This window comes from Sturnira hondurensis, unplaced genomic scaffold (assembly GCF_014824575.4).
Source record: "Sturnira hondurensis isolate 20B ecotype Veracruz unplaced genomic scaffold, ASM1482457v3 Scaffold0010812, whole genome shotgun sequence".
In the NCBI taxonomy this organism is placed as follows: Eukaryota; Metazoa; Chordata; class Mammalia; order Chiroptera; family Phyllostomidae; genus Sturnira; species Sturnira hondurensis.
Window position 1 is genome coordinate 2,216,309 of NW_028083443.1, and position 133,446 is coordinate 2,349,754.

The window sequence follows — 133,446 nt, forward strand, 5'->3', positions numbered from 1 at the left end:
AAGGAAATGTTCTATGAAATACACTTTGTTTTTGGTAACTCTCATATTTTAAATAGCAGTGACTTTGGAATTATAGGTCACTAATGCCTTTTATGTATAAAAATGAATTTAATAGAGTCTTTAAATTACTTTTTAGCCTGCCTTGGGAATTTGGTTTGTTAGTTGAAAATTTCCTCACTTCGTTTACTTCTCTGCTTTAGGTATTAGTGGTAGGACTGGTAAAATTCAAGGTTTGTTTTTATGGCAGATGTCTGAAAGTATAAACATACATAATTTTTTAAAGGAGAGGGCTGAGATGTTGGCAGGGGGAATTATTATGAGATCAAAGCAATAATAAGGTGTACCAATTTGAGAGTATTTAAAAAATCACTGTTTTCTAGGGATATCGCTCATTTTAGGAATTTTGTTTCAGTAAAGCTAAACTATTAGTTTAAATAATGCTTGGAAATTAAAATGTTTCTAGAATCTCTGCTCTCTTCTGCAGGATTTATACTGAGATCATACAATGTAAGGAATAGGAGACTGCAGGTGAATTGTGTGGAGAGCTAGGGAGAAGGATGTGAGGGGAGGGGTGGGTGCAGACGTGAGTGCGAGAGGCTGTAGGTGTGGTCAGCAGGGGCTTTTCAGAGGCTACCTGTGAAGAGGGAGTGGGACACAATTTGGGGGAGACTCAGTCAATCAGAATGTGTAAGAGGAGAAGCAAACCAGCAACAGAGACACGGACGTGACTGAGGAGAGCTGTTTGAACTGCAGTTCTCCGGTTTAGTCTACCAAATCCTGAGACGCTGGGGAGGGGGGTGCAGGGAAAGAAGGGGCCTGATGATGTCATTTCCTTGTCAGGTGTCTTCTATTCCGTGTTCACCTGTGTCACACGGTAATGTGAAGGTGTTGATGAAGACACAGCCACTGCGAACTGGCTGGGTCAGGCCCAGCTTGGGCTCCTGCCCTGCAGGCCTTCACATTCTAATGGGGAAGATAAATACAGGGAGAGCTACTGACATGTATGTGTGTGTTGACATGTAAATGTAATGCATATGTGCTCTACATGTGTAAACCTAATATGAGATACATGCATGAATATGGGTGTATGGAATGTGTAAATATGACTCTGTGGAGCTATGTATATGTCTTTACGCAGGTAATATATAGACCTTAGGTATGTTTTCCCCAAGAGTTAGCTTGAAACCAACACTCATGTATGCAGTGATTATTTGAAAACATATCTGTTAATATTGTTTTTAGTACTTAAGAGTTTAATGAGTGTTGCATGTGTTTCTAGCATTTTATGAGATTTTTAATATATAACATTTTAGATGTGATCCTAAAGATGTCACCTGTTTTTATGAGCATAGAGTTTTTGTATTTATTTACTAAATCCAAAAATTGCATGCATTTTGAACTTTTGTTTACTTCACAAGATGTTTAGCTTTTTAAGTTGCGAAAACTGACAAAGTTACGGAGAACACTGAGAAAGAGTGAAAATGTAATAGGTGCCGCAGACTGAACAGTGATCTCCCAAAGATGTCCAGAGATTCTGGAACCTGTGGCCACATTACCTTGCTTGGCAAGAGGGACTTTGCACATGAGTAAATTTGGGTCTTGAGATTATCTGTGGGCCCAACGTAATCACACATGTCCTTACGAGACAGAGACAGAAGGATCGGAGTCAGAAGTAGGAGAGGTAATTACAGAGCAAGAGGTTGGAATGATGCAAGGAAGGGTCGTGAATCAAGGGACACAGGGGGCCTCTCGAATGTGAAAAAGGCGGAATAACTTCAGCCCAGTGCAACTGACCTCCAGAACCATCAGATAACAGTGAGGTGTTAAGGCACTGACTCTGCAGTAATTCATTACAGCAGCAATGGGAAACTAATATAATAGTGTATTATAGAAGGAGAAATAAAATTGGTTTCAAGAAAGAAACAGAACACTGTCGTGATAGATATGAAAACACTGAGGAAAGGAAAGAAGGATTGGCACTGAGAAGAGACAAATGCCAAGCCAATCAAATAGAAGAGAATGTAAATAACAAGTTGCCATATTAAAAAAGGAGTTATTGAACACTACAATAAACACTGAATACACATAAGCCCCTCTCATTCTATTGGCCATAAATAATCCTGTCTCCGTCAAAAGATGAGTTTCTTGCACGGTAAGTCTTTTAACAAATTCATCAATAATTCATCACTAAGTTCCAGGGAACTGAGTCTTGAGAGGCTTGTAAAAGAGGAAAAATAATTTTTCTCCTACCCTTCTAAATTCTCCCACTGGCTGGTCTAACAATCAATTTGACACGAGACAGATTAACTGGAGAAAAGAACCAAATTTACTACGTCCTCAGGGGCTCCATAAGGACACAGGACAGCACAGGCGGCTGAGGCTTTATGCCATTCTGAGCTCAGGAGAAAAGCGGGTACTGGCTTGGACTTCAAAGGGGAAGCAGGCAATTCTTAGGTGGAGGAGAAGGAGCAAACATTTGGTAAATACATCTTGCTACGCCTCGCAGAAACAAAGGGACTAGGAGGAGGGTTAACAGACAAACTGTGCTCGATTCTTCCCTGCCCGCTCAGCTGTATCCAATGGTTAAACTCTTGAACAAGCATTGTAAAATTACTTGTCTAGGACTAAACACGGGTTTTAGATAGATCCTCAGGGGGAGCAAAGTTGGTAATCCCCAAACATGCCTTTTTTTGGGAAACTGGTTATTTCTAAGAAACACAAGACTCGGAGCCTTTTACCTCCCCCTTACGTGCCTGAAGGAATTCAAATAGAAAAACCTGCTGAAAGAAAGGGAGCCCCGTCTTTATAGTACCACATGCACGAGTGAGCAGCATGTCTTACGAGTAGGTAATTTTTAGGTAGCACCTTACTAAGTTGCAGGACCTATTCTAAGTGCTTTTTCTGTATTAATGCAATTGTCACCAGGACCCTAGGTAGGGAATATTATTTTATTATCCCAATTTGCAGATGAGGAAACTGAGACAAGAGGAGCTAGATGACTAGAACAAGGTTGCACAAGTAGTCAGATGCTTTGTGGCACCTGATTTACACTCATATGCACTAGCCACACTGTCTTCACTCTGCAGGTCATCTAGAAGTGTATGTAGTACGCGGGGTACAACTAGTGTATCACATACTGTAGTTAGATGCTGTAATAAGGGCATGTAGAGTTTCCTAGGAGCAGAAAGGAAGGGGGTACCTGCCTGTAACTGGGGTGTGAGATGGTAGGTTATGTGCTTGCTGGGCTTTAGAGGTACATAAGACATTACTAGATGCACAAGAGGCGAGGATATTCCGGGTCACAAAAATGGCCTAAGGACAAACATTAAAGGCCTGAGCTATATAGTGTGTTTGGGCAACAGCAAAGATCTTTATGTGGTGAGAGCATTTCTGTGAGGGTGCACAGGGGAAGGGGTGGGAGATGAGCCTGGAACCGTTGCAAGTGGCTTTAAGAGGCGTCTAGATCAGCCTTCTGCTTATCCTGTCTGTTCCGTCAGGCTTGGCATTTGCAATGTGGCTTGTGCAACGATAGAACATAATTTTAATTTTTATTTATTTAAGTATCATTTGATTAATTGAAGTTTAAATAGCCACATATGGTTAGTATCTGCTGCATTGGACAATACAGTCGGTCCTATATGGATGTAAGGTGTTTCAGTTTTAGGAGGCCTGGGGAAGTTATAATGAGCTTGAAGCTAGGGAGTCACACGATGGCATTTGTTTCAGAAAACTCACGTTCAGCAGTGTCTTTACTAGGGAAGCAGTTATAACTCGATGTGTGCTATGCCTGGAACCCACTGCTGAGTGTGTGCAAGGCTTAGGGGAACTGTGCTTTGAACCATGTGGTGCTGGTGCTCTGGTCACCGCCGAGTGATGTAAGGTGGGTGTCCAAGTGAAACTGTCCTCTCCTGGCTCTCCAGAAGCCCCGGAGATGGGCTGGTGCAGACCCCTGCCTATGGGAACCGAGGGTGGGGTGGTGGCTGACCAACTCCGACAGATCTCTCCTGGGGGATTTAAACTGATACTTGTGGAGACCGTGTTAAATTGGTACCATGTTGGGGAGAAGAAGCAGGAAGACAGTCAGAGGTAGGGGAACTGAGTCATGGTAAGGAGACTCCTGGAGTTCCTATTAGCCACCCAGAGTTGCGCCAAACAGCTTGTGTTGCTTTTGCAAAGTAACCAGCAGGAAATATTTAATTTCTCAGAAAGGTCGCTGACACTGCATCCTGTCTTCCTTTCAGTCCCCCGAATCTTCACACTAAACCTCCTGTGCTGTGAGGGTTAAGTTCAGCAGTCTTAAGTATTCTACAGAAAGAAGTAAATACGCACAGCTCTGATCTGAAGCACACCGACTCACAGCGTTGCCTTGTAACCATGAGCCTAGAGTTTCAAGATGGTCTGTCAGCAGTGTTCATGGGTAGCAGGGGGACCGATGGCTTGTGTCTGGGGAGACTTCAGGAGGCCTGGTCACGTTGCAGGGATGTGCGTATGTGACCAGCAGGGTGTTAGGAATTCCAGCTGAGCTTCCATTTGGGTGTTCTGTTCACAGGTCAGTGGTTCTTTTTTTTCCTTTTTTTTCATGAGGTGAAAACTTTAATTGGCTTGATTTGGGGTCAGATGTACCATTCAGACATTTTTCTACCAATTGAAAGATACAAAATATCCTAGCCTTTTTTCTCACAATTTTCTTTTTGACCATTTTATTTTATTCCCTCACTCCTTCCGTCCCTCCCCTTCCCTCCCTCCCTCCCTCCCTCCCTCCCTCCTTCCTTCCTTCCTTCCTTCCTTCCATCTCCTTCCTTCTCCCTTTCTTTCTTTCTTACTGTTCATCTTTTCGTATAAATTTAGTGGTTCTTGATCTGAGAAAGTGTGTCCTGCAAAAACACTTTTGAGAGAAGGCAACTGGAGCTTTCAAGTGGCTTTGCTGACCCTCTACTGTGAGACGACCTTTAGGTGTGCTGCTTCTCTTTAAAGTGATTGCTACACTGCATCTCGTTCCTGCAATAAACTACAGAGTTCTAGGTGTTATCATTTTGGGGACTGTGGGTCTTCCCTGTTGAACTGCCACTGTTACTGTGCTTCTATCGACCCCTGATCTTTATGACCTGAAAGGGAATGACACAGTCGGGGAAAGGTTTAAACAGGGAAGAGCCCAGTTTGAAGGTGTTTGGAGCAGTGTTCCCTTAAGATGATGAGGTTGGAACCAAAGAAAAAGTGGTCGGAGTCAGTGGAAAAGGGAGGCTTAAACTGAATTAGAAGGAATTTGGAATCGACATGGATGGACAAGTGACAGTTTAATTGGGTGTGGATGTGAAGAGGGTGAGGGAGGAGGTTTCAACCTTGGGCAATAAATTCAGCTATGGTAATTATCATTTGAGCAATTTCCATATATAATCTAGAGAAACTTTCTCTTGTTTTAAGAGAACACTGAGTGTTATGGTGAGTTGAAGAGCTAATTTTACAGTCTTTAGTTTGGCCTATTATAGTCTATACATTAGCCAGGGATAGAAAAATCTGATAAGAAAAACAGATTTCTAAAACAGATAAACCGGAGTTTTGGCAAATCGCGAATACCCTTTGTGTACGCACACTTATTGTTAATGACCGTTATTCCTTCACTGAAGAGCTAGTACTAAGTGCTGTTCTGAGTCTAGAAACGTGCTATGTATTTAGATAGAATAAGGACAAATTGAACGGCCTGGTCTATGAAATATTTGGTGATGAAGAGACTAGTGTAAAGTGGAAAAATTGCCTGCAAACTGAAAAAAAGTCAGAAATGATAATCATGAAATTATGAAATAACTCTCTACATTTAAAAGTCGAACAAATGATGAAAGAAACAAATGCAAACAGGAGAAATAAACTGGTAAATCCATTACAGAGGATAATTTGGTAATATTTATCTACCAAAGTTAAAACGCACAAATCCTTGGATCCAGCAAGTGTATCTCTCAGAATTGACCCTACAGATATATACACACATGTGCCAAATGTTTGTACACAGTGTTACTCATTGCAGCATTGTCTGTTAGCAAACCTTAGACATGATGGACTGTCCATTAATATTGATGAAATAGGTTGTGGAATGCCCAGCAGCTGTAAAAAACACAATGTAGAAAGAGCTTCAGGATATAATGTGACAGGAAAGAAAGCAAGATTCAAAACAGTGTAACATGCAAACAATAATGTAAAAATGGAGGAGATAACTGTATCTTGCCTTTGCTTATATATGTATAAATGTCTCTGGAAGGACCCGGATGAAACTAATAATTGCTTTTTATTTGGAGTCTGAAGTTTGAGGGAAAGACTTTTACTGTATTCCTTTTTATACTTTTAATTTCTGAAAAATATAAATAAATGACTGATTCAAAATATCACATAAATAATTTTTTTAAAAACTGCATATAGATGGTTATATAAAACTTTATTCATAAAAATTGCCAAGACTTGATAGCAACCAAGATGGCCTTTGTTAGGTGAATAAATAAATAAGCTGTGACATACCAAGACAATCGAGTATTATTATTCAGCACTAAAAAGAAAGAAACTATTAAGCCATGAAAGACATGGAGGAAACTTAAATGCAATATACAAAGTAAAAGAAGCCAATCCCCAAAAGGCTACATACTATCTGATTCCAGCTCTATGACATTTTGGAAGAGACAGAACTGTGAGACGGTGAAAGGTCCGTGGTTGCCCGGGGCTTGGGGTAGGGAGGGGTAACTAGGCAGAGCATAGAGGAGTTTTAGGGCGTGAAACTACTCCGCATGATACTCTCATGGCAGATACATGTCATGCATTCATAAAAACCCGTAAAATGTACACCACCAAAAGTGATAGCCGGGTAGAAATTATGGATGTTGGGGGATTATAATGCGTCCGTGCAAGTCCATCAGAGGTAACAAATGTACCACCCGGGTGGGAGATGTTCGTAACAAAGGAGCTGCACATGTGAAGACACGTGTGTAAGGGAAATCCCTGTGCCTTACTTTCCACTTTGCTGTAATCCTAAAACTGTTTTAAAAATAGTCTGTTTTAAACCCCGACCCATGTGGCTCAGTTGGTTGTCCATTGCCCTGCAAACCAAAAGGTCACCAGTTCAAGTCCATGGAAGGCAATGGGAGGAGGCAACCGATTGATGTCTCTCTCTTGCATCAGTGTTTTTCTCTGTCTTGTTCTCCTTCCCTTCCCTCACTTAAAAGTCAAAAGTAAAGTACAATAATTATAAACAGTTATTTTGTGAAATCATCAATAATTGGAGTTTTAAAAAATTTTTATTTAAAAGGAAAAAAATAAAAAAAAATTAGTGAGTGAGAGTTATGCTATGCGGAAAGGCCCCTAGATTCTGAACTGATTCCTGGTCATTCTGTGGTCTGACGTTGTGATTTAATGTATGTAGGCTGTGATATAATATTTTTTTGTGCTATGAGTGATGCAGGTACATACATGCATGCATATTACATACGTTTTCTGCTAAAAGCCACTGTTCTTTTCTGTAACCTAATAGTCGGGCTCTGGCCTGCTGTAAATTTAGCTCACCCTGTAGTCTGGCCACAGTCTCCTGATTCAAGTGCCTGTTCTTTCTGGTGCTTTGGAGAGATGGTATAGCTTCCTGTCCAAGAATGTGGTCTCTGCAGCCAGCCTATCTAGACTGGAATTTTGGACACATCTACTTCCTCGCTCTGTGACCTTGCACTTTTGTTTTCTTATCTCTGTCATAGATAGAATCACAGGTCCTCAGAGAGTAGGGTTTTTGTGAGGATCAAATGAAATAACACATGTAGTGCACACAGCAGTGATTGGTCCGTACTTACACTATTGTTGTGTTTTTATCCATATTTTTGTTATCTTCGTTAGATCCTCACCAGCCATGCCTAATCTCGACTGGTTTCATTGGGCAAGAGTAGTTAGTTGCCTGTTTGAAGCATGAAGAAGACTCTGAAAGCTAGGAACTCCAGCCTGAGTCTTCTTGGTTCCTCCTGATGTTGCTGGTTGGAGCACGGGTTTGACGTCCTGATTTAAGACACCTGATGTCGTCATTGTGATCTGTCCAGTTGGTGAAGAGATCGATCTCGTGAGTCTTACTGCACCAGGGGAGCCCTGGGCAAAGGGGTAAGAGATTTGCCATAGTGAACAGTGGGCCTGCATAGAAGATGGGTTCTCGTCTCCTGTGGTGAGATGGGTTCTCGTCTCTCTGCTGTGCTCTGCACCTGCTTCACGGCGGTGCCATTTATGCGAATGAAGCAAGGCACCAGCTCTAGCAATGCTGACAGCAATTCATTAATTCTGGCATCCATCCACTCCCAGCCAAAGAGAAATGGTTCCCTGATTATCCCCATAATGATATACTCTTGTTTTAACAGGCACATTGCATACACTTCCTCCACCTGGGAGGACAATTGGGAACCCTCTATCTTTCCAACCCTCAAAAAGGCTCAGCCCAATATCGGTAGTTAGAGATGCTGACTTGCTCTTTCAGTATTTTTTGCATTTTCAGCCTCACTTTGGGAATCTTTCTGGGGTGAGGAGGTATCTCAGTCCATTCCAGTTGCTTTAACAACATACCATAGACAAGGCAGCTTAAAAACAACAGAAGTTTGATTCTCATATTCCGGATGCTGGAAGTCTGATACCATGGTACCAGCATGCTTGGGTGAGGGCCCTTGTCCTCACTCGTAGCAGCAACCTTCTTGCTGTGTCCTCACATGGTGGAAGGGACTCTGTAGGGTCTTTTACAAGGATACTAATTTCGTTCATGAGGGCTCTACCCGCTTGACCTAAGCACCTCCCAAGGGCCTCCTCTCTGCATACGCTCATCTTTGGGGGGTCAGAATTTCAACATAAGGATTTGTCAGGGCATGAGTGACCACAAACATTCGAACCACAGCAGGAGGGAACAACCATTTAATAACAATTACTAACTTAATGTATGACAAGCAGTTAGAAAAATGCCTGGCACATTCAAAGTGTTGTATACATTTTTCTATATTCATTATTATGTAGGAGTAGTGCCCTTTTCTGGCTGGTTGTTTCATTGGATCCAACACACAGAAAAAGCACTGTCGTGTGCCAGGAGATAGGGTCAGCCAGCACTTCCCCAACTGGGAGTGGGGGCAGACACCACTAATTAACCATGGTGCTCTCCTGGGGAAGTCCAAATCTGTCCTGCAAACCTCATGGTGTCTCCCAGGGCAGCCGGCACTCAGCAGTGCCAACCAAGAATGACATGTGCCATCCCAGGCCTAGGAGCACATGCTCCAAACAGACCTCAGGAACTCCAACACTCTCAGTGAAGTAGGCGTGGTGGAGTCAAGCTATTCTAAGTATGCTCAAGGCTTCCTAGTTCAAGGCCCGAGTGAGACCAAGGCCAAACCTATTTGGCCACCTCCACACCCATGAACGTTCTTGACTGACTTCTTCACATGCTGAAATTCTTAATTTGGGGCAGATTTTTAGCTGATTGCCCTTTTAGTGATAAGGTCTGAATTTTCCCTCAGCATTTAGAACTAGCTCTTTTTTTGGAATCAAAGATTTGGTTCCAAATGAGAGGACACTGGTGTGGTTTAGTGGTGTGGGTTCCTGGTACAAAAAAATAAGAGAAACCCTCAATTATGTGCAGAAATAATTGCTTAAAAGCTCAGAAGCCTTAAATGTACTCTGAGCACTGCATTTTACTTCATTACATGGTAAAAGCTTATTTTTCTGGTTCTATATTTTATGAAGAACAGAAACATACATTTAAACATTCCATATAATGGAAGTCACTACCTGTCCCTACAAGTCAGCTCTGAAACTGTGTTAGCCCTTCATTTGGCCAAATGAATGCTGAATATAACTTTTAATTTACTTTTTTAGTTCAGCCACATCATACCTTGGTTTTTTAACTTTCTCATCTGTAATATTAACATCCAACCTCAATCCAGCCAACATTTATGGGCATTGCAGAAATTTAAAACGTATTTCTATCATATTTTTCATATATAACATTCCATAAAAGGGCGGAATAAGCATACACACGTGTACATATGTTACTTTGAAGAACATTTTCCATTTTGGATTTTCAAATCCTTCCGCCTAGAATAAGGGCTCATTAGAGAGCTGATGTCCCAATTCCCAGTGGCTGCATACTGCAATTGCTGCGACTTCCAATCTGAATCTTTCTACTTCTCGTTATAGTCACTTCTGTGACTGTAGTTCAGCTGAACTGTCATTTTCAGGAGCTGTCTGAAAGCTGGAGGATGGGTTAATTGCTGGTGTGACAGATTAACAAAGATGACCCATGAAATTCTCATTACCCGGCTCCTCTCAGCGATGTTCCAGATGTGCTCTGCGACCATGACAAAACGTGTGTTTCAGAACCTGTGTGTTAGGAGCCCCCTCCTGCATTGTCCCTTCCTCACCAGAAGCAGGGGTTGAGTTTCTGTTGGGGCATAGGTGGGGTCTGCTGCTGCCCCTCAGACGGGGAAGAAGTTTAAAGTGTTCTTTCCACATTATTGTGTATGGTGGAAGTAATAAAAGGATCAGAATTCTTATATTTCAGAATATATTTTTCCTCTGAGAGTTTTACAAAATACTCCATGTGTAGAATTTGTGTGGCAGATTCCTTTCCTATTTTCTGGTCCTCAGGGTTCCAAAGGACTTTTCTATCTTTAAGAGCCTTGGTTCCTCTGAGTGCTCTACTTCTTGTGGGTGTATCTGTATCCTAACCTTCAGCCACTATGGGCAGACAGAGATTTCCCCTGTCCTGAGTTTTTCCTTTCTTTTTTTAAAAAAGAATCCAAAATAGGTTCGGTACTGTGCCACCTTGTCAGTGATATAGTTGTGTGTGTTGTTGATAGCAGTTAAAAGAGCCATAACACCAGCACATTTCTGGAGGGGTTTTTCTTTTTTTTGGCCAAACAAGGCCATAAATTATATGAAGAATTCACCGAACCAAGATGGTAGGTCTGTGAGGGAGCCTGTTTTCATTGAATTGGTATTTATACAAGGTGACACCCTCTTTCACACCACCCACATCCTCCCCGAATGACTCAGCCACTGAGGAAGAAGCCTGTGAACTGTTCATTACCACAGTCAGGTGGAGGTGGAGACCAGACTCAGTGAACTCCAGGTACACACATCAGTTTCAGCTGGATCCACCTGGGGAATCACCGTAGGCTGTTCAGACCAAAAGTCCTGGTTTTCTGCTCGAGAAAGGTACGTTGAGTTATCTTTGAAAACATAAGTATGTCTGCTTTAACCTGCATAACTTTCTCTGTTTTCTAAGCAACTGATGAAAATGAGAACTTACTGTATTAACTTTGTCTTTTTTGCAGTTAACATTTTGACAGCTTCCAACGGCTGTTCTGCTTGTTGAGAGCTTGTTACTCCTTGTTGTGATTTAAATCACATTGCTTCCAACTCCCTGGCAGTTTTACACATCTGCAGGTATCACAGAAATACACGGGAGCCTTTCCGAGTCTCCGTTTGGGAGCTGTCAGTCAGAGAGCCCCATCCTGTATGGGAGAGTAAATTCCTTCAGTCACCGGACCAGCACCCACTGTTCTATTTTCTCAAGTGACTATAAAATCACTTTTTTAAAAAGGAGCTCCCCATTTTTACAGATGATGCTTGTAACGAAGTGATGATACCTATTGTTTTATAGATAAGAAGTTATATTTGGGGGGTTTTGACGGCTAAAAGCACGACAAGTCACCGAGCTGTGGGAGAGGTACCAGACCCATTCCCCGTCCGCTCTGTCTTCCCCATTAAGAAAGTCACACAGTTTGCATCAATGTACCAAGGAATGAAGCAAGTGAGGGTTAAATGGGGCGTGTGGTTTCACAGGACTTTGTGTGCATCCGGTCAGCTTCTCTGTGTCATGCCCTAGGTTTCTACCCTAAGGACTGGTGAATGTATATGGGGGCAGTTTTCAATTTCTATTTATATCCTCATCCTGAAAAACCAGTTTTAGAAGCCCTTTGATAAGAATAGAGAAGTTATTTTAGTCAGGCATTCCTTTACAAATAATAGCTAAATTGACCTGTCTAACATGTTTTTTTCTCCACCGTCTCCATTCGTGATGCAGAGCTGCAGGAATGAAATGCAGGGGCCGCTCAAAATTTGCAACTAGCTGCTCTATGTCCTTCAGAGAGGCACTTCCCACAGTGTCACCAGGTGCTACCTTATGTTCTAGAGTTGTCATTGCTTCCCTTGCTGACCAGGTCACATCTGTCTCAGGGGGGTCTGGGGCTCAGTTCCTGAAGGTTATTGAAGAATTTTGTAATTTGGCTTTCGAACATTTATAGTGATCAGAGAGCTAAAATTTAACATTTGTGAATTATAATTTTATTTTGCATGAAATGCAATCAAGTTTAAAACTGACTTTCACTTCTACAGTTTACAACACAGATAAAATCTTTCTGGTATTTGCTGTACCAGTGTTTCAAGCATTGAGAAATCAATTTGAGAAAACTGAGATATGACATCAGTACAAATTTTAGTAAAACATTTGGTTGATTCTAAATGTCAGGATAGAAAGAGAATGTAGATAAGCAGGCCAGGGATTTTATTAAAATTTCAGCTTTGCGTAAATCTTAGATCCAACTGATGTAATTTTCAGTTAGAAAAGGCATGAAGTTTTCTAGTCTAACTCATGAATTTTCTAGATGAGGACAACAAAACATAAATATTAAGCAACTGGCCAAGATCAGAGTAAAAGAACTGGAATGAGAAGCCAGGTCACCTACCTGACTTTTGTCTTACTAAATTTCCTCAGTGATTTTTCAAATTTCTTTTGCATTGAATATGTAGTAGCAATAACTGAACTTTTTTCTGGTTTTATAAATGGACTACAAATGGCATAGAAATGAGAATTCTTACCCAGTGACACTTGAAAATTTATTATAGGGTGCATGATATGACTATGACATAATGGGGTATATTTTTAATTTGTGGTTTATGGAATCCATCTTGTTATTTAACATGTTGATGGGATTTTAATCTCAGGAACTGTTAGCCCCTCTATAGGAAGGTAATGCCTTTTATTTCTTTTTCTTGCCTAATTGCTGTGGCTAGGACTTCTAATACTATGTGGAATAAAAGTAATGAGAGTGGAAAATGGAGACAACTGTACTTGAACAACAATTTTTAAAAATAGAGGATAAAAAAAGCAGTGAGAGAAGGCAACTTTGACTTGTTCCTGTTTATATAGGAAATTCTTTCAGCTATTCACCTTAGGGTATGATGTTAGCGATCATCTTGTCATATATGTTTTTATCATGTTAAGGTATGTTCTGTCTGTACCCACTTGATGAGAGGTATTTATCACATAGGGGGCTCAAATTTTACATCTATCAAGATAACCAGATGATTTTTATCCTTCACTTTGTTAATATGGTGTATCACATTAGCTAATTCATGAATAGTGAAGCATCTTTGCATCCCTGGAATAAATCCCATTTTATTATGGTATTGATCCTTTTACTGTATTGTTGATTTTGGTTTGCTGATATTTTGTTGAACTTTTTGCATTAATACCTCCAGGGACAGTGTTATTTATTTGTAATTTTATTTTCTTGGAGTGTTTTTGTCTTGTTTTTGTATCATGGTAATGCTGGCCTCATAATATGAGTTTGAAAGAGTTCCTTCCTCTACTGTTTTTTGAAACAGTTTGAAATGGATTGGTATTAATTCTTCTTTGCATGTTTGGTAGAATTTACCAGTGAAGCTGTATGGTCCTGGATTTCTGTTTGGTGGGAGGTTTTTCATTAACTACAGGAATTTTGACTGTGATACCTGAGAGGTTTATTTTTCTGGTGACTTTGTAAACAAAACAGAGGATGTGTTTTGAATGACTGAACTCATACTGTGGAATAAACTGCATGTAATCATATACTTCACTAAGCAGTTAACTAAAGTAAACATGATTTAGCTGATAATGTCGCATACTTAAAGTGTTCTTTAAGAAGGAAGTGATAAAATCCTTGGCTAGCAGTCTGAAGGAAATCTTTGTTGGTTTTATATAGCTTGTCTGCTGATATCCTGCTTCTAGGCCATTTCTTGATTGCTTTTCCCTTGCTGAGAACTTTGAAGTAAGTGTTTTGTGTATTAATTGCTGCATATCTGTCTGCAATTGTTAAGTTCACTTTTTAATCAAAAGTCTCTATTCCATACATTTAAGTATTTCTAGTTTATTATAAAAATTCATGTGATTTTAGAATTTAGAAAAGATCTCTTCACAAGTGGCCGCTTTGTCAAATTACGACTACATTTGCTAGGTTTGCATTTTATATTAGTTGCTATACTTTTTAAAGATATAAATCATCCTTTTATTATGATCATTAGTTGGAAGAATGCACTTTATAGCTATCCATTAAAGACAACTGGCTTACTTCTAGACATGAGAACACATCTGAGTCCTGAATAGTCATTATAATTGTATGCTTGAAAGTTCTAAGCATCTAAATAATTTATTCTGTGTTTCTACACCCAATTTCTCTGGCCTAAAATGTGATTATGTTTGCTTTATATGGAATCTTTGGGGGAAAGCAGTGAACTATAAGCCACACTTTCAAACTGGGATACACACATCTCGAGAGACTACGGCAATATTCCAGAAAAGCACAGAAACCACATGCTAAGCATTGCACATCTACATTGAGAGTTAATTTTATTTTATTTTAATTTGTTTGTTGTTGTTCAATTACAGTTGTCCTCATTTTCTCCCCAGTGCTCTCCCCTGCCTACCCACCCCTCACCTTTAACATTCAATCTTCCCCCCATCACATTGTCTTTGTCCATGGTCGCTTTACACATGTTCCTTGACTTGATCTTTTTTCCTTCTTTCCACCATTATCCCCTTCTCTCCTCCTCTCTGGTCACTGTCAGTTTGTTCTTTATATTCTTGTCTCTGGTTATATTTTTGCTTGTTTTGTTGATTATGTTTCACTTATAAGTGAGATCATATGGTATTTGTCTTTCACCACCTGACTTATTTCACTTAGCATAATGCTCTCTAGTTCCATCCATGCTGTAGTGAAGGGTAGGAGTTCTTTCTTCCTTTCTGCTCCATAGTATTCTATTGTGTAAATGTACCATAGTTTTTTGATCCACTCATTTACTGATGGACACCTAGGCTGTTTCTGGCATGTGGCTATTATTAGTGCTACTATGAACATTGGGGTGCATAGGTTCTTTTGAATTGGTGTTTCAAGAATCTTAGGGTATAATCCCAGCAGTGGAATTGCCAGGTCAAATGGCAGTTCCACTTTTATTTTTTTGAGGAAATTCCATACTGTTTCCATAGTGGCTGCATTAGTCTGCATTCCCACCAACAGTGCACTAGGGTTCCCTTTGCTTTGCAACCTCACTGGTACTTGTTATTTGTTGATTTCTTTATGATGGCCATTCTGATCACTGTGAAACAGTATCTTACTGTGGTTTTAATTTGCATCTCTGTGATGGCTAGTGATGCTGAGCAGCTTTTCATGTGTCTCTGGATCCTCTGTATGTCTTCCTTGGGGAAGTCTGTTCCAGTCCCTTTGCCCATTCTTAACTGGGTTGTATGTCTTCCTGGAGTGGAGTTGTGTAAGTTCTTTATATATTTTGGAGATCAAACCCTTGTTTGAAGTATCACTGGCAGATACATTTTCCCATATGGTTGGTTTCCTTATTGTTTTGCTAATGTTTTCTTTAGCCATGCAGAAGCTTTTTAATCTGATGTAGTACCATTTGTTTATTCTTTCTTTTATATCCCTTGCTCTAGGGGACGTATCAATGAAAATATTGCTGCATGGAATATCTGAGATTTTCTGCCTATGTTCCCCTCTAGGACTTTTATGATATCATGACTTATATTAGTTAATTTTAGTTAAAACATTTTTCAAAAAACCACTCACCTAAAACACTGCCCTCTTCTCTACTACTCCTTCCCAGCATACTCTCTTTTATCATTAGTTAAAAGTTTGAAAGAATTAAATCCATGCCTAGCTGACATGGATTTAATCACAACCCCACTTTAGCCAAGGGTAGCTTGCATGATTCTGCTTGTCTTACAACACCAACAAATAAAAAGAAAATTTCAGGTTCCTAGGAAATGATATATAAACACATATATATCATATAATATAACCATTCATATTATTATTTCTTTCATAGTAGCACAAAGAAATGTAAAACATCGAGGGAAAAAATCTCTGTAAGAAATATGTGGTGCTCAGATGAAGAAAATAAAAATATTCAGTGTAAAGTCTTCTTTGAGCACTGTTCCTGGGTGGGCAAATTGAATAGCACAAGTGTCAGCTCTCCCTAAACCGTTACATAGGATTCATGCAATTCTAATAAAAAGTTCCAATAGAATATGTATCCCAGCATTTGGGAACCAGACAAAGTGATTTTCAAGTTTATCTGAAAAAAATGAATGAATGAAAATAGCTGATAGAATTTCAGCAAATAAAATTAGTTAGGGATGTTTGTACTAGATATTAAAGTATATTATTAAAAAAGAATAATTAACAAATTTCTTGAATAGAAAAGACAGCTACAGAGCATATTCTAGACACTATTAGAGTTTAATGTATGGCAAATGAATTTTATATCAATGAGCACCAACCATTACCAAAGTAAACCCATATAGGTTAGAGAAAAAAGTATAAACTTATAATTAATCTCATTTGTTCAATAAAATATTCCTCTGAAACTGATTATGTGCCAGATGCTGTGATAAACTTTTGAAATACAACTGTGGAGAAGACGGTCTTGGTTATGCTCTGAAGATTTACACATATGTGTGTGTGTTGGGGATGATGGAAGGATACTTAGCACACAAAGGGGCAGTCAGTGTGGAAATGTTATAAAGAAGTACCCTTTGCCATTTGAATACTTACTTGGTAGGGCCCTTAACTCAGCCTGAGTGTGAAGACATGGGGCAGGTTGGGATGATATCACTGAATACTTCCAGGAGAATATCTAATGCATGACTTCAAACAGAAGTCTTTCCTGAAAAAAATTACATAGTGATCAGAGTATCTTAGACATATGCCATAGAGTGAGCTCAATAGCTTAAAGGTGATGAAAAGCATGGAGCCCTCAAGGAATTGTAAGGACTCACTGTAGCTGAATGAAGTTAGAATTTGAGTGAGGAACAGGAAGTGGGAAGAAATAAGGCTGTAGACTATGAACTGGTAAGCCTTATTAACAATTTGGATTTTATCCTGACTGAAAAAGAGCACCACTGAAAAGTTTTAAGGTGAGAATGGATTAGAAGAGAGGAAATTGAGAGATTGGAAATGTAGCTGGGAAGCTTCTATAACAGTAAGATTATGGTAACTTGAATTGGTGTCTTGAAAATAAAAAGAAATTCAATCCAGAGATATGTAGAAGTCAAGTTGTAGGACTTGGTGACTGTGTGGATTTCGAGCTCAGAAAGTTTCATGAATGGGCTACAGGGATCTTTGAAGACTAGAAGAGTCCATAAGACAGGGAATGCAAAATAGAAAGCTGCTGATCAAAGGAAAAATCACAATTAGAAACTCAATGAAAATCTGGGAAAATACATATGAGTATTTATGATAAACAAAATTTTAAGAAATCCATAATTATAACCAATGGGTAATTTACAAAATAAGAAATAACCAATAAAATGAGAAAATACACAATTGAAGCAAAAAATTATCATCTATTAAATTATTAAACAGATTAATAAATGACTCAAACTCCTGACAAATGTATGGATACTTATATGTTGCTGGTGGATTACAAATTTATATAAGGTTTATGGAAAGAATTTGACAATAGGGACCAAGAACATTTTAAAAGTTATACCACTTGGCAAGTAATTTCACCTTTAAGGATCTGTTCAAAGAAAACAATCAGAGAGATATTCAATGATTTTTGTATGGTTTTGTTGCAGAAAAATTACATGATATTGATAGGTAGACCTGTAAGATGAAATATTCTGTAGTTGCAAAAGAAACAATTTTCTGTAATGGCATAATCAATAAAATATATTTTTAAAAAACAAATAATTTTTAAGTGGCACTGGAAAAATGTGTACCTGTAGGATCTAATAGGCAAGAAATAACAATGATTGATGAAAAGTGTCTGATTTTTTTGTACTTTCTTATATTTTCCACATTCTCTTTAGTAAGTATGGATGACTAATATAATGAGAAAGACATAAAATTGCTTATATATAGAATTGGGATAATAAATGACCACATGACACAGGTGTTATGAATATGAAATATGATAAAGTATTAAGATAACTGACAGGGTTTTGACCCATGGTACGTGGTCAAATTTGGGTCTTCACTCACTTAACAAATATTCTCAGTTAGAACTGGCAAATAACCTGTGCATGGCTCTGGTGATTGGTCATTCTTATTAGACAGTATTCTTATTAATGAATATTAGGCCAGTGTTTTCTCAAATGAAACAGATAACTGTCTCAGAGAGTGGAATACTTTATGTTTATACTTAATGTTATCATTTTGCAGGAAAGATAACTGGAAAGATAACAAGGGTGGGTGAGAATTTTTTATAAAAAATAAGAACCAGCAGTAAGAAAATTTTATGGTTGGTAGGTACCAGACTCTATACCTCTGGCTAGCTAAAAGATTTTATCTATGCTACATTTTGAACTTTTTTGTCACCAGTAAGCAGGTTTTGCAATGTTAAACTCAGACTGTGAGGCCATGTGACTAAAGAAATAGTTTTCAACCATTATGACACACAAGATGGTGGAGGAGTAAGTGGAAGCTACACTAACCTCCTCCCAGGACCAATCTGGAATTGCAACTTCCAACCATCACCAGCCTGATGTGTCTGCCAGCCTGATTATTTTCGATTTCCTTCTCCGCTGCGCATTTAGAATAAACACAGTCCATTAATTTAAATGGACTTGTTGACATTTACACTTCATGAAATTCTGTTTGTTTCCTCCTTAGATAATACATTCCATTTCATGTTCTTTCAGGTAATAAGTAGTTGTTTGATGTTTTGTTTTATTTATCAACTAGAAGACAATGCTTCTTTATAGGTATGTGCACTTTATTTTATTTTTTAAATTATATTTTGATTATGCTATTACAGTTGTCTTGATTTTCATCCCAACACTGAGTACCCCCACTCTCTCAGGCAATCCCCCCACCATTGTTCATGTCATGGGTCATGCGTATAAGTTTTTTGGTTATTCCATTTCCTACAATGTACTTTACACACCCATGGCTATTCTGCAACTACCTATTTGTACTTCTTAATCTTCTCACTTCTTCACCTGTTGCCCGACACCTTCCTCCCCATCTAGCAAGCATCTGAACACTCTCTGTATCCACGATTCTGTCTCTGTTCTTGCTTGCTTAGTTTGTTTTTTAGATTCAATTATTGATAGATTTGAATTTTTTGCCATTTTATTGTTCATAGTTTGGATCTTATACTTTTTCTTTAAAAAGTCCTTTTAACATTTTATATAATATTGGTTTGGTGATGACAAACTCTAGATTTTTTCTTGTCTGGGAAGCTCTTTATTTGCCCTTTAATTTTAACTGATATTTTTTGCTGGGTAGAACAATCTTGGCAGTAAGCCTCTGTTTTTCATGACTTTGAATATTTCTTGCCAGTGCCTTCTATCCTGCAAAATTTCTTCTGAGAAATCAGCCGATAGTCTTATGGGAACTCCTTTGCAGGTAATTAGGTGTTTTTCTCTTGCTGCTTTTAAGATTCTGTCTTTATCTTTAACCTTTGGCATTTTAATTATGATGTGTCTTGGAGTGGGCCTCTTTGCATCCATCTTGTTTGGGACTCTGTGCTTCCTGGACTTGAACATCTATTTCCTTCACCAAATTAGGGAAGTTTTTCTTTTTTTCAAAAAAAATATCCAATTTTTTTCACTTTCTCTTCTCCTTCTGGTACCCCCATTATAAAAATGCTGGATTTCTTAAAGTTGTCCCAGAGGCTGCTTATACTATTCTCATTTTTTAAAATTCTTTTTCCTTCTTCTTGTTCTGATTGATTTTTTTTTTTGTTTCTTTACATTCCACATTATTGATTTGATTCTTGGCATCATCCACTCTACTGCTGTTTACCTATAGATTGTTCTTTATTTCAATTAGCGTCTCCTTTGTTTCTGACTGTGTCTTTTTATGTTATTGAGGTCCTCACTAAGTTCCTTGAGCATCTTTATAAACAGTGTTTTAAATTCTGTATCTGATAGATTGTTTATCTCCACTTTGTTTAGTCCTTTTTCAGGAGTTTTGATCTGTTCTTTCATTTGGGCCATGTTTCTTCATCTTCTTGTTTTGACAGGTTCTCTGTGTTTGTTTTTATGTATTAGGTAGAGCTGCTTTGAGTCCATATCTTGTTAGTGTGGCCTAATGTGGTAGATGTTCTGTAGGTTCCAGCGGCACATTCTCCCTATCACCCAAGCTGGGTACTTGAGGTGTGCCCTTCCTATGGGCTGAGTGTATCCTCCTCTTGTAGTTTGTAGTTGAGCCTTGATTGCAGTTGGCAGATCAATGGGGAGGATTTGCCCGGGCCCATCAGCTGCCAGAATTGGCTGTGACTGTTTACCACCAATCTCCACCCTCTATGGAGGGTCAGCTGTGCAGAGGCAGGGCGGTGGTGCTCTGACTTCATCTATAGCTGCCTACTGGGTGCACTGGCTCTGGGGTTTCCCAGGTTGTATAGACTAAGGTCAGCCCCCACTTGTGTTTTGCCTGGGGCCACTCTACCTAAGCTATAATTGAATTTGAGATGGCTGCTGCTTTACTGAGATTGGAGATCCCCAGGCAAAGCCAAGCTGTGAATCTAGGCTGGCTGTTGCTAGTGCCAGGTCTGGGGCTCACTGAGGCCAGCTATTGCTTGTTTGAGAGGATTTAGGAAGTTGTAAGGCATGAGCCAAGACAAGCCATTCATATGGAAGGGCAGCTTGGGTGGTGTGGAGTCTCTGGGGATCTCCAAGGCAGGTTAAACAGTGTTAGCCAAGTTGATGGAGTCTCAGATATGGCACCAGCTTGCTGGCTTGGTGGGGGCATAGTTTAGAAAAGAGACAATGGTGTCTGCTTGCCTTGTGCTAGACACCTCAGTCTCTCCCTATATATCTCTCCCTATATATATATATATATATATATATATATATCCCTATATATCTCTCCCTATATATCACCAGTAACACTGGTGCCTTTCAAGCTGCTAGCCCAGTGCTAGAGCTCAGAGGGAGTAAGTCTGAGTAGGTGGTGAGTCAGTGTGTGGGTTCAATAAGAGGAACTGCCTGGGGCTCCAGCAGTTTCTCCACTGACTCATACCCTGCTGGTTTTGTAACCAGGAATTGTGGGGACATATCATTCTGTCACTGGAACCCTGGGCTGGGGGCCTGGTGTGGGGCTCGGACTCCTTGCTCCTGAGATATCTCTCCTGAATTTTTATCCACCACATGTGGGTGTGGGACCAGCCAGTTTTATGTCTGTGCCCTTCCTACCAGTTTTGATGGTGTGGTTTCTTTAGTTCTGTAGTGGTCAGACTTCCATTTGACTCAACTTATGATGGTTCTGAGTGATGGTTATTCTATATTTTAGTTGTAATTTTGATGTGGTTGTGCAAAGAGGTGAGTCATGTCTGCCTATGCTGCCATTTTGACTGGAAGTCTTGATAATGCTTCTGTTTATTGGTTTGTAATTATCACATCCCACATACTCTTCTACTGAAAGCGGTTTAGTAGAATTTGTCCTATTGAAGTTTCTTAGGTGTTTTCCCTATTACAAGTGATTTTTAAGATCCAAGCGCTAGCTGTTATGGGCTGTGAAACTCTCAAGACATTTCATACACAAAGGTGAATTCTACCAGGGTGTGTATGTACATATGCCATTTCCTGGACATTTTTTGCTGTATTTCTTTCCTTATTCTCTGTTAGCTTTTTAATATTTTCTATCACTATGAAGATTTTTTTAGGTAACTACTTTTATTTGTTTTTTTTCTATAGAGACATTAATTTACATAAGTTTACTAGAAGCTTGATAAATTGATTAGAAAATTTTGGAGCAGTTAAAATACTCAATTATCACTCCATGCTGATCTCATGAGACTTTGGTCAGATGATCAAAGAAAGTCTACTCCAGGTCTCACTCTTGGTTGATGTCCATCACAAATCTGTACTGTAAAGAAAATGCCATTCTTCTTACCCTTTCTTCAGTCTGGTAACTTTTGCCTATTCACCCTTTTTTGTTTCCTGGGCTTCTGGGACAGGAACTTTGGTGTCAGGCTGATTTGGGTTAGAATCCCAGAGGTGCACTAGCTATGTAACCTCAGGTAAACTACTCATCCTTAAACTTCTTTCCAGAAAGAACCAGTTTTACCCTCTCCCAACTCCTGCCCTACTCTTCTACAAAAAAAGCCTGACTTCATTGAAACCATTGGTCATGAAGTGTCACTTAGGTGTGCAATGAGAATAATGACAGTGTTACTTTTAAAGCACTGTGCGAGGCTCACATGCACTAGTACGTGCAAATTTTAGCTCAGGTAGCTGTGGCTATCACGTGGTCCAAAATATCAAGAGTCAGAATAGAATTCTCTTTCTTGTTTTTTTCTGTCTCTCATCCTCTACTTTGCTCATTTTTTTTTGTTTCACTTTTTTTCTCTTCTGTCTATTCTCTCTTTTTTTGTCCCACTCAATTCCAGTTTCTTTGCTTATATAATCTTTCTTAAGAGAAAGTTAGCAGGGAATGGGAAAAATGAAATTATAAGCCAAGTCAAGGGACATTTTGTCCTTAGGTGGGAAGGGAACAGTGAGACTACAAAGTTTTTATGTCACAAGGACCCAAAAGATGAAGAATAAGATTGTAGTTTAGCTGGGAGGTGGCCCAGGGAATTCTGGAGCTGGGATAGGAGGAAAGTGGACTAGGACTGGGCTATGGGAATAACAGATCACCTAATGGGTCTGTATGGTCCCAGGGAAATGCTATTACTAAAAAGAGAAATGTAGTGAAGGGAATTGAGAACAATCATAAGGTGATAAAGAAAAGCCCAATAGAAGACAATTTTAAAAATAGGAGATGTTTTATAGTTTCAAATACATCCAAAGAGAACTAAGAAAGTTGATTATTCATGATTCAGAACTTTTAGACAAGTGGTTTTGTCTAAAACTTAAAGACAAATGTCTTTGGGCAGGTGCTGTAGGCCAGAAGTGGGCCTGGAGTTGAAAACATTTTTTCCCCCTTTACTCTAATTGACTTTGACGTCATGACTTCACATCAGAGTTTCCAACTTCTGTATGAATGCTTTTTTAACGGGAAAGAAGGTTTTTGTAGTTTCCAGCAAAATGGCGACACACAGGTTCCACACATAATATTCCACAATGAAGTACAATTGCTGGCGTCTGCCCCTGTTAGTCATATGTAATGGTAACAGCTTTTGGAGGAGCCAGGGTCAGAGTTTCATTTTTCTTCTGAGAAGTTAAAAACTTCATTAGAATGAAACTGAACGATCACGCTTAGAAATCAGCCCAGTTGGCTGAACTAAGAGTGGTAAGGTGTCATTATTGGGGTGTTGAGTAGATTTGAAACTCAGGATAACCTCCGTCCCTAAATAACTAATTCCTTTAAAGAATATAAAATTAATATTTAGCTGCACATATTTTTGATACTAGCAATTTGAGAGGTTTGTAGTCTCTAATCCACTCTATGGAAGGTGGCTGTTTAACAAAGGCATTATTCACAGAAACGTATGTGGTTTGTTCATTTATAATAGCAAGAAATACTCAGGTGTAAAAATACTGCTTTATATTCTGGGCAAGATGAAAAGAGTTCCATTGCAGTAACATTTCTGTGAAATTAGAGGTTGATGAATTAGGGGCTTGCGCTTCCGCAGTTCTAGATTGGAGTCTCTAAGTCTTGTTCTGGGGCCCCAGATGGGCTGACATGAGGAGAAGGTTAGGGCGAAATGGCCAATGGATTCTAAGGGGGAAAAAAAAGAAAAAGCCCAGAGCAGGTGGGGCTGATGGAGGTGGTACAGGAGATGGAGGAGAAGCACATACAGATTTGATGAGAAACATTTTACTTTCTATAATATTAGTCACTTGCATTAAAAACTCCTGCATACGTATTCAACTAGTATCACCTAAAATAAAATATGTGATAGTTTCCTTTCTCATTTATCTTCTGTCAATGAACAGGAAAAGGTATAAAGTATTATCAAGCTATCTAGCAGAGTGATAGACCCAGGGAAGGATATAGTATGAGGCTACTTGTGGCTTCAGTGTGGCCATGAGGAGGGTGAGGCTCGAGGCTGAGCTGCCCAGGGATGATGGAGAGGTCACTCATTGCCGCTGTTCCTCCCCACTACTCTCCCATTATCTTCCATTCTCTGGGACTCCAAGGTATTGACCATCTCACACGGTTCTTTAGCCGACTTATAGTATGGTGTATAGAAAAGAGACGATGGCGCTGTAGTCATGACACCTAATCACCATTCCTGGTTCTGCCATTTACTGTGAGACCTTGGGCAGGTTATTCAACCTCTCTGGGATTTGGGGTTCCCATAATGAAATATAATAATATTCACCTGGGAGAATTAAGTAAGATAACGTGCATCCCACATGTGGCAGAACCTGAAGCAGACAGTAGAGACTCAACACACAATCCTTCCTGGGAACATTGAACAAATAAACATATTACTAGAAATAGTATTTTTCTAATAAATTCCTCACTAATATCTTATAATTTTTAGACTTTCTATTTGCTTCACAATAACTTCATAACAGGTAGGAAGAACATAGACTTGAGTAGCTGAAATATGGAAATTCAATCTCCTGAACAAATTGGGAGGTTTGTTCTTTTCTTGCAAGGAGAAGTTCAGAGATCAGTAATCCAGGGCTATTGTGGCAGTTCTGTGACACTGTCAGGGTACCAGGCTCCTCCTAACCTCCTGCTCTGCCACTGTTAACATGTGACTTTAGTCCTCGGGGTTAGTCCATGGCCCCAAGTTGGCGGCACCTACCTTTGCAGGGCATGCTAGTTTCAGAGGAGGGGAAGGGTGAGGCCAAAAGGCCAAGGGACTTTCACCCCCAACAAGATAATACAATTGGGAAAACAGTGGGTTTTTTTGGAAACTATTCCTAGAAAATGTATCAGAGACTGGGCTGGAGCTAGAGAGGTGTTCTAAGATACCCAAGGCTCTTGATTGGCAGGGAGAGAGAGGTAAAGAGCCGTGTGCTTGTCTGGAAGTCTCATCTCATTTGATCCGATTTTGTTAGGCCTCTGGAGAATGCCTAGCTGCCAAAGGCATGAAACTATCAGACCATCTCACAGGATGTGGGATCTGACTAGAGCCAGCCCTAAATATAAAGAGGACATTCCTGCTTTTCTCTATACAATGTTCTGCGGGAATTGCTGACAGTCTGGAGTGTCTGGCACAGAGAAAATAATGACGAGTCTTGAAAGCCTCAGGCCGAATCCCAGCGTTGCCACGCATCGTCAGGTACTCGAGCTGATTCTCCACTTCTGTATCTGCACAGGAGGGGTCATGTCACTCTTAAAATGCTGTTGTAGAAACTAAATGAGATCCAATATAAATTACTATAAAGTTATCTAAAGTATTAGTATTGTCTGAACTCTCCTCCTTACTCAGCAGAGCTAAAGAAAAGAGGACTGAGGTGGGACACCATGGAAAACCGAAAGAACAACATCCATGTAGAATCCATGTGTCATCTTTCATGTCTGTCTTTCATCATTCAGCATGTTTCAAGCTTCATCCATGTTGTAACACATTTCAGTACTTCCTCTTTATTGCCACGTTGTACCATTGTATGGATATACCACATGTTAGGTATCCACTCTTTCCTTGGTGGGCATCTGGGCTCTTTTCATTTTTTGGCTATTTTAAATAATGCCACTGCAACCATTTGTGCACAAGTTTTTGTGTTGACCTATGCCAAGGGAATATCAGGGAGGACACGTGAGGGTTTGTGCGCTGCCATGATGCCGCGGGAGGCTGCCCTGGCTCTCCCGCGTTCAGGCACTGGAGGCAGAAATCATGGGACTTCCAAAGAGGGAGATGTCAAGAGTCATCCAAGGAGCCTTGTATGGCACCTGCTGTCTACCTTCCCCCTCTTACTCTAATGCCAGGGCACCAGTCTGGACTTGCAAAGATCCGTGATGAGTGGTACTTCTGGTTGCTGAAGAAGGAGTTGGCTTTGGTTTAGAAGCTAGATTCTTAGAACCTTCGCCATGTTAGATACTCCCTCTGAGCTTCAGTTGTCTTATCTGGGAGGAGAAGGCAAGGATAGATGTCTTGCAGAGTTTACGCGAGGCTGAGAGGCAAGGTCTATGAGGTAAACTGTTCCGAGCAGGTGCTCAACTCATGGGGATGTACATTATTAGCAATGGCCCTGTGCAGTAGGACAGTTGAAGACACAAGGGCAGAGGTGAGAGACGGTGTGGCACAAAGATCTTGCAATGGCCTAGCTCCTCTAGAAATTATTGAATTCCATTTCCCCTAATTACTCATTTGAGAGGGCTGCCTTAACAAAGCCTCCGACTGGGTGACCTAAAGAACAGAAATCTGTGGTCTCACAATTTTGGAGACTGGAAGTCCAAGGTCAAGGTATTGTCAGGTTTTGTTTCTTGTCAGGCCTTTCTTTTTGGCTTGCAGAGGGGCACCTCCTCTCTGTGTCCTTGTGTGGTCCTTTCTTTGTGCACACACATCTTTGGTGTCTATGTGTGTCCAAATGACTGCCTCTTATTAGGATACGAATCAGAGTGGATTAGGGTCCATCCTAAAGGTCTCGTTTAACTTAATCACTTCTTTAAAGACATTATCTCCAAACAGTCACATCCAAAGGTACTGAGAGTTAGGGCTTCAATATGTGGATTTTGGGGGTGATGCAATTCAGCCCACAACAAGCATCTATAGAGCTCCTACTCTGGGGATACAGGGGAGAAGGACTTTGGCCTTGCCAACAGGAAACTCAGCCTTTTGGGAGAGACAGACAAATCAGCAGATAATAATCAAGTGTCTTTTCTCCCTTTGTTCTGCCCTGCGTCTCACTACTGAATTTACCATCTTTGCAAATGTATCATTAAATGTACATTCAGCATTTTTTTGAATGTACAGTTTCAAAGCCCAGTTGCATCAGCTATAAACTCTCTAGGTCTTTCACCTGCTCAGAGGAAAAGAATATATCAGAGCCCACTTTAGAAACAGGGAATATATTAGCCAAGAACTCAGAAAAGCAAGGCTGGACTGAAGCAAAACGGAGAGGTAGTTGAGACTGAAATTTGCCATTAGATGCTTCTTTACCTCTCTTTCTGCCAAAGTTTTAGCAACTTCCAAACACAGCCAGCCAGAGGCTCCCTGCTTGCCCAGGGCCCAAATTCAAGGTTGCTTCACACCCCTGCCCCCACGCCCAACCACACTTCCCCTCTGTCTTGGCTCTCTGCTTTCTGAGGCAAGGGAGGAATGGAGTTAAGAATTACTGAGCGCCTACTGTGTACCGGGCAATAATTAGACACTTACATGTCATCTAATTTGATCGTCGAAACAGCTCTTTTTTCATCAGGGGGCTGAACTATATAACATACCCAAGGTGACACCATCAGTAAATAGCATCTTTACACGCAGATCTCACTTCAGAAAAATCTTCAGACCCTCAGCTCTTAGTGAGCAGCTGCTGTCTCTGTAAAGATAAAGCCTGGATTGACTACACTGGTTTTTGGTTGTTGGTTGGGTCCCCTTAGAAGCAGTGCCTGAGGGTATCTGTGACTTGCTGAGAGTATATTCTTGGGACAAAGGGCAAGAATGTGCTCTTGGGGAAAGGGAAGCAAGAAAGGGAGGCAGGGAAAGGGGCTAAGCTGGCTGCGCTCTCTGCTAGCCAGACTCTGCTAGACCCCTTGGTGAACTCTGGGGCACAAACCACCTGCAAAATCGGCTCTGCCTTGAGGCAAGAGAGTGACCTTTTTTATCCGGAGTCAGTCAGTCGCCTGCTACAGGTTGTGGTGTCTAAGGACTGTTCCCCAGAGTAGGTGCAGCCTGGGCTTAGAGCCACTAAGCACCAGACTGGTCAAGGGGACCTGTCCTGGGCACCAGTAGCTTCTGTTTCTCATGGACGGCAGGGGAATTTACATTCTGTGAAAGATTCCAGGGAAAACAATGCCTTGATGCAAAGGAATAGATCTTTACCACTTCAGGTCATGTGACAATTTACTGTAGGAGATACTTTTGCATCAGAGGGCAGGAGATGGGGACTTTCAGGAACCCCAAGTTTTACTTATAAATGCCTGTCTGATAACAGTACCTTAAGTCCAGGTAGCATTTACTGTTGAACAAAATGACTTTGTGTACTTTATTCATTGGCTAGTGACAAAGCCCTCATGGCGTCCATGGCATGCTTCGTAGCCCCATCTGACAGGGAGACTGATGCTCAGCACAGAACCTGGGCGTGATAAGGCTGCACCTCGAACTTGCTTCTGACACGAGATCTAATGCCCCTCCAACATTTCGTAGCCTGCCTGCTTGGGTGAACTCTGCAAAAACATAATGCCCGACCTAGTGTGAAAAGACATCTCTGGTTGCCCCAGTATTTCCCAGTTTTATAACTGAAAGTCTCACATTATGGGAAACCCAGAGGCCCGATTATCCACCAGACAGAAAAGGCAATGCCTAAGGCCCATGCTACCATGAGGGGCCCACCGAGGGTTCTACTATTAATTTATTTTACCAGCAGAAGAAAAAGTAAATATAGTAATAATGAATACATAATAGTGAAGCCAGCCTGGGTTATTATTTGTCTTTATACTAACACAGTCATAAATAAAACTTTTAAGTGTGTGTGTGTATAAAGGGAGTTTCTAAAAATGTGGTATGTCCTGGTATGTTATCAGTCGAAATTCAAAAGTGCATGTTACAGAAAAAAAAAAAGAAAAAAAAGGAAGAGGACCACAGAAGTGCCTTGGATTCACAGTCATAACACAGCCCTGGACACCCAGTCAGTTCCAGACAAACTGGGCCTGTGTGTTGTCTTCACTCCTTCACAGCTTGGAAGTGGTGGAGAGCTAAGACACCCTGGGCTTTCCCAAGCAGGGGTTGCCTATAATCTTCCGTGTTTCCCAGGTCTGTGACTTCTGTGCCTCTGGCTGCTTCCTTTCTGATCATGCAGCAGCTGCCCCTTCCCTGTGGGCTTCCCCAGAGGATCCCCGAGCCCCCCTTAGGGCGCTCTGCAGAGCGTGCTCTCAGTTCCACAGCTGTTTTTATCGACCTGACCAGACGCTTATCTTACTCAGCTTTTGTCCCCAGCTCCTGGCTCAGTGCCTGGCATATCAGAGGCATTCAGTGCACATTTATGGATCGAATCGGTGGGTTAGCTGGTGGCCTGATTCAGCCAATTATTTGTTCTCTAACATCAGGGACACTAAACAGTCTAGGCCTCCGTTCCTTCATCTGTAGAACAAACACAGTGGAAGAGATGAACTCTCTGGTGCTTAGGGGGCACTTGACGCCATGTGTTCATGGTATCAGATCCTGTGACTTCTCCAATGCCATTGAAAAATGTGTCTTGTCCGCAGTGGAAGAGTCACTTGTAGATCCCTAGAGCCATTGTCATGTTCCCCCTAGCCCCCATTTTTTTTAGATCGGTGCTGAAAGGCAGTATGTCCAATTCTGCCTAAGAAAAATGTCTCCCACAGGAAATGGTAATGGAGATGATATTTCCCTTACTCAGAAAACTTAAAAATCTGTTGCTTAGAAGCAACAGTCTAATTTAATTGCTAAAGTGAGGCTGAAAAAAAAAAGTGAGAATTCAACAGCTTTTACTCATATAATTGCAGTTCAAAGATTTTTCAATTAAATCAGCAAAAATTGTTTTGTGTGTGACCTTTTATGTTTCTGGCTCCTGTGAGATCAAAGAATTAAGTTATTTATAATCAAAAGCACCAGGCCCTGCTGACTATTGTTTTACTAGGTGCTTTTAGAATCGTCCTGTGTGTATTTCTGAGGCACATTTCTTTTGGGGGTAAAACAGCCTCCCACTAAGCCCTGCCCTGGCTCAGCCCAGGCCCACGGTTCCACATCCTCAGGTGCCAGATGGGGCCGCGTGAGCTGCATGGGCAGTTTCAGTTGGCACCTGAGCAGCTGCGTGTTATCTTTGATGATGGGGTGTGGGATTTGTTTCTTCTTGCTGGTGCATCCTGCTTTGAAACAGTACTGGATTTGCCAGCCTACAAGATTGATGCTGGCCAATCAGATGTGCTCTCTGAGATTTCCAAGTTAACAAACCCGCACTCAACTCCATGCCTTTACATCTCCCTGTTTGTTTTCATTTTTCCCTTGATAGCTATGACGAGTCCTACCCGGGGGACCACACAGAGACAGCAGGGTTTTCTGGAGGTGAACAAGAGAAGGACTTTCTTACAGGATAGCAGCTGGATAAAGAGCCGCCCTGAAGAAGAAAGGTAAGACGGTGTGGAGTGGGTGGATGAGGAGAGAGAGAGCCAGTCTCAGTTTGGGAGGTTCATGGCCATCTAAAAACAGAATACTTTTATTTTGAAACACTTTGTTGCATGGCCTAACTTTTGACAAGGGTTCTTAAGCATAAATTGGTAACATCAGATTTTCAAGAACACCGCTGCCATTTCTGATATCCACATACCAGGGAACGGGAGTCATCAGCGAGAGAAAGCAGAGCTTCGTGCCCATAACTGAACAGACACCTGTGGCAGAGAGCTTCATGATGGCCATGTCAGTCGAAACAAACACAGTCTGTATAATCGTGCGTGTAAAAATGTAATAATGACTTAAAATAATTTAAAATAAAATGACTTTATGCCCAAGTGAAATCAATAAATTCCGAACTTATTTTAGTCCCAACTAGCCATATACCTGTAGGCAGTAGTAGATATGGTCTTACTTTGCAAGGGAAAAGGCTCAACACTGAGAAAGTTTTGTCTGCTTTGAGCATTGTTTCAACTGTGATTTTGAAGCTATGGCCATGTCGCCTTTTTGCACACATCCATTCGCAGCAGACATCTGCCCAGCCCAGATGCACATTTGTTGTCAATCATACAGGTACATACGCACACATGTTTTGACTCTCTCCTTTGGGTTAGGTTGGTACTAGGTCCTTTACACATCGAGCATCACTAGATCTCACAACAATCACACAAGTAGGTGTTACACCCTCGTTACACAGATGGGGAATCTGAGGCTTGGAGACTTTGAGCGGCTTGTCCAGTGACACACAGCTAAGTGGTGGAGTAGAGGTTTCAGTGTGGTCCTTGTCCTTCCGTGCTACCAATGGTTTTCAATCTAGTCAGGGCCATCTTACCCCTAGAGGATGTTTGACAAGGACACAGGAGACATTTTCAGTTGACATCTAGAGGGTAGATGCCAGTGTTGCTGCTAAATGTCCTACAATTCACAGGACACTTCCCAGAATAAAAAACTGTCAAATCCATAATGTTCAGAAGTAATACTGAAGTTCAGAAACTTCACCTTGTAAGAGAGCCTAAACGTACTGCCAAACTGGCGATGGGTGGGTATTTGAGAAGTATACTTGTAACTGTTAAGTAAAAATGGCTGTTGATTTCTGTTATTAAATATTATTTTAAGGGACTATTGGGGGTATTTGGAGACTCACACTGACTTTCAGAGTTAACAGTCTCAGACAACAATTGTTTCCTTCTGTGAAGCAACACTTATTACTTCTGTAAGAACCTAGCATGGCATTTCTGTGTTTTCATAGTGGCAGAGTGATGTCAAATATAGAACATCAATTTTGGGTTGCAAATATTTGCACAGATGGGTAAAGATAGAGATGTCTAAGACAAATTACAGTTGGCAGGAATGGTGGTTTTATGCCTGGCATGCCTCCTTAAAAAGACCCAGGGAAGCCAGCTTGGGTGGTATAACAGCTGCTGATGAGGGGAATTTGGCTCCGCTACCTCCCCTACCCCCACTAGCCCAGTTCTGGGCTATGTGTTATAATTTTTCTTCAGGTGAAGACATGTCCAATGTCTGCTACTCTCTCATAAGTTTAGGGAAGGGTACCAAGGGAGGTAGAAAATTGCTCTTGAGATTTTTGAGGGTGTATATTTGCTGGAGCTGTTTCGCTAACCCTTCTTTTTAATTGTCTGCTTATAGCTTTTTATAACTTTATGCTACATGGCTTCAGAGTGTTGAGTAACATGAGTGGAGCAGAACCAGGAGAAATGTGGTATTTCAGGTTTGATTAGGCTGACATGAAAAAGGTTCAGGCACTCTCTCTCCGCCTTGGCTGAAGGCCAGAGGCTCCACTGCATGTTTTGACATTTCCTACCACTGCCCTTACTTTCGGTCCTGCTGTAGAAAGTGAGAAGGACATGGCTTTGGGAGTTTCTGCCTGGAGGTCTTTTGCAGGGTTGGCCGATAGGAAAAGCAAAGGCTTGGAAGAAATTGATGTGGATCCTAGACATGCCTCTGTCACTTGCTCACCTTTTTGCCTTGGGAAAGCCACAGAATCACTTTCCATACGTGTGACCTGGGTGTGACAGTGTCTTCCCGGCCTAATTCATAGGGTTATTTTCAAGGCCACACAGAGCTAAGTGTGTATTCTCATAGTTCAAAAGCAAGCTAAATCTCCTGTGAATAACCAACTCTTTAACCACTGATATTGGTAATTGTTTTCTTCCTCTCATCAAGGAAAACTAGCAAGTCCTTAAAATGAGGATGTCCAGGCATAATGGGCCTAATTAAATTTAGAATATTCTTATAGAAAACTTTTACCTTCCTACAGAGAAAATGACTCTCCTAATAGATACACAGTGGATGGCCTTGTGCTCCCACACCTGGATGGAAAATCAGAACAGAACAACAAACACTTACTCCATTGTTGAATCACTTGGAAATCTCATGTGGTAAATTAGAATAATGATCATTTGTACTGACAAACTTGTTTCTTTTCACCATGCTCTTTCAAGTGGTGACTGGTTAAAATAAATACATAGATATGTTTTGATGCCTGAAGTAAAATGAATTAACCTTGCCAAAAACCGTGAGCTGTTTCATGCCTCCCTTATTTGGTGCTTACTGAACACTGTGGTTACTTTCCATGTGACTTAATTCTGTTCTTTCTCTGCAGAGATGAAAATTACGGCAGGGCGGTGCTCAACCGACATAACTCCCAGGATGCCTTGGACAGGTGAGTGTTTCAGATGAGCTACATCATTAGCAGAAACACAAAGGCCATCATTTTTTAGAAGACTTGTTCAAGACAGGCTGCATAGTTGTGGCTGCCCTTGGGCTTGCCCTGGCACCTTGGGCACATGAAAGCTCCTCGGTGACGTCACTAGGGGTTCCCACAGGGCACGCTCTGGCCGCTCCAGCTCCACGCTGCCCTAACTACAGAGTAGAATAACCAATTGCCTACTCCTGGTGGGAAATGGAAAGGGGAAGGGCTCCCACTGAGACACGATCAGGCAAGAAAGACATCTCTGAACCTTAGGGAAAGGAACCCTAAAATATGGACAGAACAGCTCCTGATTTCATTTGCTTCCTGGGATAGTACACTTCTTTTTAGAAACTTGAAGGCTTGTAGAAAATCAGCAAGTGATACTCAGTGGGAAATAGGCTGACAAGAACAAATTAGTAGGAAAGTTCAGACAAAACTAGTAATCATAATGATTTAAATAATCTAAGATTACTCAAATAAATATATAATGTTCTTATTAAAACACCTTTATGCTCACACACACACGGCCACACCCATCAGAAGGAGCCCAATTACTTATCAGACACAAGTTTTATCTGGCCCGGTAGCCTGGACACCACCCAAAACTACCTAGTAAAGGAGCGTGATTGTCTTCCATGCTGTGGTCTTTAAAAAGCGAAGTAGACACCTTGCATATGTCTGTTTTGGAAACTCATATGTGTGAAGGTTTCTGAACTCCTTTAAACCTGGTTATAGTTCTGACCTGTTGTGTGAGCCCTGAGCTTGCAGCCCTTGACACAAAGTACCTGGTCTTCTGGTCCCCAGCCTTAGTTCACCTGTTGGAATGGCTGCTCTGGGACTCAACAGACTCTCCATGGGACTCTCCATGGGACTCTCCATGGGACTCTCCATGCCTTCTCCAGGGTCTTCATGACGTTGAAGGTCACAGCCTCGTTCACAGTTGACGTCCCCATCACCAAGCAAAGAGAGTCTGATCCCTTGAGTGGAGCCACCAATAGAACCTTCTCCTTCCATTGTACTGGCCTTTGTATGGGACGAAGAGCGAACATACTTGTTTTCAACTGTGACTGGGAAAACTAAACTTCATATTCTCAGTGCGTTTTAGGTTAACAGGAGCTTAATGGCTTCTGTGCTTCTCTTATATGTTAAACTATATTGGTTTCCTGAAACTTTCCTGTTGGTGGACAGCATTTTGGCTAAAGCAGCTCATGGAGCTTTTACCTTCAACAACAACAATTTTGAAGCCTGAGACATTTCCCCCTTGACCTACATCTACTGTTTCTCAGACTACATTTTCTGAAAATGGTGGTGTAGGTTATTTTTTCTGCCTTGCACTTGCCCAGATAGAAGCCCACTTGACCGTTTTTGGCCCTCCTGCAGAGGCGGTATCCACTTTGCTGTTTCCCTAATACCACTTTGAAGCACCTACTATGTGCCGACGTTGCGCCAGGTGCTGGGAATACAAAGATGCATGACACCACCCAGCAGCTTCAGGAGCTGTCACGTTCACGGAAAGTGTGGAGTCATAAACTAAAAATAAAACTTACCGTGGAGCGTGCTCTTGCCACAGCGGGCACAGAGGGAGGGAGGGACTACCTCCACCGAATAGAGGAAGTGGTCGTTCCTTTGGGCCCTGCTGCTTGCAGGGGGAGGAGAGATTTCCAGGTAGGAAAGGGTGGCTGGTGGGCATCGGGCAGGGAAAGAAGCACTCCCTGCAGAATGACAATGTGTGCAGAGAGCTCCTTGTGTGCAGAGAGCTCGTTGTGAGCAGAGACCGAAAGTAAAGGAAGAAGAAAATGAGACATCCTCCTTGCCCTAGATAACAAGCTTCATCTTATCACAAACTAGGCAATTTCACCATGAGCTCCACTGCCAGATCATTAAAACATGTCAAATAAGCACAAATGATATCCTGCACAGGTGCCTCCTGTGGGCCAGGTGCTATGGTAAGGTCTGAGAGCCGAACAAAGTCTCTGCAGTCCTGGAACTTGCATCCCAGTTAAAGGTGGAAGAAGGAGAGACTGAAAAAAAAAAAAAGAAAAGAAACACAGTATGATAAGCTCTGCTGTGCTCTGTAAGTGCCAGGAAGGTGAAAGCCAGCTGATGAGACCAGACGTGACTGTCTCAGAAGGGGCTGCTTTGTGGAAGGGCGTCGGAGGGGCCCTGCAGTGCCTGTTTGCATTCAGGCATCACAGCTGGGGATGAGCTGCAGCAGGACTTTCTCTGTTAGGCATTTTCCGTTCCTTCTCTCTTGTCTTAATGGACACTACTGTCTCCACTCTGTTGCACTGTGTCCATATTTAGGAACCCTCCGAGGTCCAGCTCCAAGCGCACTGCAGTCGTACAGCCTTCTCTGATTCCCACCTCTGGACGTGAGCTTTCTCAGCTTAGAACTTCCCTGTACAACTCTTTACTCCAGCCCCTTTTACGACACTGACCCCGTTGTGCCTGTGGGTGCAGGGGGCTACTTAGTTTGTCCCTCCAGCTCTGTGTGTGTGCTGGGTCCCCGGTTCTTTTTTAATTTTCTCATAGTTGTCAGCACAGTGCATTGTATACTGTTAACCTCCTAATATTGGCTCCATCAAATATTGTATGGCATCAAGTTAAAGTGAAGTCTTAAATATATTGTTTTAGGACTTTTTACTGATTGGATGCCTTTGATCTGTGTTTGCTCTAGTACAAATACAAATACAGTAAATCATGCTTTAATTCCCCAATGAGCTTGCTTTCCCCATATCACAGGGTTATATAAGGTATTAAACAGGTCATATATATATATATACATTGCTGATTGATCATTCTGGTGGACATATTTCCACTGCTTTCATGATCATCATTCCTACTATTGAGCCTTCTATCCTCTCTTGCCTTCTTTTCTTTTCTTCCCTCTCCCCCTTTTTTATGTCTTCCTCATCTCTCTCTGCCTCCTGTCTCTCCTCTCCCTGCTTCTCCCTATCTCTCCTCCCTTCTCCTCTCCTTCCAGCCTCCATCTGCTCTCTCTTCTCCCACTGTCTTCTTTTCATTTCTTTCCACATTTCCTGTTTCTCTCTTTTCCTTTCTTTCCTGTCCCTCCCTCTCTTCTGCCAGCATGTTATCTTTCAACCCTGTCCACAGTGCTGAACTTTAAGTACAGCCATTTGTATCTAGGCTGTTGGACTGCCCAAACCCTGCAAATAAAATATGGCTGCTTGTAAGGGACTGGAGCTCCTAGTGCGTAAAAATCAACCCCAGTATTTACCTGGCAGGGGAAATGCCATGATTACAAAAGTGGTTTTACCCAGGGTGAGGTTTAAACTGCTGTTTATCCAGCAGTCTGGATGTGCTGACCCTGATATTTCCCCAAATGTGGGAAACTCAACTGCATAATTTGAGATAGTGGGGGGCTGTGTTTGCACTTTCCCCTAAAAACTAATAAAATAAAATAAAATAAAAATCAACACCATTGACAAGATGCATGTTAGTTACTACTCATTTTCATGTTATGTTGTTTCCTCAATTGCAGTATGTTACTTACACTCTAGTTAGAAATAGTGGACTTAGAGAAGAATTTCTTTATTAACATGATGAATTAGGTTTGCCATAATATATTCTTTCCAACTAAAAACCTTGGAATATTTGAATATTTCAAATCTGTTTTTTCTTGGTAACATGTACTTCTCTTACTGAATAGGCCAAAATTTATACCAAGTACATGACAGGTTTTATGAACTATTATTTTGTTAATTTATTTGATCTGTCTCTAATTATCTCTGCTACAGGAAAACAAATGAGAGAAATGAGCTAAAAGCCACACTTAGTCGGTACCGATCTGATGACACTTTGGACAGGTAAGGTGTTTTGAACTATGTCAGTAGAATGCATATTAAATCCCATTTCTTACAGAGCATGAGGTATTTAAATGCTTACCAAGGTAAACTTTGAACCATGATATTTTATTTGCAGATGTAGAAGGGCTATCATAATTGAACTATCTTCATCAAAACTTCAAATCTTAAGACTCAACAACACAGTTTTCCTAAAATCCTGCTAGAGGTAGATTGATAGAAAAAACTGAACCTGGTGTGAAGAAGCTGGTTGGCGCACAGGTAGAGTGGACATTGTGTGGAATCTGTTCCATTTAAAGTGCAGAATATGGTTGTTTTTGTGCATCTGAGTTGTTGGTCTTCTCCACCCCAGTGGTGGAGAAACAACAGTTTCTGTATGTCTACTTTATGGAGAGACTGTACATGTCCATAACACAATGATTTTGATCCACTCGAGGGTGAAAATGGTAGCTCTTTTTAAAAAAAGATTCTATTTATTTATTTTTAGAGAGAGGGGAAGGGAAGGAGAAAGAGAGGGAGAGAAACATCAGTGTGTGGTTGCCTCTCGCATGCTCCTCCTGGGGACCTGGCCTGCAACCCAGACATGGGTCCTAGACTGGGAATCGAGCCAGTGACCCTTTAGTTTGCATGCTGGCGCTCAATCCACTGAGCCACACCAGCCAGGGCAACATGTTCACTCTTTACTTTAGAAAGTGAACCTACTCTTTCCACCCTGACATTACCATATGGCTTATAGAATGAGCCTATCATGTTGTACCTGTTGTCAGTTTATTCTTATACAGAAGGAAAGGACTCATCTCTGTAGGGAAAATTAAATGTCTATTCGGGGTGAAGTGTAAATGCTATGAATCACATTTAAATTTTATTTTGGGTGGAGATGCATAGAAGCATAAGTGAAGAGCAAAGTTAACATCTTTAACTGGAGTCTAGGCACAATGGACACGTGAGGCCATTGATAGCTGAGGTCACTTCCTGTGGCTAAACGTGTGCCATTATTGTAGACAAAAACTCTGCCTGCTGCTTTCTAAGCAGATGTGCTGAAACTGGATATCCAATTTGTTCTATATTCAGACCATGCCAGTGTTAATTCACATAGCAAATGTACATACTTTCCTCATAGGTTTTCAAAGTCAGTCTGCCCAAAGGAGGTCAGTCAGCACCGGCATCCCTCAGGTGACATCTCCCCTGGAATTAACAGCCTTGACGAGGCTGAGCTTGTAGGAGTTCAGCGTATGAACCAGGTCTCATCTCCACAGCACTGAGTGGAGAGGGCAGTCAAACACCTCTGCCCCTGGTCTGGCTGTGCAGGCTTCCCCCATTGCATCGTGAATGAGAAGAAAACATGATTTCTAGGGATGAATTTGAAAGTGCGACAATTATGCCCCCAAAACAGTAAAGATGTGGGAGACCTAGGTCTTCTCAGGACACACGTGTCCGAAAGTCGGAGCCGGGTCCGTGGAGACTGGGAATACTGGCAGTGGCCCAGACGGGCGCACGCAGGAGAACTAGCTGTGGCACTGTCAGCCTCGATTGCACATGAGAGTGACTGCGAGAGCGCTTACATTTGATGGGTAACTTGTTCCCACCACCTCTCACCCCCCCAATTCTGATTTGATTAGTCTGAAGTGGCACATAGGCATTTTTTAGAGCTTATAAAGTGATTCTAATGTGCAGCCAAAATTCAGAACCACCAGTATAACGCAAAACCTTCATTTTATACACTAGAAAAAAAAGAAGCCAGAGATGACCTACTTTATTGACGTAGGAGTTTAGTGGCACGTTTGGAAAAAATGTCCTGGTTACCTCCCAACAGTAACCTGTGTCTGTCAGCGTGTGGAGGTAGATGGGAGGGACAGGACCCAGGTCAGTGGAGAAAAGCAAGTCCCATTAGTAGGATTTCGGCCCCATAATGCAGGCCACTCCAAAGGCAAGCTGTGCAATAATTCTATGAAGATGATTGAGTATCTGGTGTGTATGTATGTGCATTTGCATAATAATGTATCTATTTTAAATGAATATGAAAATGACAAAAGTATGAGTTTACACTTGAAGAGTTTCCTTTAAAAATCTACATATGGGGTGTTTAAAGACACCTAAGTAAATGACAGTGTATGTAGCATGTTATAGGGCCCAAATCCTGACTGGTTTAATGACTAATTTGGAAAACCTAGGTTTTGGCGACCTCTAGTGTTTTGTTATAGAAATGTAACTCCTCCCCTGCACCCTGATTCCACCTTTTAAAAACTAACATTGCTGATAACAATGTTTGGGTGTTTCTTGTTCCCGAGACTGACTCCTATTAAACAACCTATTTCATACCACAAGTTGGAAGAAAGGTAATTTCCAAGGGAAGCACAAAATTAATTTCTGTAATAAGAGAGTGACATATATATCAGAATGAATGATTTAGAGTTCTCTCCAATATTCGTAAACTAGAAGAGAGAGTGGAGGCGAAGGCTAATGACTGAAGGAAGGTGTGAGTGATGGAACAATCACACAACAGAATTAGGTGCATACTGGCACGGGGCCCTTCTGGAGAGAATTTGGAGACAGACTACTACCTAGCTGTGTAGCCAAGACTCCATTTCTTTTTCTGCAAAATGAAAATAATTGCACCCCCATTGTAGGGATGTACTGAAGAGTAAATGAAAATGTATAAAATAAGCAGTAAAGAGTAATTGGCAGCTGCTTTTATTATTACATGCAGTGTTGCCTACATAGACTTACACTGTAGAATTTTGATGAAATTCATTTAACTTTAACATCAGAACGCACCGCTTATTAAAACCTTGAGAACGTTTGGTGTGACCGGTCTGTTTGCTGTAGACTGATTGTTGCTTTCAATGTTCCAGAGCAGCAATTTCCCCAGATGACTGGTATGTGTCATGGAGGTCTCACAGACAGCTACAAAGTCTGATAGATTTAAGGTTTAGGATTACTAACATCTTGCTTACAGGATTCACAGTGGTTCACTGCAGAGCCCTGTGAATAGAAACATCTTGGAGACTCAGTAGCAGTCCATGCAGGGGATGAATTCCTAGTCTTTGGCCTGATGATCGCCTTAGGTATAAGATTTCCATACAAGGATTCCAGGATTCTGTGTAAGTTAGTGCTGTATTGTAAACAGTCTGTTGAGACTGTGGAGTTCGGAAGGAGTCCAACCTTCCTACCCTTTTGCATTCAAGAGTTACCAGTTTGGCCCTGGCTGGTGTAGCTCAGTGGATTGAGCACAGGCCTGTGAACCACACGATTGCGGTTCAATTCCCAGTCAGGGCACATGCCTGGGTTGCCGGCCAGTTCCCAGCAGGGGACACACGAGAAGCAACCATACATTGATATTTCTCTCCTCCTCTCCTTCCCTTTCCCTCTGTAGATAAATAAATAAAATCTTAAAAAAAAAAGAGTTACCAGTTCGTGGCATCGCTCACGACAAACCTAACCTGTTTGGGGTTGACTCATAACATTTCGAATGTATTAGCGTCATTCCTCGGCATTTTAGGTACACACGTGAAAATGACATCTAGGAATCTATTTTAAACATATGACAAATCAGATTTTTTTCATATATAATTTTTTGAGAGTGTGGCGTAGTGTCTATCTTCCCAGAAACAGTTTATGGAACAAAAAGCCTCGTACTAAAGCTGATGGTAAAAGTGGAAGTTCAGAGAAAGTTATAGGAGACCCACAGCGTGGGATCAACAGGCCAGTCCTGCTGCCCTTTTGCTCTCCGGAGCCCAGTTTTGCTACATCCTAGTTGTGTGCAGGCCTACAGCATGAGCCAGAAGACAGCCCCCGTCTCAGGAAGAACGCAGTGGGCAGGAAGGACGGGGTGCAACAGGGTAGCAATCATGAGATCCTGCAATGGGCATGGAGACTACAGGATTTCTCATTTCTCTTTCCTGACCCAAGGGGCAGGCAATCACATCCCTTCTGGACCTACCCTCCCTGTGGAGCCCTGAGATTAGAGGGATGAAACCGTCTGACAGCTGGGGGGGCCCTATTAACAAAATGTGTTAGTCAAAGTGAATCAATTCGCCAGGGTAATGTAACTCTTTTAACAAGTTCCCCCTCTTGCCCCCAGACTCTCGGGTCTAGCAAAATAGATTTCTGCTTCCTCTCATCAGAGTCCAGCATGATTTGCTGGAAGGATGGGGGGCATCTCTGCTCCACAAAGTGACTCAGGACCTACGTTCTGTGTTTCTTTGTATGTACTACCTTATATAACCTGCTTAAGGAAGGTGGGCACTGTGCTATACACTCTTCCACTGGGTTTAATGCTGCCCTCTTCCATCCTTGGGCACCAAAGCCAAGACAGAAGGAGCATAAAGAACATGCAGTATCATGCAAGAGGCGTTAGGATGTGTCTGGAAGTAGCAAACGACATTTCTGCCTATAGTTTTTAGCTCAGAACTCAATGCCCTGGTCCCAATGTCACTGCAATGCAGATTGAGAAGTGTGGCCTTCTGTGAGCTCAGAGGAAAATAAAACGAGTTTAGCAAACATATAGCATTGTCTATGCCACAAAACATTTAAAAATACTTAAGTTTTCCCAGGATGTAGCATAACAACATAGGAGGTACTGTCACTGGCTATGTGTATTATTGGACAGTAACGAATGTAGAACAGTCACTGAGTTAAATGCTCCACGAGTCAGAGAAGCTAATTGAAAAGCATGAACTTTAAAAATTCCAAACTCTGTCAAAATTGCCTCGCAAACAAATTTTGGCACAAGTAGCTTTTTACTGTCAAATTTCCTAAAATGTAACACCTGGAAAACATTTCATTTTACTAGAAAAAGGTTATGTTAGGAACTTATCCAGCATGAAAGAAGTCCGAAAGGTGTTTAACACCATGATGTTCACCCAGTCTTTTGTCTCGTTTCTCCATGAAGGATCTCAGACAGACGTGATGCTGCTAAAACGTATAAGGCCGGTGCCTTGGATAACCAACCAACCAATAGGTACCAGTACTCACTAACTTTGGGAAAGGCTCAAGTTCAATATTTTTCTAAGTATTACTTATTTACTTATTCTTCTTTAGTCCTACTTAGTATCTTTCAGTTAATTCTTTTCCTCTATTTTTTTTTCACACAGACTCTTTGGAGTAAAAATCTTTTACCCCTGCTCATGATTAGAGAAAAGTAAAATCTTGTTGCCTGGCTTAAAAATCAAGAGAACTCATTGCTTCAGGCCATCAGGGTTTTTTGATTGTTTGTTTTAAAACCACACTATGTTTCTACTTAAGATATCCCGATAGAAAGATTACAAAATACACATAAATGTCAATTTCTTATTCTTATTGCTAAACAAAATTACTGAAAAAATACTGAATTTTCTGAAAGAAAACAATTTTCTTCACCATCCAGTATAAGACATAAAAAGATTATGAAATTATGCCACAAAATTTATTCAAATACTGATGCTTTCCTTTTTTTCAAATAATATCTAACCCTTCATAATCAGAATCCTAAATTCATAGACAATTTCAAATAGATACAAGTATTAATTTTTCACTGATGCTCAATTTTTTGCCTTTTTTTTTCTTACCAGGCACATGTCCACATTTAGATCACCAGAAGCAACAAAAATGTATGTACTTTTCTAAATGAAGTTACATTTTAAGAATAAAGTGTATTTCTTTGTATGTGTTCAAGAAAAGCCAGAGAACACTGCCCTCAGGCCAAAGTTTCATTATAATGTAGCTTCACCCCTATCATTTAGACAGAGTGAAATAGTAGAAAGATTATTGTGTATGTATATGTATATATGTATGTGTGTGTGTGTGTGTGTGTGTGTGTGTGTGTGTGTGTGTATCTCCATAGCACAGCTAAATTGATCAGTTTGGATTTCAGACACCCTGAAATCCAGACCGGTAAAATAAATAATTTCTTCATCCAATTCCTTTGGTTTTAGTTATGTAGATGACAGCCTGTTGTTTATAAAATGGGTTACCCGAGGAAGAACTTTTTGTGGTTTGTTCTTCTGCCTCCACGTGAAACATTTTGTGGTGGATGGAGAGTGGACAGGAGCATGAAGAGATCAGGAGACCTCTGTGGGTGGGGTGGCGTGGGAACGTCTCAGGCATGGTCAGTAATTGTTGTTCTGGTGATCAGCAGGCAGCCGGGAGGTTTTCTGGGTGCGAGCGCCAGCACCCCGGCTTCCAACTCTGCTACAACGCCGGTGAAGAAAAAGAGGTATGACGGGTCCGTGGCACCAGCTTCTTGCTGATACTCTGTCGGGGATTCTTCTTTATTAATTACTGAACCGTCTACCAAGGCTCCAGGCAGCACCGAGAAGTTGCTTTGCGCTTCCTCCCTGTTCCCTCCTTCCCTTCCCATGGACCCAAGGCCTTGTGAAATCTGTTGGCCTCAAAGTTCGGTCTCCCCCACCAACCCACCCCCCATCTCCTTTACCAATACTCTCTCTTTCTTCCAGTTCTCTCAGAGTCTTGAATATCTAGGCAATGATTTGATGATAGAGCCCTGATATTCATGTAACACATTTTATCAGAGTCCTACCACAGAGAATGTCTTACCCTGAAATAGTGATCAGCGTGGCCATATGTTGCCCCTGAAACCAGCCTGCATGGTGGCCGCCTCCTCTGCTCTGTGGCCTGGGCAGACCCTTCTTCCAAGGAGAGAGGCAGGGACCATATCTGGGGACGCTGATCTGTACTTGTGTGATTATTGCTGCCTCCTCCGAATTTTCTTGCGCAGCCTCGTTTATTCTGTCCATGCTGAGTCTGTTTATCCAGCCAGCTCGGAGAATCTGTAGCTAGACCTGTGGTGGCAGAATGTTCTTCAAGACTGAATGTGATGGTGAAAGGGATTTTTGCTTGTTGAAGAGAACGCGTTGCTAGGGAATCATGATGCTAATGGAAGACAAGCGTTTGTGAACCTCAGTGCTTTCAGCAGTTGCCTGTTCCCTCTGCCTGCAGCTGGGATCGTGCCAGGTCTAGGGTAGGTGGTGCTCGGTGTTTGTTGATGGAGTAGCTGACGGCCATGGTGCTGCCATTGTCCTCCCGGAGAGAAAAGGCTGATTTCATTTGCCCTGTGGTTGGAATTCTGTGTATATCTGCAGAGTCTCAGAAGATGGGATCACCTTCCTCTTGGACCCCAAATTCACATTGCCCTGACCCTTTCCTTGTTAGAAACAGATTCCTAAGGTAGGAGGGGAAATTTAAGGTCAGTGAGTTCAGTCTCACACCCGGTGTAACAACCTTCCCTCTGACAGCCCAGGCCTAATTCAGGACCACAGAAGGTAGCAATAGACTCTCACCTCTGTGATACACCTCTGATTGGCTCTGATGGGGAGCATCTGCTACTTAAATCGAGGTGAAATCTGCTTTGATTTTCTCCCATCTCATCTTCATCTAGTCCTGCGGTGCCTCAGAGAATACAGCTACCTCAAGAATTACGTTTTATTGTGTTTTTAGGACTTCCTTTTTAATGACACAAGAAATACTTACAGAACAGGTCTTTTCTTAGGAGTGGGACTTCTCTGCTTCCAGAACAAGGTACTTTTAAAAAAAAATCTGCATTGTATTTTTTTCCCCATTACCATTTAGTCCCCTTATACCCTCCCCTCCACCTCCAGCATTCACCACACTGTTGTTGTCATCCATCCATTTTTCCTGACCAAGACACTTTGTAACAGGACTGGACATCCACAGATGACAAAGAAGGAGGGGGAAATCCCCAACCCCGAAACTTCTGAGGTTCAGCTTTCAATGCTGGCTGCAGACCCGGGCGTCATTCACAGCTCCCTTTTCATGACATGCTACCAACTTTTCAAGTTCCCACTTGGCTCCCAGTTGCTAAGGACAAGCTGAGCCGATTTAACCGTGCATTCCTTTTCTAAACGATAGGCCGGCAGGTGTTTATTCCACTGTAAATACCAGAAAGCCGGGATCCTCCCCACTCCAAACAAGGGCTTGTGCTACAACATTGAAACCAGCTTTCATCTCGGCGGAGAGTCAATTATTTTATTCAGTTGCTTTTGCTGCCTCAGCCAGAAGTCTTGACAATATGCACTATTATTTTGCACAGCACATCTTCTTATCAGACACTTGGCTTCGTTTTTCTCTCGATAATGATGGGTATTTAAAATGCTCCTGACTATTGGACAATAAAAGGAAACTCTCATTGTTCCAAGTCTTTCTTCTTTTCTCCCTCTCTCAAGTTTTTTGTTTGTTTTTTGTTTGTTTTTTAACTTTGACCTCATGAGATGTGCACCCACTTAAGGGTGTTTTGAAGGAAACAGGTAGGACTTTGAGAGGAAAAACAGACATCTAATTGGATGTTTCCTGCAGACCCTTCGGTCACCCAGCACTGGAAACCTCTGATGTACCTGTACGACACTGGAGCCTCCACTGTGATTTCTCACGCCTTTAACTTGTTCTTTGCAGCAGAATTTATTTATTTATTTATTACAGTTGACATGCAACGTTGTATTAGTTTTGGGTGTACAGCATAGTGGTTTGACACTTACATACCTCACAAAGTGATTACCACAGTTGGTCTACTCCCCCCCTGGCACTGTTATTACAGTGTTATTGACTATCTTACCTATGCTGTACTTTACAACCCTGTGATGAATTTTATCACTGGCAGTTTATTTTTCCTTATTATGGAATTCACTGTGGTGACTCTGGTTAATGAAATTATACAGGTTCCACAACAGTTGCTCTATCCCCTCCCTGTGTGTTCTCCACCCCAGGTCAGGTCTCCATCCATCACCATTCACCGCCCCCACATGCCCTCCTCTGCCTCCCCCACCCCCCTGCCCCAGCAACCCCCGCACTCTTGCCCTTGTTCATGAAGTCTTTCCTCTTTTTTCTTGTATTCAATTCCTTCCCCTGACCCTCTAAATCACCCCGCTCCCTGACAGCTGTCAGCCTGTCGGCCTATGAGCCTGAGTCTATTTTCTTTGTTACAACTGGCGGTTTGAACTTCCTAATCTCCCTCACCTTTTTTGCTCATACTCCCCACCACCCACCTGTCTGACAAGCATCAGTTTGCTTTCTGTGTCTGTGAGTTTGTTTGTTTGTTTTGGTCTTTTAGATTCCACACATAAGTGAAATTACGTGGTACTTGACTTTCTCTGTCTGACTTAATCTCCCTTAGCATCATACCCTGTAGGTCCTCCCATGGTGTTGCAAGTGACAAAATATCATTCTTTCTCTGGCTGAGTAGTATTCCATTGTATATACGCACCACATCTTTATCCACTTATCTATCAGTGGACACCTAGCTTGCTTCCATATGTTGGCTATGGTACCTAATGGTGCAATGGATAGAGGGGTGCATATATCTTTTTGAATCAATGTTTTCAATTTCTTCAGATAAATGCCCAGAGGTGGGGTTGTTGGGTCACATGGTAGTTATGTTTTAAATTTTTTGAGGAACCTCCATACTGTCTCGTATAGTGGCAACGCCATTTTACATTTCCACCAACCGTGCGCAAGGCAGCACCTTGGAAGGGGCTCTGGGGCAGGCAGAGGCCAGCCACCATTTGTGTGGGTCTTGAGGCGGCTTGGTAGGAGCTATTGCGCAAGCTGAAGACAGCTAGCCGTCGCTTGTGTAGAGCTTGAGGGCATTTGGAAGAATCTTATGTGTAAGCAGAGGCCGGCTGCTGCTTGTGTAAGGGGTCTGAGCCTCTGGAAGAGGCTCCAGCTGGGTGACTGGGTTGGGCAGGGCCAGATGTCAGGGAAGTTATTGGGGACTGGGACAGTGATGTTAGCTGGATGCCTGGAGAGTGACAGATGTTGCATCCAACCGTGTAGGGACAGCTAGGTAGGCGGAGAGCTCAGCAAAGGAAGAACTTGCCAGCACTTCCTTCCCTTGAGACTGTTCCCCACAATCTTTGCCCTGGTCCTAGAATTAGTCAATGTCATTCCTCCCTGTGGCCAAGGCCATTCTCTAACTGCTGTCTCTGGGCTGGGACTTGGAGCTGGTGAGGGTGCATGTGTGCCCTTTAAGACCAGCATCTCAGTCTCCCACAGATCTTTTCCTCTCTCAGATGTAACCCCTGCCGGAGGTTGTGGGGACTTTGTTCCCAGCACAGGTGCCCCAAGCTGAAGAGCCTGATGTGAGGCTCAGACCCATTGCTCCTCCCGGGGGCAATTTCAAAGCCAAGGTATTCCCTCTGTTTATTAATCTTAGGTGCGGCGCCTGCCTTGCCTGGGCCATGTCTCTGCCCCTCTTACCTGTCTCGATGTGGCTACATCCTTGGTTACAGAGATTCTGTTCAGCGAGTCTTCAGGTGGTTCTCACTGAGACTTGTTCTACAATTCCGTTGAAGTTTTCCTGTGTTCGTGGGAGGAGGCGAACTTGGGGTTCTCCTACTCTGCCATCCTGACTCTGCCTGGTGCTTCAAGGGTTTAAAGCTAATTCTCTGTCCTCCTATCCAAGCCTTGTCTTCTCTAGGCTAGGTCGCTATTCTCGGAACATCTTCATGCTTGGTTCATGTCTCTGTCTTCTTGACGGAGCCCTTAGCTATTTCCACCAACTAAAATTATCCTCTGGTAATGTGAAAATGTCTTTGCAATTAGATATATGCATATATGTATTTGTATATAAACACACACACATATATAAAATTGAGGTTAGCAATGCCGTGGTATTCATGTATGTTTTCAATATTCTTACTTGTCAGAGTTTTCCACCACGCAGGTTGTTTTAAACCATACTTAGAGTAGAGCCTAAGATTGTTATTTTTGTTACAAAGTATTTCAGATATGCAGAAAATAGGAAGTGAGGTATTTTTATGATAAATACCCATGGACTAACCATCTAGATTTTTAAAATGTTATTATTTTCTAGGTTTCCTTCAGCCTTCTTTTAAAAGAAATGTCCACACTCTTTAGTGTTGAAGGATATGGGGAAAGGAATTTCCACAGGGGAGCAGAGAGCCTGGCATGTAGGACAATTTCTTGCTATTGCATTTATGAAATAGCTCTTATTTTTACTTTCAAGGTCTTGTAGAAAGGTTACCTTGTTGCCTACCTAGTCTCTTTATTTCCACCTTTCCTGTAGACACCTGGGTGGGATCAGGTCTTTCGAGCCTCGTACTCACACCCGATGTGCTTCCTTCACAGGCAGTCCTGGTTCCCTCCCCCGCCTCCAGGGTACAGCACGGCTCCCAGCACAGGAGCAAGCAGAAGGTAAGGGAAAGGGGCCGGGGGTAATTGCTATATAACTTGATGGGACAATGTCAAGTTATTGACAATGCCTAATTATGGCTGCTTCGGAATACATTGGAGACAATTTGTGAACTCCAAGCGCTGAACCAGACAGCCGTTAGGAGCAAGGCCAGGGCACAAGGGCCCCTGGCAGGAAACCTGGCGAGCTGCACGGAGTCCATCAGCAGCCGTATTAGTTCACGAAGGGCTGCGGGAACAAAGGACCCCCATCTGGGTGGCTTGATAGAAACTTACTGTCTCAGACAGAGTTCCAGAGGCTGGACATCCAAGTTCAAGGTGTCCGCAGGGTTGCTTCCTTCTCAGGCCTCCCGGAGAGGATCTGTTTTGTGCTCTCCTGTCACATCAGGTGGTTTCCTGGCCATCTTCATCATCCCCTGGTTTGCATCACCATCTTCCTGATCCCTGCCTTCTGTTCACATGGTGTTCTCCCTGTGTGCGTGTGAGGACACAGTCTCATCAGACAAGGGGCCCCTTCTAGTCTGGTAGCACCTAATCCTAACTTAGCTAATTACATCTGCGATGAGACTATTTCCAAGTAGGGTCACAATCTGAGGCACTGAGCACCTGGGCTTCAACATATGAATTTTGGGGGACACAACTTACTCCTAAGAGTGGCAGAGGAGAGAACAGTCAAGCGCCAGGTGGGCCTCCGAGGTGGGCTCCTAGCTCACAGCAGCTTCCAGCACACAGTGAACCCCGGGGACTATATGGGGGGCATGTGGGCCAAGTTCTCTATAAACTCTAAGTGACACATCGGTGCTTTCTATTCTTATTTTTTGTTTGTTGAGAGCAATCATTGAACTAAAATTACAGACCATGTTGGGGCTGCCTTATTCCACAACTTCCATATAGGAATGCCAGCCGCAATTTAATAAGTATTCAGTAAGTGATTCCTGTGTGCCAGACGTGGTTCTAGGGTCCTGGGATGTGTTAGTGAACAAAGCGTGGCGTCCACACTCCCACCTTCAGAAATGCAGATGCCAGTGTGGAGTGCCCCCTAATCTATGCCCCCCTCACACAGAGGAAAATAGGTCTCCTATTTGGTTTTGCCTTAGAGTGTCCAAAAATTGTTTTCATGTGTACCCTCAACTGGGGATATGATCACTGGTATACGTGAAAATGTATACCAACTCCCTCTTCCTTACTCCCCTTACTCAAACATCTTTACCGAGTATTTTTATGTTTCAGTGGAACTTATTTTCCCAATTAAACAACTAGAAAAGAGAGTTATTAAATGATGTACATGTTTAATATTAGAATGTTTTATTTCTTAGAAGTTTTATCTGCTATGCAGGCTTTTAATGCTTCTTTTATTCCCAAATAATAGAGATATTTGGAAATAAAAGTCCTTTATTATAATTTAGGTTGGATTTATAAGGACATAAACTTTAGTTCCTCAATAGACACAAAGAGCTCAAGTTGCTTTTTTCACACATGTTGTTGCATCTGTGTGTGTGTGTGTTATTTATATATATGACTATATAAAATTATTGAACATGTTGAATAATCACAGCTTGGAATTATATCACCTTCTGTTGAGATGTTTTCTTTTTAAACCTGCTCATCAGTAGGTGACTTCCAATTATATGAACTGCCAAGTATGGATTGTATTTCTAGTATAAAACCCTTTTTCCCCTCCAGCTGTGTTTAGATATTTCTCTATGAATGACACCCTTCATAGAGCTACATAAGTGGGGAAAATTTTTAGTAGGAGTTTTGCTAGTTGCTACTGTTTCCTGAACATTGGAAGACCCACCTAATTTTGTCTTGATAGACAACAAGTGGTATTTAGAATGTATATTAAAATAATTATTTTGAAAATAACTTTTTATTTCTGTCTTCTATTCAGTATTCCAATATTATCATAAGTGATCGTTATAATAAGCAACTGATTGTATAACTGTGTAAAAATATGGCAGGATTATTGAGGAGGTAACATAGTGTGTTTTCAGTTCCCATTTAGCTTGTGGATCTCTGCAGAGAACTGACAGTTCTTGGCTCTCTGCCCTCACCATTAATGCATTGCTGGCTGTAATTTACATGGAAGATAAAATGAGTTGTTACAACGCTCCCATTTCTGATTCCTGGCTCAGATCCATCGCACCAGAACTAAGGAAAAGAGAAGATTATTGGACTAAGTTGGTCAATTTAGATATCCATTCCTTCCACAAAGCACATATTATTAATATAATGGTGAAATGGAAAGATTTCTTGGTGAGGATCAGAGCTCGTGTCATGCCAAGCTTTGGAGAGAAGAAGAGAATGATAACGATGTAGCAATGTCTTTGATTTCTAAAGTGCTTTCCTCCAGAAGAGCTCAAACGACAGCTTCTGTTTCTCACCTTTAATGCCACTGCATTCCCAGGGCTGAGAAAGCACTTTTTAGTAAAAGCTGAAAAATAGAGCAATTATTAAATGATCAAAGGAAGCAAAAGCTTCCAAAAGAGATTTTGGTCCCCATAAGAGCCCAAAGAAAATGGAAATAGGTCAAAAATGGATAAAGATATGATTTTGAATGCCAGCTAACAGCTCGATGCTAACCTTATTTCCCTCCATCATTTACTCTTATGCTGGTCTCCTTCCCCCCTTTCTCCCCCACCTCTCTTCTGCAAAGGAGTTTTCCCTTAATACTGGCCTCTCACTCTCTTTTCCATTTTCCACATGTGAGCCTTTATTTTCTCCCATCCCATCATCTTTCTCAGAGACTTCATTTCTCCCACACATCTCTGTCTGAGCAGAGTGTTTCGGAAGACCACCAGACTTCCCACTCATTGCAGGAATGAGTATTTTTACTGCGTTTTTAACCCTTGACCTCTCTGTGGCCTTTGAAGCCATGGACCGTCCCATCCCTCCACTGTTCCTGTCCTGACTTCTATAGTGTGGAACAATCAGATTTAGTTGTTTGGACTGAAAACTTTGTTGGTGTTTGGTTTAGATTAAAATCTATTACAGGGATGATGTAAGCTGCACCCCAAAATCTCAAGCTTTTTTTATCAACAGAAGAACCCATGATAGCATACCTTTATTTCTATATATAGAAAGAATATATATACAGAGAATATATACACACATATATTTCATCCAGCCACACACACATGAAACGTCAAAACTGCTATGGACCTCTCTGTCTCCCTTACTCCCCTTACCCAATGGTTGTAGAGTCCAGAGATGTGCTGATCAAGGAAAAGACATGGCCCCCTGGTGGCAGTGGCCCTACAGGCTTCATTTGGATGGCTTTAATGGGGAGAAAGTCACTTACAGCATGAGACTTTCCAAAGGGGCCACTGCCCAGAAGGTGAGGAGGGCAGGGGACTCCTACGGGACAGGGGGATCAGAAATGAGCCTTACATGGCACTTGGCAACACAGGGGGGTTGTTCCTGAGTCAGAGAACTCCAAAGGGTCTTTTATTGCCCCAAAAGTTGGATAAGGTAGTTGCGCAAGTAACTGTAACCAAGGTCAACTGTGGCATCATGAGAAAATCACCAACATTTTCTGGGAGCTCTGCTGTGGTGAGAAGAGCTTCTAATGAGGAATTTGAGAGGAAATGTTTGTGGAAGAGGTGGGGCCAGGGAGGGAGGGAGAGGAGAAATCACATGTGCCAAGTTTGCAGTCCCACGGCAATGTTAAGTATGGTGATGTCACTAATCAGTGGGGTAGAAATAGGAGCATGATGAGAAGCACACAGTTGGTCTCACAAAGCTGAATGTGCCTTGATTTGAGCAGGGAGGGCCTTGCATACCAAATGGATCTATTTGCAGAGGTAATTTCCAAGCAGTGAGAAATGAGGGGGATGCTCAGATAAGAGGTTGGATGGAGAGCCAGATTTGTGAATATGCCCCCAAATTTAAATGCAGTATCCTCAGAGTGAGGTTACCTATGGGGGAAAGACTAAACCAGAAGAGAATGAAAGTTGGACACTAATGTGTCTCTACACAGGAGGCGGTAGAGGAGGAACCGGAAAATGAGACCTCACCTAGTGCAATTACATGGTAAAGGTGAAGTGCAATGACAGGGAGGGAGGGCGGAGGCTGTGTGAATGGATTAACTCTACCATCCCAAACCAATCCATTCTTCAAAGTCTGTTATGGGTCTTACTTCCTCTACTGAGATTTCTCAGCCCAGGGGGTTGTCTTAGTCATCAACTCAGAAAGCTTATTATCTGCAGTCCTCACTTGGCAATTCATTGTTCATGACCTTAAAACATCACTTACTGTTGGGATACACTCATAGACACCATCATCTTACAATCCTTTGAATTATCCGTAAATTTGTCCACAGTAATTTATTGATAAGTACATTTGATTAATTTTAATATTTCTTATTAATATTTCAAGATAAGGATTTTTCTCCCAACCCTTCTAGTTAGGGTTGTGTCTCTTTGTATCTTTGTAGTTAGGCTTTACTCTCCAGGCTTAAGTTATGATGACTGTTTAAACATGGCTCTCTCATTCTCTCTCTCCCCTAAAACACTTGTTGAGCTCTGACTACGTGCTAGGGAAGCACTTTGCAGAATCCAAGAATACAGGGATGTGTGAGACCCAGGTCCTATTTCAAGAAACTCAGAGTCTATCGGGAGGTCAATTTGAGGTACTCGTGAAGGCTGTACTTGACTGAGTGATTTCTTGGGGGCATGATAAACACAAAGGTCGAGCCAGCCACAGAATATGTGGCAACGTGGAGAGGGAGGCAATGGAGCATTTGTCTGAGGGACAGTAGGGTCAAAGCGGGAGATGCGTGAGGAGGCAGCCACTCCAGACAGACAGGAGAGAAGGGACAAAAGTTCCAATGTCAGAGAGCACGCAGCATGGGTGTGCACACACAGCATGTGTCTGTTCACATGTGTAGAGCTATGGGATTTCTATCCAAGATGCCTTCTTTACCTTCTTTACCTTCAGTTATGTTTAGTGATAGGGAGAAATCAAGTAATCCCAAATTTCATGTCACGTGAAAAAATGTTATTTGGTGTAAGAAATCATGGGTTACATCCTCATCTGTGATAAGCTTTGGTACCTTTTCAGAACGTTGTCTCTGTTTTAAGAGTTAATGCTTCGCTGTTATGTAATTTGAACTCTGACTGTGTGCTGGAGATTGTGAAGTATATATAAAAGAAAGGACAAATGTAATCATTATAGAAAATTATTAGAAGGCCAGAGCCAGTGAAAGTTTTTCCCTTTCCACTTCTTTTTCTGCAGACCTTAAAAAGTCAGACACAAAACCATTTGCCACTAATTATTAGCGTTATGTCTTAATTTTCAAGTTCTTAAACCTTTTCTCACCTTTGAGTCCTTCAAGGAGGATACTGTTTGCCAGGCTTGACCCAGCATTACAGATAATAGGTGCCATGCATGAGAAGTGTCCCCATGCATCACAAGGGCGCACAGAAACAAGAGTTCTGGGAGGCTGAGGCTGAGACTGCTTCTGACTTGAGAACGTACCACTCTGAACAGCATATTGATGTTCTGTTTATAGTGAAGTCAGTGCTTCTGACTATGCATTTAGGTGGCATAGAGATTTGCATGGATTAAATAGCATGTGAGGCCGATTTAAGAAACTCACAGAGGCCAAATTAAGGTATTGCTTAATAGGCAATATGAATGTGTATGATTATTACCCATTTTAATGGTTCAGGATTAGTAATGAAGACACTGCCACTAGTAACAACAAAAAAAGATGTGGTTTTTTTTTCTGGAATCATTTTCAAAGACAGAGAACAGAATATGTAATATCTGTAGAGTTAAAATTGTGGAAACACATCTAGAAAAATTACCGTATAGTTGAGTGCTTGCTTGCTATGTTCTTTCATAATTTCTCATCCATATTTGTTTCAGCTTCTTCTCCTTCAGTGGATTTTCACTTTCGGTTAGCTGATTGGTAGATTTTGAAAAAAAAATCCTGATTGAGAAGTGAGTTGCCATGGCAACCTTGCACCACACTCCTATTTTGCTGTCTGTAACTATAAATGGTAAAATGTAACCTTTCTAATTATGCTGCGATTTTTAACTCTATTGATACCAAACCCTCTACAAAGTTTGCTATCATTCTAAATAAAACAGTATATTTTATTCCCCCCCAACAAAACTGTTCTTTATATTAGCTAGATTCTGCTTTGTAAAAATTAAGATTCTAATAGACTCAGTAAAAAGTCTAAATGCAGTGATTTTACAATCTTATCTGAATGCCTAGAATACCCATTCTAAACATTCAAAGTAAATAAAACTTTGTCTTGAGTAAAGGTTTATTATTTTAGAAAAGTATTCAAATAAAACAAGGAGGAAACTAATTCCACGCTAATGTGGAAATGAAGGGCTGAACCTTCAGCAATCAGCTGTTTTTCCCCCAGTCCCGTGGGGTCAACACTGCCAGTCTCTGACCCCCTCGCACTAGCTGTAAGTAACTCGTAAGTTCAAACAGCAACGACAATTCAAAGAAAACAACCCCGTCTCCCCTCCATCCAGATTCCCACTGCCCCTCCCTCCCATGGAGCCCCTGCTGCCTCTTCCGTTGCCAGGGGAGCTCCGTGAAGTATGACAAAGGAGCGAACCTTCACGTAGGAGCAAACAAGCAGCTGTGAGTGTTGGGATAGCTTGGGGTGAGCTCTCTGCCCAAAACATCAGCCTTCACACTGCAGCTCGTCTGCTCCAGTCATAAAAACCAAGCTCTTAGATTAGAAAAAATTAGTTCACCGTTTAGTAGTATTGCCTGAAGGTCTACCAGCTAGAGACTATATGTCTCCCCTCAGTTAATAGCATAAACATCGGACAGGCTAAAGGGCTGTCTGTGGTCATTCAAATGTTAGTGTCACTAACGTAAATCAGGTTTCATTGCTGCTAAAACTGGGCAGAGTTGGAGCACATTGAAGGAATGGCGGTTTGGATTTTGTGGAGAGGAGAAGGCTTTGGAGCAAGCAGACTCTGGGAGGCATGGAATCCTGGGTGTGGTATAGTATGGGTGACAGGAGCATAGTGTGATGTAAGTACTGTATGTCCATGACTGTGGAACTACTAGGTTGGGGTGCAAGGTCTAGTATTTTACTTAGGACTTTCCTCATACACTGCAAATTGGGGGCACTTCTCCCACTCAGAGATGTGCAGAATATCATGTAAGTGGATTGAGCAGTAGGCAGACAGAACCTTTTGAACCTGGCTTCTTTTACTGAGTATGTTCCATGTGAGATTCATTCATGCTGTTGTGTGTATGAAAGGGCATCCCTTTTCATTACTGTGTAGTATTCCATTGAGCAAAGACAATGAAATCCATGTATCTGTTCTCTAGTTGAAAGACGTATCTTTTCTTCCAAAACTGCTTTAAATGTTCACATACAGGTTTTCATATGAATATATGTACTTATTTCTCTTAAATGCCTATAAGCAAGATTGCTAGGTCATATAGCAAGAAACTGCCACACAGGTTTTAAAGTAGGTGTACCACTTTGCATTCCTACCAGCTATGAATGAGAATTCAAGTTTTTTCACTTTCTTCACATCACTTAATACTATCAGTTTAAAAAACATATTTTAGCCATTCAAATAAAGGTATAATATATCGGGGTTTAAATTTGCATTTCCCTTAAGACTAATGATATTGAACATCTTTTCATATGCTTGTTTGTCATGTATATGTCTTTGGTGAAATGTCTCTTCAAATTATGTACCTATTTTTTAATTTATTTATTTTTATTTTTTTATTTTTTTATTTATTTAACTTTTGTTCAAGTACAGTTTTCTTTCTTGTATTCCCAGCCCTGCACCCCCCCAGTGCTCCCCACCCCCGTCCCATCTCCGCCCCCTGTCTTAGTTATTGTCCATCTGTCCTTCATACTTATTCATCTGAGTCCATCCCCTTTTACTCTGTGCTTCCCTCCCCTCTACCCTCTGGACCCTGTCAGCACGTTCTGTATTTCAGTGTCTTTGGTTACATTTTGCCCGCTTATTTGTTTTGCTGTTTACATTCCTGTTAAAGGTGCTATCATATGGTATTTGTCTTTCACCGCCTGGCTTATTTCCCTCAGCATAATGCTTTCCAGTTCCATCTGTGATGTTGCAAAGGGTAGGAGCTCCTTCTTCCTTTCTGCAGCATAGAATTCCATTGTGTAAATGTACCATAGTTTTTTGATCCAGTCATCCACTGATGGGCATTTAGGTTGCTTCCAACTCTTGGCTATTGTAAATTGTGCTGCTATGAACATTGGGGTGCATAGGTTCTTTTGGATTGGTGTTTCAGGGTTCTTAGGATATACTCCTAGCAGTGGAATTGCTGGGTCAAAAGGCACGTCCATTTTTAGTTTTCTTAGAAAATTCCATACTGCTTTCCATAGTGGTTGTACCAGTCTGCAATCCCACCAACAGTGGACCAGGGTCCCCTTTTCCCCACAACCTCTCCAGCACTTGTTGTTTGTTTCTTTGTTTATGATAGCCATTCTGACTGGTGTTAAGTGGTATCTCATTGTGGTTTTAATTTGCATCTCTCTGATAGCTAGCGATATTGAGCATCTTTTCATGTGTCTCTGGATCCTCTGTACGTCCTCCTTGGAGAAATGTCTGTTCAAGTCCTCTGCCCATTTTTTAATCGGGTTGCTTGTCTTCTTTGAGTGGAGTCGAGTGAGTTCTTTGTATATTTTGGAGATTAAACCTTTGTCTGAGGTGTCATTGGCAAATATGTTTTCCCAAACAGTTGCTTCTCTTTGTATCTTGATACTGTTTTCCTTAGCCATGCAGAAGCTTTTAATTTTGATGAGATCCCATTTATGTATTCTTTCCTTTATATCCCTTGCTCTAGGGGACGTATCAGTAAAAATATTGCTGCGTGGAATGTCTGAGATTTTCCTGCCAATGCTCTCCTCTAGGACTTTAATGGTTTCCCGGCTTATATTTAAGTCTTTTATCCACCTTGAATTTATTTTGGTGTATGGTGTAAGTTGGTGCTCGAGTTTCATTTTTTTGCATGTGGCTGTCCAGTTTTCCCAACACCATTTGTTGAAGAGGCTATCTTTACTCCATTTTATGTTATTGCCCCCTTTGTCGAATATTAATTGACTGTAGAGGTTTGGGTTTATTTCTGGGCTCTCTGTTCTATTCCATTGGTCTATGTGCCTGTTTTTATGCCAGTACCAGGCTGTTTTGATTACAGTGGCCTTGTAGTACAGTTTGATATCAGGTATTGTAATCCCTCCTACTTTGCTTTTCTTTCTCAAAATTGCAGCTGCTATTCGTGGTCTTTTGTAGTTCCATATAAATTTTTGAAGTGTTTGTTCTATGTCTGTGAAATATGCCATCGGCACTTTAATAGGTATTGCATTGAATCTGTAAATTGCTTTGGGTAGTATGGACATTTTGATGATGTTACTTCTTCCAATCCATGAACACGGTATATGTTTCCATTTGTTTGTGTCTTCCTTGATTTCTGTCTTCAGTGTTGTGTAATTTTCTGCATACAAGTCTTTAACCTCCTTGGTTAGGTTTATTCCCAGGTTTTTTATTTTTCTTTTTGCTATATCGAATGGGATTTTTTTCTTGATTTCTGCTTCTGCTGTTTCATTGTTAGTATACAAAAATGCCTTTGATTTCTGGATATAATTTATTTTTTATTTTATTTTTTCCATTACCATTTATCCCCCTTATAAGCCCCTCCCCACCCATTGCAATCCCCACACTGTTGTCCATGTCCATGAGTCCTTTTTTCTTTTTGCTCGATACCAATTTTTTTGAGTGGTGGTTTGTTTACTTACTGGTTACTTTTGAGGGTTGTTTAAAAATATGTTCTGTTTACAAGTTTTTTGTCAAATATGTGATTGGCAATTTTTTTTCACAGTGTATGCTTTGTATTTTTATCCTTTTAATGTTTTTTTTTTTTGCAAAGCAAACGTTTTTGAATTTGATTAAGTCCAATATATCATGTTTTTTAAAACATGAGTTGTGCTGTTGGTGTTATATGTAAGAACTCTTTGCCTACCCCATGGTCATGAATCTTTTCCTTCTACAAGTTTTATTATTGTATATTTTACATGTAGGTCTATGATTCATGTTGAGTAGACTCAATTTGTAATGCTGAAAATGTTTACAATTTCACCTGATAATAGTTGGATTATTCTTAGTATGTCTTTGAAAAAATACCTAAGGACCAAAAAATGCAAGGAATTCACCAGTACTTACAAAAAGGGTGTCTCTTTGTGTCTACTGATGAGCTAGTTTATTTATGTTCTTATAGAGTCAGCATAAATTATACTGATTATGATTTTATTAACCACAACAGCCTCTACATACATTTGGGGCGTGTGGGACATGAATGTGCAAGGCGCACAGTCTGTAACAATCACTTGGGGCTTGCTGGAATTGACGATTCCTCCTAATTGCTCTGCCTCCCTATAATACACAGTGCTTTGAAGCCATAGATCTGCCCATTTTTTCGTTCCATGTATAAATAAGCAGAGGTCTGGAGAGAGTCAGTGCTCCTTCCAGGTCCAAACTGAAGGTTAGTGGCACAGCTGGCCCACAGCCCAGGTCTCCGGAGTTCTGCCCACTGTGCGCCCCATTGCTGTGCTATGACCTATCAAAATGGCCACCGGCAGCTGGAAAGTGAGACATCAAGGCAATCATTCTTTTGAACATGTGCCTTGCACTGTGTAAGCTCTTTTTAAAAATATTTAATTTATTTATCTTTAGAGGGGAAGGGAAGGAGAGAAGGAGAGAAATATTAATGTATGGCTGCCTCTTGTGAGTCCCCTACTGGGGACTGGCCTGCAACCCAGACATGTGAGTCCCCTGCTGGGAACTGGCCTGCAACCCAGGCACGTGCCCTGACTGGGAATCGAACCACGATTGTGTGGTTTGCAGGCCCACACTCAACCCACGGAGTTACACCAGCCAGGGCTGTGTAAGCTCTTTGATAGCACGGGCTCCATCTTGTTTTGAATCATCAGTTTGACCTCCTACACAGTGGTGTGTCCTAACAGTATAATAGGGGCAGTTGTGGAATAAGGATTGTTGAGCTAATGACGCCTCCCTTGGTCAGAGAAATAATAATGCAAGACAACCTGTTTCTATTAGATTTTCATTGGAAATACCCGGAAGGGTATCGGTTGGATATAGTGTGACAGAGAGAAAAATAGCATAGGATTTGACGTCAGAAAGACTAAATTGAAACCCTGGCTGAGCCAAGGACTAGCCATGTGATCCAGGGCATATTACTCAACATGTTTGAGACTCGGTGAATAATAATAGTATTAATGATGATGATAACGATGATGATGCACAGTCCACAGGATAGATGTATGGATTAAATAAAATAATGTATGTGGAAGCCTGGCAAACTGGCGTGTTGCCGGAATTCAGTACATATGAGTTCCAACTCCTTTGTCATTGTTGGAATAAAAAAAATAAAATCTGTGGGATACAAAAGCTAAGCACAATAGAAAGTGAAAAAGAAACTAATGATTATATATTAGAGTCAATTATTCTCGTTTCAGCCTAGACCTGTGCTGCAATAACAGAAATATTCTTCACAAAGTCAGTTTCGAATTCACGGAGCTAAGTATGTTTAAAAAAAAAAAAACAAATGAAAAGAAGTGACATCTGCAGTAGCACATGAGAAGGAAGCAATATGAACAGCTTTACAGTGTTATTTCTTTTAGCTCTGGCCCTTGAGATACTGTCTGCAAGTTTTCATGCGTTGCTCGTGAGCACTGCCATTTTACCCCTGAAAGTTACTCTTCACAACTGTAGCCACTAACGTTGTGGCATCGCTCCTGCAAAGCTCTGTGGGATTGAGGGAAGGACAAAGGGGAGAGGGGGTCACTTTATCTGAGCTTAAACATTGCATCTCAAAGTGGCATTCAGACGGGATCATTCCACATGAATGTCTCGTTTCCTTTTCTTCAAAACACTCCGGGCCACAGCTTCCTGCTTCACTCCTGCATTTTAATCCCCATGCTTGGCATCACATCGAGCTCCTGGCACGGCATGAATGATTTCCCTCATTGCCCTAGAGGGCTTGGATTCCGTCGTTGGTGGCTGTCATTGCAGACAGGCAACTGGAACCTCCTTTGAGGTGAATTGAAGTGAATGTGGCATGGCCTGGCCCCTGCCCAGCGGGGGTGTGAAGTGCATTGCTCTCGGAAATAGATACACTGCTCTGCTGTTCTTGGCCTTGACAACCACACGCCCACCTTTTCTTTCCTGGGTGCGCTCCAGACAATCACTGCAGTTGGTAGCCAAATCTGCTGCTCGACCCATCTTCCCCCCAGACACGCCCAATAAGTATTTGCCGGCCTTTTTGAGGCCTTAGCCATTCCAAACTGGAGGAAATTTAACTTTTCATTGGTGGGATTCTGGCGTCAGCGCAGTTTGGCATCATCCGTTTTAATCCTCCTTTTCGTCTGATTACGCCTCTGCTGCCTGTTCTAAGATGCCCAGTGCCCCGTGCAGATCTAATATGACCCAGGACCGACCACCTTCTTACCCCTTTCCTTTACCCCTGGGAGAAAAACATGCAATCAGTGAATCCACACAGATATAATAAAGACATTATCCTGTGAGTGACATCACATGATCTCCCCAAAAGGGATATTTTTTAAGAAGAGAAGATGATGGCAACAAAATAAGTCACTACCTAATTGCAAAGTCTAACTCTGAGCCAGACTGGGGAGGCCATTTTTTTGTAAACCGTTTTTTTCAGGCATAGCACGTGACAGAGTAACTCACCTGAGCCCCTGGCGCCTACTAGGTGGTTGGCAGTGGAATGACCAACAGATTTGCCCTGTAGGACAGCGAAACTTGCAATTTTGGAGGTTTCAGACTCCTCTACAGTGTGCATTTCCTTCTTCACCAAGCAGAAATTCATCTAATTGCTCCTTTGATTCATTTCATGCATCGTTATCGGACACCCCTGTCCTACACAGTTCTACTACTTAAGATTTAACTATCCTTCTAAGAGAGTTTAATCCAGTGTGGAGACAGAAAATTATATGTAATGCAAAATAGCGTGGTACGGAGATTGTGCTATGAAGAAACATAGGGATGATGCGTTCCCCACAGCTTTGGGTACCCCTAGAGAGGGTAACACCCAAGCCAAAGTCAAAGGGGCCAGGAGGAAGTGTCCAGGTAACAGGGAGAAGGCAGTGCGCCAGAGAGGAGCCAGAATGCAGTGATGGTTGGGATCACCTTAGGTAGGAAGTACAAGCAGTTAGTCACAGGTACAAAACTGGGTTCAAGTGGGGAAAACCACCACCACAGCACTAGACATTTCCTGAGCACTTATGGTGAGTCAGACAGTGGCCTCCTGCTTTCCAGGCCTTCTCCCGGCTTCAGTGCCATGTCAACACAACAGTCGGAGACCCGCCATGCTCCATTCTCTGCTGCACTACTGCCCATCACCCAGAGTGTCGCTACCATGCTCTGCCGAGAAAGCCTCAGGACCAGTTCAGCTACACTCTCCCTCCTTGGGGCCATGGATCCCCATGGGAACCACAGTCATCACTTTTTACTAGCTGGACCATCCCACAAAACTGTGCATCACTTAACATCACCCAGATGCCTCAAACTCTCCACAGTGCCTGCTTGCACGTGTCATTCATTAGCATTGAGACTTGCTGCTCTTTAACCTCGTCTCTGACTGACTGGTCTCTCCCTTTGCCGGGTACTCCCCGGGGCTCCTGCTCCCACAGCCTGTCAGCAAGGGCTGTCTTTCTCCTAACCCCTCATATCACAGGGTTCTGCTTGCTCCTCATTGGCTTTTGCTATCAATTTTAATGCCCTCCTCCTCAACCCTCCTCATCTTCTTCAAGCCATGCCTTTATGAGCTTCTCTTCCTCCCCGGAATTGTCTGAAGGCCTCTGAGTCACTCACCTTCATTCTTTGAAGGTGTTGGCACCAGGCTCATTGCCTCTGACAATCACGCCCCTGGTCATAATGCTGGGAGATTTCCAAATCTAGGGAGAGGATCTCTCCCCAACCCCACCTCTCACTTTCTTGACTTCTCCAATGAGCTTGTCCTTCACCGGAGCCCTTGTAAGTAACCACATTTTAATTTCAAAGTGTTCTCTCTCTCTGGCTTTCATTTTCTGTCTGTCTAGCTCACTTCCTTTAGTTTTCTGATTCTAGAAATTCTTCAGCCCCACCTCAACCACCAATCCATTGAGTTTACTATCTTTTCACAGTTCTTCCCTTCCTCACTCCCCACCCCCGCCATTTCCTCATTTCTCTCCGTGTCCGTTTTAGTTCTCACAGTCCCTCATTGTCATCACTCCATGTGTATCCCTCCCCTCCCTTGCTCTTATTCTTCTGTTGTACTCAATTGGATGAATCATAAACTTACTTAAAACCAACTCTCTGTATATTCTCTTGCTGCCCCCAAAGCAGCTGAGTATGATAAAATAGAGTTAACCAGCCTTGTTTTAATTACATGAGTACTAACCTCCACTGAGACATTGGAGCTGCCCAAGGAGCCACTAGGAGGCAGTGTAGCGGGGCAGGGGTGGGTGGGGCTTACGGAACCAGGTGTCCTGGTTCACAGTCCTCCTTCCCCTGCACCATCAAATTTAGCCTCTTGCTGGATCCCATCTTCATATCTAACTATTCTAGTACAACTCCTGAACCTACCAACCTTGAGGGAGCTACGCAGTTCTCACTTCCCTCTTCACTGCAGAGCATCTCAACATCACTACCTCCCATTTTATCTTAAATCTACTCCTGTAAAGTTTTTACACCACCGTTCCATCAAAACTTCCCTTCTCTGGGTGACCAATGACCACTATAATAGTGCCCAAACCATGGTAACTGCCAATCCGGTTTTATTTGATCTATCGGTAGCATTTGGCATGGCCAAGTACTGCTTGAAGCACTAATGCTCCTTGATATCACATTATCATAGTTCTTTTCTCCTTGGCCAGTTCTCCCCACACCCCTTTGCTGTTTTCTTCTCGCATTTTTAACATCTACAAACATTGCAGGGCGCAGGGCCCAGGGCCCAACACCTGGCCCACCTTTCATCTCTGTGCACACTGACACCCTTGGCAATCTTGTCCGATTTCAAGTATTAAACATGCCCATGACACTGACTGTGTTCAAGTTCATGTGTTGTTCCATGGATGTTCTCGTGGCTCATGTCCTTCAAGTCTTGACTCAAATTCTACCTCACAGAGTGGCCTTCCTAGGACATTCCATATAAAATACTGTCGCTACCCCATCAGTCTCCATCCCCTTACCCTTCTATTTTTCTTCATAGCACTTTTCTCTGTCATGTAACTGTTTGTGCTGAAAGCCTTTTGCGAACAGGGAAATGGGTCACTCTGTAGAGTGCTTTATACATAGAAAGCTACCAAAAGATGTTTGTTAAATAAAAGCATGATCTCATTCAGTCCTGACAACACCCCAGCGATCCTATTAGGAGGTTTATTATAGATACAAACACCGAATCAGGTTAAGTCATCACCACACAGGCGACAATTCAGGCAGTTGGGTGTCGAGCCCGCACACTCACCTAGGAAGCTGCAGAGGCCAGACAGGCACATGGAGTCTGGTCCCAAGGCTACTTTCACCAGATATGGAGTTTATCTTGAGGATAAAACGGAATAATCCAAGTGGCTGTAGGGGTGAGGGGAGAGACGTGCCCGGGTAAGATGCTGGCTCCATCCAAAATAGGCACAGTTCACATAATTGCCTTCCTCCAGTTTATAGGTTACCCGATCATACCAGCTTAGAGGCCACCTGAGCACTTTGTTGAGAAGTTTAGGCTGACTGTGTGTGTGTGTGTGTGTGTGTGTGTGTGTGTGTGTACACACATAGGAATACATATGCTTCCTAGCATCCAACTGGCCTGTACTGACAATATTAAAGTCAGACTTAGTGAAGAGCTTCACATCAACTTCACCTTGAGGTCTGTGGAATTGCAGACCTTCCTTGCCATTTCTGTGGCAGCCTGATAGCTGACATAATTCCCAAAGAAGCTTATCTGTTAATGCCCGAGAACCACTTACTATGCTCCTGTGCTGCCCGCCCCAAATGCCACGACTAGCTAGATAGCCCACCAAGATATTAAGCTGTTGAAAGAAAAAATTGCGTTTCAAACCATAATTAAAGAAGATACAACTTCCAAGCATTTGATTAAATATTTAAAGTATCCATAATTTAAATAGTTGACTTCTTCAAAGTTTAGTGCTTTCAGTGTCCTCATGTTTAGAGGGTTTTAGATGCATAAGATATTTTCATGTAGGTAACAAATGCATTCATTTAATAGATGCTGAAACAGACCGTGTTTCCATGGTGAAGTGAACTGCTGTTTTCTATTTTAAAGGGAACCAGCTGCTCACCCTCCAATACCGCCAAAGCCCGCGTCTCCCGCTTTATCTCCTAACCAGCTGAGACGGGATAATAGGTGAGGCCCACCTAGCACTCCAAAATTTCCAAAATGAAGAAGTTCAATGTAGACAAAAGCAATTGAACTGCGATCTGCCTTGCATAAATTGTGGGTTTGTCTTGTGGGTACACTGGTTGAAGAAGTACTTGTAAAGCTTTTCTACTTCTATTTGTCAACACAAGTGCATGTTTGCGTTTGCCTTTGAGGACTTAATGACCATGACTTGTTCCTGGAAAGACACTTTCAAGACAGAAACTGAACAGTGTCCATGCCCAGGACGTGTTCTTGTGCAGGGCCCTCTAATTTATGCACGAGGAGCCCATATGTGAGGAACCCCTCTCTGTCCCTCTCTTTGTAAATATATATGTACACACACACACGTACACATATTTGGCTTATATTCACTCATAGTTAAGTTTCCCATTACGAGCTATGATTTCTGATGAAAGATGTTTTCAGAACTTTGTGTGACCGCTCAAACCCTCCCTTAGGTGAAAAATACCTTTACGTAGTTCTTTAGCCTTGTTTTAGTTAAGGAAACCACAACTGACTTCAAAACTATCACAAATTTTGAAAAATGTTCTAATTAACTTGTCTCCAAAGCAAGAAAAAAAGACAGACTGCTTTCCCACTTCGAATCTCTGACATTTTGTCATTAATCCTGAGAAACAGATTCAGAGACCTGAAGGCCTCCCCATGTGTTCCTATCAAACCATTTAATAACCTCAAGTCATTTTTCAATATGGACATTGTACATTTCCACCATTTGTGTGAAATTAAAAAATGGTATCTCAATGAAGACAATGCATCATATCCGTTTCATTGCCTGCCTTTGATGCTTTTGTATTTTTGCCTTTTGATGGTGATTTTTTTTTCTTTGACAGCATGTAGGACAGTTCTAGAACTACTCTTCAGTAAGAGGGTAACTTCAGCTAGAAAATGCTAATTAGGCAACGGACCTATGTAGCATTACGTATGTGTTCAGCCTGTTGAGTCAAAAACCCTGGTTTGAATTTCTATCCAGTGAAACTTCCCAGGGCCTTTGAAATATCTTTAGGATAAGAAGATACATTTTTTAATGAGTCAAGAGAATATTTCTTCATTGAGTTAATTAAAAATATAGGCCATATTTAAAACTTTTTATTTGTACAACGGTTATAATTATGCTCTTAAAAATAACTTCTCAAGCTTTTTATCTTATCTTATAGTTTCTTTTATAATATTGACCAATTAAATCTTAATTTGAATAGCATTTTTAGGGGGCTAAAATAAATTAGATTTAGTACTTCTTAAACTCTAAAATCAGCGACTCTAGAGCAGTGAACTTCTGTAGATTCAAAAGAAGCTAAATTTCACGGGAATTGGTCTAATCCATTTTTCCTACTCTAATTTATTTCTTCTACCAATGATCTTAAAAAGAAAATTAGGGCAACTTACATGCTTTAAATCTTGATTACTTTAATCACAGCAAGATGATTTTAATGAAAGAATATGAAAGAGAAGTGTTTCCTAAGTAATTAACACACGTCCTCAGGAGTACAAAAAAGTGGTTGAATACAGCTTCCCGAGAACAAGCCAGAATGCGAAAGTAGGTCAATAAGACACTTGGAAAAAGAGCAAAGCTTTATGTCATAAATTAGGACAGAACCTAACACTGTAAAATTTCATTCTGTCCACTCAGTGTGGTCATTTCTCGGTGGAGGGGTATCATGAAAGTTTTAAAATAGTTCCCATCGTATCTGAGCAGTTATATTTCTTCATAGAATTCAAATGGAATGTCTTTCAGAAAAAGATCATTCTGATGCCTGATAACAAAAATGATTCTCAATCTTTCAAAATATATCACTATCTAAAAGAGATAAGTATGGAAATGTTTTATTGATGACTGGAAACTAAAATAAAATGAACATAAAGTGGCCCTGGATGGTGTGGCTCATTTGGTTGGAGCTACGTCCCATAACTGAAAGGCCACAGGTTCGATTCCCAGTCAGGGCCCATATCTGGGTTGTGGGTTCCACCCCTGGTCCCCATGAATGTGGAAGGCAGCTGATGGATGCTTCTCTCTTGCATAGACGTTTCTCTCTCTCCTTTCTTCTCTCTCTAGAAGTAATGAAAAAAATGTCCTCAGGTAAGGGAGAGAAAAGAACATAAAATGAACATATTTAAAATAGATATTTTTGTATATATTCAGTGGTTAAAATATATTAAATGAGATAGGCTATATTGCAAAGGTAGTATATTGGACTCTATAATCTCAAATAGTGTTCCAAAAAACTTTGATGCTTTTGAACATGAATGCTTTCTTGTAAATTTAAATTAACAAAGAAGTGTTTTCTTACCTAACAAACATTATCTTTAATTTCTAAAATACAGGCAGATTGGTCCACCCGTGGCGGGTGTATATACAGAAACCAACAGACCTGCTGAAAGGAAGTTAAGGTACAGTGAACGGTTTCTATATCTATGTAATTGTAAAAATGATCAAGTATGCTTTATTAGGACATTTAAAAACACAAAATAATTAATAATAAAATACATAAAATGAGTTTTCCAACTGGCTTTAATATGGTGGGTAATAAACAGTTTTAGATGTATGTAAGAATTTTATTTCTTTAATTCCTACTCTAATATTTGCATTAAGAAAACAACCAAAGTGGCCTGAACATAGTAACAGAATCAGGTGAAACTGCTTAGGCACACACCTCTTTGTTGCCAGCCCTTGTCCCAAGGTTGGTGCTAAATAGGTGAAAATTCGGCCGTTCGACTGAACGTGTTCTACGGAAGCTTCGCCTAGAACTCCTGTGTGTACACTCCTGTGTACGCTCCTGTGTAATCAGGTCCCATCCAACCCCGCCTGCCTCTTCGGGAACAGGCTCACGGATTGTGCCCACGCCTCTGGGGAAGGTTCCCCGTGACCGCTCTGACTCACGCCTGCTGTCTGGCACATCTCATCTAGTTTAGTGTTTGTTGTGGATATGTTGTCATGATACTGTTTAAAAAAAAAACATTTTGGAAGTTAGTTTTTGAGCCAGTGCTACTTTATATGAAAGATGATTTATTCTGGTATCACATTTTTACGGAGTCAAAGATATATTTTAAAGGAGAGTAGTTCAAATTTAACAGGTCAATACGATAAGCCAATTTTTATTATGGTAAAAAAACACCATACGTTTAGTATTTTAATTATGATAAACCAGTTTTTCAGTCGAAACTTCCTTTGGACTGAAAACATTTTCAAAATTCAAAACTTACATGTTTTTTAGTTTTTTATAATCATTTGCTTTGACTCTCAGAACAGAGTCTGAAACATGCATCATATTGATCCCTTACCTTTGGAGAACTTCAGGGTTCTCTCTCCCCGGTAACTTCAAGTGCGGCTCTACCGCAGCGCTTCCCCTATTGCGCCCCCTGTGGCATAACCTGCTATTGCAGGCTCGGGAGGGAGGGTCGGAGGGCCGGACACACAGAGGCAGTGCAGTTAGACAGAGTTCTCTGACCTACAACTTCTCTAAGCTTTCATTCAGTGTGCATGTTTATCTTCTGAATCTCCGAAAGCTAGTTACACTTCCCAAATTTACTTGACTAACAATTTTTTCTTCATGGAATCCTAATCTCTATTAGGGATTGTTTGTGAAAAACAAGTCTTAATTACAGGGAAACATATAAGGATTTTCCCAATTTTTCTCATGATCAACAGGGACACACATGGGTCTACACTGTATGACCTGTTGTATAGTTTACAATGTACTTTCTTTCCCTGTGGAAGGCGAGGCATGAGTTAATCATCTGAATGTGTTGCTTAATGTTTCTTGGTTCTGGTAGAAAAATTCTGAGCATACTTCTTTCCTTACTGGTGCAGTTAACTGTATTCTCTTTCCCATACCTTCTTTTAGGTATAGAATTGTGTAGCAGCCAATTACATCTCTGGGAAAAAACTGTAGTTATTTCAGTGAGCACTAGGTGGCAGAATCAACACCCAGGTGGAAGGACGGCAGTGGAGAGGGGTGGGGTTGGTGGTGTGTGTGTTTGTGACGAGCTGATATTATAGAACTATTGTTATTCAGTTAGGCTCAAAAAATTCATAAATAACACATGAACTAATTCTTTCTTCACTGAGAACAGATGAAAGAATTTCACTGTTTCAAAGGTGGCTGTACTGCCATTGACGTGTATTTATGTTTCATTGTTTGAAGGAGTGAGGATCTCGAGAACATCGTCAAAGTGGCCACTTCACTTCAGAAAACTGACAAGGGGTGAGATCTCAGAGCTCTCAGCTTCTTTTTTTCCTCTGTTTCAAAATGTTTCAAAATGCTTAATCAGTACCTTAAACTCCCCACTATAAACAAAATTCCAATGCTGTTCATTATGTAGAATTTAAAAGAAGAATCGGTGCCCGTAGATGTGTCCCTGAAAATTGTATAGCAGATGTTTATAGGTGCCTTTCTTCCTCTGCTTCATTTTCTGGTAACTGCATGCATCCTAGTGACCTCAGCTGTCCCTGGTCTTGACTCCATTCCAAACCGTAAGTCCTGTACTTACGTTTCTGGCCCAGATCTCTGTTTATCTGTCTCCCTAGCACCCCCATTTACAATGTCCTAGGCCACACTGAACTTCCTTCTCAAATAGGCCATTTCCTGACTTCTCTTCAATTCTATCATTCACTGTTCTGGGATCATTCCTGATCTGCCCATGTCTTTGTGCGTCTGTGTAGTATAAGACACATGTGGATTCAATGTCTCTAGTGTCCCTCATGCCCCATGACCTCAGTCTCTTCAAACTTTCACTGACTCGGGCCTAGGTTATAAGAGTAGCTGTCCAGGTTGGCTGACGCCCCTCCCATCTCTGCTCCCATCTCTGCTCCCACCACTGCCAAAGTTATTTTCCTAAGATTCTGCATGAACAACCCTCGGCAGGCTCCCCGTGCTGCACTCAGTCACATGAAACCTCCTTCAAGGCCCTTGCTCACCAGGCTCCAACCTAACATTCTAGAGTTATTTCTGACTTCACCCTTACCATTACCCTGCATTCAATACCAACTTCGATTACTGCCTTTCTATAGTTTCCAGCTACTCTGCCTTTGTTTATGCCATTTTACCCAGTGGCAGCCCTTTCCAGCCTCTCAATCACCAGACCAGTCCATTCAGGGCCTGCCTGTTATTCAGGATCCAAACCAAATATCACCTCCTCTGTGAAGTCTTCCCTGAGTGATCTAGTGAAATGTGACTTCTGTTCCTCTACACTATTAGAGCTCCATTATTTCTATTTTACAACAACGAATCATACTTGGTGCTATTTCATGTTATTTATATGTACCTGTCTCATGGTCCCTATCATCTCTTAAATGTCTTAATGCAGATATTGTTTCTTACTCATCATCTGTCATTTACTGAGTCTGACCTGATGCTTCGTACAAAGTAGGCGTTTATAAAGGAGAGTATGGTAAAATAATGATGAGCAAGCAGTGAGAAAACCTTGGGTCTAAACGTTTCATAGTTTAAATCCCCTGCCTACGATTTTTTCTTGCTTCATGAACTTGGTGATGCTGAGAGTGTTGTTAGGGATTAAAGTCTCAGCCAGAGAACCGAAGAGGAAGACAGAAGCAACATTTAGCTCTTCCGTGCAAATTCATCCACAGAAGAGCTCTGAGCCCAGGAGGGAGCTCTAGGCAGTCTCCTGCATGTTTCCTCTCCATTTCTTCTCTCATCCAAGTGCCTAGATATCTAATTTTATTTACTGACTTTCGTTTGAGGTAATGTTTTGTTTTTAATCAGGATTAAAAATAGTTTGGGGTGAGTCGGAGTGATGTTTAAGAGAGAGAGAAGTGAGTGATACTATAGAGAAATTATGATTTGTCATCGGTCACACAGAAACAACGAGAGCTACAGTGAGTTTAACTTTCCCGTCCCCTCTCCTTGGCCACCACGATGCACGAATTCCACAGCCAAATGCATTCTTCCCAGAGAGACAGGGACTTTGGCCGGCCAGGGAAAGTGTCTGCTGCATCGATAGCTGGCTGCTGTTTCTGTGGGACTTTCACAGGGACTAGAAATAGCTTCCTTTCTCCCAGCTGCTCTTTGTGATGTTCCTTTGTGTGATGGGCTGTTACTCTTATCTGATTAAGAGTGCATTTAATTTATTGCAAATGCAATGGTGAAACTTAATATCCAAAGCGTTCATCGATTTAAGGTCATTTTAAAAGCTGAACTTCTTCATTCAGGATGCAATCTCCATTTTATTTAATTTACCACAGAGTATCTTCCCATGATTTATGCTAATTTTCTCTGATAAACACAAGCAATCCCCAATTCTGATAATCTCATCATTGTGACTCATACCAGTCAGAAAGGTCTGTGGCTAATATTTACAGGTTAGCCTAATATTCTTAGGTTTGCTCTCTCCCTTGGGGACACGGACAGGTTCACAGCCCCAGAGTTGGGAGGTAGGGTTTCAAGCAAGCAAAGACAATGGGGCATTGTGTGTCGGGGGACTGGATAATGTTCGTCCCACACTGGGCTAGAACATGAGTAATTTTTTTCACAGTCAGTGACTTTTCTGTTTCAGTATTTTTTCTCAGCCTTCAATCCTACCACCAAACACATAATATCAACCAAAAGGGTTCATGCGGTGGTTGCTGATTTAATGTGTTCTTAAGGGTCTCTAAGAGGATTGCTCCAACGGCTATTCTGTTGCTACCTTGAGTCAGGCACCTTCAAAAACGCATAAGTGACTGGGCAACTGTCCCTCCCTAAGGCTAAGCCAAATTCTTGGCGTTTCTAAATGCAGTAAGGAATAAACATAGCCGCCATTTTATTAATGAAAAACTTAGTGTTGATGGGACCTGTTTAGTATAAAGGCTAACATTAAGGTAAGGCTTGCCAGCCTTACCTTAGTAAGGTAAGGTACAGTAAGGTACAGTAAGCACTTTATACTCATCAGCTTATGGATTCTTTTCTGAGGTGGGTACCATTAATATTCTCGCTTTACGGGTGGGAGAGTCCAGGCAGTAAGACATTAGGTAACTCAGCCAGAGTCACCAGCTAATACCTGGTGAATCCTGCCTTGGAATCCAGGGATCCTCACTTAGGAGCCTGAATGTGTAACTACTGAGTTGCTGGGCCTCACAGCTTCCTGGTTTACACCAGCGATGAACCCAGAAAAAAATAGAAATATTTAGAAAGTGTGGAAAATGTGTGATTCTACATCAGGAATAAGAGAGAAACAAAATTTGTGAATGGAAACATGAGATGAGGAATGCAAGAGAAACGGGAGCAGAGTGGGTGGACCAGACAGGGAAGGATGTGTGAGGAGTGAAGGAGAGCAAGCAACCTGGCGAGGCTGGGCTTTGGGGGAGAGGGCGGAGCTCACGCTGTTCTAAGGGATACTCTGGAACCCAGGGGATTCGCTCAAGCAGGTTGCCCCCAAAGAAGCAGCCAGTAAAAGCTTGATGGTTCTCGAATACGGAAACAGGATACCAAATTTAGCTGGCCTGGAATGAGGTTGAGGAGAATTCAAGAAAGTAGTCGGACTTACCAATGAACCAGTGTTCTTTTAGCAGCTGCTCTGTGCAAGTACACTGTGTAAAAATAGGACCTATACTTAGTCAGTGTACCTGTAATTTTGATTCAATTAAAAACCAGTATTAAGCATCTACTGGATGAAAGACATTATATTAAAGACTAAAGAGAATCCTAGGTAAAATGCAGTTCTAAATTTTAAGTGGCGTGTGTGTGTGTTTATGTGTGTGTGCGCACACTCATGTGTGTAGGAGCAGGGCCATGAACATGAGAAAAATGTGCAGTTAATAAGTTAGATGTTGCTGTTTCGGGGATCTAGTAATGTGAGTGCCATAAAGGAGATACACACAAAAGAAAGGCTGCAAGGATTCCAAAAATGGAGGGGACCCTATTCAGTTAGAAGACTGGGAGAGATTTCTTGGAGAAAGAGGTATCTGAAGACAGCCTTGATGGATAGATGGCATTTCCGTAATTGGTGAAGGCGAGACATGTGTTGTACTTCAGAGAGCTCAGAAATAGTTGTTTCAGTCTACGGCCATACCACCCTGAACGCGCCCAATCTCGTCAGAAATAGTTGTTTCAAGGTGAATCTGCCCTTCGACTCTAGGCGGGCCTTTACTGATGTGAGATTTATTTATTTTTTTGCTTCCAAAAGAGAAGAATTGGATAATATCATCAAAATGAACAAAAGCCTGAATAGGTAAGATTTGAAAACACTTATTTTTTGCCTTATTACTGAATTACATATTATGACTTCTCCTGTCTTTTCAGTAGTTGAGTGTGAGGACCCACATTCTGAACTAGTCAAAAGGGTCCTACAAATATTGAATAAAAGGCCTGCAGAAATCACCATTTCATCATTATTATGAATGGTTATTACAATCTAAGGATTCTAATATTAAAGTGTCTTTGATTTTTTTCTCCATTTGTTCCGTAGAGCAGTTAAAGAAATGACCGTATTTCTCTTCCTGAAATATGAATATGTTAGCACGTAAACAGAGTTAGGTTTGATCACTGAATGCTGTTAGTTTAATGATTACCAAAACCACGCATTATCTCAGTTAACATGACCTCCTTATTTTGAGTCATTTATAAATGCATACTATAAAATTATAGAAATTGCAGTTTGTGTTAGAGGTGTGTGGAGTATTAGTTATCTCTCTGTTCCTTTGCCTTCTACTGTATTAAAGGGACAGGGACCCAAGTGAAGGAGAAGCAAAGCAAATGTCGAAGGAGTTAATTGATTGAGAGATGTGGTTTTCCTATTCTGTTCTGACAATAAGGATCCATATGATTGACTGTCAACAACTCACTGACATTCGCTGCTTCTTAGTTTTCTCATTTGTTGATCTAAGGAGTGGGTGTTGGGTCATGAAGCCCAGACTCCATGGCCTGTTGAGGCCAGGCTGGTAAAGGGTGAAGGCAGCTGACTGGACGGAACCGAGGGGCGTGCCCAGCCATAGAGCCCAGCTGTTTCTCGACCTCATCTGGTTGATGCCACATGAGAACTTGAGCCAGTGTTGCTGGACAATTTCAGGAGGCCCTGGAAATCCAGATTTCTTTGTTTCACAGCCGTCATGTACAATAAATATAGGCTCACATTAAAAACAAAAACATTCCATGAATGCAAACAACACATCTGTATACCTGTTACAGGTCTTGTGTCCCCAACTTGTGACCTTTAGTTCCCCGGCAGTTTAAATTTTGATTCTATGAAAATATCTGTTTGAAATAGAGCCGTTTCCAGAATTCTGCCTCATCTCTTCCAATAAGCTTCTCTTTCCTATCTTAGACGTAAATTGGTCTGTGTTTTCATACAGTATCTGTTATTACCACTGACAAGGTTTTGTATTTCATACATTTGAAGAAATCAAGGTCTGGATAGCATCTTCAGAACAACTCCCAAGGCAGAGCAAATAGAGAAAAGGTAAGCGCATCCGTCTCCAACCTGAAAATGCGATCTCCCAGGTTGCTTGTCTCATCCCTTCACCCATTATCTGGGAGGGAGGTGTGTTACTGTGGCATAAACAGGTACCAGCCATCGGGTAGGGCCCTCAGTATTGTACGCGGTCCAGACCTAATTCCTCACAAGGGTTTCCGCTCTGACATTCATGAAGTAAATGAGCAACTCATGAGGAACATTTATTGTATCTGACCTTTCAGGATACCACACAATTTTATTTCAATATGCAATTTGTAGTTTGAATTTCTTTGTGTTTTACAGAGCCCAAAGCCTTGAAAGTCTCATCTTTCTGAATGCCCGGACAAACAAAGATGGCAGAGGGTAAGGTCTGACTAAGACTCTCGCAGGCCTCTCTGACGGGGTCCTAGACTGTACACCATCTCCCAAGGGGAGGCCTCTTGCTCAGAACCAGGGCCAGGAAGGCTGGTGGACCAGGACCCCAATCCTTTATGACTGATTTAATCATAACTGAATAATGGCTGGGACTTGACTGTTAGGATAGTTAGTATATCTTGTCAGTATTTTATATGAGTAGAGCCACTTAAATATTTCTACAGACTTCTAATGCTTTAGGTACTGATAACATCTTACTCCTGTTGTGAGAAATCTGCTGCTATTGTAAGAGATTGAGTTTTCTCTCTCTTTCTCTGCTGCTTGCTGCTCCTGATCACCACAATGTTTTAAAGAAACCAAGGCCTTGGAAGTCTTATTAATCTTAATCAAAGGACTGACAAAAATGAGAAAGGGTAAGTAAAACTCCTAACTTGATGGGGCTCTCTTTTTTTCAGGTTAGCTTCTTATACCTCGTCAGAAATAAGAGGGTTATGTTATCCTCTGTCACAGATGAAGTTGCACTTTTAGGCCTATTAGAGATAGTAGTAAGCAAGGGAGTAGGATGAATTCTGTCTCCATAGGACCACACATTTGAGGGGCGTTAAAGTAAGTTTGGGAAAACCTGCTACACAATGTCTTATTCTGTACTTTCTGAAACAATTAAAAAATGAGCCAAATTTTACATTTAAATTAAGAAATATAAAGGACAAAATTGCAAAGTGAGAGGTATGTTACATTTTTCTGAAGTGATTTAAAACAAGTACTCCTGTGGAAATTAATAAAGGGAAGTTAAGGATGATCACATCAAAGATTTTTCTGGCCATTTGGCCCTGGAAACCTCTGACACCCTTTCAAGGACATTCTAATTTGCCTAGATTTCAGATAAAATTCAGATGTGACCTAACTGGTATAAAGTGTTCATGGTTTTCCAAAGAATCCAACATCTCACAACAGATAGCAAAGCAAAACCCAGGGCAGATAAAACTAACAGAGAGTAAGAACTGCTTTGGTGTTTCTGAATCTTGGTTATTTTCACCCAGATTAATTATGATTTCTTCTCAGTGCCATTGAGGGAGTCTCACCTTTAGGTTTGTCTTCTTCTGTGTCTGATCTCTTTGGCTCTGACCTTCACTTTGGACAGTTCACAGTACATTCTGTGGGAATTTACATTTACACATTACCCAACTAAATCCCAAAGATTAATTTCACTATATTATTTATAGGCAATTTTTATAATAAAAATGAATTTAATATCAGTAGCATAATTTTCTCTATAATCTTGAATTGATCATCATTAATATGGAATATATATTATATTATATATACACACAATTCTTTGAAACTATCTAAATCCTTTTTTTTAAGAAGTGAAGACCTTGATTATGGTATCAAAGTGGATTCCAGAGGAAGTGAAAATACCACTGGGTAAGACTGATTAGTGCCTTAAATCTGATATCTGTGACAATAAGATAAAACAATTTAGCATTTTAATTTTATAAACATATTTTATCAGCATGGATTTGGACAATAACTATGGACCACATGACCTTCTCTTCTTGCTCTCAAAAAATCTTTTATTTTTGAAGAATTGTCTCAATGTTGCATTTTCTCCCAGATTTTGGAATTTTATCTGGTTTTAAGGCTAAGTTACCAAATTGAATTTTGTGTGTCTAAAAAAGCACGGTGTAGATGATGTTTTCAAAGTAGATCTCCAAAATGACGAAGATAGCCAAGAGCAAGGTTTGACTGAAGCCCTTGCAGGTCAAGCTCCCTAAGGAAGGTGGTCTCTGAAGGCAGCCGGAGGGAGGGGCGGGGCAATCACACGCGGGGAGGAGGGCCCTCTCCCACTTCTTCTCTCCCAGGGTGTGGATGTGGAAGCAGTGCTCGGTCACAGCGCTCTTGACATCCTTTTTGTGTCCAGGGTCCACTCGTTTTGATGTTGCTCAGTGCGTTTTCGTGGGGGAAACACCTGTGCTCTGAGAAGTGGGGCATTAATTTTTATACCATCTAAGGTTTTTTCCTTTTTGTCCTTTGTAACTCACCGTAACCCAATTATATTTAAAAGGTTTGAGTTGGGGGAATGGTTGTATTTATATGAAAGCATATATTCTTATTATTTAAAAATATTTGTTATTAATATTTTCAAGTTTTAGTATTTTAAACTTACCATTATTATTCACATGACTCTTATCTAAAAACAGAATAGGTGATTCTATCTGATTTGCTGAGTAAAAAATGTATACTCTGACTGGTTCCAGCACAAAACTTGTCTAACTTCAATGCTGACCATTTGGGGTCTTCCAACAAGATGTGTTTGAGGGCAAAGTTGATTTTATTCAAAACAGGTTTCACATATACTTATGCATTTTGAAGACAAAACAAAAAAACCAAGTTTCTTGCTAATGAAAAAGGAAACAAATGGTTTTCAGCTCATGATGTAAGAAAATTTCCATTTGCCTTTAGAGCTTAAAAAATGACAATGATAGAGAACTCATATGTTTACCACGTAAGTTTTTCAATCGTTGTTCATTTGATTAGTGTTTTATTTTAACAACATTCATTAAAATGTATTTGCTTTCTCAAAGAAAACAAGACCGCAGTGGGCGTATTAAAGTGAATCCTGAAATGAATAAAAATATCAAGAGGTAAGGCATTCAAAGCATTCCTTCCCTTTGTCTGGCATTCGTAAGCATATTGGCATTCTGAGTGCTTGTTTTCAGGAGATTAAATTGAAATTCAAGCCAAAACAGACCTCTCATTTTCCAAAACACATACTGAGCGATTCTATGTAACTTATACACAGAAATGATCTCCTGCATTTTATTCTTGGGTGAAGTTTGCTGTGAGGTAGATTCTGAGATATTAAGTGGAGATTTTGACTGACATCTTCTGAGCTTAGTGATTTATTTCTATGTGTGTGTGTATGTATGAGTAGTATGTGTATATAGAGGGTGGGATGAAAGTAGGCTTGTTTATAGTCGTCCACTTTGAAAGTTATACAATTATTAATAAATACTAATACAAGAATAAACTGTTTTTGCTTACAATTGTAACCCTCCATGTGGATGTGTGTATACATAAGTAGTGTGTGTGTGTAGGTGTATGTGGATGTGTTAATTAGAGTTCTTCAAAGAAACAGGACCAATAGGAGATGATAGATAGATAGATAGATAGATTTAGTATTAGGTATTGGTTATGCTGAGCAAGTCTCAAGATCTGAATTTAGCAAGCTGGTGACCTAGGTCAGCCTGTGGCATCCAAGCCAAAATCTGAAGGTGTGAGAACCAGGAGAGCTGAGGGTGTCAGTTCTAGTCCATGGGCAGGAGAAGACCAAAGTTGCAGATGAAGCAGTCAGGCAGACGAAGTTCTCTTTCACTCAGCCGTTTTGTTCTGCTCACGACTTCTGCTCATAGGATTGGGCCTTCACATGCTAGTGGGGCTATCTGCTTTACTCAGTCTATGGATTCAAAGGTTAATCTCATCTAAAAACTCCTCCACAGACACACCCAGAATGATGTTTGACCAAATCCCTTGTCCCCCTGTGGCCCAGTCAAGCTGAAATATGAAATTAACCATGACAGTGTGAGCATGTATGTGTGTGTGTCAGTAGTGTGTGTATATGTGTGTCCAAGTGATATATATGTGTAAGTGTATGTATGGGTGTGTGAGTAGTGTATGTGTATATATATGTGAACTGTCCTCACACATGTAGTGGATGTGTGTGCCACATGTGTTATGTGTATGAAGTGTGGTGTGTATTTAAGATGAAGAGGTTAACCAAGTGCATTGCATTAGGAGTTCTAATACCCATGAATTGTCAAGTAAATCTGGAAAGCTTATGTCCTCTTGCTTTTAATTTTTAAAAAAGCAGATGGAATATATTTATTTGAAACTGAGCTTGTTGGCATGTTGCTGGAAACAGCATACCAAATAATTCCATGTGGTTTTAGTTGAACTCTTTTCCATTCGGTTAACCCAGTACATGATATTATTAGATTCTAAAATGAGTCACTGGTGCCTGCAGGCGCTGTGAGCAGAGCCAGGGCTTGGCCAGCTGGGGCACCTGCTGTCCGGCTGTCGTCCTGTTCTCAGCAACCTGGCTGGTCAGTGGCCCAGAGACTGGGACAATTTCGCAACCAACAGACTGAAAAGAAAGCACCGATTTCCTTGGCTGCTTGCAGATTCAGGGAGGTAACTTGAAGTTGTGACTGTGAGCGAGGAGTCCAAAGGTCCTGGTGCAAATTCTGTCCCTGTGACCCGCCAGCTGTGTCCCTGTGCCTCAATGTACTCATGTACAAAATTGGAACCATAATGCTATCTTGCCTAGCACAGAGGAGGTACAAGTAACTGTTAGCAGTAATAAAGATCATGTGAATATTTGTTTTCTTAGTGATTTAGATACCATTCAAACATTTAATTTACTTTGAGTCTAGAAATACCCATGTCTTCCTTTCTGATTTTTGTTAGAGAGTATTTTGAATCATGACCCATTGTTTTTCTTATGTTGGTATGTCTGTGTGTATACACACGCCTATGTGAGCATGTGTACACAGACATACAAAAGTGTGTGTGATGTGTATGTATGATTACATGATCGTGTGTGTATGACTCAAGTGTGTATGATTCATTGTGTGGATTTGTGTGTGTTTGATTACATATGCACCATCCTGTAGATCTTTTAAAAGTAAAATAAAGATTATGTTCCCTCCCTTATTAAAAACTCTCAGCATTATCACATTTTAGGTAAATAAAATTCTCATCCTTAGGTACGGCCCTTTACTGGTTCAACGACGTTTAGCCTTTTTCTACTCCAGGCTCATTTCTGTGTCATCGACTTTATAAACTTTGAAATTCTAATAACCTTGCACCGATATGTATTTTGTTTAATATGTTTTTAATGTACTGAATGCAGTTTTATATTATCTTTTAAAAGCTGAAATATAATGGCAGCAGTTTCAGGTATCTAACATAATTATTCAATATTTATATATATTGCAAAATGAAACCACAATAAATTTAGTCAACAAGTGAGGTGATAGAAATTATTTTACTTAGTCCTTACTACTTAATATGTTTAAAGAGATCAAGGTCTTTACAATATAATCAAAGCAAACTGACAACCAACACAAATATTACAAAGGAGGAGTCACAATGCTTTGTGTTGTGTTTTAGGTATTTTGTGGGGTTTTTTGAGTTTTCAAATCTAGCCATAGAATTCTAGGAATTTTTATTTTTAACTACTGGCATTTAGATCTCATATATGTTGTCTATGCAGAAACCAACAAAGTGTTAAAAAATCAATAAGGAGTAGACTGGAGTAGAATAGCTCTCTCTGCTGGGTTATGTCATTATTTGTATGAAAAAAGGTTCAAATTCTTTTTGCTGCTTTTAGCCTGGGTATACCCACTCTTAGACATTTGGAAATGAGTAAAAACTTGAGTTAGTATCCGGTTCCTTCTATATATCTGTATCTTTGATATATAGACACAACCACAGAGTTTTATGATATGATTATAGTAGGACCACAGGGTATGGAAAAATGGTAAGAAATGCAAAATTCCATGAAGGTCAGAAGCAGATATATTAAAAGGTAAAGATAAAGTACTGACATGTTTTCAGTGACTATGAAGAATTTCATATACAGTAAATATATTTTACCTTTCAGAATGCCATAGATTTTAATCTTTTTGTTGTTTGTTGCCAACACAGAACTTTTTTTGGAGGATCCCCCCCCCCAGAAAAAGAGGATACCTTCTGGAATTTTCCATGAGATATATTTATAGACTATTGCAAAATGTTCAGTGCAGCCAGCAAAGGTTGAGATTGTAGCATTAAAAACCATTACAGAAACAGAGTCCCAGTATAGCTTTACTACTGGTGTAATGGCTCCAATGTTAAAAGATTGTCTCACTGAACCACAGTGAGTTTTAGAGCTGTAGAAAGCCCTGCATGCTCTGCCTAGTCCCCTTTAACAGTCTTCAACTCACTGATGGGATCTCATTAAGTTTTTATACTGTTTGTGGATTTTGATAAATAATTTTACCCACTCAGTAATAATCTATCATTAACCTCATCATTTCCTAATGTGTTAAAGGGGACAGAGTCTTGACAATCTCAACACGGCGACCCCTGAAGCAAACAGAAGTACCTCAGGGTGAGGATTATGTCTTCTCTTTCTTCCTTCGCCATTTGTGGCACCTTTAGAGAGGCTGTATGGGGAAGTCTCTGAACAGGAATCAGAAAGTCTGGACTCCATTAGTGGCCGCATGGGTGCCTTGCACATGAAGCCTGCATGGGCTTCTTTAGTTACAATATCAGGAGAGTTGTGGTTCTTCCACCTTTTCACTGGATTATTTTAAGTGAAATAATCACTCAATTGATTATTTCACCTGATTATTTTAAGTGAAAAATGAGGGCTAGGCTAAGTGAAATGAAGGAAAATTCACAGGGAACCAATAGTGATGGGAAGGAAACTGGGACTCAAATCAACGGTGTGGTGTCCAGAAGCAAGAAAGAAACAACCCATCAGAAAAGAAGGAAGAAATGAGAATTCAAAAAAATGAGGAGAGGCTTAGGAACCTCCAGGACATCTTTAAACGTTCCAACATCCCAATTATAGGGGTACCAGAAGGGGAAGGGGAACAGCAACAAGTGGAAAAGTTATCTGAACAAATAATAAAAGAAAACTTCCCCAATCTGGCAAAGGAAATAGACTTCCAGAAAGTCCAGGAAGTTCAGAGGGTCCCAAAGAAGTAGGACCCAAGGAGGAACACACCAAGGACCATCATATTACATTACCCAAGATTAAAATGAAGGAGAGAATTCTAGAAGCAGCAAGAGATAAGGGGACAGTCACCTACAAAGGAGTTCCTATCAGACTGTCAGCTGATTTCTCAAAAGAAACCTTACAGGCAAGAAGGGGCTGGAAAGAAGTATTCCAAGTCATGAAAGGCAGGGACCTACATCCAAGATTGCTCTATCCAGCAAAGCTTTCATTTAGAATGAAAGAGCAGATAAAGTGCTTCTCAGATAGGGTCAAGTTAAAGGAGTTCATCATCACCAAGCCCTTATTATATGAAATGTTAAAGGGACTTATCTAATAAAAAGAAGATAAAAAAACATATACAGTAAAAAGACAGCAAACTCACAGCTATTAACACACCTAAAACAAACTAAGGAAACAACTAGAACAGGAACAGAACCACAGAAATGGAGATAACATGGAGGATTAGCGATAGAGGAGTGGGAGGAGGAGACAGGGGGAAAAAGTACAGAGAATAAGTAGCATAGATGGTAGGTAGAAAATAGACAGGGAGAGGGCAAGAATAGTATGGGAAGTGTAGAAGCTAAAGAACTTATGATACATGAACATGAACTAAAGGGGGGGAATGTGGGTGGGAGGGGATTTGCAGGATGGAGGGGAATGAAGGTGGGGAAATGTGACTACTGTAATAGCATAATCAATAAAATATATTAAAATCAAGTAAAATAATGGATATAAAATTCATTTAAAGCAAAAATGTACTATGAATATAAATTATTAACAAAATAGAGTATAGCTACAGCATTAGATAGAATACTTAAAGAGGGCAGCTGAGAGTTTTTGGAAAGTCACTATATCATTTCTGAATTAATATTTTTTAAACTCAATCTTGCCTTTTTTATGGTTTTATTTTCAGGGTAAATGAGAAACTTAGCTAGTGTGTCCATAATTTGTATAGAGGTCAAATTTTTTACTCTTTTAAATGAAGGGCATAGATGAGTATTAATTCAAATACCAAAACTTAATAGTATAATTCATCTTGAGTACATATATTCTTTAAGATAAAATACTTAGTTGCTTTAATTCCTTTTTTTATTCACTGTGTGTTTATTTGCTTTTTTGTTTAAAGTTTCAGAGACCTTGATAACCTCATCAGAGTAAATCCAGGAACAGAAAAAAGTGTGCAAGGGTAAGATTTAATATGCTGTTCTTTGTTGTTCCATGCTGACCAATGCTTAAAATAAAATAAATCATCATTTCAGCTGACTGACAATGAACTCAATGAGAGGTGAAACAAAACCATATAACCTCCACAACCTCCTATCTAAAATGTAAACAATTTTGGTCAATTAGCTGAACAGTCTTTCCAGCATAGACAGGACACTTTCATTCATTGATGTGCTTATTTTTCTTATGCAGAGGGATAGTGCAGGAGAAGGGGAGGAGAACTGGGGTGGAACTCACAGATATGAGCCTGCCCTAACTGTTGAAGTGGGCTGGTCACTTCCCCTGTTTGGGCTTCAGTTCTCCTATCCTCAAAGTGAGGAAGGTGGACCAATGCTCTCTAGTCACTTCCAGCACTAATTCTATTGCTCTGTCCCAGTAGGGTGACTGGTGCAATGGAAAACGCATGCGCTCTGGAGTTGGGTTTCTTAGCTTTAAATTCCAATCCTGCCCCTATTAGCCATGCAGGAAAATCCTGATCTCCCTGCATCTCAGTTTTTCCCTCTGTGAAAACTGGGATGATAGTTCTTCCTAGGTCCCAGAACTGGCATAGGGATTAAGTCATACAAATCATGTACCTCTTAGAAGAGTACCTGGCACACCACAAATTTTCTAAAAGCATTAGTTATTGTTTATTTTTTCTATGCAGTTATAGTTAGGTCCAAAATTTATACATTCATAGCACAAAAAACTCCAACCCTTTGAGATGATCTGTGTCTTAATATTTCATAATAAAATATTTTTACATAAAAGGGTTTCTAAGTTTTAATAGTTTGCAACCACATGATGTATGCTGACCACTGACTTCAGCATTTCTCTGTTTTAAAGGGGCCAAGGCCTTGACAGCCTCATCAAAGTGGGTTCTGAAACGCACAGAACTAACCGAAGGTGAGATTCCTAGACGTCTCCTACCCTCCCCTCTCTTTTTCTATTCAGCTTAAAAAAGTGATGCAATTTATTGTCCCATCATAGGGACAGCCAGTGATGGCACCCGAAACGAACAGCTTTGTGTCAGCAATCTGGCCGTGAGCTTCAGTGGAGGAGATAAAATTCTTTAAATGATCTCTTATCAGTATGGCGTTTGTGATCCATGCTTGGAATTTCCTCAGAATAAATCGGGACTGCCCATGAGAGGGAACATCACCCCAGAATAATTCCCCAGAGTGGAGCAGTGTAAAGAAGTTCTGTGTAAAAGAAATGCCTCCTTCCTTCTTCCTCCCTCATTTATTTTCTTCTCCTTACTGTCTACCACTCAAAAACCCTAAAGTTGTGAGGTTATTTTTAAAAAATAGCCTTAGTTCATTGAAATAATAAAGGATACAGAGAATTTTCTTTAAGGCACATCACGTTAAGGAAGCAAAACTTATGACAACACCAGGAAGCTATAAATATATGTTGTTATGGTAGTTTGAACATGAGTTACATATGAAAGATACTAAGGAATATATCTTCTTTCTGATAGATTTCCTGTCTTACTTTGCATATAAGAATGCTGTGTTTTATGCTCTGGAGCTCTCATACAAAGTTTCTTAGGCTGGCCCTGGCCACTATGGCTCGGTCGGTTGGAGTGTGGGCCCGTAACCTGGTCAGGGCACAGCACTAGGTTGTGGGTTGATCCCTGGTCCGGGTGTATACAAGAGTCAATGGATTGATGCTTCTCTTTCCCATCAATGTCTCTCTCTCTCTCCCTTCCTCTCTCTCCAAAAAGCGATGGAAATAGTATCCTTGGGTGAGGATAAAAAAAAATAAAATACATTTCTTAGGCTAGATCAGGGGTCAGCAACCTTTACTTAAAGGTCTTCCAGACAATAAATATTTCAGGTTTGGGGGGCCAAAGCCATCTCTGTCTTCCCTAGTCAACTAGCAGCCACAGATAATACATTCTAAAGAATGGGCATGGCTGTGCTCCAATAAACCTTTATTTACAAAACTGGAGACTGCAAGCTGGGTTTTGTTTGAGGACCACAGTCTACTGACCCTTGGGTGGGATAGTATTTTATGTGGATGGAGGAGAAAGATCAATTCTGAATGTAGCTGGGGTAGCTTTCAAAACATAGCTGGCTGCCCACCCATCTTCACCCTTTGCATATATATATTTTTTAAGATTTTATTTTTTTTAAATTTGTGTTTAGAGAGAGAGGAGGGAAAGGAAAGAAACATCAGTGTGTGGTTGCCTCCTGTGTGCCGCAAGTGGGGACCTGGCCTGCAACCCAGGCATGTGCCCTGACCGGGAATCAAACCAATGGCACTTTGGTTCGCAGCCCGAGCTCAATCCACTGAGCCACGCTGGCCAGGACCCTTTGAATATATTTTCATTCACTTTAGGGTTACCCAAAATTTCATTACTATCCTACCTAAATATTCAGTGGTAAATTGTCCTTAGATTTTTTTTCACCAATAAGAATATAACATTCTGTCCTTTACTGGGTGTCAGATACTGAATCTAGAATCTTGAATAAATGGCTTAATCCCCTTTAAATTTCAGCTTCTTTATCTGTAGAGTGAGGATTATAATAGTCACCTTCCTCAAGAGTTACCACAAAAATTAGATAAAATCAAGTTTGTAAAGCACTCAGTGCTCAAAAACTTACAAGACATTATCTATTGGTGTTATTGTTGCTGTTACATGTTTTCTTCATTGTTGATTCCCTATTGCACTACTCAGTGCTTAATTCAAAGTAGATATAGGTAGCAAAGAAATTATCCTATTGTGTTGAGCCTTATGAAATTACTGACATTTATCCATTGTTGTCCTTTACCCACCAAATGACAGTTCCACGTAGTTCAACATAGTGTGCCTGGGAGGGTATGTACGTGACAAAATGAGTTTATAGATTAACCCTAAAAACTGATTCAGTGGTATAGCCTTTCTGGTCTATTTTTCTCCTCTGGATATATAACATATTGTCCTCATAATGAAGTATATTATGTTGGGGTTTGTATGAGAGCCTAGTGTAATAATAGAAATGTCCCTCTTGAGCATGACTGCTTGTTTAAATGTTTAGAATAAAAACAAGTTATATAATCTGAAGTCATACTAGTTCTGATTTAGCATTGCATGAAGTGTGATTCTGAAGTGATTTGATTTATATCTTGCAGTAGTCTCAATATTACATATTCATGTTATGTATATTACCTACATGCCTTAGGATCAGAAAATAACTTTTTTTTGGAGGCAAAGGAGGAAAATAAGGAACACAGAAATAACGAGCAATTTCAGATTTTTCTGCTATCAATTATAACCTCAAAAAATATTCTAAATGGCAATTCTACTATAAAAATATAATATGGACAATAAGGAATTTATGAATAATTTAAATTTGAGGTTGTCTTTAAAGAAATAAGAATAAAATGAAATGAATTTTCACATGTACAAAATTATGCAAGAAATGAATTAATAGTGACAATCTGCTTTTCCCTAGGGGGAGAAAGAGATTCAAGTAATGATGAAATTTTAAATTAGCAATAATCATTGACTTAAATATTAAGGTTGAAAAAATATACAAATTTTTGATTTTAGTTGGTTTTACCAGCTATTAAACCCTACATCATTGTTTTAGGGACCAGGACCTAAACAATCTCAGCAAAAAAAGTTAAGCTTATTAAGATTATTCAGGACTCCTAAGCAAGCCTCTAATTTATTCCAAAAAATAAGATTAACTATTTGTCTAAGGACATTTTGAAAGGGGACATGAGAAAATGAGAAAACAAATTCATTTGTTGATGTGTAATTATACTGTATAAATTTTTCTTATTATTTCCACTTCATTAGACTGTTGTTTAAAATGATAATATTGGGACTAATTCTGTATAATTACTACTTGAGAAATTCATTTGGACACAAAACAACAAAACTAGTTTATTACTGTAAATTTACAGTTAATAAATATTAAGTTTATAACTGAATAAATTCAAGAAGGTTGGCTTTCTACTTCTTCACATATCCAAGAATTAATTTTTAAATGACTCCTAAGAAAATTAGCAACATAATATTCTTATACTTGGTTAAAATATTTATGCCCGATATTAAATTTACTTCTGTCTTCTTGAGAAGTTAAGAACCATGATCCCCTGGAGCATAAGTTAAGACAAACATGGTAGAGCAGCTCCAAGCTACCTTTCAATTCCTGTGAGGATAACAGTGGTGAAAAGCACCGTGCAAATGTAAGGAATCATTATGAACACAGAGAGAGGAAGGATGTTAGTACAAAGGAGCATGGGGTTGGGATCCAGTTGCCATGGTTTCAACACTGGTTCGCCTTAAGTCACTTCTTAGGTACCTGGCCCCAAGGAATGTCTTAATTCCTCTGAAGTTCATTTTTTAAAAATTTACTAGCAGGGGGATGGTAGTATACATCTTATTAGGTTGTTCTGAGGATTTTAAACAGGTAACTAATACGTGTAAAGTAGAAGCAATAAATTTATCACTGTCTAGGATTTCATTGAATGATTCAAGTGTCAAAAGAAAAAAATGCCAGTCATAAAATTTACTGATTTCCAGCTGAATTTGACCTTTTATTTTATTTTGTTTTAGCAGTGAACAAGGTCTTGATGGATTTATTCATCCAAACCCCAAAGCTGTCAAAAATATGGCTGGGTAAGAGGAGGATGTTTTTCTTTTCTTTTTCTTTTCCTTTTTTTTTTTTTTGGAAGGGGGCAGCATTGTTTCTTTCTAACTAAGCACAATATGAACATAAATGCCATAATCCTTATATTTGCAAATTGAATATAAGTCTTTTAAAAGCATCACAATTTGTACATGTCCTGGGAAATTAGATTATCTATTTGTTAATAACAAGATAGGCAGGTGAAAAAATATATGGTGTGGCTTCACTGTTTTCAGTCTCAAGAAAAGCAGTTGAAGAGAGCAATTGTGGTGGGGACATAACTAGTCTTTGTTGTTTGTTTTGGAGAATTAACATGGACACCTTTGTCTCTCCAATTGATGAAAAATTATTAATCATAATTTTTTTAAAGATCTAGATATTTCCTTAGACTCATCACCAGCAAATATCATTCACCTTGTTTTTGAAGAGTATTTTCTGGTAGTTAGTGAAAATTTTATGAGGTTCATTGTTTTTTCTTTAGATGGCTTGCTGATCCCAGCAAAGTTCTAGACCTATATTTTGATGATTTTTTAAATAGTATCTGTATGATGATGAAATTCACTTTTTGTCTCTGGGTACGGGAAGATTTTATATTATTATATACTACTATCAATATATATTTTGACAATGTTTTCATAATTTTTCTTCTTGAGTTTAGTTGATACATGTAAAATTGTAAAATTTTAGCCGTGGAATGAAGGAACCTCAGAAAACTCAAGACCCGTGGCTCGAAGAATTTGGAAACCTCAGTTTCAGCTGAACCTAATCAGTTTACAGAAGAGGAATTTAAGATTCAGGAAGGTTACTTGAGCAGGGTCACAGAGGAACACCCATGGAAGGCTGACAGTAGTTCTGTGATCTGTTAGGCAGTGAGTCACTACTGAGCACCTCCTGGGTGTGAAGAGTACAAGTAGGTACCGTGAGCAGCTCACTAGATGTAATTATAGGCCGTGGATGCCAAAAAGAGAATTCCACAGACAAAGTGAATCCTATCAACAGATGGCAATTATCCTAGATTAAAGCTAATTATGTATCAGGGCACAGAGATATTATTCCAAGACAATAATAGGTTGTCAATTTAATATATTACATTTTGGAATACTCACGTACTGCTTGCTGTATATAGACTGTGTGGTTAGTGTGTTGCATTTAAAAAGAAAAAGAGGCATCAGCTAGCTAGTGTAATGAGCAGGATAAGCAGTAAATTTCAGATTCATAGATTCTCAGGAGTAGATGTTAGAGATGGGAAGAGCCTTGGAGATGATCCAATCTGATCCCCTCATTTTACAGATGAGCATACTGAGACCAGGGGCAAAAATCCATCATCTGTGTCTTCTTCTAATTTCCAGCCTAACTCCCAGCCCGTTCCTGTTCTTTAACCCACAGTACAGGGACTCGTCAGAGTGAAAAGTTCTTAATTACCACATTTGCTGTGAATAATTTGTCAGCGTGTGCTGGTCATGTGCTCTGCAGGAAAGCCCGTGAAATCAGAGAATTTTCCTTCTAATCCAGCATAATTCATCCTTCCCTGGATTGGTTAAAAAACTTACTTCAAGGCTATTTCATGCCAAATCAGGACAGCTCATACTAAGTGATGAGATAGCCACTCCTTCCTATTTTCAACCAGCGTAAACCTTTATTATCGCTAACCCAGCTCTTTTAATTTGTTTCCACTTACAGAAATCAAGATCTTGACAAGCTCATCAAAGTGAATCCTGAAACTCTCACCAATAACCGCAGGTAACAGCTATTTTCATTTTTGTGCTTCATTCAGGAAGACTATTTTGTTTTATTAGTGCTCCAAGCAGATTTATAACCTTAATGACATTATCAAAAGAACCTCATAATTAATCGGCAGCCTTTTTATTTTTCTGTTTAAAGAAACCAGGGTCTTGATAACCTCATCAAAGTGACTCCTGCAGCGATCAGAAGCGATCAGAGGTAACCACAAAAAACCAGTCATTTTGTGTTTTCCTCTGCCCGTTGTGGTGGATTTATAATGTTTCTCTGCTGACCTGGCACCACCAGGGATCCCTTCACTAATCCAAACCTATTTCCTTCTCTTTGAATAGCCAAGACCTGGACAAGCTCATTCAAGTGAAGCCTTCGGCTCTCAGGAACACAGAGCGGTTAAGTGACTTTCCCTAACTATCTTGACATGTTCTCAAGGTTCTGGCTTAGGTATTTTCTTTCTTTTCTCTTTCCTTTTCTTCTTCTTCTTCTTCTTCTTCTTCTTCTTCTTCTTCTTTCTTCTTCTTCTTCTTCTTCTTCTTCTTCTTCTTCTTCTTCTTCTTCTTCTTCTTCTTCTTCTTCTTTGGAAATCTTTTATCATTCTTTACTGTCAAATGGGGACGCATTTGTTACCCATGTTTCTTCTGTACAGCAAGAAAACTCTGGAATCCATTGTTTGATTTTAGACACAGTTCTGTGCTTATTTGCACTAAGGCTACTCAGTGTGTGTTGTCTTTACAAAAATAGAGTGTCAGGACTGAAATGAAAAATGAGTGAAATTAAATAAGAAAAAAGTATTTTGGAGAAGTTGAACAAACTTATAGTTTACATAGAGAGATTACATAGAGAGTTTACCTACAGGGATTGGAAAAGATATCAGCGTTTTCAATCTCTACCTATGGACTAGCTAGGTTCATAGCTAGTGTGGGCTCACAAAATATGAGAGCATATTTTAGCATTGGACTTCCATTTGAGTTCTGCAAATGTCTTATAATTCACTATCTTTGGGTCATATTATTTACCTAAAAGGCTTTATTAATAGTTAATAGATAACATACCAGAGTGCATTGCATTAGAAATCTAAATTTTTCTACTGACTTGAAATTTTATCATAAGAAATGTATAGATGGAAATCATAGCCTCAATATCCTGTAGTGAAGAAAGCAAATTAACACAGAAAAGTGCTTTGAATCCACTGGGAGAAGGAGGGCAGGGGCATATGCTCACTGACCTGGCTCTTAGTTTTTTTTCTATATTAATGCTGTATTTTACTGTTTCTGTTTGTAGGTTTTCATTCTGTTGTAGGGGTTTCTGAAGCAGGAATGTACAAAGGCAGTTGTTACTTGGAAAGTAGCATTTATTAAGTGCCTATAATGTGACTGGCAACTCATATACATTTACCCCTCATGATAACCCCATGAGACATCCATCCGTACATCATCCTTTTAACAGAGGGGACTATAGTTGAAAGATATGAAATAGCCTTTTCAAGGAAGAAAACACACTCTGGATCTAAACTCAAGTCCTTCTGATGCCACACCTATGAGAAAAGTGAAAGTTCTGTGGCTAAAATAGCTCGGATCCCCCTTTCTTTTCATTCTTCACACTCTTTACGTTGCCTTCCCTTCTAATCGCTCTCCTTCCTCTGTAGTTGAAGGACCTCAGTTAGAAACATTTATTCCAGAAAATTATTGTTAAAATCACAGGGAGGAGAGAAAGCACCTGTCTCACAGAGGTTTCCTAATAGCTGAAATACCTGCAGACTTAGGGTGCCAGCCATTAATAATTGTATAGACATGTCTTAAAAAGAACCATTTCTTTGCAGTGAACTGGTTGGGGCAGATTTTCTTTTTATTAGTAGCATGGAGGTTCCCAACCATGTTGGGAGAGATTAGGTTTAATAACCACATGTGGCTGCTGCAGCAAACGTCCTCTCTCTCTCTCCCTCTCTCTCTCTCTCCAACCCTCCCTCACCACCTTCTAACTTTCTTTTCCTCCCCCCCCAGTGAATGTGCTATGTTGACAGACAGTGCCAACTTTCTCACAAGAGTTTTGCCTTTTGTTTATTAGAAGAAGCTAATTTAAAAAAATATTGTTTGTATTTCAGCAACTCTTAATAAAATATCTATAAAAAGATGACATTTTCCTTATACACATAGGATTTTTATTTTAAAATATTTAAAAAATATTGGCCATGATGTTGTTTTAAGATGGCAGCTTGATTCACAAATGTAACCTAAGTGATATCCGATGATTCTTCGGTATTTTATATCATCTGCTCTGGTGTTCGAGAATGATCTCAGAACAGACAAACAAGAAAGACTGAGCTGCCTATTTGAAAATAAGTGACTTCGTTCAGCTGGTTCAGCCACCTATATCTATGATGTGTCTACGCTGACTGCTTGATTTCAGTGGGTAAAGAGCGGGATATCTGAAAGTGCCTCTCAGTGGGAATAACAACCACAAGGAACTTTTACACCCAATTCCATGTGACGTGAACACTGATTATTTAATAGTGTGACAGCAGTGAATCAGAGCCCTTTTATGTGATTTTGCTGACATTTCCAACAGCTGTATACTTAATTCAGAATTGGGGGCGGAATAAACATCAGTCATCGATCAGAATGTAAGCAGGTGTCCCTGAGCTCCTTCTGGGAGCGCAGCGACCTGAACACACACAGACATGCACAGAATTTTCATTGATTCAGGGAGAAACTGGCTGGCTTTTAGCGGTGGCAGTTTCATATCTTCATGAATTAAGAAATATTAAAGAAAGAAATTCAATTATTTGTAGCCTATAAACTGCTGTTCCCAAATGAAGGTCTAAAAGCATGCCCTGGCTGGTGTTGCTCAGTGGACTGAGCACCAGACTGTGAAGCAAAGGGTCGCTGGTTCGATTCCCAGCCAGGACACCTGCCTGGACTGCCGGCCAGTTCCCCAGTGGGGTGTGTGAGAGGCAACCACACATTAGTGTTTCTCTTCCTCTCTTTCTCTCTCCCTTCCCATCTCTCTAAAAAATAAATAAAATCTCAAAAAGAAAGAAAGAAAGAAAAGCACCTAGTGACATTTAGGCCTTTGTAGTAGAAAAGGCTTTTCTGAAGCTTATGTTATTAACTAATATCGCCCCAATAAATTTAATTTTTAAAAAGTCACAATAATACTTTCATCCAACACACCTCTATTTGTCCCTTAATCTGCTCTGTAGAGCAGNAGAGCGGGATATCTGAAAGTGCCTCTCAGTGGGAATAACAACCACAAGGAACTTTTACACCCAATTCCATGTGACGTGAACACTGATTATTTAATAGTGTGACAGCAGTGAATCAGAGCCCTTTTATGTGATTTTGCTGACATTTCCAACAGCTGTATACTTAATTCAGAATTGGGGGCGGAATAAACATCAGTCATCGATCAGAATGTAAGCAGGTGTCCCTGAGCTCCTTCTGGGAGCGCAGCGACCTGAACACACACAGACATGCACAGAATTTTCATTGATTCAGGGAGAAACTGGCTGGCTTTTAGCGGTGGCAGTTTCATATCTTCATGAATTAAGAAATATTAAAGAGAGAAATTCAATTATTTGTAGCCTCTAAACTGCAGCTCCCAAATGAAGGTCTAAAAGCATGCCCTGGCTGGTGTTGCTCAGTGGACTGAGCACCAGACTGTGAAGCAAAGGGTCGCTGGTTCGATTCCCAGCCAGGGCACCTGCCTGGACTGCCGGCCAGTTCCCCAGTGTGGGGTGTGTGAGAGGCAATCACACATTAATGTTTCTCTTCCTCTCTTTCTCTCTCCCTTCCCACCTCTCTAAAAATAAAGAAAATCTCTAAAAGAAAGAAAGAAAGAAAAGCACCTAGTGACATTTAGGCCTTTGTAGTAGAAAAGGCATTCTTCGTCTGAAATAGAAAAAACAAACGAATGAACATCTGAACTATTGGTAGTATCATACTGAATACTTCTACATTTTGAAGGGCTTCCTATTTGCTGAGACATGCCTCCGAGTTTTTAGTGTTTCGATAAGACTCCCCTCCTACTGCATTTTTAAAATATTTCTGCTCCAGATAGAAAGCTGGAGGGTGGGGAAGAGGGTGATATCGATTCTTTCCATTGCCTCATCCCCCATCATCAATAGGTGGATTTGCGTGCTCCTGATGACGTCAGGAGCAGAGACACTCTGTCAACCCCAGTACTATTGCAGTTTAGATTACCAGTCAGTCCCCCGACTAGTCCCTCTGCTGCCGGTCATGCCTTCTACCCTCCAGTCCCTTGGCCACACTGAAGAGTGATCTTTCTAAAACTGATCACGCCATTCTTCCGATGAAATCCTTCAGTAGCTTCTCACTGCCCCTGGATATCGGCGGCCAGACTCCTCGACCTGGAGTCCAAAGCCCCCACCCCCATCCTGCCTCCATAGGTCTTCTCACCACATCCGCTATTGTGTTCCACGGACACCGCACCCTAACTTGCGCACACTTCTCACTCCTCCTTCCTCGCTATTGTGTGGGTCGCTTCTGCTCATCGTTTAGGTCTCAGCCTGGGCACCTGTCTCTCAGGCTCTGGAAATTCCATCCCTCCACCCCACCCATCACATCTGCCTTGGGTCCTTCTAGACGTTCTCCAGCTCTCTACACTTTCTGTTCCATCGTGCTCGTCTCTTAGAAGGAATGATTATTTAATCATCTCTCTTTAACTACAGGATTTTTAGTGTCCTGTTCACCACTTTATCTTCAGCGCTTAGCTCATATCAGGGGCTAAATAAGTACTCTGTGGATTAAAAGCTAAATTTCAAACTAATCAAGGCCCTATAATAATCCACCTAGATGAAGCCTACTGCTTTCCAGCTCCAACATTCGGAGACTCTTAAATGAAGCCAGAATGGAGAATCTGAGCTCTCCTCCATGGTCTCCTGGAGCCTATGACTATCTCCTACTCGTGGCAAAATCTCAGTGAGCCACAATGAAGTAGCTCCATTAACATTCTTGGTCACGTTTTACATTTAAAATACCTAAAGTTTTCAATTTCTTTATGGACCTGTAAATTTCTTCAATACATAATCTTTAAAACTCCCTCATCAAAAAAGATTATAAAAAATATAAAGCTGGGTCTATTTGGCAACGTCAACAGAACTGCAGAAGGATGGCCATCTCCCTGTATTCTCTGTGCTCCTTTCAGAGACAGGTGCTCCATTTGAACTAAAATTGAAGCCCACAGTTTGTTCTTGGCATAAAAGAAGTACCATAGTGAAAATTGTATATGGACTCTCAATTTTGCAAATATGTGTGATACTGTGCAGAAGCAATTTAAGTAAACCATAGTGACAGAAACATACTGAAGCTTTTCATAAATACCTTCCATACCTTCATGAGAGAAGAGCAGCTGGGAGTAAGCTGGTAACTTTCTCTCACACAGTGCTTATCCTAGGAAAAGTTGTAGAATAAGAGACAATAATTAAATGGAGTCAAGTATACGGTGACAGAAGGAGACAAGACTTTGGGTGGTGAACATATGAGGCTGAAATATACACATGAATTATAGAATTGTACACTTGAAGCTTATGTTATTAACTAATATTGCCCCAATAAGTTTAATTTTTAAAAAGCCACAATAATACTTTCATCCAACACATCTCTATTTGTCCCTTAATCTGCTCTGTAGAGCAGTGTTATCTTCCTTAAAGAGACAATAAAAATTAAATTACATGACAACATAGATAAATACTTATATTCAAATGTGTGCTCTGACCCTGTACACATCTCATATTTTCTCCCAAACATTTTACAGTCTACATAGAGAAAAGCACTTTAGTTGCTATTATTAACAGAATTTCTTTTTAGCATTTCTCACTGTATCCACAGAGAGGTGGTGATTTTTCTTAGTGTTAATTCCAGATGCTCATAAACTATAAAATTTTAAGATCTTCCTTCCGCTGCAACTGCCACAGAAAGGGCTGGAATCAGGCCTTGGCTCCACCCTGTCGCATTTGGCTGGGCTTCTATTAAAATCTCTTTTCACACTTTGACTCACAACTCTTCATCTTCTACCACAGTGCAAAAGACACGATGCAATAGTTGTGATCTTAATTAAAGAACAAAATTTATTTTTACTTCCTTCAGCTTTGAAAGTTTATGGGAAATCTGAACTTTTTTATTGGGTCTTCAAGTACTGAAGACATTACTCAGGATGAACAACCAGAGCAAATATATATTTTGTTCTTTACATAATATGGAACTTTTTATTTTGCCTTAAATGTTAGTATAGACTATTCAGGATTAAATCTTATCATCAGCGCTGCCAAAGTTGATACGTGGCACTGTTTAATAAAAACAACAAAAAATCTATGGAACCACCAATAATATGGTTGGTTTGATCATTCACTTATATCACTTTGGGAGTGTGCATCTTTGAAGGCATACACAGGTTCCAATTTTGAGTTATCTGCCTATATAGTTGTTACATGTGTAAGATCCTAGTTCCCTTTCTCTCCTCAAGTTCAAACCAGTTCCCATTCTCCCTCACAAGAGCTAGGTCCAAAAAAAAACTTGGAGGGGGAGTGAGGGAAGTAGTGGCAGGGGGTAGGGGGAGTATATGCAGAGCAAAGACACAGCATCCAGGCCTGAGAAATGCCAGAGGAAGTGAGGACGTCCACCATCAGGCTGAGAAACTCAACATAACCGTGTTGTGAGGGCAGAGGCAGATCTGCGTTAGTTTGATAGGGCTGCTGTAACCAGAACCACAGACTAGGTAGCTCAAAGCAGCAATTTATTTTCTCACGGTTCTGGAGGCTGGAAGTCCAAGATCAAGACGTCAGTAGGGTAGGTTCCTTCTGAAGGCTACGAGGAAGGGCTCTCTCCTATAGGCCTCTCTCCTTGTCTTGTAGAGGGCTGTTTTCACCCTGTATCTTCACGTTGTCTTCCATGTGTATGAGTCTGAGTCTAAATTTCTTCTTCTTGTAAGGATACCAGTCATACTGGATTAGAGCTCAACCTAATACCTCATTTGAACTCAATTATCTCCGCGAAGACCCCATCTCCAAGTAAAGCCACATATTGACATAATGTCGTTGGGGCTTCAACAGAGGAATGGGGTTGTGGGGTGGGTAGGGAGCACAATTCAATGTACAACATCATCCCCAAAAGGAAACAAAACCAGGGTGGGGAAATGTATAAAAAAAAGAAAGAAATATGTTCAATTCAGGGGTGAGGTAAGGCAGGTTCTGGGTGGCTGACACAAATGGAAGTGTAATGTCCGTCACTGCCTTTACCGATTGTTTCTCTATGGTTGTGGTGTGCATTGTATGCCCGGGTGTGGGTGGGGCTGACTGCCCTAAAGGTTCAAGGTTTGATATTTTTCCCTTAAGGCTCCTTTCATGTCTTTCCCAGAGCTAGGTAAGGTAATAATAGATTTCCCCCCAAGAAGGAGAAAAAGAGAATTGAAGTTAATTTAGTTTGATTTCCACAGCTATGTTTGGAGAGGTCACTGTGTGCAAGGCGGTATTAGGTCAAGGTCATGGGTCGCTACTCTCAAGCTGTAATGAACAAATGGCGATCCATCCACCCAAGGTTAGCAATGGGATGCTGACTGACTTACAGACTTATCAATTGTCAATGATTTGGATGTTGTAAAGAAGAATATTAAATCTTAGTCTACATCTAAGAGAATTTTAATGTTATTTTTATCCTTATCAATATTAATTTTGCGAGTGAGCATTCCTACATTGACTATAGGTAAAATAACCTTATTTAAATCTACTATTCAGGCTCAGAAAGGAGATTTAGAAAAACTGAAGTTAATTCTAAAGATGTGAAAAGATAGGGCAGAAAGAAAAATGCGACAGTAGTCCCCCCAAATTTTGGAAGTCACAACGCCTACTGCTGCATCATACACTTCTGTTAACTATATGATTTATTTATGCTTATTCAGTTCTCCTACAATTGTAGTCATTGTGCCCACAGAATTTATTTACATAAACTCATTTATTCTCACTTCAATCTTACATGTTTAGATACTATTATCCTAGTTTACAAAAGGAAGCTTAGAAATGTTGTTAAACTTGCTCAAAGTAAGGGGTAGACAGCCTCGTTCTGACTGTTTAACTGTGCTGCTCCAAGCCAACAAGGTCCATGACAAAGGCTTTGTCAAACTCAGGAAAAAAGACAAGAACTACCAGTGTTATGGCAAAGATATGCTGTAAATAACTAATATATAAAGAACATACCAGGGGATATTTATTGTATCTTATGAAAGTATGTCAAATTATAAATATAGTCCAAGATTTAAGAATCCAATTGTCCTATTTATCCTTCACATTATGAATTATTAATTCAAATTTGGGGTTGATTTTTCCTATTTCTGTAATCCAAAAAGCTGGAATGAAATTTCTAATTAAATATCCAAGAATTGATTTCAGATGGACAGATGGCTCAGCCTCAAATCTTGACTCTTTTACAAATTAGTTAATTGACCTTGGAAAATGCACTTAGCCTTTCTGAGCCCCAGATGCTGTCCTGCAAGATTTCGTGAGATCTGAATGAGATAATCCCCGTGGAAACACACAATTAGTGCTTTGTGACTCAATGTAGTACTCATTGAATATTAGTTGAATGTGAAGAGCCGTGGTTCCTTTCGGACCAGATTTCTCCATCCTCCCCCAAGTTGGTTCTTTCTCTCTCAACATCATGCCCTCATGCTTTGGTTGCACAGATCTACAGTTCCATGTTAGCTGTAGTCCGTGTCAGCCTTTCAATGTCCCATGTCCTTACACCATAATGACTACATCCAAGACTGTGTGCTGATTTCAAAGTTTTAGTTCTGCTTTTTTTAATTTCCTAAAATTATATTGTAACTAAAATACATATATATCTTATTTTTATATTTTTTCTATAGAGATCGGGACCTGGAAAATTTAACTGAAGCAAATTCTAGTTTGTCTAAAAATAAAAGTGGAAGGTGAGTGAGGCTTATTGTAATTCACTTTCACTTTATGAATTCCATATGAGCCTGCATTAGTTATGTACCCTTGAATATTTTCTGAGAAATTAGACTACAGTATGGCATTTAAATATAAATACTACCTCAATACAAAAAAGAACAATGTATAGGGTGTTTAATAAGCTGATATAAAAGAAACTCAACAAAACTCAAATTCTGTTGAAATTTCTGACTAAAAGCCTGCTGTTCTATTGCTTAGTGTAAAAGGCATCATGGAAATTCAAATTTCTGCACTTGGTCTGTGAAGACTTATTTTTACCCACTGTTGCTTGGTAGGCTTTCAGTGGTGCAGAAAGCACCCTGAGAATGCCTACCTTCCTCGGATGCCTGGTGCTAAAAGAACACACAGATGCATCACAGGGACAGAACAGGGCCTCACTGTGAAATGCTTTTGCACCACACAGTATAATGGCTCTAAAAATATCGTACCTGGACAGGAAGGTTTGGGTGGAAGCTGTACTTTGTTATTGTTACACGCTGTTTAAATTAGGAAAGAATTTTAAAAATTATTCCATGTTTAGCAATTTTTCCACCAACATATGTAGGAGGGGATCCTAAAAACAATAGGGTCTTATTTTGTAGGACCATATCTTCCTAAGGTTCATCTGCCTCTTCTGTTTAAAAAATGTTTTTAATTTTAATACAAAGAAACAATAGTGTTTATATTTTTTGCAGAGAATAGAAAAGCAGGAAAAGATGTAGGTTACTTATTTTTTCCCCCAATGTGTGTAAAAGGCTCTTGCAGCTTCTTTCTGTTCCCTTAATCCCTCAAATCATCCACCTTCTTTTTTGTGTGTCATGCTCAGGGAGCCTTTGATAAAACAAGAAACCGATTTTCAGTAAGATCTATTTTTCTTGGGAAAACACTCACTACTTTGAGAGTAGGACAGGGAGTATAATGAACTGATCTCATTCAAATGTTATTTGGGAATGATCACAGTAAAAAACAAATACAAGTAAAGGACGAAGTATTATTTAGAAACTTCCTATTTAATGATCTGAGAGGTGCTTTAGTTTCAGGTGGGCTTGCTCATGAAATGGGGGCTTATTAGAAGGACACATGGGGAAATATTGATCGAAGTTCATCAAAACTCAAGAGCAGCAATGGTAGCAATGGCCAGGCTTCCCAGGAGCCTGAACTGGAAGGTTATTCATTCTCGACCAGCAGTTTTCCCTTAGGAAAACCTAGACCTTAACCCTAGGTTTTTGTTTTTTTGTTTGCTGTCATTAATATAATGTAGCTACTTCCCAATTGTTGGTTTCTGCCTATTTTTCTCCTGCTCCTTTCTCTACTGATTAGCTTCCTTATTCCCTACTCTTTATCAGTTTGATAACCAAGAATTTTTGCTGCCTCACAGCTTCTGCTTTCTCACAACTTCAGCTCACCCCAGCTATCTCTGGTGTGTCAGGCACCTTTAGCAAGGCCGTGTGGGCATGGCCACCTGCCTAGAAGGAGTGGAAATGAAAACGCCACTGCGGGCTCCAAAGGGCACACAGTGTCTTTTCCCTCTCTGCAGTTCGGTCTGTGCCTCCTACAGGATATGCCGGATTTTGCCGTGTATAATGCGCATGCTTTTGCCCATATTTTTGAGTGAAAAATAAGGATGCACATCACACATGGGCATCCTGATTACATACCATGGGGATAATAATCTTGTGTATGATGCACATAAAAATGTGGGTGCACCTTATACACAGCAAAATACGGTAATACAACCATCACATATGCATTCACCAGTGTACCCACCCTCTCCCTGATGGGAGGGTCAGGACCACACTCAGTTGCTACCTCCAGAGGCTTTCACTGTCCCCACTGCAACGCCACCTGTGGATCCCCGAGTTCTGTTGCCAGGCGGTAGTCACTCTCCTTCAGTTCTGTCACAGTCACACACAGGTATTTCTCATGGCTCTGCTGTTTACACATAAAATGGTAAATGTACTCACTGCCCAAGCACGGACAGAACAGCTATAATAAAATTTTTCATTTGAGAAAGAGTGAGAAAAGAAATCTTTGGCCTCAGTTCTTACATCTATGTATTCTGGCTACAGAAAGGAAAAGTTCACTTGTCTCTCAAAATGAGCAAGTAACAGAAAAAAACAAAAACAAAAACCAACCAACTGATGATCAGAGAGAAAGAGAAATGACCAGGGTAGTGAATTACAGCAGTGGAATGAACCCAAGTGTTCTGCATCAAGTTCTCTGTACATTTTTCTATGGTAGTTATGTTTATATACTTAACATATATAACCTTGACAGTTTTATAGAAATAAACCGTAACACATATGGTACAGGTTGGTAAGCTCTTAATAAGCCTTTATTCTTTATGCAAACAAGATTTAGAAAGTTTGCGACAATAAGGATGTTTATGGATTGAAATTGATTTTGCTCTTTAATTTCAGAGTGTTAAGGTTAAGTTAATAAAACAATGGAGATTAAGTAAGAATCTGGGGCCAGTCTATTGAACTGGGGCTTGATTCACTTTATGGATGTATTTACTTTGTACAGTAATTAGGTGTCCAAGTAAATATATGTGTTCTAATTAGTATATCCACCGAGTTGTGCAACCATTACCACAATCAATTTTAGAACATTTTTATCACCTTGAAAAGAAATCCTATGCCCATTAGCAGTCAGACATCGTTTTCCCCAGCCCCTCAGCCCAGGCACTGCTGATCTACTCTCTGCCTCCATGAATTGCCACATTCTGGATATTGCATACACATGGAATCCTATAACATGTGATCCTTTGTGATGGGCCTCTTTTACTTAGCACAATGTGTTTCAAGATTCATCTATATTGTAGCGTGTATCAGTATTTCATTTCTTTTTGTTGCCAAATAACATTCCACTGTATGTATTTCCAGCATTGTTTGTGTATTCATCAATTTATGGGTATGGAGGTTGCTTTGACTACTGGATTATAATTCACTCTTGTGAAAAATTCTGCTGTAAACATTCGTACCTAAGTTTTTCTATGGCATACGCTTTCATTTCTCTTGGGTGTATACCCAGGGGTGGAATTGCTGGATTGTATGGTAACTCTGTATTTAACAATTTGAAGGACTGACGGACCATTTAACAAATCGGCTGTATCATTTGATGTTCTCATTAGCAGGGTGTGAGCATTCCAGACAGGTCAATGTTCCAGCCGAGGTTCCCCACAGGAAACATCTTCTCAAGTGTAATTCCGTTTAGAGTCTGTGAGATCCAACACAGTCTTTAGCTTTATATTTTATAGAGTTGTTGTGTAATTAAGAAGCAAAACTATGACCATTAATCAGAATTTACAATTCCTCAATTTGTTGCAATGAAGGATCACTTAACAACCAAGCTGTTAGGGGACAAACACTGTGAGTCATGAGTTCTCTTCCATGGCTGTCACTCAGGGCGTCTCGGAGGGGTACGTTGGCAGAGAGTCCCTGGTTCCCAGACTCCAGTGCCCATCAGCATCACCTGCGGGTCCAGGGAGCATGTCCGGAGAACCTCTGCTCAGCGGAGTGAGACGCTAGATGGTCCAGCCTCCAGGGTGGCCGCTCTCAGCCTGGAGGTGCACGCACACTCACGGGGGGGCTTCAGGAGAACCCCAGTGCCCAAGCTGTTGCTCCAACTAATTAAATCAATAGCATTTTGAAAAGCACTACAGGGTAGCTCACTGGTTGTCAGAGTATTGTCTAGCTATTTTCACGGTTCTTAATAATAATAATAAAAAAAAACTAGTGTTATCACTTAATGGCATCAAGATAAAATTTCCTTTGTAAAAATCTATCACTATCCCACGGGGAAAACTGCTTTGAAACTATCACATGATGATTATGTGTAAGTGGTATCCTGATTTGGATTCTGGAAGTGAGAAAGAATGGGAGAGGGAAATGAGTGAAATACAAATAAATTCCTTACGTTAGTTAAATGTATTGTGGCGATGTTAACTCCAAATGGTCCCTGGCTGTGTAAGAGATCGGCACCAGGAGAAGCTGGGGGCAGGGTATGTGGGGATTTGTAATGCTCTCTGTGCAGCTTTCCCACGCATTTACAATCATTCCAAAATAAGAAGTCCATTTTTAAAACCTATCGTCTCCCTATCCTAGTGAAGAAGCAAAATCCATCAGAGTTTGTTGTTCCTCATTCCAAATTTATTTATTAACATTTGGTTTTTATTCACAATTATAAGAACTAAACTTTTCATGCAGGCATTGTCATTAATCTCATAAACCCAACTAAGAAATGCTACTTTTATTAGCCTGTTCAGTCTACTATAACAAAATACCCAGTCTGGGTGGCTTCAGCCACAGAAATTTATTTTCTCACACTTCTGGAGGCTGAAGTCCAAGATCGAGATACTGCCAGGGTCGGGTCCTGGTGAAGCCTCACTTCTTGGCTCGCAGACGCCACCTCCTCACTGTGTCCTCAGGTGGCCTTTACTCTGCAAATGCACGCACACAGTGAGAGATCTCTGATGTCTCTTCCTCTTCTCGTGAGGACACCAGTTCGAGGGACTTAAGGCTCCGTCTGCCCTTATGACCTTACTTAACCCTTATTATCTCCTCATAAGCCCTGTCTCCAAATCACACTGGGGGTTAGGGCTTCCACATATGAATTTGGGGGGGACACAGTTCAGTTCATTACATTTCTATTTGCAAATTATTTCCCTCTTTGACCTGCAGTTTTTACAAAACAGTGCTATTTGATTTTTACATTGTTAAGGACCACACGAACACATTTCAAACTTGCTGACAACCTTTATCCTTTGAAGCTCTTTGTTTCTTAAAATTGGGTTTTATATTGTACATTTTTATTTGAATATTTCCAAACAATTCCTCACTACGTTTATTATTCCTGGAATGCCATATTGTAATAATCACATTAGGAAACCTTCTCATAGTATTAATTCCATTTTCTCACTACTTAGTATCACTTTAACACAGCTGTGTGTTTTGTGAAACGTCTATCTTAAAACTAGAAGATGACCTTCCACATACCAGAGATGATCAGGTGTGAACAGATGTTCTCCTCTCCTTTAAGAGCTTTTTGGACATGGAAGGAACAGCTCATTTGCCAATGATAAGGCATGATCAAGATCTAAACTTTGCTTCTGATCTTCATGTCTCTTTTCTATTAGAGTTGACCAGCATGGAGGAGAGAAGAAGCTAAAGCTTTCTGTATTCCGTCATTAGAAATTTTCTGTTTCTAGGAAAAAGCAAATATGCCTATACTTTGTTAGGCATAGTGATATTTGAGATGAGCAGAAATCTAGGTCAAAGTTCTTCTGCAATCTTCAAAGTATTGCTTTCTGTTAAAAATAAAATGAAAACTGGAATTTCTCCAAGCAACCCCTGGATAATTTTCACTAAACCGATAAACTCTCAGATGTATTGTAGATGAAAAGCTTTCGAAAATGGCACTGCTGCTGTGAAAATGTTGCCGGAACGATTTCAGATGGTTCCTGCCCTTTGTGAAATATCTGCCCCAGTATTAGATAATGAGTCACGTGCCTGCAGATCAGTCTCGAAGAGATGACAGTGGTGTCTGTGAAGAAGTGAAATGGTGTGTGCACTCTAGCTGCACATCTGTGCAGAAACCAGGCAAATATGGAGGAGGTTCATGTTACAGGAACGCAATTTTAATAAACTAAAATAAAATTTTAAGGTAAAAAATTGTAGCCCTGGCTGGCATAGCTCAGTGGATTGAGCACGGGCCTGTGAAGCAAAGGGTCGCTGGTTCAATTCCCAGTCACATGCCTGGGTTGCAGACCAGGTCCCCAGTAGGGGACACATGAGAGGCAACCATACATTGATATTTCTCTCCCTCTCTTTCTCCCTCCCTTCCCCTCTTTCTAAAATAAATAAATAAAATATTAAAAATACTTTATATTAAAAAAATTCTAAATGGCTTTGATTTTAAGTGCCAAATGTGTGTTTGCTTTCTCAGGCAAGAGGGCCCCGTCAGTGGGCCCCCCAGCTCTCTGAAGGACCAGCCCGCCGGAACCGCGGCCCGTGCTTCTGAAGCCAGGAGGAATCTCAGGTAGTGCCAGGGTCACTTATGGAGCAAATGAGAGCGCTGTCTCCTTCTATTTTTCATAACTGTTGTACATGCCACCTGGCCCTTCTTCTGAAAGGCAGAGATTTCTCATTTTATTAGTGGCTCAACAGGCTTACACGAAGGTGTTCAGTCAGCAACTTGGTCATTGGTTAAGTTGTGGCTCCTGGAGAGGACGGTGTAAAATGTGATTTTCCCTTAAAAAGCCTGTATTTTAAAAAAAGTGATTGTGACCCTGGCATTGACATTCTTTAGATAGATTTCAAAATTTCTTTAAATCAGATGTTCTGTTACTAAGGTCCATTTTTGTTGGAGGTTTGTGGGGCCAGGATGGTTCAGAAATATGAATGGAATGTCAGGGAAGTGGACATATTATACAAATGTTCAGAGTCACCCTCACTCTCTACTGCAGATGTAGCGAGTGGCCGATTTCCATGTAGCATTCTGGAAGCAGGCCACGCGGTGGAGGGGAGGAACAAAATGGGAGACTTAAAGGAGTTCTGCAGGAATGAGTGAATACCACTTGAATGCTTGCATTCTGGAGGTTATAGTTTAGAAGTGGTACAGCATTTTTGCATTGGGTAGAAAGCTAGCCTTGCTATTTTAATTATTCTCATAAACAAACTTGAAACATGAAGTAAAATGGTTTTCCCCAGGTCCGACACTGATCCCAGGCCTGCAGGACCCCAGGACACGGTTGTGTACACAAGGACATATGTGGAGAACAGGTACTAGAAAGTCATTTAAGATATTGTACTATACTGATGATTGTGCAATGATCTATGTTTAAGAAAAATGGCATTATTTTTTAGTATGCTTGCTGTTTTCAAATAGAAGACCATTTAAAAGTACATTGGATGGATTCTAGGTATATAGTTATTTATAATGTTTCCAATATTAAGTAGTTGTCAAATAATCATAAAAAATCACTCAATGGACTAAATAATAATTTAACATAACATATATATACACATAATAGGATAGCCATTTGAAGGTTTTCATGTAGTTTATGTAAGAATATAACTATATGTTTATAATTACCTTTATAAAAGTCACACAAAAATGCCTCTGTTAATTTGGAGTTGCACTTTAATTAACTGGTTCTGTCTATCATTATTTACCTCTTATCTGAAATAAGTGGTATAACTCTTGGTAGATATACTCTGGCCCAAATTACAGGAGTTAATTAATGCTCATGAAATCTGCTGGTTGTGTGATAGACGTTGAGGAAAATGTCAACTGAGGTCAGGGGTGGACAATCCATTTGTTTTTCAAGGATAGTAAAACCAAGAATTCATTCTATTGTGGGGTAATATAATGGAAGGGCATGCGATGGAAGGTGACACGTGGTAGTCAGAGCCTATTTCTTAGACACGCCAAGTGTACAACTGCACGGGAACCAATTCTGTCTCAGTGACATGCAGAACCAGTTCACTGACTCCCACCCTCAGCACGCCCTGCCCGTGAACGACTAAGACAACACGTCAAAGTGGGAAGGAGAGGCTGAAACACACTTTTGCCATAAACCCTGCTCCCTGCACAGCACCTTATAATCAGGAAGGACCCCCCAACTCCCAGATTGTCCCTGAAGAGCCAAGGCTTTGGACCACACATCCAGAGCCCCAGATGTTGTGGCTGCTACACGGGGCAGACGCACAGGTGCGACCCCTGCCTGACAGCCAACAGGGTTCAGAGTTCGGGAGTCTCACAGAAAACAAAAAGAAAAAAAGTTTCCTTAAAAAAGAGAAAGAAGAAAAAAAGACAACCAGACCAAAGAGCAGAGCATCTGGGGGGTTTCCAGGCGGTGGGGAATTTGGGAAACTCAGTACATTCAGTGTCAGAAGGTGAGCAACCATCCAAAAATAACAAAATAAAAACGATTTCTCAACTTCACACATAATTTATCTTGTAAAATGAACCCCAATTTTGGTTTTTGTGCTTAATCCTATTCTTCCTGAAATCATCACTGCTAGTGTAGTACAGAGGCCTGAGAATCAGACTTGGGATTGAGTCTCTGTCATTTACTGACTGTGTGGCCCTGGGAAGGCTACCTAACCTCTTCAAGTCTCAGTTTCCTCATTTAAAAAACAAAACAAAAAACAGGAGTAGTGGTGTATGTGCCTTGCATGAATAAGTGCAAACTCTTATTTGGCACTGTGAATTATATGTTCCATAAAGTAGATTCTGTTTCCAACAGCAGTCTGCCTACAGGCAGTTTGGAGGGTAAAAGAGGTTTCTCATTAAAAAAAAAAATCCCAAGTGAGGGCTGTGGCATTATCACTCACTCTAGAAAATCAGAGGAACATGTTGCTTCCAATCCTAATATACTCACAGGTAGCATATGTACTGGGGGAGCAATTATGAGCAGCCAGTTGGTTAGTGCATTATAGATTTCATTTATCTTGAGGAAGGAGTGGCCTTTACAAACTGGAGCAATCTAAGAAGTGAAACAAAGAGAACTTTTTAAAATTACTCTTTTTTTTTGCTTTCATGCTAAACTAATCTTTCTTGGATGTTTTCAAGTAAAAATAAAAGTTTGTATAGCTTTGCATACAAGTTCAAGTCTCTAGTTCTCCACGTGAATGGTGTGCATGTAAATGTACTTGCACTGGCTCTCGCTTTATGCATTTCCTTTATGTTAGACTACTTGTAGCTTTCTTTTGGTAAATAAATGAGGGAGGTGCAAACATGAATTTCACTTTAAAAATGACAACACTTGCTGTGCACTCTTGACCTATTCTCTACTTCCTTCTGTAGATATGCCAGCTTATGCCAACTTGAAGGTGGCTTACGCATCAAATTTTTTCTAGATTTTTTTTTAAAAGCCCTGGCTGGTATGGCTCAGTGGATTGAACATTAGCCTGTAAACCAAAAGGTTGTCTGTTTGATTCCCAGTCGGGGTACATGCCTGGGTTGCAGGCCAGGTCCCTAGTAGTGAGCCCATGAGAAGCAACCACACACTGATGCTTCTCTCCCTCTCTCCCTCCCTTCCCCTCTCTCTAAAAATAAATAAATAGTCTTTTTTAAAAAAGAAATATAAAAAAAGAAAGTATCTCCGTGGCCGGTGTGGCCCAGTTGGTTGGAACATTGCCCTATAACCTAAAGGTTGTGAGTTCTATCCCTGGTTGGGGTATATGGATAGATTGTAGGCATGGTCTAGATTCCCAGTCAGGGCTTGTATAGCAGAGAGCCAATCAATGCTTCTCTCTCGAATTGATGTTTCTCTCTCTCCCTTTCTCTCTTCATTCCTCTCTCTCTATTTTTTAAAAAATATTTTATTTATTTATCTTTAGAGGGGAAGGGAAGGAGAGAGGAAGGAAACATCAATGTATGGTTGCTTCTCGTGCATCCCCTACAGGGAACTGGCCCCTGCCGGAAACTGGCCTGCAACCCAGGCATGTGCCCTGACTGGGAATCGAACCGCAATTGTCTGGTTCGCAGGCCCGTGCTCAATCCACTGAGCTACACCAGCCAGGGCCATTCCTCTCTCTCTAAAGCAATTAAAAATGTCCTCAGGTGGAGATAAAAATAAATGATATCAGTATATTGTCCTGGCTTGTAACATCACCACGAGTATAATAATAAGGCTGTATGAGGAGATGTGTGTGCTTTCTCACGTGCATAGGGCGGGCACATGTGAGTACAAGGGAATCAACCCAGTTCTCACATGTGCACGTGTGTTGTTTCTAGTAAATCACCAAAGGATGGCTATCAGGACATTGCCTCTGGAAAATACATACAGACTGTTTACTCAACTTCGGATAGGTGAGTATGTCCATATTTCCATATGTAAAAGTCTATATGCACACACTTGTATGTACATTTTTTATATATTCTCGTTACTGTACTTGGAGAGGGTGCTCCTAATGGTGACTGTTATATACAGGGTGGGGCGAAAGTAGGTTTATAGTTGTGTGCACATGGGCACAGTTTATTTCTGTGCTGTTGTGGATTAATTATTGAATTGTTCGCCACGTGAACAACTGTAAACCTGCTTTTGTCCCACCCTGTAAGTGGGTGAAGTACAACAACTTCTGCATCCAGAATTTGTTCCTTGGCTCCCGGGCTGTTGTTGCTAACGCTCTTTATTCCACTAGAGCTTTCGTGCCTTATAGCTGCCCCCGGGCCAGCCCCTCTGCTGCAGCTGATTCCCAGGGGTCCCCAGAACTGCCGCATTGTTAGAGTCCAGGTTGCACTGCATCACGGGACGGTGCCCCGAAGCCCTCCCCCATGGCCGTCTCCCACAGCCGTGTCACCTTACAGCAGCTGTGCAATGTGCTGCTATTGTTCGCCCTGGGCCCACACTCCCTTCCCAGGAGGATGCTCCAATGAGTGTCAGTTTTATGCTGGGAAATTGACCCCAGGCTTGTGCTGTCGGTAATCATCTTTTACCATTTAGTGTTCAGTGGGGCACATCGATGACACGCGTGAGAGTGTGGCCAGCAGATTTCCAGTGGGGGGAATGAAAATAAATAATTAGCATTTCATCCCAACCACTGGAAATCAGCTGCAATGCAAATGTCTGATATTCTCCTGATGGCCTTTCTCTATAGAAGGGGCTGGAAATAAGGCTCATTGAGGGCAAAGACATACTTAGTTTTTATGCACAACCTCAATTTGCAATGCAGTGGTCGGCCCGGACAAGGTACTCAATTAACGTTTTCTGAAAAAAATGAACCCATGTGCTGTTTGCTAAGGGGAACATCGATGACCCAGGCCTCAAAATTGCATCCCCTTTCCGACACTCTTATAAAATCTTTCCCATTACCAATGCTCTCTGAGTATCTTCCTTTAAGTCACTCTCTTTGAGGAGCGAAGTCACGTGCACAAGCATGAGATGCAAATACTGCCTAGGTAACCAGATTCCAGAGCTGGATTCTTCAGAAGACTTTGAAAAGACCTTTGACTAATAGTATGGTTTTAACAAGGACAACCCCAGCACCAGAGCTTTCCCTGGACTCATACTTTCATTGTAAATTTAAGGAAGGAAAACATTCTCCATATCAGTATTGCTCTTAACGTGGAGAATTTCAGTCCTGTTCTTCAAGTGGCCCTTGAAATTCTCCTTAGCCATCAGAACAAAAGTCAATTTTCTGTTAAGACCAGTCAGTCCCACAACTTTTTCTGTGGATTATTGTGTGAAATGAGCCATGTGCCCACAGTTCTTACCCAAGCACATTAATCCCCTTTAAAGTGGCTTCCCACTGTACAGGATAAAGACAAACTCCTCCGCATGTTATTTACGGGCCTTCAGCACCGGCTCCTGCATATTGACTGCTGTGGAGTCACTCTAGACACCCTCAGTGCACAGCACTCTGGTACAACCTGTTCTCTCTGCCTGGAATCCCCTGTCACGCACCTGCCCACCACACTGCTCACCGTGACGGCTCCTTCATCCCCAGGCTGTAACTCACGTGACACTCTCCACAAGCCTCTCCTGCCTTCACCGAAGAGATGAGTTGCTCCTTGGGCTGTGGTCTCCTACCTCTTTCCACGGGTCTATAACATGCTGTGGTCACCTAATCATGCACTTGGTTACCTGAGTAGACAGGAAGCTTCTCACTGGAGGACACTGTCTCACTTTTCTTTACATTCCCAGTCCCTAGCTCATTGCCCCTGGAGTGGAAGAATGATAGAGGAATCCTGCTTTCTGCTCTTAAAGTGCTTGTGTGGGACATTTCAGTGTGTGTGTGTGCATATGTGTGTTTGTGTGTGTGTATATATATGAATAAATAATCCATAGGAAAATATAAGCCAACAGCTGTAAAGTGAGGTGGAAGAGGAGAATTTTATTTACATACATAAGGGCTAGGGAGAAGTTACTAGAATGACTGAATGTGTGAAACCAGACAGGGTTATCTACTCCAATTGCTTTCCTCTCCCGCCTCCTCCTCCCTTCCGTTTCCCCCGTCTCTGCTCCGCAGCCTGGGTTGGATGGTTCCCCGACAGGACTCACTTCTTCCAACGAAGCAAGCCCAACAGTTTTCACGGCCAGGCCAGGCCTGAGTGTCGTGCAGCGACTCTGGGGCCACACCGCCTGTATTCAAACCCTGCCTCTGAATGGCAGGCACCCTTCCATGCCTCAGTTTCCTCTTCCATAAAGCGATGATAAAAACAATAGCATCTGCTTCTCAGGGGTAGTTTAGGATAAATGAGTTTATGTAAGCTAAGTGCATGAAAAACACATTGCACATATTAAGCATATTATCACTGATTAAGTATTCGGTATTTCTATTTCACCACCCCATTACATACCAACTCTGGAAATTTCAGACCTGCATGCCACACCCCAACACTAGTGAAGCCCTAAGTTGTTACTTAAGACAGTCCTAAGACCTTCCAAAAGGAAAAAGAATCACACAGTTATTGGCCTTTCTTAAGGCTCTGTGTGACCCAAGATCTTTTGGATTTGCTGATTAAATATCTATAGTTTATTTATTATTGAACATTATTTTTTCACAGTAAACAATAAAGCTCTGTTTTCTTCATCAGATTTGTAGGGGTGATGTTATGATAATATGATAGTATTGGAGAATATGGATTTTGTCATACAAGGTAACCCAATATTCTGAGTCTTACAGTGACATTAAGATTATTGTCGTAGGAAAAATGTTGGTGACTCTAGACCCCAGACTCTTGAATGGATTTCTATTTTTTACTAGAACATGTTTTGAGAGTTAAATTTTTATATTGGTCTACAGTATAATTTTTCTATGATGTATGTAAATGAATAATTCAAAACTCTCTTCAAACTTCAAGAGGTCCTCATGAATGAGCTCAAGGAGGAAACTGTAATTATCTCTGCCCTGCCCAGCTGCACTTTTGATTGCTAATGAATTAATAATTTGAGACTTTCCTCTATGTTTGTTCTTTGATGTTATTTTGAGGGAACTAGAAGAATCAATTCTATCACAAGCATAAGTAAATCCCAAACTTTCCTTGATTTTTACACAAGTATGAACAAAATTAACACATCTCCACATGACTTTATGGGGAATACATCTGTCTTTTGAGCGATAACAAATCTGTTTTGGGTTGCTTACATCTCTACAGGTCTGTCATTGAAAGAGATATGTGCACTTACTGCCGGAAACCCTTGGGCACAAACACTAAGATGATTTTAGATGAATTGCAGATTTGCTGCCATTCTACTTGCTTCAAGGTAAGGATGTGTTTATTGCACTTAACTAAATGCATAACTGCATAATGACTGAAATAAAAATAATTGTTAAATGAAATACATGGGATAAAGTGAAAGCTTTCAGAAGCGCTCTCATCCACATTAATAATGCACCACTTAAATATCTCTCAGAGGTCTGCAGCAATAAGAGGTTTGTGGTTATTGTCTTGGCCTTAGGCTTCAAGTTGATCACCAACACATTTATTCCTCTTACTCTAAAGATTTAAATCTGTAAAATGATAAGCACTTGATTTCTTTATAAAAGTTTTTACAACATTTGAATAAATCATACATTACATAAAATATACAGGATCCAGCAGAAGTAAGACCTGCTTGAGTGTGGTTGGTGGCATAATAATATGGGTGTAATAACTTGTAGTTTTAGTGTGAACATTTCACCTAAAATGCCATATGGTGTACTTGAATGTGACATTGTTATGTTATAGAATTACATGCTTATGATTTTTGTAATAAAGGATTTGTAATGGAGAAGGGGCGTTATTTGTGCCTGGCCCTGTCCAATGGAGTCCAAAAAGGAAAAAGAATTGTTGAGAAGAAAGCTAGCAGCTCCTTATATCATGAAGTTAGGACTGATAGGCTTAACAATAGTGGAAACTCAGTCTTCTTGATATAGTGACAATAAAGCATACATAGTAGGATGCCTCACTGTTTGTGTTTCACATTTCATTGCTTTTACTTCCACAATAATTGGAACATCATTATAGTCTCTGTTGTAACTGAGGAGCACTGACCTGGGAATCTGAGGGCCTGGGCTGGAGTTCTAATTCTGCTACTAGCTGTGGCCACGTGACTTTGGGAACAGTCCCCTAAATGAGCTTGGCCGCAGTTTTCTCATCTGTGTAATGAGGAAGCTGACCAGACGGATGGTTCTCAGCCATGGCGGTCCTTCATAAGCACCAGGGTAGGTTAGGAGACAAACAGAATGCTCGGACTGGCACTAATTAAACAAGAGTCACAGAGATGATTCCGGGCATTGGTACTTTTTAAGTCCCCTTAGACGCATCTAAGATGGGGAGCCAGTGTGAGAACAACTTGCCCAGATCTCTGGGTTCATTCTGTGCTGACAGTCTATGATTGATGGGAATTACCTCATTCAATCCAGTAGCTGTAATACTTTGATAACTGATGGCTTTTCCTCCAATTAGCTTCAGACACTGATACATAGCAATTGGCAGCATAATGCCTCATTTTGAGCAAAAAATAATTTAACTTTAGCCCTGGCTGGTGTAGCTCAGTGGACTGAGCACGGGCCTGTGAACCACACAATCGCAGTTTGATTCCCAGTCAGGGCACATGCCTGGGTTGCAGGCCAGTTCCCAGCAGGGGACTCACGAGAGGCAACCATACATTGATACTTCTCTCCTTCCCTTCCTTTCTAAAGATAAATAAATAAATAAAAAATAATAATCTAATTTTAGGCCATAACATATAGAATACTATATAAAATATATTCTGAAAATTGTATTATTATTTAGTTATGAGGAAATAAAATTTTCTTTTAGTTATTAAATTTTACTCAGTAAAAAAGATTATAGTTCTCTATTTAAAATTAGTATGCAGAAAACTATTTAAAACAAAGAAATCATCCTGATTATGGCTTATGGTAAATGCAAATGATTTCATTTTATTGCATTTTGAATGATTTTTAAAATGCCACTAAAAATAAAAATGTCCCCACTTGCCTGGAAAAAGATGGGTTATTGTATAGCCTTGATAATAGAGAACCAGGTAGATTGGTTTAAGCATGACAGATTGAGCAATGGCAATTTGCTTCAAAGAACTTGCCTCTGAAAGCCAGCCATTCAGTGACAGCCTCATGCTTGAAAGTTAGCCAACTGACCATGGACTTGCTGCAATAAACACAGGTCCAAAGCAAACGTCAGCCCTGCCCTGCCTCCTGAGCAAGACAACTCAAAACAGGTTTTCCCCTGTATGCTGCCTAAGATCAGAAATCAGTTTTGCTTAATGTTTGCTTAATGTCCAGTGTGTGTGCCTGGACAGCACAGGTCTCCCTAAGCAAGCCAGCAGTCAAGAGCCTTAGTATTTCTGTTTGAGATATAAAGTGGTGGTCTTGTCCTTGGCATAACCAATTTTTGAAAATTTCTATCTACCCTAGAGTGAGTTAAGTGGGAACTTCAGTGGTAGACACGCCCTGAAATGCACACCCGCACTGTAGAGAGATGCTGTGAGAATATGTCTGAGAAGTTCTGCATGTGGACTGTAGACGAGGACCCTCACTCTCCCTGCGGTTGCTCACGAGGCTTCATCTGAGTGTGAATGCGGAGACTGAATGACCTGAAAGTGCTTTCTGTCATGTTACATGAAGAATCTAGACTTTACTTGCAATATAAACTCTCTATGTTGTTTTTTCCCTTTAGTGTGAAATATGCAAGCAGTCTTTGGAAAACCTGAAGGCAGGAGACAGTATTTGGATTTATAGACAGACAATACACTGCGAACCTTGCTACTCTAAAGTTGTGGGTAAGTGTTGAGCTCTGCAAGAAATTATTACTTTTGCTAATATTAATGAGCATTTAGATTACTGAAGGATTTCAATCTAGCAAAAATATTTTATTAATTATATGTAGTTAAATTCAGCTGCAGGCAGTATGATAGTATTTTGTCTTATGGTATAAAATCAGTGAACATTTACATTTTCTTCTGATATCAGATCAGACAGATACAACTAAGCAAGGAGGTTATTATAGAATATTTTCCATTTTTTTCTGGAATTCAAGTTCATATCTGCCAATGACCTTTTTCATTTGCACTGAAATATATACTTTTTACCTAATTTGATTATGCTAAATGCCTTTTAATGTTTCTTTTAAATGAGGAATTTAAAGTTAATTCTGTATAATTCTATATTAAATATAACATCTAAATATTTTTATCAGTTTGAGATCAACATTACTATAAGTTGGGCTCTTCATTAGCATAAACAGTATGAGAAGCAAACATTAATGACCTGCATGCTTTAACTCCTATTTCCTCTAAACTTAGCATGAAAGCTTTAAAAGTTGATTTAAAAGATACACGCAGTGCCCAGCAAGTTAGTAAAATAAAATCCTATACAACTTGATTAGTTTTTTTAAAGCCGGTATCAACACATTATTTTTAATTCAGTCGTGAATAGAATAACCAAGGTGATATTGGGGAGCTGGCCAACCGGCAAGTTTCCTGATGTCTTCGTGTAGTGAACGAAAAGGGGCACATTTGTGATTCTTCCGTGGGATCCAAGACATGGAATTCAGTGACAAATGTGTCATAGAAATGAGGTACTGGAGGCTATATCTCAAAATGCGCTGAAAAATATTTAAAAAGCCCACATTCCATCAGGCTACCAAATCCATTACAGGAGCAAAACTAATTACATTCATATTTTGCCTTCTATTTTCTGCTTTCCCCAGCCAATTCTCACATTGCATTTTCTTCCTGGTTTGGCAGCCTTATCTCGATCCAACAGAATGTCAGGAGCCTTGATGCCCACAGTGGCGGCTCTAAGACTTTCAGTTGCCCAGAAGTCCATGTTACGGCTTAGGAGATGTGGCCCCCAGCAGACTCAGAGCTGTGTCCTCCTCCCTGTCTCTCTGCGTCTTACCCATGTGCAAGCACCTCCACGGGCACTGCATTTTCATAGTAAATTTAACGAGTGAAGACACAGCTCAGGCATCTCCTAAGTAGGAGCGCCAGGCGTCAGCCCTTCCTGTCTGTGGTGGGACGGAGAGCCACAGGGGCGAATGCCGAGGAAGGGAACAGTGAGATGCTGACTCCACCGTGGGCCCCTTGAGGAATGATCATTTTTTAAAAATTTAGTTCTAGGCTTATTTTTTGCACATAATTTATATCTCTAACTCTGATTTCCTTTAACATTTTCAGCAAAGTGGATTCAATAATTCTGGCACACGGAAATCAAGAGGAAAGCATTCATTAAGGAATTCAAACTCTTATTTTGAGATTATGTAATTTAGAAAACCCCTTTCCACTGAAGATTGACTTTGGTATACAATGAACAATTCTGCTGGTGCATAAATAATCTAATTGCCTTCAATAAGGTCACACACATAAAGGGAACCATCTGTTATCTTGCTGGGTTCAGTCATCAAAAATTCAAGGGGTTTCAGTTACCGATGTTGGAGAAAGGGTGCTCCTGATGGCTGCGGGGATGGGGCCCCAAGCGGGTCTGCCCCTGCTCCTCATTCAGGCTGTGCTCCATGGTTTCCATTACAAACACATTCCTCATTTCCTCACCTTTGTTTCCCTAAGAATTTGGCCTTGCAGACATTATTGGCATCTTGACAAACTGTCAAGAAAGCAGGATATGTCTCCTTCATGTGCAAAAGAAACATTGATAGAAATTTCCTAATAAGGTTGGGCAGACAGATGGGAACATATAAAGTCGTAAAATCGTTTGCACTTTCCGGGTCTCTGTGCTTCTATCTGAAACAGGAAGGGTATTGAAAGTTGTTCCTGAGGTCTCTTTCTGCTCCCCAATTATTCTAAAGCAAGTCTCTGTTCCCTCTTTAGAACTATATCTGAATGTGGGTTTGTTAATCATATTGAACTTCAGATGACCTCTGAGCAATACAATCTTTGGGTCACCCTTCATTTTATTGCAGATATAATTTTTAAAAACAGAAAGACATTGATTTGTGGGTAATGGGCAAAATTGTATGACATGTATTTTGCATATTATAATTTGTTAATATTTTGCATGCATTTCAAAATCTGGGTATATAAATAATCTATGAGAAAATAATGGTTATGGACTACAAAGAAATGTTCTTTATCATGTTACATCTATTCATATAACATAGCACTTTACATTTACGGATGGCTTATGAAAATAAAATGAACTGTCAGTGACAGAATGTTTTTGTGGAGTGTCTATAAATATCATTCATTGACATTGATTTTGTCAATTATAGTGGCCACAATTTATTATGTTCTGTACCACACACTGGGTAACTTAGTTATTTAATGGTTCAACCTATAGTTTTTATTTTTAAAGAGCTTTTCTTAAGGAATTGAAAATTCAACAATCATATTTGAGGAACTAGTATTATTAAGATTGAGAAATTAAACTTATAAACTATCTTATATATACATAGCAACTGTGTCTTGAAGGAAGGCGTATGGAACGTTGGGGAATTTTGGGGAAATTTAAGGCAATTGTAAAAATATGACATCAAGTAGGGAGATTAAGAAAGATAATCATGTATTTTCCAAATGTTGATAAATTTAAAGAATTATTCTTCTGTATGATGATTTCAAGCATCTGCTCTCCTTAGAGACTAGTCCACAGTGTTAAACACAGAATCCTTATCAAAATTCAGCCATGTATAGCTGTTGCCATACCAAAAGGGAGCCAAAAGAAACAATTAAAAATAATTTGATACTCATTAATTCATGCTTGATGAGAAGCACTGGTAATTGAGCCATATGTTTTATTGTTCTTTTATTACATGCTCTCAGAGTGGATCAAAAGAAATAATTTTCTTGGAGTTGGAATTTGGGGCAGAAAAGGACGAATGGAATCTTATCCCTCCCTTTTATATAAAATGTATTAACATCTAAATGCCTTTGTAGCAATTAAAAATCACTTGAATGTCATTTTGAAAACATTCTACTTTATAATGATTCATTTTTTAAAAACCGTAAAAGGAATATATTTCTCACTTTCCTGTGGCTGTTTAATGGACACTTTCTTCTACAAAAATGTATTAAATTAAACTAAAAGCTTTTGCAAAAATAGAAGAAATCAGAGCGGAGAGAGAAGGGCTTCTGATTCACCAAGTCCACTTCATTATGTCTGGGTTTATTTGCATCAAAGGAATGACAGATTACTAAAACAATTTGGAAGATCTCCTTATATCACAGCTAATTAAGAGATGACTCCAAAAGAGAATTCATTGCTCCAACAGGTCAATATCCTTCTAAAAAAAGCAAAATGGAAGAAATGTAGGGTGAATACTCCACTGCCTCTGTATTCTTTTTGACACATTCTTAGTATTAGATGGAAATGTCCAATTTTTCTAGGCTCTGTCTAAAAGAAAAGCCTGGCTTCTAATCCACCATCATTCATTCATTCACTCATTCTGTTATTCAGTAACTTAAAAATCTTCATTACGAAACTTTGTTCCAGATCTTAGTAATGACCAAAGAGCCAAGGTTCCTGCCCTCAGGAAATTTGCATTCTAACAGGAGAGCTGACAAGTAAGTTCGAAAGACAGAAAACGAACACAACAGTTTCTGAAAGTAGGAAGACCCAGGAAGAAAATAAAACCTAGTGATTAGGTGAATGGTGGTGGGGGGTAAAAATAATGTGGTCAACCAGTATTTCAAATAAGATCTGAATGAGAAGAAGGAACCAGCGGGGGGGGGGGGGGGCCGGGGGGGGAGGGGGTGCCGAGCACTCAAGGAAGAGATGTTGTGGTGTTGGTCAAATCAGACCATTTTCTGGCCTAAACCTGCCCTTGCTTGTTTTAAACAAAATGAAATGGAAGGTCAGAGATTCTAGGAGACAGTGACCAAAGAAGTTTTAAGCTTTCTCTATTCCTCATGCAAGACAATATTGAGAGATATTGCTTAGATAGTTTCCAACTCTCTGCTATGGGGTGAGTTACACCAAACAGCTGCTGCGTCCTGGACCTCAGATTAAAGTCTCACACCTGAATACAGGAGCCCCCAGGCACGCTCTGGTGGCTGCGTCAAAGGTAGTCTTGCACCAGCCCCAAGCTGGAGCGGAATCAACGGGCTGGTATGGTTTCCTCGCCTCATTTAAGGCGCTAACAATCAAACCCCTTTCTGTTTTCCAAATAGCAACATTAGAAGATTAGGCAGCGTCATTTCTGAGTTAGGAGAAAATTCTCCCAGGAATTTTGTAAATGTTGCCTGTTTCCTTGTTGCGATATGAATAATGTATCTGGTAGAAAGGAACATTCGGATCTTGATACAACTTTTTGACGGTCACAATTTGTTAATTTTGCATTCTTTCCCATGAGGAAAGGAAAGATCATGAACTTGAAGAGCCCTTCAGACCCAGAAAGTCGCATTGGACTGGAAGTCTCCCCCAGGACAGTGCTCAGGCCCTACGGCGAGTGCAACTCTGCTGTGGTTTAGGGATGGAAAGAGGCTGGGACCACTGAACAGGGAGAGACGAGGTGAAGACGCAGGCAGCAAACAGGGCGTGGGAGTTTGCAATGGGCTGTTAAAAATCTACATCATCGAATGCATGCTGGCCTATGATAGAATTCACTATACCTTTTAGATGTGTGCCATTAAAATATTATTGAATATTACTAATTTCATGAACAGGTTTACATTATGTTGAGACAAATACAGTCTACGGATGATTGACAAAAGTCTTCAACAGGTGCAACAAATGGTATTAAAACAGCCAGACACCCTTATGTGAAAAAATAGTAAAAGAACCCAGACACAGATCTTATATTCATTTTTGACAAAAATTAACTCATGATGGATTGGAGATTTAAATGTGTGATGTAGGACCATATCATTTCTAGAAGAAAACATAGAAGAAAATCAACTTGGCCTTAACCATGGTGAAGGATTTTTAGGTACAACACAAAAGCTCTATCTATAAAAGAAAAAAATGGTAAGTTCAACTATATTAAAATTGAAAACAAACTTGTGCTTGGTGACACTGTGAAGACAATGAAAAGATAAGCCACCGACTGAGAGAAAATATTTGCAAAACATGTATCTGATAAAGAACTTGTCCCCCATATATGAATAACTTAAACCTAAACAATAAGAAAACAAAAATCTTAATTGAAAATGGGCAAAATATCCAGACAGACATATAACCAAAGATCTACAGAGGGCAGATATGCATATGAAAGATGCTCCACATCATTTGTAGTCAAGGAAATGCAATTTTAAATGAGATATTACATTGCCTATTAAAATAACAAAAAGCTGAGAATACCAGTTGCTGGACAGGGTTCGGAGCAACAGGAATGGTCATTTGTTGCCAATGGGAATGCGACATGGTGTGGCCACTCTGGGAGATCGTTTGGCCCTCTGTAATAAACCTAAACATACTCTCACCAAGTGATTTAGCCGTTATGCTCCTAGGTATGTGTTTACCCGAGAATATGAAAACATGTCCATACGAAAAGGTACACATGAATATTTATAGCAGCTTTATTTTTAATCATCAAAAACTGAAAGAAACCAAGATGTACTGCATAAACAAATGTCTCAACAAACTGTGGCACATCCATATAGTGGAGTAATATTCAGCAATAAAAAGAAATGAACTGCCCTGGCCAGGAGGCTCAGGTGGTTGGAACATTGTCCTGTACACCAAAAGATTGGGGGTTCGGTCCTTGGTCAGGGTACATACCTAGGTTGTAGGTTTGATCCCTGGTCAGGGTGCATATGGGAGGCAACTGATTGATGTTTCTCTCTCTCTCTCTGTGTCATTGATTAAACATATGCTCAGGTGAGGGTTAAAAAAAAGACTGGGGAAAAAAAGTAAAAAAAAAAAAGACTGAACTATCAAATCTGCAGAAAAATGGATACTTCTTAAGTGAATATTGCTAAGTGAATATTGCTAAATGAATAAAACCAGTCTGAAAAAGGCTCTGTAGTATACTATTCCACTTTTGTGACATTCTGGAAAAGGCAAAACCATAGACATTTAAGTAGGTAGGTGATTGCTGAGGGTTCAGGGAGATGGAGAGTTAAAATAGGTGAAGCACAGGGAATTTTTTTTAGCACAATTGAACTATTCTATACGATACCATAGTGATGAATATAACTATGCACAAACCCATAGAAGAGTACAAAGAGTGAGCCTCAATACCTACAAATTAAAAATCTCAATTAGATGGCAAGGGGCATAGGATCCCCAGATGGAATGCAGAGTATAACGAATGAATTCCACTGTGTTGCAAATGCATGAAACAGTCTTAATAAAGCTTCTGTTCTATTTGCTTCTAGTTAGTTAGTTCCATCTGAAAGTTACCTTAGCAAAGGCCTTGGATGGCCATAGTTCTTCTGTCTGCTGATTCTCTTATTACTGGCTTCTGTGCTTGGCTTGTCCCTCTCCCTTTCAATTAAATGATCTTTGCAGTTGAGTTGATTCCTATTATCTGAGGAAGAGCATTTAATGAAATACTGGTAACAATTTCTGAGACAATGTTATCTCCTGCCCTTTGTCAGGAAGTTGCAATTGTCTTTTCTAGTTTGGTTAAGCCTCTATCACTGGCTTCTCTGTCAAGTTATGCTACAGGACTCTGACAGAGCAGAGCTACAATGTTGAAACATTCATGTTTGCAAACTGGCTAATTTTGGCCTGAATTTCATCTCTCTCATGCAATCTTGTTAAAGGCAGTAAGGAGCAGCTAACACATACTAAACTTCTGGGTTTTTCCCATCTCTTCTAGAATAATGGGCTTCATAGCTGTAGTAAGTGAGAACTTTGCCAAGTGTTTTGCCGCGGCGTAGCAAGGGCCACCAGATTTGCAGCCTGCAACATTTATTTCCTCCTTCCCTATTTCACAAGCAGTTAGCCAATGTGTTTTCGGCTTCTGTTTGACAGCACGCTAGTTCCACTGCTAGTTTCCAAATATGTGAGGGAACAACTAGATGGCCATGACAAAAAAAAAAAAACTTCTAAAATACCGTGGCTCAAACATGACAGATTTTTTTTCTCTCTGTCAGAGCAAAGCAGAAGTCGTCTGTTTGTGAAATTGTCTAAAGCGTATTTCTGTGCTGCCGTCTTCTAGTATCTCATGGTCAAAGCCAGCTCCCCAGCTCCGTGACCTTGCCCCCATCTGAGAGAAGAGAAAAAGAAAGGATGTGGGGAGGAAGCTGCCCCGTTCCTGACACCCTGTCCCAGTGGCCACACCTCACTGCAAGGGAGGTTGTGGAGTGGTGTTCCCAGTCGTGGGTCTGCTCACACATGTGGAGGTTTCTATTTCTAAGGGGAAATGGAGAAACGGGTTGTGGCAGCAGGCTGGAGTCTCAGCACAGAGCCCTGTGAGCTGGGGCTCCTAACCTCTCCCCTCCGATACCTCACCAGCAATTAATTGCTCCAACAGGACAATATCCTTCTAAAAAAAGCAAAATGGAAGAAATATAGGGTGAATACTCCACTGCCTCATGGCTTCTATAACATGTTTCTTTGAACATACAAAGACATTATAATTAGATCATCCTGGTGTTGCTAATAATGTCTTTTCCTGATGAGCAAAGGATTTGAGATCTGTGTGGGGATTTGAGAATGGTTCTGGCCACACGCCCTCAATTTACAGGGTCTGCAGATGCAGGGAAGCTGGGACCTAAGTCCCTGAACATCTCGCCGCCAGGTTGTCCCGGGCAAAGCGGGGATTGGAAACCAGCACACTGCAGTCTCTGTCACTGAATCTGAGGCTTTCACACGAACAGAGTCATCGAAAAATGATCTCACCAGAACAGAACCCAGCAACAGATTAAACCTACATGCCATTCTCTCATTTAGATAATTCAGTACTTTATTAACTTTAAAAATTCCTGTGACACACTGGGAACTCCTACTTAACTTGTGGTTTTCATGACTCTGTATTAGTTCTTTGCCATACACTTGCAAAGTAAGTGCTGTCCTAGCTTGCCTTTGTGTAGATTTTTTCTTTTACCAGTTACATTTTTTGTATCAAATTACATATGCATTTTTTCTTTTTTAAAATCCTCACCCAAGGGCATGATTATCAATTTTAAAGAGAAATGAAGAGAGAGGGAGAGAGAGGGAGAGAGACATTGATGTGAGAAATATTGATTGGTTGCCTCTCATACGACGCATGACTGGGCACCAAATGTGCAACCCAGGCGTGTGCCTTGACAGGGAGTCAAACCCTTGACCTTTGGGTCTACAAGATGACTCTCCAACCAAGTAAGCCACACCAGCCAGGCCTTTTTCTTTTCTCTTTTTCCTTTTTATTAAATTTTTTTTTGGGTGACACTCATCCACCAGTAGATGAATGGATAAAAAAGCTGTGGTACATTTACACAATGGAATACTACTCAGCCAGAAAAAAGAAAGTGTTACCCTTTGTGACAGCATGGATGGACCTCGAGAGCATTATGCTAAGTGTTACCAGTCAGAGAAGGACAAATATCATGTAATTTCACTCATACATGGAACCTGATGAACAAACCAAACAAGCAAAATAGAGACAGACTCACAGACAGCAGGCTGACAGCTGTTGAGTTGAGGAGAACTAGGTGCAATAGAATCAAGAAAAAAGGGAAAAAATGAGAAAAAACTCATGGACATGAACACTAGTGTGGTGAGCACCTGAATGCCAGGGGAGGGTTGGGGGTAGGGGAAGGGGGAGGAGGGTGTAAGGGGAATAAACAGCGATGGATGGAGCCTTAGCCCGCAGTGAACACACAGTGCAGCCTATAGATGGTTATAGAATCGGTCCCCTGACGCCTGTATACTTCTGTTCACCAGTTACTTTTTGTACTCTGTGTGTGTCACTATTGACTTTGCTGAATTTACAGTCCTTTTGAATCCCATTTAACATGAGGTGCTTTTTAAAGTCGAACCCTGGCACTAAATAAAAATGTTTACTGAAGTTAAATATGTGTCATATCCATTATATGCCCCCCAATTTACTATATTTATCACTATTGTAAAAAAAAGTTACATTGGGATTTACTGCTTTAAATCCCATTGGGGAAATAGGGAAAAACAAACAATATACCAATATTAGTCATATTTTTCTTGCACAATAATAACTCCCACTCGCTGGAAACCAACAATGTTTCACACACTTTAAATGTGTGTGTTTCTGGGTCTCACCTTTTCAAAGATTGTCCCAAGCTAGGAAGAATTTCAAGAGTTGTCAGGTGCATGCAACTATTGAATATATTGCTGAAATATACGTGAAGTATATATATTCAATATACACATGAAGTAATATACTGCTGAAGTACTTAATTCCATGAAACTTTGAGATGGTAAAGAAAGTATGTACCACAGGAAGAAAAGTGCATAAGCATCGAAATATTCAGCCTTAAAGATTCCCCTTTGTTTATTTTTTTGTTCACATGGTTTGTGGGTCTCCCCAAACCATCATCATTTCTGGCACCTATTGCAGACTCAAGAGGTCCCCAAGACCGCAGGCAGAGTTGTTACTTTCCTTGGCAGAGAAAATAATGAACTAGAGAACTTTTTCTATTACACATGTGCTTTACTGGTATCATCAGTTCATTTGCCCATATCCATGCTCTGCGTGAACTAAAACCAAATTTGAAATATGGTTTGTAGCTTATGCCATAAGCTCTCCTTTCCCACCTCCATTCTTTCATTCTAGCCCACTTGTATGACCTCCAGCTTCAGGAGACTGGTTCAATGATAGTTAATATAGTAAGCTTGTATATAAAACCATAACACACTGTCATCAATGGATCTCCCTCATCATCCACAATTCTTTAATCTGCCTGAAATCCCCAGGCAGTGCTCACGTTGCCCAGATTATGCTCAAATGTTCTCTGCTGAAGTCTGTTTGAGCCATGATGCAATGAGCTCTGCACATTGCATTTGGTTAATATGCTCTTGTCTTTTATCATCTATAGATTCTTTCTCTATCTCTTTTCTCTTTTCTCCCTGTGCAATGGTATTGTGGTGGTGGTAGACGAAGGAGATGGGGAAGGAGAAGAAAACAGGAAGGAAGAGGAAAGGAAGAAGCCGTCACGTGTCTCACAGTTTCCTGCAGTTTGTAATTTCATTTCGTTTTGTTTTGTGCCTGTTTCTTGGCCTGATTCCTATGTCATGAGATTTGATCAGATTCAGGGGTGGTGGTGGTGGTGGTGGTGGAGGTGGTGGTGTGTAGAAGTGTGTGTGTGTGTGTGTGTGTGTGTGTGTGCATGCGTGTGTGTGATGAAGTCTACTTGAGTGGTAGTGGGTGCTCTCATCAAGCACATAATGATTTTTTTTTTGCTTAGCAATTCATTTAGATATTTAAATATCATTTTGAAGTAACAGATTTCAACATAATGTGTGTTGCGGTTGATGGGAGTTATTGTTCTTCTTGACATTTTAGACTCTAATCTTTGGACACTGCGAACTTACTCATATTGAGTAAGTCATCTTGACACACTTCTACCAGCTTCAATATCCAGGCTTATCTGGTCCATTTCCTTTCTACCTTAGACTTGCAATCAGTACCTCTTTTTCAAGACCCCTGGACTCTTTTTAAGAAAAAAAAAGGTATTTAAAAACCAAAATCTAGGTACTAGGGTAACAACTCTTTGATTGCTATTATGTTGGATAATATCTCTAGGCCATTTCAATGGATAATTCTGAAAAGTTTTTTTCTTAACTGAATGAATAAATGTGTTTGCATGGTTATTCTAGTCAATTCAATTCAGAATTATAAAGTTAAACTCATTGATCTCAGTGGAGATCTCTTTTCTCTCATGCCATTAATACCACTTCTCGATGACAAAAAAGCAACACTTATTTGCTTTGTACTGCAGAGTACACATCACAGCCTCAAAATAACCCTATCAGCACCAGTATCACCAGGGCATTTTAAATGATTTTTCAACTCGAAGGTTCTCTAGGAGAGGGATGGTATTTGAAAACCGACCATGTGGGTCATTCTTTCTTAAGCAAATACTGATTGTATGGCTTCAACATTATTAATCCTTGGTGTCATCCGAGATCTGCAGAAAAGCATTGAGGTACTCTATATGTAGAAGTCCATCTGAGGAGGATGGTACCCTTTCTGTTAGAATTAGCACCTGGTAATTCAAATGAGTCACAGGAATGTCCATAACTGCTTATCTCCGTGCCCTAACCAGAGGGCTAGCACATGGGTAGCACATGAAACTGTCCGGTAATGTGACAGGACTCACAATGAGTCCGTCTCCCTCTGTGAGAAAGCCACAGTAGGGGCCGAGCCATGCCCGATGAGACCACGGCTCCGTCTGGTATCTCCAAGCAGTTACCACCGCCACTTTGAGGCACTGAAGTAGCAGATGGTAAATTTAAAAGAACAGCTTTTCAAAATTTAAAACAAATCCAAATGTAAACCTCTCTCGTCTTCTCCATTCCACTCTTTGCCAAAAATAGGGAGAAAAAAATCGCAAGGATGATTCTGAGATGTTTACTTTAAAAGGATCATTTGTCCTCAATTTCAAAATCCATTACAACTCTTATTAAACAGTGTTTTTTCCGTTTCTTCCTTTGCGAGCCAATGCCTCCCTTCCCTCGGCTCCCCGCAGCTGGTGCCCAGCCTGCGGAAACAGGAGGCAGAAGGTTAACACTGTGGAAGGCGGTTTCAGGGCGGTGGGCCCAACCGTGGCCCAGTTGGCTCTTCCAGGTGGATGCAAGACATCCTATCACTATCCCTGAATGACAGTGACCATTTCTAATCTTAATTTTGTGAGAAAATGCTTGCAAGGGCGAGGTGTAAAACCACGGTAGCTTCCTCTCGCTCTCTGGGCAGGGAGGGGCATGCTGATGAGATGGAGAGCGGCGCAGGGCCCACCGGGAAGCTGCTGGGCCTGGAGCTGCAGCGTGCAGGGACCTCAGCCATCTACTGTGGACGAGTTACCCACAGACTCCACATCCAAGCCTACAGCAATGGGAGAAAGGAAAGTCCTTTTTATGAGCCAGGAACGGAAGAGAAATGCAAGACGGAAGCTGCAGCACTGTGCTTCCCTGTACCAGGTACGGCAGGGAAGAGGGATACCAGCACCCCCGGCCATGGGAAAGTGCGATGGAGTGGTGAGTCATTCCCCCAATCTTTCTTTCCCCACCCGGGGAACAGAGGCGGAAAAGGTGCCTGCCGGAGCTCCAGCTTCAAAGAGTCCAAGTGCCAAGGCAGGTGAGGGGCCAGACTCAACCTTCATGACCAAGTCTAGCTGGTTTATCATTTGACTTTAAACTTGCTACTGTCATGGTGGAATGAGAACACTTGGCATCAAGAGAAGAAATGGTTTTGGACTTCGGGTCTCTGGGGCTGGGCAAAGACAACCACAAAATCTCTAAATCGTGGGAAGGAAGAAGGAGAAAAAGAGGACTACCACCTCAAGTGATCTAAAAACAAACCCCAAAACATAAAAATGAAATTAACACTAAGAAAGACAGCAAGTACTATAAAATATTGGGAAATAAAACCATTCTAGACAAAATGAAAATAAATGCACTAACTTTAAAAGGCTTTAAGATTAGAATGTTTAGAGTTATCAAGAAGATACGAAAAGGAATAGCATCATTTCAAAGACATGGAAAATTATGCAAAAAAGATAATTTTTAAAACTCAGTAAACTGAATAAACTCTAAACTATGATAATCAAGATGTCAATAACATAAGTAAGCAACATGATTTTAAACATGTTATATACATTTATGAATATTGTAAGTTTGGATAGATGTTATATATTTCTATTTGAATAAATTATATGTGTACCTGTACTCTACACCTAACAAATAGAATATTTACATAGTATTGAGGCACACATGGAATGAGGTGCACATCAGATTTTGTCTCATCAAAACTCAATAAATCAGCCCTGGCTGGTGTAGCTCAGTGGATTGAGCATGGGCCTGTGAATCAAACAACCACGGTTCGATTCCCAGTCAGGGCACATGCCTGGGTTGCAGGTCAGTTCCCAGCAGGGGACTCAGGAGAGTCTCATGAGAGCAACCATACATTGATATTTCTCTCCCTCTCTCCTTCTCTTCCCCTCTGAATATAAATAAAAATAAATAAATAAATAAAAAATAAACATTTAAAAATTCAATGAATTAGATTTATATAGTAAGAGATGATGACTATACACACACACACAAGCAAATAAAATTGTATTTTTTAAATTACAAATGAGCCAAAGATACAATAACAGTAAACTTATAGCCTATCAACCACAAAAGCAGAAGATCCCAAAATTAATGGGAATCAGTCAAAATCTTTAAGGTAAATTGTAGCCTTAACTTGTTTAGTAGCAGAAATAATTTACATAAAAGCGTATTTAGTAGGCAGGGCTGTACACTAAGTATTTCTTGTTCTTCTGGTCATGTGGTAAGGTTGCCGGCCACTGTTGCCCTGAATTGATGTGTAGTCAATGACTTGCTTTGGTCAATGAAGTGAGTGGAAGGAACTTTGTGCCCGTCGCAGGCAGGGACTTTATGAGTCAGTATACGGGGTGCCCAGAGCCTTTGTTCCTCTGCGGGCAATCAGGGAAGCACGGAGATGGAGCCCCCCCCTTAGCCTAGGCCCAGAGTACGCACGCCAGTCTTCTGGGCCGCTCTGACTGTCCTCTTGTCTGTCCGTCCACAAGTGCTCCACCACAGCACTGTAGGGACAGACCGCCGCCATGTCCTTTCCAAGTTGAGTTTCCAGTTATCACCTGCACTTCGGGCTTCTGCAAGCTTTTTTTTCTTCTTCTTCTTCACCATCTGTTGGCCTAATCTTCCCATGAGCCCGGTCTTCTAAAATCATGTTTTGTTGTTTGTCATATTTTTCCTGTCTCCAGTTTTTTAGGAGCATGTGGGGGCTTTCAGATACTGTTTTCCACAGACTAATAATAAAAAGCGCTTACAAATACAAATAGAGCCCTGAGTCTGAAAACCGGCTTTAAACTGGTTATGAAGCCAGAAAACCGTCCCCGTTGGTAAGCCCCATCTACCACTTGACATTTCCTTACTTCCCAGGGTACATTCATCTTCGAAGCTCTTTGCATTCTGTTTTGTGAAGGCCCCGTATCCATAATCAAAGTATCCTCTGCTAATGGGCATGAATCCTCCTTTCAGAAGACAAACAAACAAAAATACTCCTGAAGATAAGAAATAAGAACACATCTGCGATCATTATGACAAATCCTTTTATGACATGATTATCGTCATTGTTTTTGTGACGGATGGGGGACAAGGTGTTATTGTTTGAAACACGGATCACTCCCTTATGGTATAATTATGATTCCTTTCTAAAAATTAATTATGTGCCTACACTATGATTAGGTACTCACTGATGATTTGTTTTGAATAAACTTGCAGCAACTTCTTTGAGGCTGGCTTATAACTTCTAGAAAGTGGCGATTTGCCCAGAAGGGTGATGCATTGTTCTCTGGGTGCTGCCGTCCACTGCCATTGACTTCGGATCCAACAGCCCATCCTTGCAGCCATGCTGGTCCCTGGGAAGGAAACTAAAAGGCCCACCCTCACGGGAAGGCTCCTTGCCCCCTAACGTCACGCAGGCTTTCAAGTGATTTCTGACTTTGGTTTGTGAACACTCCAGTGTGATTGCAATTTTTTTTTTTTTGCAAAAGAGTTTCATAAGAGCTTTGGAAATGATCAGAGAAAAATGTCTTCAACTGAAGAATGAAAACCATACTACATGGGCATTTACGATAAAACATTTGGGAGAAAGAAGAACACAAACTGTTCTAAACCCAACCAGAAGCTCTAGAGGAGACCCCAGTGTAATGGTCGTTAAAGTGCCAGTTTTTGCCCGCAAGACTCAAGGCATACCAGATTCACTTTTCTCTTTGAACAAATGAAAAAAGATAAAGATGAGCTTATTTCTAAAGTTGAAGTAATCATACAAATCTTCCATGCTCATTGTTCAAAAATGTCTGTTTGTTTGGGGTAAAAAAGTTTTGGATTTTGAAAAAAGTTTCTGAATTTATTTATTACCTTTGAATTTTAAAATACTTCCCAAACTATTTGAGGATCTGTTCGGGTCCGACACAGGCTGTGAGAGCGGTTATTGACCTATGAAGAATCCAAATGGCTAGAAATGCAAAACGAAGTGCTGATGGCTACGATCTTAGGTCATCTGAACAGAAATGAGTATTGTGTGAATGGCCACTGCATAGTCAGAAATGTCTGGCCAGCGCCAGCAACTTTGTTGAACTTGGAAACCTACTGTTTTCTAATCTGTACTTGAGGACTTTTAAAGTTACAGTGATATTTGCTTGAGAATGAATTGGTCTTTGTTCTATGCATTCCTGACTATTGACTTTTCATTAGCCAATCGTTTTTATTGATAAGCCACTCAGACCAGAGCAGGATATTCTGCTGGGTGCTGCCTAGGACCTGGAAAGAGACACTGCCTTTTGTAAGCGTCAGCTCTGAATCCAGGCTGCCTGGCTTCCACTCCTGGCTCAGCCAGTTCCGGGCTGGGTAACTTTGGACAGATTGTTTGACTTCTCTCTGCCTCAGTTTCCTCGTTGATGAAATGAGAATAACAATAGAAACTACCTCAAACAGTTGTTTGATGATTAAATGAGTTAATGCAATAAAGGGCTTAGAATAGTTGCTGACATTTGCTAAGCACCAATACCTACTATTAAGATAAATCGTAAAACATTTCCTTTTAATGGGAGTGGTAGATGTGTGAGCTGTTCATAAAAACAAAATAAATTAACCACAGAAGGAACAATAATAACTAGGGATTAGAGCTGTGCGCTTAGTCCTAGTTCTATTCTTGCTTTGATATTCTTCTGTCTGATAGTGACTATCACCCCTGCCCTGATGGCTCGCAGCCTGGTAAGGAGATGCAAATGAAATAATACATACTTTCTACATGAAGTCTTCTCCAAAATTTTAGCCAAAATTAAGTGCTCCTTATGGGCACTCCCTGGGCTGTTGACTTCTATTTTCTTTCTTTAATTGAATGTAGTGGAGCGACGTTGGTTAATAAAACCATACAGGTTTCAAGTGTACAACTCTATAATACATCACTACATTTTGCATTGTGTGCTGACTCCCCAAAGTCAAGTCTTTTTCCTCCGCCATTTATACCCCTTTTGCCCTCTCCCACCTCCCCCCCACCCCCCTTTCCTCTGGCAATCACCATACTGCTGAGGCAGAGACAACAGTGGCAGAGACACTGTTTCACTCACATTTAAAATATCATTTAGCATTGTGACTTGAANACGTTGGTTAATAAAACCATACAGGTTTCAAGTGTACAACTCTATAATACATCACTACATTTTGCATTGTGTGCTGACTCCCCAAAGTCAAGTCTTTTTCCTCCGCCATTTATACCCCTTTTGCCCTCTCCCACCTCCCCCCCCACCCCCCTTTCCTCTGGCAATCACCATACTGCTACCTTTGCTTTTTCCCCCTTAACCCCTTTTCCCCTTCGCCTTTTCCACTCAGCTCCCCACCCCAACCCCACGACTGTTCATCTGTTCCGTGTTATTTTCATCATGATACTTATCACACTAAGTCTTGTACTATAGTTAGTTTTTTACAGGCTCTTTTCCTCCAACTAAATAAGGTCTTAGTGGCAGAGACACTGTTTCACTCACATTTAAAATATCATTTAGCATTGTGACTTGAACACAAGGGACATGTAATAACTGTTTGTTAACACGGGCTTTGGCAAGTATGGCTTCCCAGATAAACAGAATTATTATTATGACGATTATTGTTATTATAACTACGACTGCATGTGACTTTACTGGGTGTAATGACATGGGTTATTGGCATGAATCTGAGTGGTAGAGTAGGGAGCGGTCAAATTGGAGCAGCCCACGCAGGGACTACAGATGGACCGCGGAGATACTGTGCCTTCAGTTCCTGACCACAGCAATGATGCAAAAAGTAACTTTCTTGCTGGTAGGGTCTTGCCTTCAATTTGTTAAAAAAAAAACCAAAAAAAAAAACGCAATACAGTGAAGCCTATGAAATACATGAAATAAAGCACACCTGCATTTACATAACTTCTGGCTTCATGTATTTTTGTTTTCTCTGCATTATCCCTTCACATGAAAATACACAATTAGATGCACACGTTTTCCCAGCTTTTAACGGAACGAAACGAGAAATAATCAATTATTATGGAACCTGCAGAAAGCCTGCTGATCCTCCCCTGCTGTAACCATTTGATAAATGAGGTTAAGAGAAACATGGTTCTTGTCTAAATTTCAGCTAGAACTGGGGGGGGGGGGGGGTTATCTATATATCTGTTCTTTAAAAACCGATTTCAGTGTTTCTCTGCTATGTGCTGGACACTGTGCTAGGCACTGCATAAAGACAGTGGGGACCCAGAGTTTTCAAGTCTGTGCTGTGGGGATAAACAGGTATCTCCACTAAGATGAGGGGAAAAAGCAAACACTAGTCCGACTGAATCAATGTGAAAACACAGCTGGGGATCTTTGATCTTAGTTTAACACCTTGGCTGCTTTTCTCTTGCAGTAATTGCATCTATCCACTTGAATGAATGTAGTGCTCATATTAAGGTATGTCCACTGCACTGACTGAAAATTTACATTTCAAACACATGGGTCTTACTCTTGGAAGAAATTTCCTCTAAAACAAAGGAGCGGTTGGACCACTAGACACTCTGTGGAGAACTGTCACTTTCATGAACGAGGTTGGGCAAGTGACGGAAACCTTGATGAGTCAACTGGAAAACTGGGACAATCATGAGGAGTTCCTAGATTTCCTTGGGGAATTAAATTTGCAGTTTCAGGAAGAAACTATGCTGCTTTGCCATTCTGTGGCTGAATAAGTTTGATGTCCATAGATCTACTGGAGGTGTATGTAAAAAAGTAAGAATCCAAATAAGTTTACACTCTCTCTTCAAAGAATGTGTGGTATACGGATGTTTCTCATCAGCTTATGGTGTTTCAAATGTATCTGTACAGCAGGAAGTTTATGAGACACACCCTTTCATTTTTCATATCTTCTTTGTGGACCTCTGAAATCACCTTGTGTATTTCATTTAAAATTTAAAAAAAAACATTAAAATCCAGCCACTATGCATGAGGTTTCTTTCAAAACACAAAGCCTACACATTTGCATCAAAATAAAAAAAAATGAAGACTGCTTAATTAAAACCTTGACACCATCAACCTCTAATTGTGTGTTAAAGTGACTGGCGCCCTGGGGATAGCGACTTAAAATCAGTGTGCATTTGGAGTGTCTCTGGTGTGTGTACCTGCGTAATTCACAGAAGGAGTCAAAAAGAGCTGCTTTAATAGGAAGAAAAGAAATGATTTAAATTTCTCAAGACATGGATCATTTCACACTTTTAAAACAGTTCAGAAGAGGGCAAATTTGTCCTTTCAGAAAAAGCATAAAGAATAAAAATTTAGGCCTGAATGTTTTATCGCTTGCTACTCTATGGCTAAATTTCACCGAATGCTTCCTTTTTTAAGCAACAGAGATTTGGATAATCAGTGTTACTTTTAAAACTCAGTTCTAAAGCTTGACTACCGGTCTCTTGCACGCATTTTATAGAGACCATACTGGGTAAGCGGGGGAGGAACAGGCTGTTTATTTCTCTTCCTCTAGCATGTTTAAATTTTGCAGTAAAGTGATTGCTTTTCTTTACATCTTAATTCCTGTTGCCTTCACCAGCCTGTGCCTATTCCCAATTTCTTTTGGTGATGTGGCAGCGAGCAGCTCTTTGTTCTCATTGTGCCTGTCTGTCCTCTCCCTTTCTTTGTGTAGCAGGGATACCGCTACCCGCATCTGCCACTGAGCATGCGGAAAAATCCTTCAATAGATTCTTTACTTTGGACTTTTCAGTAGTATTATTCCACTTCTCCAGGTTTTAGCACTAACCAGAAAACCCAGAAGATAGACCGAAACTTGGAAAGGTGATGGGTGATACAGGTGGTTAGGTGGTGGTCTAGCAAGCTGGGAGCGAGTGTAGTTATCACACATACTGGCCTAATGTATTGAAGCTCTCACTTGGTAAGTTAAGTACAGAACACCCACTTCACACAGAAGCTACAGATACAGACTGACAACTGAGAAGATATAAGTGTTTCCAAGCAGGTAGGCACAGACCTGTACCTAAAACCAACCGATACAATGTGCTAGCAGTTCCGGAGCCATGCAGGGCCTTTCACTAGATACTGAATCATCTGAGGACGAGAAACAGTTGTATGGACTGTTCTCATAATAAAATCTAAGACTTCCTTTTGATTGTTTTCACATAAAAAATTCTAAGTCAATAGTAATGAACAAAATTTGATTCATCTCTTCCACTTAGAAGTCATTCCTCCCCCATCTTAAAGCAGATTTGCTGTTTTCCAGAAGGTGCAACAAACAGGTGTGCAGGTGAAACGAGACGTTTTGGGGTCGAGTTCCCAGGTTTTCTGTTTTTCTTTTGTCTCCCAGCAAGTCTGACTTTGTTTATAAATTATTTAACAGGTGGAGCCCTACACAATTTTACTCACGTGTTTCCCATAATGACTTTTGTTTGTTTTATTCACTGCTTGCACGGCCAAGTCCTAGAAAGGTGGCAGACACAGAGTTCGGCACTCAAAGTCTTATTTAATGAATATGTGTATATACATAATATGGAGAAGTTGTTGTTTTATTGGGGCAAACACTGGTGGTATAGAATAGTATAAGTTAGAGTAGTTTTGAATAAACAGAAGTGAACTTTGTTTAGCCACTGGCCACCTTCTCTCTCTCACTGAGAGGGGGGGATTTCTTCTTTCTCCTGAGCCTCCTCTCTCCCACCATTTTGTCTCTGTATCACCAGTTATTAGATTGATAGCTTTGTTTCAAAGTCTTTTTGTTCCCTGCATTTGCTTTTCGGTTCACGTTCCCTTGCC

The 133,446-nt window shown here is 40.6% G+C and overlaps 1 protein-coding gene and 1 pseudogene across 4 annotated transcripts; both read left to right on the top strand.

Annotated features, from left to right (window-relative positions):
• Positions 1-11,046: 11,046 nt before the first annotated feature.
• SCEL (sciellin) lies at positions 11,047-115,766 on the top strand. Of its 4 annotated transcripts, none has more exons than XM_037059375.1 (31): positions 11,048-11,196; positions 30,296-30,413; positions 33,077-33,136; positions 36,925-36,993; positions 41,882-41,950; positions 42,540-42,578; positions 43,103-43,183; positions 48,088-48,153; positions 64,478-64,558; positions 66,914-66,979; positions 68,734-68,793; positions 72,710-72,754; positions 73,922-73,981; positions 74,279-74,338; positions 74,704-74,763; positions 75,716-75,775; positions 76,936-76,995; positions 80,445-80,504; positions 82,243-82,302; positions 83,166-83,225; positions 86,872-86,934; positions 88,625-88,684; positions 88,826-88,885; positions 89,017-89,073; positions 97,556-97,618; positions 103,587-103,679; positions 104,351-104,422; positions 107,385-107,459; positions 110,748-110,856; positions 113,274-113,376; positions 114,775-115,766. In XM_037059375.1, the coding sequence occupies exons 2-31, from the start codon at positions 30,298-30,300 to the stop codon at positions 114,789-114,791; spliced, it is 2,004 nt and encodes a 667-aa protein (XP_036915270.1). In that variant the 5' UTR covers positions 11,048-11,196; positions 30,296-30,297; the 3' UTR covers positions 114,792-115,766. The 4 variants fall into 4 exon arrangements, with proteins under 4 accessions (XP_036915273.1, XP_036915270.1, XP_036915272.1 ...); XM_037059377.1 differs by having other exon boundaries at positions 75,719-75,775; XM_037059376.1 differs by having other exon boundaries at positions 43,106-43,183.
• LOC118996137 (uncharacterized) lies at positions 36,397-36,570 on the top strand (annotated as a pseudogene).
• Positions 115,767-133,446: the final 17,680 nt, after the last annotated feature.

Bases quoted from the DNA above. Each gene is read 5' to 3' on its own strand.
- SCEL (XM_037059375.1), top strand. From the start codon at position 30,298: ATGACGAGTCCTACCCGGGGGACCACACAGAGACAGCAGGGTTTTCTG. The intron at 33,137-36,924 runs GTGAGTGTTTCA...TCTCTGCTACAG, and splicing joins TCCCAGGATGCCTTGGACAG to GAAAACAAATGAGAGAAATG. The intron at 48,154-64,477 runs GTAAGGGAAAGG...TCTATTTTAAAG, and splicing joins AGCACAGGAGCAAGCAGAAG to GGAACCAGCTGCTCACCCTC.